This window comes from Rhinatrema bivittatum, chromosome 13 (genome assembly GCF_901001135.1).
Source record: "Rhinatrema bivittatum chromosome 13, aRhiBiv1.1, whole genome shotgun sequence".
NCBI classification, from domain to species: domain Eukaryota; kingdom Metazoa; phylum Chordata; class Amphibia; order Gymnophiona; family Rhinatrematidae; genus Rhinatrema; species Rhinatrema bivittatum.
Window position 1 is genome coordinate 33,450,812 of NC_042627.1, and position 144,179 is coordinate 33,594,990.

General features: G+C 45.2%; 1 protein-coding gene across 1 annotated transcript; it reads right to left on the reverse strand.

The window, feature by feature from the left end:
• Positions 1-12,548: 12,548 nt before the first annotated feature.
• Positions 12,549-116,147, reverse strand: LOC115074730 (proprotein convertase subtilisin/kexin type 5-like). Its single transcript, XM_029574495.1, has 12 exons — positions 115,959-116,147; positions 104,924-105,010; positions 97,041-97,236; positions 94,660-94,883; positions 85,986-86,228; positions 81,940-82,206; positions 79,474-79,719; positions 47,640-47,835; positions 46,991-47,196; positions 42,671-42,771; positions 28,537-28,708; positions 12,549-12,964 (listed from the first exon to the last, which is right to left on the reverse strand). The coding sequence occupies exons 3-12, from the start codon at positions 97,100-97,102 to the stop codon at positions 12,549-12,551; spliced, it is 2,133 nt and encodes a 710-aa protein (XP_029430355.1). The 5' UTR covers positions 97,103-97,236; positions 104,924-105,010; positions 115,959-116,147.
• Positions 116,148-144,179: the final 28,032 nt, after the last annotated feature.

A 144,179-nucleotide genomic window follows, 5' to 3' on the forward strand; every position in this document is an offset into this window, starting at 1 on the left:
AATTCTGTACTGTGCCTTGCCCTGACACTCAGTGATCCCAGAGACCACTTTCAAGCCCGTGACATAGAGCTTCAGAGTTGGGGGCACAATGGAGCCTGGAGCCAGCCATTTAATGTTCATATCGTATTGAGGGGGGCATGTTTGCAGTCTTTGGGTTGCTATGGTGTGGTCATTGGTTTCATTTTTTTAGAGATTAGTGTGGATCTGATAGTAGGTTCCAACATTTTTTTTTAGAATTATTTTAGAGGGTGAGGGGACAAGGGGGGGAGATTGGGCCTGCTTGGTTGTTTTTTGTTTTGGGTGTGACTTAACTGGCTATATCTGAATATAGCTGGTTAGGTTTAAAGTTACACTGGAAAACATACCTGGATAACTTTAGATCTGCTCTGGATCATGACCAAACTTATCCAGATAAATGTATATGGATATCCTTGAATATCAGTGTTACCTACTTAAGTTTAAGCCTTGCACCAGAGTGCTTCTTTGTTATTCAGCTAAAACAAACTTATCTATTCAGCAGACGGGAATATTTAAAATTCCCGGTTTCTCCACTTAAGTCCTAAACTTAGCCAGACAAGCCTTTTGAAAATGCACCCTTGATTTTTTTCTCAAATCTATTGTTTTCTATTTTGATCATTATCCCTTGGTCTCCTGTCTTGATATGTTTTATTTCTTGAATTTGTTTACTCTTGTTAAGCAGAGATCACCCCTTCTGCTTTTAATAACTACCTTGCTCTTTGACCAATCTTCAGTTAACATAGTAGCAAGGTTGATGATGGCAACAAAAAGGCCAACTTGCCCATTCAGTCTTCCTAGTTATTCTGGTCCATATAGCTAAGGATATACTGCAGCTGTCTTCCATTCCAAGTAGATCAGTATACGAGTTCCCACACCCAATCTAACACTCATCAGCCCCTCCAACCCCATCCACCCCACCCCATTCTCACTTCCAAGCTTTGCAACAATCCAAGAATTATTGCACACTCTTGGAATAAGCAAACATTGGCCTGAGGCTAACAGGCTGAGTCATTAAAAAAGTGTGCTCTCATAATGCATGTTAACATACAATAGGGCACATTATTGCCTGCAGCTCCCTTGAGCTTTGTGGCAAAGAAATGAGCTGTCAAGAGTTTTTCTGTTTGTGAGTTTTATTTACAGTGCAAATAAACCCACAGTATTCCACATTCATGGTTCAAACTCAGTAATACAAACTCGAACAGGTCAGCTATCTTGAAGGGGCTGCCTTTCCCTTTTACTCATGGTCATTCTACAAGCAGCCCTGGATTTGTCAACAGGCACAAATTATGTTTGTATCTAGGGTGGAAAACATTTAATGGCAGCAGGCAGGATAAGATTTGCTGCCTTTCAGCTCTGCTGAATAAGATTCAGCAGAGAACATCCCTCTGCTACCCTGTAAGAGCCCCCCCCCCTTACCATGGGGGGCGGGGGGAGGAGAGGGTGAAAGCACCAAAAATGCCTAGGGGTGGCAAAATCATAAATATGGACTTGGCCACAAGCTGTTCTCTCCTAGAGTCTTTTGCTCTCCTCTCAGCCTACATTATATCCCCAGCCTGTACCCAGAATTTCCTGTCTTAAGTGAACTGGGTCCAGATAACTAAGCCCTGTTCTTAAGGTGTTCCGGGGCTCCTTGGTATATACCCTGTCACATACCCTCCCCTTCAGCTCAACCTTACAGGGTTGAGCACTTGCCTATGCCAGGGCTAACTCTCTAGGGTAAGAAAGCCCTCTTCCACCACCTGTGGGTCTAGAGGTTGGATTAACCACTACTGACTCCCTAAGTTCTAACCAAGTGAGGTTCTTTTCCCCTCTCACTAGAAGTCCCATTCTCCATAGTCCTTGAACTCTGGACTAGGTTGGGGTTCCTCTTTTCTTGGTCCTTTCGTAGTCTGACCATCTTAATTCGCTTGATATGTTCCTCATAGTCTCTTCTGCTTGAGCTAATCCTGAAGTGATCCCAAAGTGCCTTAATTTGTGGGCAAATCCCATCCTATTATCATTGGGTATGGGAGGTGGGGCAATATTCTGACCTCCTTACAGGTCTGCCCTGCAGTTGTTTTCAGTATCACTTGACCAGTGGGATACTGTTGTTGATCCCCATGGACACATGCAGAGGTTGCCTTTTTCTTATGGCTAACCCCTCGTCTTCTACTTAAGTCTTTCCTGACAAGTGTCTTGTCACACCCTGGATCTATCAAAGCTTGGGTGGGGACTTCCTTCCACTCAACTGGGAACATGAAGTCTGCCAGCCTTAAATGTGGGCCATCCACTAGGTTGCAGCTTTTCAGATTCATAAAGAAGGGAAAGGTACAGGCTCCTCCTCCTCATTCTCTGGGTGGGAATTGTCTTTGCCAACCTGCTTATCTCCCTTACATTCATCCGTACCCACCAAGGATTCGTTTTTACTTCCCTTGATTGATTGCCACCTCTTGCTCTGCTTTGCTAGGCAGCACTCCCATTCCAGATGTTCCAGCCATAGGCACTCCTTGTCTGTATGATCTCTAATCTTACAATAGGAGCATTCCCTGAGGGATTCTTTAACTTTGCCTTCATTGCTTTGCTCACAAGTTCCTCTTTCATAGGGGCAACAGTCTTCTTTATGTCTATTTCATGCACAGAAGACACAAAAGGAAAATGTATCTGGACTGTCACCATCCAAGTGGAGAGGAATTTCCTTTTTCTTTCAAAGTCGCCACTTCCTTAAGGCTTCTTTCTTATTAGTATGATCTACACAGCCTCTCAGGCTGGAATACTAGGTCAACATCCATGGCCTCGCCTCCTAAGTAGCGACAGTTTCTGGCGAAGTGGCCATGCCTGCTACAATTGAAACAAGTTGAGAATCTTACTGGCTATTCTCTGATTGTCAAGATGGCGTCTTGCTGCTTGGAGGATGATTTCTAGGTACCCCTATTTTCCTTTCAAAACCAAGCATCTGGATGGGAGTGTCCCTCTATTCTCAGTTGTACTCCAGGATATTCTGCTGAGAGCTGGACGATGGAAGGCATCAGCTAACTCTATGGCTGAGTCCAGGGTAAGCTTGGCATGTTGGTATATCCATTACCACATGGATGTATGTAAGCTTTCTATAAATTGTTCAAGCAAGACTAAATAGGCCTGACTTCATACTAGGCTGTAGCTATTTCAATTCAAGGTCTATGAGATGATGGAAAAGATTCCTGGGGCTTTCTCTGAAGTGGAGAGTCCCTTTCCAGGACCAAGGTCAATATATCTCTGTATAACTAGCCCACCTGTCCGGGTTTGCAGACTGATACGCCTCTTGGCTAGGACCAGTTAGTAGGTTTCCCAGATATATGGTCCAGTTAGCATCATTTAGCAGTCCACTCAAAGTTCACTAGAAAACCTTCTGGATCTTTTCCTGGTCCTAACTTTGGGATTATGGGAGCTGTTGTGCTACATTGAAAAGCTTTTGTAAATGATGTATGTTGCTTAGCTGTACCCTCCTGAAGTTAAATCAAGGTTGCTTGTAGGGTACTCAAATTCTCTAGGAGGTACTGTTGTTCCACCCCCTGGACCTGTACAATAATCTGTAACTGTATTTCTACCTCAGTGAGGGTCCGAATCATCGACTCCATTTTTCAAAATTCTCTACTTTATTTCTCCACGGTGGGGAAGGGGGGGGGGGGGGACTTCCTATTTTACACACAAAATTAACTCTTGCCTGTTCGGCTCTAACTCATCACTGGTAACCTGACTACAATGGGCAGGGCTACCCCTTTAGCCCTCTGTACAAAAAATCCTAGGCTACTGCAATGAAGCCTCAAATTAAAATTAATTTTTTTTCTTTTTAAGCAGCGCTCTGTGCTGCTATAGTCCACAGCATTTTCTGTAACATAGCCTTTTCTAAGCACTAAGCTCTTCTTTTCTGCCTTGGCTAGAACTTCAGGTTGTATAAAAACAAATTTCCTCTTGAGGTGTGGATTTCTGGCTGGGCAATGCTTAGCTCAGAAAATCCCACCACTGCCACCATATGTGGCACATAAACCTTTTTCTCTTTGTGTGTTTTATTTACAGTGCAAATAAACCAACAGTATGCTACATTCATAATTCCAATTCAATAATACAAATTCAAATAGGTCAGCTATCTTGAAGAGGCTGACTTTCATTTTTTACTCAGTCAATCCATAAGTTGTTCTTTCCTAGAGTCTGGGGCTTTCTTTTATTCTCCTCTCAGCCTACATTATATCCCCAGCCTGTACCCAGAATTCTCTGTCTTAAGGTGGGCTGGGTCCACATAGCTAAGCCCTGTTCTTAAGGGGGTAGATTTTAAGAGGCGCGCGAACAGCCTACTTTTGCTTGCGCATCAGACTCAAGCAAAAGTACGCTGGATTTTAGTAGATACGCGCTGAGCCGCGCGTATCCACTAAAATCCTGGATCGGCGCGCGCAAGACTATCGATTTTGTATAGCCTGCGCGCGCCGAGCCGCGCTGCCTCCCCCCGTTCCCTCCAAGGCCGCTCCGAAATCGGAGCGGCCTCGGAGGGAACTTTCCTTTGCCCTCCCCTCACCTTACCCTCCCTTCCCCTACCTAACCCACCCACCCGGCCCTGTCTACACCCCCCCCTTACCGTTGTCGGGGGATTTACGCCTCCCGGAGGGAGACGTAAATCCCCGCGCGCCAGCGGGCCTGCTGCGCACCGGGCCGCGACCTGGGGGCGGGTACGGAGGGCGCGGCCACGCCCCCGGGCCGTAGCCACGCCCCGTACCCGCCCCCAAAACGCGGCCGACACGCCCCCGAAACGCCGCGTCGACCGGGCCCGCCCCCCGACACGCCCCCGACACGCCCCCCTCCGAAAACCCCGGGACGTACGTGAGTCCCGGGGTCTGCGCGCGCCGGTAGGCCTATGTAAAATAGGCTTACCGGCGCGCAGGGCCCTGCTCGCCTAAATCCGCCCGGTTTTGGGCGGATTTAGGCGAGCAGGGCTCTGAAAATCTACCCCAAGGTGTTCTGGGGCTCCTTGGTATATACCCTGCCACAAGCATATTCTCTAAGGGGTAGATTTTAAAAGAAGCGCGATCAGCCTACTTTTGCTTGCGCATCAGACTCAAGCAAAAGTACGCTGGATTTTAGTAGATACGCGCGGAGCCGCGCGTATCCACTAAAATCCTGGATCGGCGCGCGCAAGGCTATCGATTTTGTATAGCCTGCGCGCGCCGAGCCGCGCTGCCTCCCCCCGTTCCCTCCAAGGCCGCTCCGAAATTGGAGCGGCCTCGGAGGGAACTTTCCTTTGCCCTCCCCTCACCTTACCCTCCCTTCCCCTACCTAACCCACCCCCCCGGCCCTGTCTACACCCCCCCCCTTACCTTTGTCGGGGGATTTACGCCTCCCGGAGGGAGACGTAAATCCCCGCGCGCCAGCGGGCCTGCTGCGCGCCGGGCCGCGACCTGGGGGCGGGTACGGAGGGCGCGGCCACGCCCCCGGGCCGTAGCCACGCCCCGTACCCGCCCCCAAAACGCTGCCGACACGCCCCCGCAACGCCGCGCGCTCCGGCCCCGCCCCCGACACGCCCCCCTCCGAGAACCCCGGGACGTACGCGAGTCCCGGGGCTCTGCGCGCGCCGGGAGGCCTATGTAAAATAGGCTTCCCGGCGCGCAGGGCCCTGCTCGCGTAAATCCGCCCGGTTTTGGGCGGATTTACGCGAGCAGGGCTCTGAAAATCCGCCCCTATGCGTGTTATTACAATAGTGGACTAGTGACTCAGCTTGGTAGTATCAGGCCACGGTTTGCATAGTCCAGGTTGCATAGTCTTGGTAATTTAAGAAAAGTTCTAAATCTGTATTGGAGATTTCTGGAATCACTTCTGCCGGTAGAGCCCTCTATATTTTAAGGGGGTAATTTTAAGACTAGCCGCATAAGTCCAAAGTCTGCAGGTACTTTTTACCCATGGACTTTGTACTTATTTTAAAGTGAGAGTATGTGCATACTTGCACTTTGAAAATTATCCCAAGAAAACTGTTTTCACTTACACCTGCTAATTTGGATGGGCAGTTTTTCTTAGAAAATGTACATGTATTCATATATGTGCATCTGGGAGTCTGGCTATAAATATACTGGAAGAAAAAGACCCAAGTACTAGGTAATAAAGAAATCCCTGCCCAGTTTCAATCATCCAGTAAAACTACCATTAAAGCTGTGTTATATGATAGCATTATTCAAAATGATATCACCTTTCAAAACACATTAGTCCAGAGGCAATTTTTTGTAATGAAATCACTTCATCCTTTCTTTCATATTAATTCTTCTCCTTTGTTTGTTCTGATCGCTGTCACGCCTGACAGCAATCCAGCATTATATGTATGCATGAGACTTCAGAAAATTGTTATCATTGCACACTACTAATCTCCAATTAGGAGGTCTGTATGGGGAGCAGGTAAGTTATCCAGCTAAAGTTCCCAGAATAATTTTATTTGTATATTCAGTGGATTGCAGCCAGTTGTGTGTTCCACTGACTATACCCAGATAAAGTCCAAGTTATCTGCTTATAGTTATCCAGATAACTTTTAGGATTGCTCTTCAGCACAATCAGACTTCCTTGGACTTACTGGCATTTTCCAGATGTGAGCATTCAGAGGCATGGCTAACATAATTTATCTGGGTAAGTTTTATCCAACTAAAACCTTAACCAGATAAATAAGTGTCATTTACATTTGGCAGTTCATGGGACTGCCCCGCAAGCTGCTGTACTCAGCCCAGCTGCTAACACTGCAGGAGGCCTCCTGTTGTGGCAGGACACCACCATCACTGCATGCCGCTGACCGCCACTGACGCTGCCATCCAGGCTAGGCCTACCCTTAGACATGCGCGTGTGTATGTGTTCACATAGCAAAGGCCTCATGATTCCTCCTGATGTCTTCAGCCCTATTGGGTTATTTAAGCAAAGGCTCACACATTGCTTCACCTCAGCAGCGGGTCTCCTGCCTAGAGCAGTGTGTGTTGCTCCTGCATTCCTGTCCAGTCTTGCCTTGCCCAGCTGTCATGTCCTGTGTCTCTTGTGTAACTTTGTTCATCCTTGAACCTGACTTCCTGACACTGACCTCTTGTTTGCTCCTGACCATGACTGCCAACTGCCTGTATCTAATCTCTTGCTTTAAACCTGACCAAATGTGCCTACTGCCTGGACCTGACCTCTTGCCTTGCACCTAACTAGGCTTGCTTGCTACCTGCTCTGACCCTTGGCCTATCCTGTTATCTCCAGCCTACTTCCTGTTCTGACCCTAGCATGCCCTTAGACTCTTGCTCTCTATACTGGCTTTGGAACCCACCTAAGTCCTGCAGGCAGTGGAGGCAGCTGGTATAGGCCAAGCTCCAGCCTGTCCTGCATCAGGGCACATTCGACAGCTGTTGGTATAGGTCTCATCGGTTCACCTATGAGGCTATGTCAACTAAGCCACAGCATAAAGGGCTCACGCCCATGCTAGTCATCACAGTGGCATTCAGCATAGCAGGAAATTAAAATGGTTTGTCAGACTAATTCAGAACTTAGAAAAAAACACTTTGAATATGATTTTTGTTAATGTCCAATCTAGTTTTTAAAAACTTTTCATAATATTCATATATTTTTTATGATGTTGTGGCAACATAACAATCAAAATTCATATAGGCCATAAATACTTCCTAGAAATTCTGGTGCAACAAATGTTGAAAAAGTCAATCTTTGCTTTGAAAAGATAGTTTTCCAAAGAAACTTTTCAAAGCAGCAGTAAACGTTTCCAGCATCATGTGCTTTTACCTGCAGGAAAAAAGGGATATGGTTAGGGGAGAGAAAGTAAGCACAGCTATTTCATTTTGAAATCCTTGCATTCACTTTCATGCTGGCACTTTACACCTGCTTCAAAGCAGATGCAAAGCACATGGGTACAAAGTACCCATTTTCCCCCCATCGGCCTGAATTTTCAAAGGGAAACTCTGCAGAGATTTTCCCTTTGAAAATTAGTTTGCAGAACTGCGGATGTCTCAAAATTGCCCCAGTAAGGAGCAGGTGCATTCATGATGTATACTGAGCAATCTTTGGAAAAGATAAAATTTGCAAATTTTTTAGCATGGGTACTGAATACTGCCTACCAGATAATCTAATTAGAGCTCTGCAGTACAGAACAAGTTAAGTGGAGGGTTTTTTTGGGGTTTTTTTAGGGGGGGGGGGATAATCACATCCATTTTTATTGTATTCACATTATGCTAATTATAATACCATCATATATAAAAAGGTCAGACCTTAATATCAGGACACTCAGCCTGATTTTATAATCAGATCATAATAAGTTCTCTTCAATGACTGAAGCATGACTCAGCAGAACTATAATTAAATTAAAACATTTGCACTCAACTCTTATTTGATAATTTGGTTTTAATTACAATATACATGATTAACTTTGTCTAATATTTTTATTTGTTACAAGGTATATTCAGCAGTGCCAGCACAATAATTTAATTCATAATTTGTCAATAATTACATACCGGTATATAGATCAAAGACATTAGTACTACAGTATAGTAAAGATGTAGCAATCAAACAAGTTATTACAACTATTTGATGCATAATTTGTTGTTCTCCTAAAGATTTAAAAAAGAAATTCACGGATAATGCAAACAGCCTTATTTAACAAGTTGAAAAGGCAGGCTAGAGGCATGACACATATGCACATTTCCCTTCCTCAGATCCAGTGGAAATCAGCATGGGGAATTAACAGTAAAAGTTGTCAGGCAATTGTAGTTTTGCACTGATCCAAACCACAATTACAATTCCCTGACAATGTATAGTCCTGATCCCCTTTGCCAAATTTCAACCACATCTGTTCAATGGTTTCTGATTTATTGCAGGCATATGAAAGGCAGACAGACAGATGCACCCTCAACAATAGTATCATAGTAACAGTAATGACGGTAGAAAAAGACCAAAATAGTCCATCTAGTCTGCCCAGCAAGCTTACCAAGGTAGTAACTGCATTTATCCAGGATGCTGGGCTTGATGGACCCTTGGTCTGACCCAGTATGGCAACTTGTTATGTTCTTATCTTCTTATTCTAGCGAAACACACTTAAAAAGGATTTTTCCCCATTCCGTGCCTAAAGAAAATATCTTTATTGAATAAAATGATGCTGTTGGGCTAACCATTTCATCCTCTAAATCACAACCCAAGTAGCATTTTGTTTCTTGTTTTGTTACCATTAAACAATTTTAGAAAAAAGTTTCTAATATGAGGAAGCAATTTATATGAAGATTCTTGGAAGTAGGTTTTAGGGGCCAGATAATGATATTAGCACTGATTCCCTGCCCTGAGAGGAACATTACTTATTTATTCATAAGCACCACTATTACATGTGGTTCCTATAATTAGGACCTTATTTTGAGATTTTTTGTGTCTTGCATTCATAGCTCATCGATATTGTTATTTAGTTCTGTTTAGGTATCATAATTATTTAATAACCATGCCTCCCATGTTTCATTTTCTTTACGGTTTCAACATAGAAGAGCCAAGTTGTTCATATGCAGTATCATGTGCACAGCATGGAGCATAAAACTATAGAGTCCATTTCAGAATGCTTCCATCTCTCACTGTACACTGTGTTACGGTGTAGGTGTTTTTATAGGCTACAATTTTAGGCACTTCTCAGTTCTGACTATTTCACAATTATTTAGATCCTTAGTGAAACTGAAGAAAGTGTACGCCCAGTGGCTAATGACAACATTCACTATTCTGTTAATAATGGGCTTCATTGATTGTACTTTGCTTTATCGCTAAACATTACAGGGGTAATTTTATAACAACCTGCATACATTTGCAAGCTATTATATGCCTAAGTTATGCCACTTTTCAAGGGGAACTTATGTATGAGAGTTTGCTTAGAAAATTATTCCATGAGAACTATCTACACAAAGTTACACCTGCTACTTTTTGCAGAGAAATGTATGCACACACTTTTTATAACCGAAAAGTATGCACATAAAGGCAATCCCCATCCAGACTCTGTCCCCGGCATGTCTCTTCCCGATGCACTTAAAATTATATGCATACAAGGCGCATGCATGCAATTTTACTTTCACATCAGGCAGGCATTTCTCAAAAAGGCCATTTCTACACGTAGAGCACCATTTCGACCCACAGAAGTCTTTTTGAAAACTATCCCTCTATCTATATTCATGCCTTCATTTTTTATGGCCAATTAATGATCTGCAACATGGAGCTGATCACTATGATACTGGCTATACTTTATTAGTAACACAGTAAATGTTTTTTTCTTTGCTATTTTCTTTGTTTGAATTTCATGTAATTGTTTTATTGTAAACCTCTTTGATATTGAATGAAAATCAGTACAGCAAAAATAAATTACTGTTATCATCTCAACATAGGTCCTTCCAATATCACACCTTTCCCCATGCCTGTACGTGTACACAGGGTTCTATAATAATTTAATATCCAGCCTCTTATGTCCTCTGCATAGCCTGCCAAACACACCTAGCTGCTAGTTTGATTTTAACGTCCCGGTATGATATAAATAGCTATCATTACTGAGGAATCTTCTAGGGACCTTGAGTAGCCAAACAGACAGATCTGGTTATATGAGTGCTGGCATTTCTGCTAGGACTTCTAGTTAATTACAGACCTTGTAGTCTGCCAGACAGACCCAGCTGCCATTCAGTTCTATCATCACAGTCTGCCAGGCAGCCCCATCATATGGATGCCTGTGTTTCCACTATGAATACTAACCTTACAAATACATTGGCTATATTGTAATTTCACTGCAATCATACTGCAGATGCTGTTCTGTTCATTACTTAATTTCTACTCAATTCTATGTAGTGGCACTATTTAACACGTAATTGTGCTTTTGTTTCCATATTATTATAGTTTTCATTTAACAGCATGTGTCATCAAAATGCATTTTTGAATCATTACATCTGCATTCTCCAATCATGTTTTGTGCTATAAGTATAGCACATGTGTGGAACAGTGTATCTGCATATTATCAGAAAGTAGGGGTGTACCGTGGTTTTCAAAGAATGCCAAAAATGCAATGAGGACATTTTCAGTTCATTCAGAATGGAACAAATGGAAAATAGCTCTTTTTGAAAATATCAGACAATTTTGGGATATTTTCGTACTTGTGGCACTTAAAAAAAAACAAACCCAAAAATCTGACCTCTGGTGGCCCTGGCAGGGCCTCCCTGGGCCAAAAATCTGACCTGTTGCTGGGCCTGCCCAGAACCTGCCTGTCACTGAGGCCTATCCATCACTAGGGCCTGCCCAGAGCTGGTGCAGCACCAAGGCCTACCCAGTGCTGGCCCAGCATCGAGGCATGGCTCAAGCCAGGCTGGTGCCAAGGCCTGTCTGGCACCAGGACCTACTGGGCACCAGGGCCTACCCAAGGTCAGGGCCAGGGCTCACTCTCCTTCCTCCCTTTTAAAATTGCCAGGGCTGAGGGCTCACACCCTTGCCCCTTTTACCCTCTTCCTGGATCCTGCACTAAGGGCAGGAACAATGCACAGTTGCTCCTGCTCAGGTCTATGATGCTTTAAAAACGCTACAGTCTGCCTGGAGGGCAGCACAGAAGTGAACATTTTGTTGTATAGCCGTACAAACATAAATTTGGAGGAAAAACCCATAATGCTGCACCCAATCAGTCAATCCGCACAATATTTAGAAATACATTTTGTAAGAAAACCAGCAGACCTCATACCCAGCAAATGTTTGATAGTTAAGTTCATGGTAATTATAGTGCCTGGCTTTCGGTATAATCATGGATCCTTTGTTTCCAGATAATTTCTAATAATAATTTATTCAGTGCACTGATCCCAAAATGTACAAAGTGAAATGTAACACTTATCTTGGTGTGTGAATTTGTTCTATAACTTTATCTGTTTTCACCATTGGACTTCTAAACCCCCTTAAACCATTATTAACCATGCAGACTTGGGAAAGCCACTGGTAATCCCTGGTTATGAGTTAGATGGATTGGATCTATTCTTTGGGATATTACCAGGTATTTGTGACCTGGATTGGCTACTGTTAGAAACAGGATGCTGGGTTTGATAGACCATTGGTCTGATCCAGTATGGCAAGTCTTATGTTCTTATGACGTGCCGCCCATAAGTTTTAAAAATGATTATGGAGTCAAAAGCAGACACTGACTAGTTGCTGATGAGGAGAGGAAGAAGCCCAATGGTCACTGGTAAAGCCTACCCACCATTGTCAGAAAAGCGGAGGAGGCCAGGGCAATTGGCAGAGTTCATTCTGCTCAGCAGCTGAAAACAGCACATGCTCTGGAGGTGCTAAGAACAGGGATAGAAAGGGGGAGAGATGTTTGGGGGGGGGGTGTCAGGAGGGGGAGGCACAGATACTGGGGCAAGGGACAAATGCTGAAGTTGGGGATACTCTGTGCTTTTCATTTCTATTACAGTAATTAGCTGTAATAGAAATGGAGAGAAAAGAATTTGCAAAGAAAATGAAACCAACATTTCTTTAAACATCTATCCATGACATCTACTGTAGTTAGAACCAGGTTCTGCATTCCTATTCTAGCACTTTGCCTTGCTGAGATATGTTTGTTCATCCTTGTATTCTTCACCGTCTGATTTAAAGCTGTACTTTCGATACATAGTACCATCTTGGCTGGTGTAAACCACATCACATTCATCAGAGCTCTCATCGGCTGTACCGGAGTCTTTCAGAACCACATGATCATCATTTTCATGGAAAAGGATCGGCTGAGGGTTACCATTCAATCTCTCATAGCTTTGCTTCCAACACAGCTTCTTCTTTGCTCTGGCTTGCCATAGACTGAATGCAATCACCCCTGAAAAAATCACCAAGAATGCAAGTACAGGCAGCAGAGAGAAATGCGAGATGGTCATGGAGCCGGACACAGGTGGTATGAGGTTCTTCTCTAATGAGACATGCTCCATTTCCATTTGAGGGTACTTGATGCACAACACTGAAAAAGAAATTGGAAAAGAATAAACAGTAAACTTGACTGACAAGTTACATTCAGTCAAGTGTGTTTCTGTTGGATAATTTACTACACCTTGAAACAGTAAACCATTCTGGCAAACGTAATCTGGTTGATCTTTTTGGACTCCATGATTCATGCTGATCTCTAAACATAAACGGTCAGTCTTTACAAAATGCTGATGCACAAATTGATTGAGGGAACATGTTGGCCTGGTTAGTGGGAAGTATACTAACTACAATAGTTACACAGATCCAGACTTAACACTATTTTCAGCTGCAACAGGATTTGACATAAATATGTTGAGATGCAGGACTCAGACTTGGACATTGTTGCTGTCACAGAGGCATGGTTCACGGATTCTCATGACTGGGATACGGCCATACCAGGTTATAACTTGTTAAGGAATGACAGAAAGGACAAAAAAGGGGGAGGAGTAGCACTTTATGTCAAAAACAATATCTGAGCAAATGAACTGGAAGGAATATGGGGTAGAGAAGAAGCATTATGGGCCATCCTGAAAAAAGATGATGGTACATCCATTTTTACTGGAGTGGTGTACAGGCCTCCAACTCAACAGAAGAACTAGACAGAGATCTGATCAAAGACATTATAAAGGTGAGAAAGAAGGGGGAAGTGTTGATTGTTGGTGACTTTAATCTGCCGGATGTGGACTAGAGAATCCCTTCTGCAGAATCTAACAGAAGTAAAGAGATAGTGGATGCCCTGCAAGGGGCTCTGTTCAAACAAATGGTAATGGAACCCACGAGGGAGGGAGTTATACTTGACCTAGTGCTCACTAATGGGGTTAATATCTCTAATGTCCGGGGAGGGGGGGTGCCCACCTCAGCACCAGTGATCATCAAACAGAATGGTTTGATATTGCAAATAGGATCTGGAGAAGTGTCACAAAGCCCCGAGTTTTGAACTTCCAAAAAACAGACTTTGCAGAAATGGGGAAATATCTGGAGAAAGAACTTGAAGACTGGAAGAAAATGGGAGAGATCAAACAACAGTGGACCAAACTAAAAGGAGCAATTAGAAAAACAGCAAATCTATATGTTTGAAAAGTAAACAAAAGCAAGAGAAATAAGAACCCAATCTGGTTCACAAAGGAGGTGGCTGATGTAATAAAAGCAAAAAAAGCAACTTTTAAGAAATATAAAGGATCCCAAAAAGTGGAACACAGGGAGGATTATCTGGCAAAACTGAGGGAGATGAAAAAAGTAATCAAGAAAGAAAAAGTCAGGCAGAGGAAAGGATTGCCAAGGCGATAAAGTGAGGTGACAAAACATTTTTCAGATATATCAGAGTAAGGAGAAAGGTCCATAGTGGTATAGTGAAACTGAAAGGGGATAAGGATCAATGGGTAGAGAGAGATGATGAATTAGCAGAAATATTAAACAAATACTTCAGTTCAGTGTTCACTAAGGAAAACCCTGGAGAAGGACCGTCACTTGTTATCAAGACTGTAGAAGGGGGTGGAGTAGATGAAACTCCATTTACTGAAGATAATGTATGGGAAGAGCTAAGAAAACTGAAAAGTGGACAAAGCCATGGGGCCTGATGAGGTAGGTTTACCCCAGAATACTGAGGGAACTCAGAGATGTGCTGGCGGGTCCACTGTATGACCTGTTCAATAGAACCCTGGAAAAGGGTATAGTGCCTAGTGACTGGAGAAGAGTGGCTGAAACTACAGGCCAGTTAGCATAACCTCGGTAGTGGGAAACTTAATGGAGACTCTGCTGAAGGAAAGGAGAGTGAACCATCTACAATCTAGTGGGTTGCTCAATCAGAAGCAACATGGAATCAGGGGAAGGTCCTGTCAGATGAATCTAATTGATTTCTTTGATTGGTTGATTAGAGAACTGGATCAGGGAAGAGCGCTCGATGTAATTTACTTGGATTTTAATAAAGCTTTTGATACAGTCCCACATAGAAGACTCAACAAAATGAGAAGCTTAGGAGACAGCTCCAAGGTGTTGGCGTGGATTACAAACTGGTTGATGGATAATAGACAAGGGGTGATGGTAAATGGAACCTACTCTGAAGAGAGAATGGTGTTAAGTGGAGTGCCACAGGGATCATGTTCTGTTCAATATCTTTGTGAGCGACATTGCAGAAGAGATAGAAGGTAAAGTTTGTCTACTTGCAAATGATACTAAGTTCTGCAACAGAGTGGACACGCCGGAAGGAGTACAGAGAATGAGACAGGATTTAAGGAAGCTGGAAGAGTGGTTGAAGATACGGCAGCTGGGATTCAATGCCAAGAAATGCAGAGTCATGCATCTGGGGTGTGGTAATCCTAAAGAACTGTATGCGTTGGGAGGTGAAGGGCTGATGTGCATGGAGCAGGAGAGAGACCTTGGGGTGATAGTATCTAACAACCTGAAGTCGACGAAGCAGTGTGACACGGCAATAGCCAAAGCCAGAAGAGTGCTAGGCTGCATAGAGAGAGGAATATCTAGTAAGAAAAGGGAAGTGATAATCCCCTTATACAGGTCCTTGGTGAGGCCTCACCTGGAGTACTGTGTTCGGTTCTCAAAGGAGACAGAGACACCATGGAGGTGGTCTAGAAAAGGGCAACCAAAATGGTGGGTGATCTCCATCAAATGACTTATGAACAGAGGTTGAAGAACCTGAATATGTATACCCTGGAGGAGAGGAGGAGCAGGGGTGATATAATACAGACCTTCAGATACTTGAAATGTTTTAATGATCCATGGTCATCAACAAACCTTTTCCATTGGAAACAATTTAGTAGAACTAGGGGTCATGATTTGAAACTCCAGGGAGGAAGACTTAGAACCAATGTCAGGAAATATTTCTTCACTGAGAGGATGGTGGATGCCTGGAATGCCCTTCCAGAGGAAATGACGAAGACTAAAACTGTGAAGGATTTCAAAGGGGCATGGGATAAACACTGTGGATCCCTAAAAGCTAGAGGATGGGAATAAATAAAAAAGCTTGGGGGTAACCTGCACTAAGTGGCAGTTACTACCATTAACAGAAAAGTGGGGGTAACCTGCACGGAGCGGCAGTTACTACCCTGGGAAGCTTGCTGGGCAGACTTGAAGGACCATTTTGGTCTTTTCCTGCCGTCATTACTATGTTACTATATATGACTCAAAAATTCTATATCAGTGAATTAAAGAGGCACAAGCACATCTTGATTTGATATTCACTTGTTTCTGAATTGTTACGCGTGCCGTCCATGGCAGACCCGTGGCACGGCCCTCTCACCTTTCCACAAGGACTCCAGCCTCTGGTTCCTCCACGCTGGCGGCGGTGGGCCGCCAGCTCCATCCTTGGGCCTCCCATTGTGCCTCCGGCCCTACTACAGTCTCCAGCGTTCCCGGACCTGATGCCACTACTCATCGTGCCTCTCTGCATGGCCCGCGGAGAGACACCACCACTCACGCCATGCCCCTCCCTAGTCGTGCGCGCGTGCATCGTTGATCCTTATGTAGGGACCGCGGCGGGAACCTAGCCACGGCCCTGGATGATGACGTCAAACTATCCATAGTATTTAAGCTCAGGCTCCGCTCCATAGCATTGCCTTTGCAACAGGTCTCCTCGCTGGTTGAGTACTCATTGCTACTAAGAGATTCATCTGTTCCCTGCACTCCTGTTCCTTGTTGTTCCTGTTTCCTTGTTCCTGTTCTGCTTATGCTTCGGATTGACTACATGGACTTTGACTTTGCTTTGCCTGACTACGTTCCAGCCTATCTCCAGACCTGGACCTTTGCTTCACCTGACTACGCTACCGCCTATCTCCTTACACAGACCTCCGCATTGCTTGACCACACTACAGCCTATCTCCAGCCTAGACCTTTGCTTCGTCCGACTACGCTATTGACTATCTCTATGATCAGACCTCAGCTTTGCTTGACTACACTACTGACTATCTCTGTGATCAGATCTCAGCCTTGCTTGCCATAGCCTCTGGATTGCCGCCAGTCCTGACTCAAGCCTACCATTGGACACTGCTTCTGTCTACTTCCTGGACTTGGATTCATCAGGCTTCGGCCTACCTTTGCTCGAGCGTCCTCTGTCTGCCTTCATTCCATTGGTGCCCGAGTTTCCAGGACATTATCCAGTCCAAAGTAGAACTGTACCATCCCTCGCCTGCTGTCTCTGGGCTGAACCCACTTCTGCAACTACACACAGAGGCCCACCTAAGTCCTGCTGGCCCCGGCACCCAAAGGCTCAACCCGCGGGGAATGAGAGCTGGTGTAGGTGAAGCTCCAGTGGCCTCTGCCTTTCAGCCCACTCCATCTGTCAATGGTGGGGACCCATAGGTCCTTACCTACGGGTTGCAACAACCCCACTTCGACCTAAGGGTCCACCTCCGATGCAAATTGAATTTATACACAAGTAAGGATTTATTTAAAACTAGTATGTGATGATTATGACTAGCTGATTATACCGCTGCTACAACAACTGCTGAAATATTAAAAGGGGTAATTTTCAGTATTTATGGAGTTAATAGAAACTAAGACAGCTGTTGAAAAATTAAATACTTATTTCAAAGTGTTTTGGTAGCACACTTGAAAGTTAGAATTGATTCTCTTTTCTTGGACTCTAAGAATATACAATCACTATAAACAAATTCTGAGGTGAATGTTTAATTTTCTAAATAATTTCAGAAACAGAATGTAGAGAATATATGCATAAAAGCATACATTTTGTGATATCTAGCTAGCAGACGTTATCCTGTAAAAGACACCCTACGAACTATGAAAATCACTGACAGCATGGTCCTTCAGGGGGAATTTGCTTATACACTGCAAGACCTCTCACTTTACCCTGCATACTCCACCTCCAATATTCTCCCAGTTTTGTCACATACATTTTTTCTGAAGTAGAGGATAAGTCCTGCCACACATTCTGTTCAAGATTGCTGGGTACCTGATTCATTAAGATCTGCTTCTAATGTTGTTCTTTCACCCCCTGCCTGATGTCACCTTTAGGCCTATTCACCTACATGTGCTATTACATTATGAAAAACGCACATAAATTGGTGAACAAACCTCACTAGAAATAGCTGGAGCTGTGGTAAAAACACGTGCATTTTCCTACATTAAAGGAGTAGTGCACTTCAGTGAATATGCCTGCATTAGTTAAAATCTTCAATACAAAAGGAACATCATAGGTGACAGCTGTTTTTTTGGATTGTAATACCTCATACAATAGGAAAATGTGGGAGGGAGGTTCTGGAAGCCCAATTTAGGCTCTTAGGTAGAAAGATTAAATCCAGAACCTCCAGGGTAGCATTCTCTGAAATGCTCCCTGTTCCACGCGCAGGTCACCAGAGGCAGGCAGAGCTCTGGAGTCTCAATGCGTGGATGAGACGATGGTGCAAGGAAGAGGGATTCAGTTTTGTTAGGAACTGGGGAACCTTTTGGGGAAGAGGGAGTCTCTTCCGAAGGGAGGGCTCCACCTTAACCTGGGTGGAACCAGACTGCTGGCGCTAACCTTTAAAAAGGAGATAGATCAGCTTTTAAACTAGAACAAAGGGGAAAGCCGACAGTCGCTCAGCAGCGCATGGTTCGGAGAGAGGTATCTTTAAAGGATACTAATGATGCATTAGAATTAGGGCATCCCAACAGTGAGGTTCCAATAATTAGAAAAGTAGTCCAAGTGCCTGTAACTAAAAACTCACCTGACCTAAAAAATTCTAACTTATCCCTTTCAATTAAAAAGCAGAATAAAAATACAAACAAAAAACAAACTTTGAAATGTTTGTATGCTAATGCCAGAAGTCTAAGAAGTAAGATGGGAGAATTAGAATGTATAGCAGTAAATGATGACATAGACTTAATTGGCATCTCAGAGACATGGTGGAAAGAGGATAACCAATGGGACAGTGCTATACCGGGGTACAAATTATATCGCAATGACAGAGAGGAGCAGTCGGGAGGAGGTGTGGCGCTTTATGTCCGGGATGGCATAGAGTCCAACAGGATAAACATCCTGCATGAGACTAAATACAAAATTGAATCTTTATGGGTAGAAATCCCTTGTGTGTCAGGGAAGACTACAGTGATAGGGGTATGCTACCGTCCACCTGGTCAAGATGGTGAGATGGACAGTGAAATGCTAAGAGAAATTAGGGAAGCTAACCAAATTGGTAGTGCAGTAATAATGGGAGACTTCAATTACCCCAATATAGACTGGGTAAATGTATCATCGGGTCACGATAGAGAGATAACGTTCCTGGATGGAATAAATGATAGCTTTATGGAGCAATTGGTTCAGGAACCGACGAGAGAGGGAGCAATTTTAGATCTAATTCTCAGTGGAGCACAGGACTTGGTGAGAGAGGTAACGGTGGTGGGGCCGCTTGGCAATAGTGATCATAATATGATCAAATTTGATTTAATAACTGGAAAAGGAACAGTGTGCAAATCCAAGGCTCTCATGCTAAACTTTCAAAAGGGAAACTTTAAGAAAATGAGAAAAATTGTTAGAAAAAAACTGAAAGGAGCAGCTACAAAAGTAAAAAATGTCCAAGAGGCGTGGTCATTGTTAAAAAATACCATTCTAGAAGCACAGTCCAGATGTATTCCACACATTAAGAAAGGTGGAAAGAAGGCAAAACGATTACCGGCATGGTTAAAAGGGGAGGTGAAAGAAGCTATTTTAGCCAAAAGATCTTCATTCAAAAATTGGAAGAAGGATCCAACAGAAGAAAATAGGATAAAGCATAAACATTGGCAAATTAAATGTAAGACATTGATAAGACAGGCTAAGAGAGAATTCGAAAAGAAGTTGGCTGTAGAGGCAAAAACTCACAGTAAAAACTTTTTTAAATATATCCGAAGCAGAAAGCCTGTGAGGGAGTCAGTTGGACCGTTAGATGATCGAGGGGTTAAAGGGGCACTTAGAGAAGATAAGGCCATCGCGGAAAGATTAAATGATTTATTTGCTTCGGTGTTTACTGAAGAGGATGTTGGGGAGGTACCCGTAATGGAGAAGGTTTTCATGGGTAATGATTCAGATGGACTGAATCAAATCACGGTGAACCTAGAAGATGTGGTAGGCCTGATTGACAAACTGAAGAGTAGTAAATCACCTGGACCGGATGGTATATACCCCAGAGTTCTGAAGGAACTAAAAAATGAAATTTCAGACCTATTAGTAAAAATTTGTAACTTATCATTAAAATCATCCATTGTACCTGAAGACTGGAGGATAGCAAATGTAACCCCAATATTTAAAAAGGGCTCCAGGGGCGATCCAGGAAACTACAGACCGGTTAGCCTGACTTCAGTGCCAGGAAAAATAGTGGAAAGTGTTCTAAACATCAAAATCACAGAACATATAGAAAGACATGGTTTAATGGAACAAAGTCAGCATGGCTTTACCCAGGGCAAGTCTTGCCTCACAAATCTGCTTCACTTTTTTGAAGGAGTTAATAAACATGTGGATAAAGGTGAACCGGTAGATATAGTATACTTGGATTTTCAGAAGGCGTTTGACAAAGTTCCTCATGAGAGGCTTCTAGGAAAAGTAAAAAGTCATGGGATAGGTGGCGATGTCCTTTCGTGGATTGCAAACTGGCTAAAAGACAGGAAACAGAGAGTAGGATTAAATGGGCAATTTTCTCAGTGGAAGGGAGTGGACAGTGGAGTGCCTCAGGGATCTGTATTGGGACCCTTACTGTTCAATATATTTATAAATGATCTGGAAAGAAATACGACGAGTGAGATAATCAAATTTGCAGATGACACAAAATTGTTCAGAGTAGTTAAATCACAAGCAGATTGTGATAAATTGCAGGAAGACCTTGTGAGACTGGAAAATTGGGCATCCAAATGGCAGATGAAATTTAATGTGGATAAGTGCAAGGTGATGCATATAGGGAAAAATAACCCATGCTATAATTACACAATGTTGGGTTCCATATTAGGTGCTACAACCCAAGAAAGAGATCTAGGTGTCATAGTGGATAACACATTGAAATCGTCGGTGCAGTGTGCTGCGGCAGTCAAAAAAGCAAACAGAATGTTGGGGATTATTAGAAAAGGAATGATGAATAAAATGGAAAATGTCATAATGCCTCTGTATTGCTCCATGGTGAGACCGCACCTTGAATACTGTGTACAATTCTGGTCGCCGCATCTCAAAAAAGATATAATTGTGATGGAGAAGGTACAGAGAAGGGCTACCAAAATGATAAAGGGAATGGAACAACTCCCCTATGAGGAAAGACTAAAGAGGTTAGGACTTTTCAGCTTGGAGAAGAGACGACTGAGGGGGGATATGATAGAGGTATTTAAAATCATGAGAGGTCTAGAACGGGTAGATGTGAATCGGTTATTTACTCTTTCGGATAGTAGAAAGACTAGGGGGCACTCCATGAAGTTAGCATGAGGCACATTTAAAACTAATCGGAGAAAGTTCTTTTTTACTCAACGCACAATTAAACTCTGGAATTTGTTGCCAGAGAATGTGGTTCGTGCAGTTAGTATAGCTGTGTTTAAAAAAGGATTGGATAAGTTCTTGGAGGAGAAGTCCATTACCTGCTATTAAGTTCACTTAGAGAATAGCCACTGCCATTAGCAATGGTTACATGGAATAGACTTAGTTTTTGGGTACTTGCCAGGTTCTTGTGGCCTGGATTGGCCACTGTTGGAAACAGGATGCTGGGCTTGATGGACCCTTGGTCTGACCCAGTATGGCATTTTCTTATGTTCTTATGTTCTTAATATAGAGCCTCTCTGTCCAGCAAAGATTCCTGTTCAGTAAATAGTTAAATTGCTGTAACTACTCAATCCAGTAGTCATAAGTCTCACAGCAAATTTCATGGTGCATATGAAGATAAAAAAAACAACCAGATTACAAAGTGTAAAAATAGCAACATTTTATATATTTTGTAAAAACTAGGATCTGACTTGAGTTTTTGGTTTTTTTACCTCTGAATGCACTAAATCATCTGCAATTTTAATCTTTTCCCTCCCTTGTTAAGTTCATCTTTGCCATTCCCTGCCAAAAGTTTCATGTATTTCACAGATAAATTCATATTACAAATATGAATCATTCTTTATTTGCATGTCAGATTTCAGTGATATTTTGTGGTACATATCCAGTCATAGTATTTCCTGCTTTAAGTATAATTAGGTCAGTGATATTTAACATAGTATGTTTATTTAAAGATAAGAACTTGAGCCATTAAGGCTTTTCTTCCATTGTGTGGCTGTGGGGAAAAAGCATAGTGAATCAGAACCTCAATGCCTCAGAAAAAGTCTTTCATTCTCTAATTTAATCATGCAGGCTTTTTATCCTGCTTATCAAGATTTTGGTAGCTATGACAGCAGTTTTCAAAATCACAATCAAAAAAGGACAACGTGAGGACCCAAGGCAAACAAAACACAAAACCTCACCGAATTTTCAAAAGCTACGTAAGAAGCTTCAAGTCCACCAACTTCAGTGGTTTGAAAGGAGGTTTCGAAAACTGAGCTAGAAATATTTTGAGATCCCAACGCAGTAAAGGATTATTGACCGGAGGTTTGGAATGCCACAATCCTTTCATAAATTTTGATACCAAAGGGGTGGAGAGAGATTGGAGCCCCTTTCATCTGCTGGTGATACACCACAATGGCACTGAGATGAACATTGACTGAAGAAGTGCTAAGGCCTGAGGACAAGAGGTAGAATAAATACTGAAACAAGTTCCTTGGGCCAGAGGAGAAGGGATCCAGTTGGCTGTTCCTACATCAAGTCAAAAACCTCTTCCGTTTGAAACTGTAGCATCGTCATTTATTTATTTAAAAAAAACCAAAAAACATATACCACTACTTCAAAAGAATGACAGCAGTGGTTTACAAATACAACATGCATAATAATAAACAATTTATGCATGTATGAATAATAATTCAATTAAAAAAACGAGCATACAAATTTAATATTACATAGTGTTTAGGCTGCTGGGCTAGATTTATGCCAGATTACATTACATAGCTGTATTGTCAATTTTGAATTCTTGTTGGTATGGCCAGGTTTTTAAATCTTTTTTAAAGGTCTTGGTGTCTGTTTGCATTCTCAACAATTCTAGCAAGCTGTTCCATAATGTAGGGCCGGCAGTGGAAAAAATGCATTCTTTCACTTCTCCAATGTGAGTATGGTGGATTGCAAAGACTTCTAGGAGACCTTTATTTTGTGATCGTAATTTTCCTGAAGATGTATAGATTCGTAATGTGGTGCCTACCCATGATACATTTAAAGTATTGATACCCATGGTACATTTAATATACTGGTTAGGGATGTGAATCGTGTGATCGATCGTCTTAACGATCGATTTTGGCTGGGGGGGGAGGGAAATCTGATCATCATGTTTTTTGTTTTTTTTTTATCGTAAAAAATCGTAAATCGGGGGAGGGCGGGAAAACCGGCACACCAACACAACCCTAAAACCGACCCCGACCCTTTAAAACAAATCCCCCACCCTCCTGAACCCCCCCAAAATGTTTTAAATTACCTGGGGTCCAGTGGGGGGGTCCCGGCGCGATCTCCCGCGATCTCCCGCTCTCGGGCCACGGCTGCGTTAATAGAAATGGCGCCGGTGGCCCTTTTCCCTTACCATATGACAGGGCAAAGGTAGCGCCGGCGCCATTTTGGTTCCTGTCACCCGACGTCATGAGTGCAGGAGATCGCTCCCGGACCCCCGCTGGACCCCCAGGGACTTTTGGCCGGCTTGGGGGGGCCTCCTGACCCCCACAAGACTTGCCAAAAGTCCAGCGGGGGTCCAGGAGCGACCTCCTGCACTCGCGCCGTATTGCCAATATTCAAAATGGCGCCGGCGCTACTTTTGCCCTCACTATGTCATACGGGTTGTATGACCCCCACAAGACTTGCCAATAGTCCAGCGGGGGTCCGGGAGCGACCTCCTGCACTCACGCCGTATTGCCAATATTTAAAATGGCGCCGGTGCTACCTTTGCCCTCACTATGTCATACGACCCGTATGACATAGTGAGGGCATAGTGAGGGCAAAAGTAGCGCCGGCGCCATTTTGAATATTGGCAATACGGCGCGAGTGCAGGAGGTCGCTCCCGGACCCCCGCTGGACTTTTGGCAAGTCTTGTGGGGGTCAGGAGGCCCCCCCCAATCTGGCCAAAAGTCCCTAGGGGTCCAGCGGGGGTCCGGGAGCGATCTCCTGCACTCGTGACGTCGGGTGACAGGAACCAAAATGGCGCCGGCGCTACCTTTTCCCTGTCATATGGTAAGGGCAAAGGGCCACTGGCGCCATTTCTATTAACGCAGCCGTGGCCCGAGAGCGGGAGATCACAGGAGATCGCGGGAGATCGCGCCGGGACCCCCCCACTGGACCCCAGGTAATTTAAAACATTTTGGGGGGGTTCGGGAGGCTGGGGGATTTGTTTTAAAGGGTCGGGGTGGGTTTTAGGGTTGTTTTGGTGTGCCGGTTTTCCCGTCTTCCCCCGATTTATGATTTTTTGACAATAAATCGGGGGAATTGTTTTTGTATCGCGGCTCTAACGATTTTTGACGATTTAAAATATATCTGACGATTGTTTTAAATCGTCAAAAAACGATTCACATCCCTAATACTGGTACTTGGCAGAAATCAGAACATCCTCTACCTTTTGGGAAAAAGTAAGGAAGAGACTAATGTACATCCACCCCGTGAGGGCCAGTGATGATAGGTTTGGATGGCAGAGCCTGCCTTTCACTTGTATGATGACAGTCACAGACATTCCCAGTTTAATTAGAGACTGAATTCACAGACAGACTAGATTATGGATACTACACTTCCCTCAGACAGGATGGTGCTATGAGGATTATCCTCACCTTGTCCCAAAAGACTTTCTGGACAGTCCTGCTGATTAGAGGAATAAGTGGGCACACATAGTGTAAACCTATGCTCCAGTCTAGCGCAAAAGTGTCAGTAGCTGATTTGTAGCTACTTAGATGCTTTGACTGGGTCCCGATGCCTGGGCCTTGGCCTGGACCCAGGCCCAATGCCACAACCCGACACGGAGGCTGGATCCCTATGCCTAGGCCGGGGCTAAGCCCAGGCCCAACACCATGACCTAACCCAGAGGCCGGGTCCTGGGAGCTCCACAGTCCGCCATCTTCCTTCTTCGGCTCTGCCAAATGATGGGGATCCGCTGGGGTCATGCTGGAGTTAGCTCTGGCATAATTACCCCAGCAGACAGTGCCATTTTGAAGTATGGCATTGTTGGGACCATGGAGCTCCCAGTCCTGGACACAGGTGAGCGTGCACTAATGGGGATTTAGTGCGCGCTAACCCCGAAATTCAGGGCGGCCGAAAAAAATCGGCCCGAACCAAATGAAATTTCCCATGGAGGGCCAAAACACATCTCTAATGGATGTATGGAATGCCATCACAGAAGAGGGCATGTGATAAATCCCTAGTAGCTAAAGGATGGAAGAAGAAAAGGGGTAGCCTGAGTTAGCAATGGTAACTTGCACAAAATGGCAGTTACTACCCTTAACAAAAGGCATGGGGGTGACCTGCACTAGATTCGACACCAAAGTTGTTTATCTACGAAAAAGTTACATGCACCAACAACTCAACACTGGGTCACAGACATACTTTTCAAGATCGAGGATGGTATGTTTAGTCATTGATCAAATAGAGAATCAGTGCCTGGGGAAAGAGGGAGACATGCAAGCCAGGCTGAACTTCAAAGAACAATTTTGGATTTTGAATTGCATTCATAGCCCCTTTGAGCTTAAATGTAGATCTTGAGAGGTATTCAGTTCTGTAAACTATATGTTAAGGTTTCATCCGTTAACAGATGTATGATAAGAGCTTGTATAAAACTGGAAAGCAAATTTGTCTGCTCACTTCCTATCTCCGTTCACCATCATTTTGTAATAGTGACGTAGATATTGTAAAGTGTGAGTTTTTCCTTTATGAAATATTTGGTTGTCTTTTGAGAAAATGCTGCTATGGTTTTACATTCTATTCATTTTTAGAAAAACCCTTGAGGAAGAACATAGTTTGAAATGCAGCCTGTGTCGATGTTATTAGTTTGGACATTTGTCATCACCCATCATAAATTGCTGGTAGCTTCAGATTGGGACTTTATTAATTACAAACACTTTAAAGAAAATTAAATAATTATAACATGTCTCAGATAAGAGCTTAATTTTATTTTCAATTTAATTTATTTTAATTATACAAGAACAAAGAATATACATAAATTATTGAGCATTTTGAAGTCTATTGGACATTATGTCCTATGATTAGATATATAAAGCAGATGCATATTAAGGGGCAGATTTTATAACCTGCGTGCGCAGCCTACAATTGTGCGTGCTACCCGGCGCGCACAAATGTACGCCCGATTTTATAACATGCACGCGCAGCCACGTGCATGTTGTAAAATCACCAGCCTCTGCCTCTGGCTGGTGAAACTTGCGTGTGCTGGCCAGTTGCCGGCACGCCATCCCCCAGCAAGGCCACTGTGCGGGAGGACTCGGGACCACCCCTGGACCACCGCTCACCCCCAGCTCTGTTCCTTTCCCGCCCCTTTTTCAAAGCCCCGGGACATACGCGCGTCCCGGGGCTTGCGCGGGTTGCCGAGCCTTTGCAAAATAGCCTATGCAAAATAGTCTCGGCGCACGCAGGAGCAGGTTTTCGGGGTTACGCGTGTAACCATTTGAAAATCTGCCCCTAAGTGCACTGGCAACTACCGATGAGACCTAGTATGATGGTCATTCTATATATTCATATATATATATATATATATTAACACAGACTGGGGCAGATTTTAAAACCTAATGTACATAGGTGTACATTTGTGCGCGCTATCTGGCGTGCACAAATGTACACCCGATTTTATAACATGGCTTTCCCCATTCCCTCCGAGGCTGTTCTGAAATTGGAGCGGCCTCGAAGGGAACTTTCCTTAGCCCCCCCCCCCCACCTTCCCCTCCCTTCCCCTACTTGTCCTGCCCCCCAGCCCAAAAAAAAAATACCCCTATACCTTTATCCCAGAAGTTATGCCTGCCAGCCAAGTAGCTGTGGAGAGGCCTCTGGCCATGCCCCCGCCCCGCCCCCGGACCGCCCCACCCACACCCCGCCCCCAGACCACCCATTTTTTCAAGCCCCGGGACTTACACGCGCGCCTCCAGGCCTTTTGAAAATAGGTCTGGTGTGCATAACCCCCCTAAGCGCATAGGCTTTTAAAATCTGCCTCACTGGTTTTATATCTGTTCAAGGGATATATTTTTGCATTTAGTCATCAAGCGATCCCCTGTTGAAATCTTTTTTGGACTTTTATTGATTTCAAAGGTATAATGTCTACTATTTTAAAATAACACTGAAGACCCCAATTTCATGCAAATGTGATAACAGAATGCGACAGTTAAGGGTGTTAAATGCTGCAGAAATTTCCAACAGGACCAAAATGGAACATTGGCTGGATTCACACTGACCTTTCTAAATAGTAAAGGACAGAGGAAGGCGAAGCAAAACCATAGCCAATTTAATCTCACTAGCTTCTTGGTATTCTTCTAAAGACAACCATGATCAGTTTAGTTCATACCACAACCAAGCTTTGAAACACACCAGCCTATCTGCCCAGTAATACATTCTTAAGATAGCTAAAGGCATACCACCCTCATTTTTGGACGACCATAGTATACTGAGTTTGATCCTAGACACCTTATTGTGCCAAATAAAACTAGCCACTGTATTGTGAAGATCCAAAAACACTTTAGTAGGGACATTATATGGCACTTGCTGAAAAAAGATAAAAAACAAAGACATTCATTTTAGCAGATTAATTCTATCTGCCCAAGAAACAGGCAGCTCTGCGCAATCCGGAAAATCCTTTCTAATTTTCCATATAGTAGGTATAACATTAACTTTAATAAGATAGCTAGTATTGCTAACAAATGTGATACTCATTCTGGGGTAGATTTTAAAAGGTTGCACGCAGGCGTACTTGTGTGCGCATGTTATAAAATCCGGGGTCGGCACGCACAAGGGGTTGCACAATTGTGCACCTTGCGCGTGACAAGCCCGCTCCGAGCCGCGCTGCCTTCCCCCATTCCCTACCCCCTCACCCCACCTTCCCTTCCCCTACCTCTTCCGCCCTTTCCCCCCTACCTTTTTTTGAGTTCTTTTTTTTTTTTTTTTGCTAAACTTACTTCAGCCTTGGGGCTAAAGTAAGTTGCGCACGCCGGCCAACTGCCAGTGCACGATCCCAAGCACAGCAGCATATGGCCGCTCTGCCTGGAGCCTCTGACCCCACTCCCGCCCCTTTTTGCAAGCTCCAGGACTTACACGCATCCCGGGGCTTTACGCACATCACCAGGCCTTTTAAAATAAGCCCAGCGCGCATAACCCTTTTAAAATCCAGCCCAATATATCTAGCCCTTTAAGATATTAGAGGGAAAATACTGTAAGCTGTGGTACAAAACAAATATTTAAATTTTTCAAATTCTGAGCAGTATTGTAAGACATTTTTCCCCAAGAGCAAAAAATGGAAAAAAAAAATGTTTTTTGAAAATTAAAAGCCGTTCATTGATAGATGTAACTGTGCCGAAGATGCATACCTGTATTTGATTTACAAAAGCAGCAGTCGTGTGAAACTATCTGTGGATCACAGCACTTTATACACCTCTTCTCGGTGAGGGACCAAGCAGAACTCGCTTTGCACAATATACAATGATTGGGACCTGGCCCAGAGCAGTGTCTGCACGATGGGTCACATAACTTGCACACCTCCTGCAGGGTAATAAAATAAAGTTTAATGTAGGAAAAGTGCAGAATAAAGTAGAACTAAATACAGTCATTACTAATAACATTGTAAACTGGAATATCAAACACATCTTAATTTTTAAGATTAAATCTTCTCAGGAGCCAGCATGGTTGCTCAGTGATAGTGCTGTACACTGGCATACAGATGACCTGGGTTAGGTCTTCTGTGCCATGGGCTGGCTAGGGCTGAGGATACTGCAAAGGCAGCCATAGCCCCTGGGATACCTATTAGCCTGATATAGAGCCCTTGATTTTAGGGACTCCAGAGGAAGCCTAGTGCATGATGCACAGCTGAGGACTGACACTGTCATGACTGAGCTAAGTGAGTTGGGAGGGAATATGCCATAGGATAAAATCCCTGGGACATTGTAGTTGAAAGTGCTTGGCACCAGATCTGAGCCCTGGGTCAAGCTGAGCTGGAAACAAAAGGAGCAGGAGAAAAACTGCAGGGCCCAACTGCCCCCACACCCATCCCACCTACCCCATATTTTCTAGATCCTGTTGTTTTCAGAGATACTCTGCTCAAAATAAAGTTTAAGATCACAAAGAGAGGTACATATTCTCCAGCAGACAACTAGCATTAGGGCTAAGCTTTCAGATGACTCAATGAACATTGATGCAGTCTCTATTGCGGCTTTCTCCACTCCATACAAATCATATTGGGGTTTCTAGTTCTGTCAGTTCTGTAGGCAAGGAACTCAAAAATGCCAGAGCACTTTTCATGGAGGATTAACAAAAATTGAAGCTGATGTACTAAAGGGAGCTTAAATATTGCAAAATCTGCTTCCTCCAGGAAAATGGCAAATGGTGCTTGTTATTTGCAAATCTGCGCACTGTTTTCCCTTTAAGCACACAAAGTGAGCTTGCTGAATTTTTTTGCTTTGCAAACAGTAAAATTCTTGGCATACTTTGTGATCAAATTTATAATTAATGACTTGCTGTAGTGCAAAATTATACAAAGCAGCTAGTAATTAAGCACATATGAAAATGACTTCACAACATTGATTTCATAAAAAGAGTTGCATAATATTTTTCTGTTGGTCTCATTTGCATCTTGAATCCAGTAGAGAAATAGTGTGCAGAAAATCACAAATAGTACACAAAATTCAATACACTTTAGTACATCGGCTTGAAAGACTGGATTAAAAGACTCTGGACTGCATAGTTATTACTTAAGAATGAAGAGGACCATTTTCAGCCACTGGGTGACTGGCTACATTAGCCAGATAAATTTAGCCAGCTAACTTAGCTGGCATATTCAGCAGTATACAAGGCTAGCTAAATGTTAGCTGGATACGTTTAGCTAGCTAAGTTTAGGGCTAGCCAATCTAAAGTTATCAACTTTGTTAGCCGGTTAATGCTGAAAATCAATGTTATGTGGCTAACTTACTCCATTCTGGAACACCCCCAGACCACTACCGTCATAACCAGATACACTTTTATCCATCCCACCCCTTATCCAGCTATGTCAAGGATGGCAAAACTAGAGGGATTTTTAAATCCTGCAGTTTGTCCGGCTATATCCGAACTAAGCCAGACAAGCCTCTTTAAATATTGACCTCCAAATGTCTGATGTCTTTTGCTCTCTAGCGTGCTGCTTGCATTTATAGATAATGAAAGAGTTCATTTATACCCGAGAATCCTCCAAGGCATGACTCATTTGTGTTTTGGGGGTTCCATCTCACTTTTTCCTTACCAACAAGCTTCAGTGCAGTTCTTATGTTGTAAATCATATTTCAGAGAATTCTGGCATCTCTAATCTTTTGTGCCTACATGGGACAATGTAAGGTTACACATAATGCCAAATTAAAAGTTAGAATGGAAGTGTTACGACTACCGGCCGCGGCAAGCCGCGACCGGGACCAACTACGTACCCCAGGACCCAGATGGACCTTCGTCGATGAGACCGGCGTCTAGGATTCCTTCAACAGCAGCTGCCGCTGCTGTCCCAAGATGGCCGCGGCGTTCCTCCCCGCATGGCTAAGCTCCGCCCCCTGATGCTTGCTAAAGGCCGCGCGGGCGGCCTGGCCTGAAAATTAAAGAGACACACACAGGAAGTGCTCAGAGCCCTTCCTGCTGCTTCTGATTTGCTGGAGACTATTTAAGGCAAGGTCTGAGCCCTCAGACCTTGCCTTGGCTTCTTGGCTCTTGCGTTTGTCCCTGTTCCTGGTTGCTGCTTGTTCCCTCTGTACTTGATTCCTGGACCGGCTGACATTTCTCCTGGCTCTCGACTCCTGGCTTGGCTACGGTACTCTCTGGCGTCTGACTCCCGGACTGGCTGAGGATTCTTCGGGCTCTCGTCCCCTTGCCCCGCTTACGGTGTGTGGCCTACGGGCCTTCTGTGTATGTGTGGCCTACGGGCCTTCTGACCTGCCTTGCTCGGCTTACGGTGTGTGGCCTGTTATCTGGGTGGTGATTGATCATTTCTCCAAAATGGCTCATTTTACACCCCTACCCGCCCTCCCCTCTGCTCCTCGTTTGGCCCAACTGTTTATGTCACATATATTCCGGCTTCATGGCCTACCTCTGCACAAAACATCTGACTGAGTTTCCCAATTCACAGCCCGATACTGGCGGAATCTCTGTGCTAAATTTCACATTGCATTAGACTTCACTACCGCCTTCCATCCGCAAGCCAATGGACAAGTAGAACGAACCAATCGTGCTCTCAAACAGTTCTTACGGTCTTATGTTAATGCACGACAGGACGACTGGGCGGCTTTGTTGCCGTGGGCGGAATTTTCGCATAACTTCCACACTTGTACTTCGACTTGGTCTTCTCCGTTTCAAGTTGTCTTTGGCTATCAACCCACACCGCTGGTGCCTCTACCTTTGACAGTTCCCTCTCCGGCAGCTCAGCTCACTGCCACACAGTTCAAGCTATTATGGACACACACTCAACACATGCTACATAAAGCAGCACAAATGGCCAAGAGGTTTGCGGATAGACATCGGAGACCAGCTCCACAATTCCATCCAGGAGATAAGGTGTGGCTTAGCACCAGAAATATTCGATTGAGGGTCCCCTCTATGAGATTGGCTCCCAGGTATATTGGCCCTTTCCCTGTGCTAAACAGATAGGTCCCGTAACCTATCAACTACGCTTACCTACCTCCCTTCGCATCCACAATGTTTTCCATGTGTCTCTATTGAAACCGTTGCTCCTCAAATGGCCATCTCGGAAGGCTCCTGTGTCGCCACATGTACAGTTGGAGGAAGACACGACGTATCAAGTTCGGGAGGTTCTCGAAGTTCGGAGACGAGGCCGCAGATGGGAGTACCTCCTGGCGTGGGAAGGATTCGGGCCAGAGGAGAACTCCTGGGAACCTGCTACTAACATCCTGGACAAGGATCTTCTCAAGAATTTTCATAACAACCACCCGGAAAAACCCAAGCCTTCTAGGGGGAGGCCTAAAGGAGGGGGTACTGTTACGACTACCGGCCGTGGCAAGCCGCGACCGGGACCAACTACGTACCCCAGGACCCGGATGGACCTTCGTCGATGAGACCGGCGTCTAGGATTCCTTCAACAGCAGCTGCCGCTGCTGTCCCAAGATGGCCGCAGCGTTCCTCCCCGCGCGGCTAAGCTCCGCCCCCTGATGCTTGCTAAGGGCCGCGCGGGCGGCCTGGCCTGAAAATTAAAGAGACACACACAGGAAGTGCTCAGAGCCCTTCCTGCTGCTTCTGATTTGATGGAGACTATTTAAGGCAAGGTCTGAGCCCTCAGACCTTGCCTTGGCTTCTTGGCTCTTGCGTTTGTCCCTGTTCCTGGTTGCTGCTTGTTCCCTCTGTGCTTGATTCCTGGACCGGCTGACGTTTCTCCTGGCTCTCGACTCCTGGCTTGGCTACGGTACTCTCTGGCGTCTGACTCCCGGACTGGCTGAGGATTCTTTGGGCTCTCGACCCCTGGACCGGCTGCGGATACTCCTGGTTCTCGACCCCTGGACCGGCTGCGGATGTTTCTGGCTTTCGACCCCTGGACTGGCTGTGGATCTCTCTGGCACTCGACCCCTGGACCGGCTGCGGGACTTTCTGTCTGACTACGGAAGCTCCCTGGTTATTGATCATTGGACTGTCAGCAGTATCTCTAGCCTCAGGGTCCTGTCTGGACTTAGAAGGGATCCTCGGGGTTGGCTCTTCGACCAGCTGAAGGTGTCAGCTATCGCTTACACGACCCGCTGGAGGCGCCAGCTATCTGGACTACACGACCGGCAGGAGGCGCCTGCATCCAGATCTTCTTCAACCCTACCTGCCACCCCGAGGCAGTTATCTGGACTACACAACCGGCAGGAGGCGCCTGCATCCAGATCTTCTTCAATCCTACCTGCCACCCCGAGGACCGGCCTCGCCAACCGACGGTGGCCTAAACAGACATCGCCGGACCAAGGATCCACTCCTCCGGGCATAACAGGAAGCTGAGGAGTAGACAGGCTGTTAAACATGTGTCTTGTGCCCTTAGGGCTGCAAGGTACATGTGCACATTTGTATGTGCAGACCTTGTGGTGAATTTTCTAAGGGAAATCATCTGGATAATTTCCCTTGGAAAATTAGCTGCAAATACACATATACGAATGGCATGAATTCTACAAACCTGCTGTTTCTGTGGGAGACAAATTGGGGGTAAAAGAACATGCATAGTTTTGAAAATCAAATCTGTGCATGTTGTTTTGATCCCTCAACCTAAACACACCCTCAGGAATGCCTTTTTAATCCGGTAAAAAAATATGCATATCGAGAAAGACATACATGCTTTTGGCTACCGTAAAGAGGTCCATTTTCAGCCAGGGAATCTAGCTGGGTATATGTTTTTGTAAATGTTCTTTACAATGTTTGTTTCTGTTATAGTAGCACACTAGTTAAAATCAACACCTTCTATATTTAATTCCATTTAATTTAATCTTAAAAATGTTCTTGCTGTGGCTAGCCTATATTTTGGAATAGCAACTAAAAATGAAGAACTGGACTTGAAAATCTCAGCTTCCATCATGAGGCTTTTGAATCCAGTCCTTGTTTTCAGCCATTCCACATATTTTGTTCCCTGTTGCCCTGAAGCAGCATGGAGTTAAACTGACAGAACTAGAATAAAGTGGGGCCTTTTAATTGTGAAAAATCACAAACCTTTGAAGACTCTTCTGAATATGTGGAAATGTGCCTAGTTATGATCAAGCCACTGAAAACAAGTCAGGGAGGGTCAGCTTGACTTGCCAGGATATGACCTGCCTAATTCTGATTTATAGCTGTTTCAATGTAATCCAGGCTTTCCAAGTCTAGTTTACTTCCTCCTTTCATCCTGAAGGTTCCTTAAAACCTATTCCTCTTCTACCTTCCTTTTCCCCTCAACTAAAGCTGAATGTATGCCATAGGGATGTGCATTTCTTTGAAACAAATGGAGAAAACAAAACAAATGAGCCCACATTTGGTTTGTTTTGAACAAACTGAAAATTACATAAAAGCATTAAAAAAGTTTTGAGTTAAAAAAAAATCCACTAATTTATTTTCTTTGTTTTTAAACTAAAAGCCCCTTTGGTAATGTGGCCAGTCGTGGATTAGGAAACAGCTAACAGGAATAAGGAGGCAGACTGACTATTTCCTTAGTGCAAATTTATAACATAGTAACATAGAAATGAGATCAAATGGTCCATCCAATACCGCTAGCAACATTTTTACAGAGTGAGCAGCCTTCCTGATAATTCATAAAATGCTGCTTTTTGAACATGCTTTTCTTATGGACTTGGCCGTAGAAGCGGTCCCTGTGTTTTTTCCCCTAATGTCGGCATATCAGTACCCTAGACCATAAAAGTCAGGACCCAGCTGTTACGGCTGGGCTCCGGTCAGGAGTCGTGAACACCACCCAGAAGGGTGGCTCCAGGTTGAGAGAGACAAGAATGGCTAGTACAGGGTCTGGGTTCAGGCTGGGTCAGGGCAGGCGGCAGATAGCAGTGTCTAGGTTCAGGCTGGGTCAGGGCAGGCGGCAGATAGCAGTGTCTAGGTTCAGGCTGGGTCAGGGCACAGTAAGCAGGACAAGGCAGGTCAGAAGGCCCGTAGGCCACACACCGTAAGCGGGGCAAGGCAGGTCAGAAGGCCCGTAGGCCACACACACACAGAAGGCCCGTAGGCCACACACCGTAAGCAGAGCAAGGCAGGTCAGAAGGCCCATAGGCCACACATACACAGAAGGCCCGTAGGCCAGGTAAGAAAAGCAAGTAAGAAGGCCCGAAGGCCGCGCAAGGCAAGGAAAGGCCCGAAGGCCGTGCAGGGCAAGGAAAGGCCCGAAGGCCGCGCAAGGCTAGAGCAGGGAGCCCAGGAGAGCTCGATGCCGAAGCACCGAGGCAACTGTCAGGCAGGGTTATAAGGGCACACCCAGAACATAGAATGGACAGAGGAGATGGACTGGGCCTGTCAGGAAAGCCAGCACTAGAGGGACCCCTGGTGGTGAGGCGGTTGCACTGCAGCCAAAACTGTAACAGTACCCCCTCCTCAAGGCTTCCCCCTCCTCCTGGGTCCCATCTTAGCAGGGGGTACTCAAAGATGAAATCAGACCCCCTCCGAGGGCAGCAACAGCTGGAGCGATTCAACAGGCTCAGATGGCTGAGTCAGAAAGTCTGTTAGTGGTACCAGTTTGAGCCCCTCCGGGGGTGGCAGCAGGACCGGTTTAAGCCCCTCCGGGGGCGGCAGCAGGACCGGTTTAGCAGGCTCTTCTCGGGGTAGTGCAGCAGGCTCGGGCCCCTCTCCGGGCGATGAAGCAGGCTCGGACCCCCCTCCGGGTGTTGTAGCAGGCTCGAACACCTCTCCGGGCGTTGTAGTAGGCTCGGACCCCTCTCGGGGCGTTGTAACAGGCTCGGATCCCTCTCCGGGCGTTGTAACAGGCTCGGACCCCTCTCGGGGTGTTGAAGCAGATTCGGACCCCTCTCGGGGCAATGAAGCAGGCTCGGACCCCTCTCCGGGCGTTGTAGTAGGCTCGGACCCCTCTCGGGGCGTTGTAACAGGCTCGGACCCCTCTCGGGGCGTTGTAACAGGCTCGGACCCCTCTCGGGGCGATGAAGCAGGCTCGGACCCCTCTCGGGGCGTTGTAGCAGGCTTGGACCCCTCTCGGGGCGTTGTCACAGGCTCGGACCCCTCTCGGGGCGATGAAGCAGGCTCGGACACCTCTCCGGGCGTTGTGGTAGGCTCGGACCCCTCTCGGGGCATTGTAGCAGGTTCGGACCCCTCTCGGGGCATTGTAGCAGGCTCGAACACCTCTCCGGGCGTTGTAGCAGGTTCGGACCCCTCTCCGGGCGTTGTAGCAGGTTCGGACCCCTCTCGGGGTGATGAAGCAGACTCGGACCCCTCTCGGGGCGATGAAGCAGACTCGGACCCCTCTCGGGGCAATGAAGCAGGTTCGGACCCCTCTCGGGGCGTTGTAACAGGCTCTGACCCCTCTCGGGGCATTGTAGCAGACTCGGACCCCTCTCGGGGCGATGAAGCAGGTTCAGACCCCTCTCGGGGCGATGAAGCAGGTTCAGACCCCTCTCGGGGCGTTGTAGCAGGTTCAGACCCCTCTCGGGGAGATGAAGCAGGCTCGGACCCCTCTCCGGGCGTTGTAGCAGGCTCGGACCCCTCTCGTGGCGATGAAGCAAACTCAGATGGCAGAGCAGCAAGGTTAGAAGTAGTGTACATGGAAGACACAGATTGTACTGCCAAGGGCTTGATACCTCGAGCCAAAGTCTGAAGCTCCTGATTTTGTTTCTGGAGGAGCAGGTTAGAGAAGGCACAGGCCGTTCTAGGACGTCTAGGAAAGGTGCTCGTTACAGGCTGTTCAGCAGCTGTGGGAAGCAGAGCCCTGCTCGGGTTAATGAGTTCCATCTGTTTTTGTGCTTGATCTCCTAGAACGGAAGCCCTAGAAGTTCTCTTGGCCAGGTAAGTTTTTGGTTTTCCTGAAGTATAAGTTGCTTTTTGGTGAAAAGTTTTGTGACAAGTTATGCTACAATCTTCTGTTAGTAAACTGTCCAGGGTGAAAACATTCCTAGCTGAGCCAGAAGCAGGGCAGAGTGTGATAGCTCTGGCTGAATCTTTATGAGGAGACGGTGGCCCGTTAGCTGTGCAGCGGGGGCAGGGTTTGCCTGGAGGCAAAAGACAAGGAAGACAGAGACACTTCCACCAGCCTGGTTTAAGAGAATTGCAATTAAGGCATTCTTGGTATACAGACACATTTCTTTTGTGACAGTTGCTGCATATCCAGTGCTCCTGGTCCGAGAGCTGACAAGCTAAACAGTTCAGGTACGTAGGATAATTCAGAGTTTGACAAATGGTACAGATAATAAACCATGAGGACTCACCGTCTGAATACTGAGTCCTTTCTGTCTCTCCCAATGTGAATGGCTTCAGCATACTGTTACGGCTGGGCTCCGGTCAGGAGTCATGAACACCACCCAGAAGGGTGGCTCCAGGTTGAGAGAGACAAGAATGGCTAGTACAGGGTCTGGGTCCAGGCTGGGTCAGGGCAGGCGGCAGATAGCAGTGTCTAGGTTCAGGCTGGGTCAGGGCAGGCGGCAGATAGCAGTGTCTAGGTCCAGGCTGGGTCAGGGCACAGTAAGCAGGACAAGGCAGGTCAGAAGGCCCGTAGGCCACACACACACAGAAGGCCCGTAGGCCACACACCGTAAGCCAAGCAAGGCAGGTCAGAAGGCCCGTAGGCCACACATACACAGAAGGCCCGTAGACCACACACCGTAAGCGGGGCAAGGCAGGTCAGAAGGCCCGTAGGCCACACACACACACAGAAGGCCCGTAGGCCACACACCGTAAGCAGAGCAAGGCAGGTCAGAAGGCCCGTAGGCCACACATACACAGAAGGCCCGTAGGACACACACCGTAAGCGGGGCAAGGCAGGTCAGAAAGCCCGTAGGCCACACACACACAGAAGGCCCGTAGGCCACACACCGTAAGCAGAGCAAGGCAGGTCAGAAGGCCCGTAGGCCACACACACACAGAAGGCCCGTAGGCCACACACCGTAAGCAGAGCAAGGCAGGTCAGAAGGCCCGTAGGCCACACATACACAGAAGGCCCGTAGGCCACACACCGTAAGCGGGACAAGGCAGGTCAGAAGGCCCGTAGGCCACACACACACAGAAGGCCCGTAGGCCACACACCGTAAGCAGAGCAAGGCAGGTCAGAAGGCCCGTAGGCCACACACACATAGAAGGCCCGTAGGCCACACACCGTAAGCAGAGCAAGGCAGGTCAGAAGGCCCGTAGGCCACACATACACAGAAGGCCCGTAGGCCACACACCGTAAGCGGGACAAGGCAGGTCAGAAGGCCCGTAGGCCACACACACACACAGAAGGCCCGTAGGCCACACACCGTAAGCAGAGCAAGGCAGGTCAGAAGGCCCGTAGGCCACACACACACAGAAGGCCCGTAGGCCACACACCGTAAGCAGAGCAAGGCAGGTCAGAAGGCCCGTAGGCCACACATACACAGAAGGCCCGTAGGCCAGGTAAGAAAAGCAAGTAAGAAGGCCCGAAGGCCGCGCAAGGAAAGGAAAGGCCCGAAGGCCGCGCAAGGCTAGAGCAGGGAGCCCAGGAGAGCTCGATGCCGAAGCACCGAGGCAACTGTCAGGCAGGGTTATAAGGGCACACCCAGAACATAGAGTGGACAGAGGAGATGGACTGGGCCTGTCAGGAAAGCCAGCACTAGAGGGACCCCTGGTGGTGAGGCGGTTGCACTGCAGCCAAAACTGTAACACCAGCATTGGTAATTGTCTGATTCCAGTTCCCCTTTTCTCCCCCCCCCCCCCTTTTGACCCATCAAAGAGGAGAGTGATACTACAGTTGCATCAAAATCATGTATGCTAATTGGTTAAGGATAGTAATCCCCATGCCTTCTGTTACGGGTAGCAGCTGCCGCTCCAAGCTGGTTATCCCCATGCACCCTTTTCTTAATTTCCAACTCTATCCTTTAGGGATCCACTGGTTTTATCCCCACGTCTTTTTGAATGTGCTTACTGTTTTAGTCTTCACCACCTCTTCCGGAAGGGCATTCCAGGAATTTACCATCCTCTCAATGAAGAAATATTTCCTGAAGTTGGTTATAAATCATTTCCCATGAAGTTTCATATCGTGATCCCTAGCTTTACTGTTTGCTTTCCTCCAGAAGAGGTTCAAGGAACTTGCATCATTAAAACCATTCAGGTGTCTGAAGGTCTGTATCATATCTCCCCTGCATCTCTCTTCTAGGGGGTACATATTCAGATCATTCAACCTCTCTTCATAAGTCTTCCGGTACAGACCCCATACCATTTTGGTCACCTTGCTCTAGACTGCCTCAGTTCTGAGTCTATCCTTTTTCAGATATGGTCTCCAGAACTGAACGCAATACTCCAGGGGAGGCTTCACCAATGCCTGGACAAGTGCATTATCACCTCTATTTTCTTACTGGTTATTCCTCTCTCTATGCAGTCCAGCATTCTTCTGGCTTTAGCTATCACTTTGTCACATTGCTTCACTGCCTTCAGATTTTCAGACATTTTCACCTCAAGGTCCCTCTCCCAGTCCGTGCACATTAGTCTTTCACTTCCCATCACATACAAGTCTTTTGGATTATCACACCCCAGTTGCATGACTCTGCACTTCTTGGCATTGAATCCCAGCTGCCAGTCTTCAACCACTCTTCAAGCTTTCTTCAATCATTTTTCATTCTCTGTTGCAGATCTTAGTATCATCCGCAAATAGGCAAACTTTACCTTCTAACCTTTCCACAAAGTTGCTTATAAATATATTGAAAAGAACTGGTCCCAATACTGATTCCTGTGATACTCCACATAACACGGTTCTCTCTTCAGATTATGTTCCATTTACCATTACATGCTGTCTCTTGTTAGTCATCCAGTTTGCAGTCCACTCCACCACCTTGGCGCTGAGTCTCAACCTTCTCATTCTATTCATGAGTCTCCTATGAGGAACTGTATCAAAAACTTTGCTGAAATGCAAGTAAATCACATCTAGTGATCTTCCTCCATCCAATTCTCTAGTCACCCAATCAGATTTGTCTGATAGGACCTTACCGTGGTGAATCCATGCTGCCTCAAATCCAGCTACCCATTGCATTATAGATAATTCACTATGCTTTCCTTCAGCAGCATCTCCATTAATTTTCCCACCACTAAGGTGAGACTAACCAGCTTATAGTTTCCAGCCTCCTCTCTACTACCACTCTTGAAGCAGACTCCTAGGCTGCTTGTGATATCAACTTGCATCTTTGCATGGAGAGATCTGCTGATGAGACAATTCATTATAGTTTGGACGTGAGATGGCCAAGAGCATCTTAAATTGTGGGTAGTCATGTACAAGTACCTCGGGGTATGGGAGGTGAGGCAGTATGCCCACCTCTAGGCTGGCCTGACCATCTTGGGTTGTCATTACAATGTGGCCTGTCGGATATCGTTTCTGGTTCCCATGTACACAAGTGAACGTTACTGTTTTCTTATCATCAATTGACATTTTCTTGGCTAGATCACTCTGGCACAGATTCCTTATACTCTCTGAGTCCAGCAGGGCTTGTGTGGGAAACTCCTCCATTTCCACTGGGATCACAAACTCGCTCAGTCTAGGTTGCGAGCCTTCCACCAGGTTACAATTGGGAATCTCTGTTGATCTATGCTTCCGCTTCTAGTCTTTCCACCAGGGACAATCTTTGACCATGTGCGCTTTAAGGCCGGCCTTCCTTTGGACAGGTAACTTCGTACCTGTGAACTCAAGCTCCCTGTGTGAGCCAAGTCACTAGGTTGACATCCAATGACCTACTCTCTTTGAAAAAACAGTCCTTGGTAATATGGCCTTACTGTCTACATTGAAAACACTCTTGAGGGTCCAGACTTGTTGCTTGTCCTCTCTCTGAATGTTTAACTTCCCCTGCATGGCTTTTTGAATCCAACACTGGTTGTTTTTCTTGTTTTTCTTGCATAACAGAATGATCTACTGCTAGCTGGGCTTGATAAAAGGAATCGGCCATCTCCATAGTGGACTCCAAGGTAACCTTAAAGTGTTAGTGTACCTAGTGTCGCATGATTAGGTGTAGGCCTTCTATGACTTAAGAAGGAAGATATTGGCTACTTCAAGGCCCAATATCCCATCTGGTTGAATCCATTTTCACTCAGTATCCTTGAATCGGTGTAAAAGGTTTTGGGGACTTTCCCCAGGTGGAGGGTTCCTCTCCAGAACCAGAGCTGATATGCCTCTGGGTTATAGCCTGCTCTCTCCAGTATGACAGCTTTCATGTCTGCATAGCTAGCCCTTCCGTCTGGATTCGCTGCCTGTCAGCAGGTTCCCCAAATAAGTGGTCCAAGAAACTTCTAGCCAATCCACCAGTTGGGAAGTTCATTCAAAGTTTATTAAGAAAAGCTCTGGGTCTTTCCCTATGTCTATCTTTGGTAACACTGGTGACATGGGAGGTGGCCTGGTTACAGCAGCCTGCACTACCTGTGCTACCTGACTGGTTAATTTTAAAAGGAATATGCATGCGCCCATAAACACATATCAGCACGTGAGTGGGGATATGCTGTGATTTTTATATCGTGTGTGCAAGTATGTGCGTAACATTTAAAATCCCCCTGCTGTGCATATGTATGCACGTAATCTTAAGAGGTGGCGTGGATAAATATCCCATGCATATTTCTGCTAGGGCTGTAGCAGCTTTTACATGTATATGCTCACACGAGGGAAATACCAGTTTTTCCAGTTAGTTCACCAGTTTGTCCAATTGATATTGAGGTCTTCAAGACCCCTCTGGTTCTTCATCCTGTAAGCCCCCCACTTGACAAGGAACCTTCACGTTGTGCTGAAGAGATCTCTAGACTTGCTCCTCCTCAGGACCTGCAGCAAAGTTACGCGGATAACACACGGGCTGGTGCCATGGTCAGCTTTTTTAAAATTCGTAGTTACGCGCATAAGTCTTAGCCCCTCCCCGGAATGCCTATGCCCCGCCCTATTTCCATCCTCTTATTCTTGATGCACATGGGTATGTTCGCACGTACTTCACAGATTCTTAAAATTCGTATTGCTCATACAAGGCCTGCAAACAGGCTTATGTGGCTGTTTTTGTGTGAGCAGTGCTTTTAAAATCTACCTCTGAGTTAGCACTGTACTTTGTTGCATAACTTGCTCTTGCAGCACCTGCTGCTGGTCAGTTTGAGTTTGTGGGTGTTCTGTAATTGCTGCTGCCCTGTAGATCAATTGCTCTATCTTCCCTGCTTCCATACTGTATATCTCTCTGGAGGAAGGGGAGGAGAAGAACAACAACAAAAGAAAAAACAACCTGCTAGCCTGACTGCATAGGTGGGGCTAACCTCCTTGACCTGTTGTACTTGGGCTAGGTAAGTGGAAGTATGAGGTCCCAGGAGAAAAAGAAAAATGATGCAGGATTTGCTTTTTTCTTTTTCTGCTGTGGCTGTGGGCTTCGGCCTGTGCTTTCCACTATTTGTGGTAATGTGGCCAGTCGTGGCTTAGGAAACAGCCAAGAGGAATAAAGAGGCAGACTCCAGTTGTTTCCTTAGATGCAAATTTATTTACAGTGCAACCTGAAACAGATAGAAAACTGCTCACTTTGCAGTGCTGGGTACAAACAAACTCAAGCATAACTGGCCTTCGCATACCCTTCCCGGGACCTCCCCAACTCTTCTGGGCCCTGTTGTGAGGGGAGCCTCCCTTCACCCATAATCTATTGTGGGGATGTTTCCTAAGGAGGAGCAGGCCAGATAAGTGTCCTTTAAGGTGCTCCTGTGGAATTTCCCCTATACTCCCTCACAGTCCCAAAAATGAAAACCAAAAACAAAATCCCGAAAAATGAATACATGAAACAAAAATGAAAAAATCTGTGTGCGCTTCCGTAGAATGCATACAATACACAATAAAATCCAAAGTGTAAAAATGTATCTCCTTTTATGTTTACTTACATCTGTATCAAGATAACGATGTTCCTCACACCGTGGAAAGCAAACACCTTCTTTGAAGTCGCTTCCCCAATCACATGATAGGCAACCTTCAGCTGCAGAATCTGTAAGGCACAGAAAAGCAAGCACTAGTGCATATGTACTGAACCCTATTGAACCCCATTGAACTTCACTGAAAATGTTAAGTACTGTGTAAAGCTGAATGTCTCCCCTTCATGATTTTCCCATCCTGTCATTACCAGTCAGTTCTTAAATATTCATTAATAGTTCCGTATCCAGAGGACCATGGGACTCCTAAGTTATGAAAAAATTACGTTCAATTTATATTATCAGTAGTGCTGTAACCGCTAATCTTTACATAATTCCATTTTTAAGTTGCTTTATTCCTGTTTCATACTAATGCATGAGAAGCTTGGATACAGTATGGACCACAGAAGCAGGATCTGAGAAAAACGATTTTTAATTATACAAGTACAAGTCTCTTATTCTCAAATGCGCAATAATAAGATATAAAATATGCTAGAACAAAAACAGAAGAAATCATGGGATTAGACTAAAAATGAAAGCTATAGAGACAAGTTGATAATTTGAGAAAAGCAGGTTCAGTGTAGAACTGCTTTCAAACAAAGCTATACTCCCTGTGTTGTGTGCAGCTTCAGCATACACTAATAAAACAGCAATTCAAGGTTTTGTATGGTATCATATTTAAGCTGCTCTCCTGAATCTCTAGTATAGCTGTGTTTAAAAAAGGATTGGATAAGTTCTTGGAGGAGAAGTCCATTACCTGCTATTAAGTTCACTTAGAGAATAGCCACTGCCATTAGCAATGGTTACATGGAATAGACTTAGTTTTTGGGTACTTGCCAGGTTCTTATGGCCTGGATTGGCCACTGTTGGAAACAGGATGCTGGGCTTGATGGACCCTTGGTCTGACCCAGTATGGCATTTTCTTATGTTCTTATGTTCTTAAGGCAGTCAAGTATAGGCAGCAAGTAGTAATTCTCACTATAAATTGATGATAAATTGTACTGTGAAGTCATTTTTGTGACTGGATGGGTAATCAAGGACTTGAAAAGGAGTTTGGACAAATAAAACAATCCCATAGCCTACTAGTTACCCAAATCCAACAGTACTGAGCCAACAATAGCCAGTATCTTGTTATACAAACCAACATAAAGGCCTCATTTACTAAGCTTTTTTCCCATAGAAGCAGCATGGGAATAGTAAATCAAGCCTTTAGCTTCTGATGGCTCAAACTGAAGATTTATAACATGTGCCAGTACTGATTGAGAACTGATTTATCATTAGAGCAGGTGTAACTCCATGATGTCATTTGCTGTAAACCTGCTGAAACAAAATAAGCAAAGCTTGATGATAATGATGATGTTGGCATTACAAAGTGAAGGAAAACGTGTATGTCCTTAAGAAAAAGAAAAGAAAACAAGGAAAGACAAAGAGAGGAGCAATGAGGAGCAACATGCAGTGACTGAGGACAGTGCAGATCATGAGCAAGAGGTGGATGTTGTTGAGTTTGTGACTCTGCTGACCCACAATTCAAGATGCTCGTTCATGGCTTCAGAATGATGAAGCTGATCTTGGCTGCCAGTCTACTGAATGTTTTTTGGTTCTTTTAAACACTCAGACTATTTGGTCATGATGAAGTTTATTTAGCTGAGTGGCTGGAAACTAGAGATGTGAATCGTGTCCTCGATCGTCTTAACGATCGATTTCAGCTGGGAGGGGGAGGGAATCGTATTGTTGCCGTTTGGGTTTTAAAAATATCGTGAAAAATCGTTAAAATCGTGAGCCAACCCCCTAAAACCCACCCCCGATCCTTTAAATTAAATCCCCCACCCTCCCGAACCCCCCCCCCAATGCTTTAAATTACCTGGGGATCCAGCGGTGGTCCAGAACGGCGGCGGTCCGGAACGGCCCCCTCAATTGAATCCTTTTGTCTTCAGCCGGCGCCATTTTGCAAAATGGCCGCCGCAAAATGGCGGCGGCCATAGACAAAAACGATTCGACGCAGGAGGTCGTTCCGGACCCCCGCTGGACTTTTGGCAAGTCTTGTGGGGGTCAGGAGGCCCCCCCAAGCTGGCCAAAAGTTTCTGGGAGTCCAGCGGGGTTCAGGAAGCAATTTCTTGCCGCGAATCGTTTTCCGTACGGAAAATGGCACCGGCAGGAGATCGACTGCAGGAGGTCGTTCAGCGGCGGTCCGGAACCCCCGCTGAACGACCTCCTGCAGTCGATCTCCTGCCGGCGCCATTTTCCGTACGGAAAACGATTCGCGGCAAGAAATCGCTTCCTGAACCCCGCTGGACTCCCAGAAACTTTTGGCCAGCTTGGGGGGGCCTCCTGACCCCCACAAGACTTGCCAAAAGTCCAGCGGGGGTCCGGAACGACCTCCTGCGTCGAATCGTTTTTGTCTATGGCCGCCGCCATTTTGCGGCGGCCATTTTGCAAAATGGCGCCGGCTGAAGACAAAAGGATTCAATTGAGGGGGCCGTTCCGGACCGCCGCCGTTCTGGACCACCGCTGGATCCCCAGGTAATTTAAAGCATTTGGGGGGGGGGGGTCGGGAGGGTGGGGGATTTAATTTAAAGGGTCGGGGGTGGGTTTTAGGGGGTTTTAGTGTGCCAGTTTTCCTGCCCTCCCCCTTCCCCCGATTTACGATTTTTTAACGATAAATCGGGGGAATTGGTATTGTATCGTGGCCCTAACGATTTTTGACGATTTAAAATATATCGGACGATATTTTAAATCGTCAAAAAACGATTCACATCCCTACTGGAAACTTAATAGCTCTGAAGAAGCCATACTGGCGAAATGCTGGCCACGTCGGCTTGTTTTGCATGATATCCTGGCTCCTACACAGCTCCATGGAGTCTTGTTTCATAGTCAGCAGTAATAGATTTTTCTGCACATTTGCAGGCAATTTTTCAATCTTCTTGTACTTTATCACAGCTTTTTAAGAGGTAAATCACAGATTTAAAATGTATTTGGGAGGTTTTTCATATCTATGATTGGTAACATAGCTGTTTGTGAATTTGTTGTATCAGGCCATTCCTTCCTTAGATTACAATGAATAAATACATAAGTACAAAAAGTAAAGATTCACATTATATATAATTAAAGATTTTGCCTGTAACGTTTAAAGGATTTGTGATGATCCAAGGAGATTTTTTGAACTTATATCCTCATCCAAGTGTGTGATTCTAAACCATCAGAATTTTGGTGCAGCTCTTTTAGTTTTTGTGTCTTTCAACACTGTACTTGCTCCTGTTTGGTTTTTGTCCAATTTTACAAAAGAAAATAACTAAAAAGGTGCTAAGAATCAACCTCACAGTCCAACAAACAAAATCCAAAGAATTAGTGTGTGTCCTATATTTTAAGAGTCCCAAAACACAACTTCTAAACATCGTGATATATAACTTTTATCAAAAAACTTCTTTATTCATCCAGTAGAAATCCAAATATCAATCAAATTGCTATTTAGTCAATGGAGGCAGGTCCCCCAAGACCCCAGGGAGGACCCACCTTTATGAACTAAATAGCATTTTGATCAGTTTTATAACAAGCCATTTTCCTTCAAAAAGCACCATTTTTTAACTGTAGAAACACCTTGGTAATTACCCTCCAGGTGCATGTTTTATAATATCTTTTTCTTTTCTTTTTTCTTTTAATTTTGTTTGTGATGGTGGTAGAATCCATCTCAACTCCGATCACTATTATTGATCTGAAGTTAAGGTGGCATAGGCCTTTTTTTGCAGCTACCTGAGCTTTCTACCATTTTTAACCCCAATCTTTCTCCCATCTAGCCCAGCCATTGGAATGGTTGAAAGGGATAGATCATAGTTCCCTTTGTCGTTTGGTCAGGCCGTGGCTGTTGAGGATAAGTGAGTGAGTACAATGAGGCAGCAGAAGCCAGCAGATAATATTGTCTTTATTTTGCTGGGTACTTAAGTGTCTGCAGTCATTGGAAGTCAAAGGAGCTAGAAAGTCAACAAAACAATAAATGATGCATATATACACTCAGTCCTCAGACTATAACTCAAGTTCCTTCCTATTCTGAGTAAAACTCAGTCAGAAAACGAACTGCAACAATCAAAGCTGGAGTGCTACCCCTTTAAGGATTTGGGCTCCTTCTCTTCTCCTATTCAGCAAAGAAAATTTCTTGAGTCAGCATAAATGGGAGTTTACTCCTAGGCTACACTGCCGCTGGCTCTCAAACTGCCAGGTATCTAATTTCATTTCTTCATTTATAAACTACTTGTATATAAAAATGAGGCATGCTACTGAAAAGGTACCCCAAAGCTTAATTACCTTTACAGGTTTTACAACTTGGATGACATGGAATGCACTTCTGCTTCTGTTGGTAGAACCTCTCTGGACACTGACTCACACACTGGTTGGTACCGTCCACTTGGTATGTATTCGAAGGGCAGTCCAGACAAGACTCAGGCCCAGGGCCGTAACAGAGATGGCACGAAGGATCACATTTTTCACAGTGATTGCTCTCTCTGTAATACCTGTAATTAATAATTATAAAATGGCTTGAAAAAAATTCATTTCACCTGACTGATTAATGCACTTACTTGACCTCCATAAGATGATCCATAACAAACCAATGTACAGACCCCCATTGCAATTGGTTCCCATAACACAATATAATGGTCAGCTCCAGTCCTCAGATGTCAGATGTCACAAACAAGCCTCTAAATACCTAACTTAACCATAAACTAAAGCCACTAAAGGCAAATAAATGACTGTTCCCAAAAAAAAGACCTTTCTGCTGCTCTCAAGCACTGGAGTTGGACATCCCTGTATTGAACAAGCAAGCAAAGTTTGATTCCAGTGGATGCAAGTCTTTTTAGCTTAGACATGACACAGCTATGTGAATTTTAGGGAATATCAAACATTGTACTGCATACTGAAGTACTAAAAAAGTCTCAATATTTATTAAGTGATTTACCCCAGAGGACAGTGAAGTATGCAGAGATGCTGCAATTTGTAATAGGCTTCAGCGCATGTGGTGCAGTCCTTAGCAGATCCTCCACTGCAGTTTGAGCACACTTGATTGCATTTTGAACAGTAGCCCAGTTCTAAACCATTTGCTTCTTCAGTTGTGCTGTACATCCCTGGAGGGCATTCTTTTATACAGGTGTTGTCTGCAAAAGAGTATTTATTTATTTACTTATGTCATTTATTTATTTATTATACTAATAGTCTGCCGCCTTCAAACATGATTGATGCGGAGTATAATCAACAAACAAGTAGTGACAATGCTCATTTCATATAAACTTATTTTAAACTCAGTACCCCACTTTTGGTAACATCCAAGTGACTTCCATAAAATCAGACTATATATACAGTATAAAATCAATGCAGCAATATGGTAAAACAAAAATAATAAACACAAATACAGTTTGCAATTAAAATGATCCCTCCCATATACCACCCATTCCAACCAGCTCCCCAAACTCAGTCCATAAAATACCCCAAACACAAGTCTACTCTGAGAAGCAACATACTGCAGTAACTCACCTAGCCCAAAAATTATAACAACCACACCTAACTGAAGGATGAAAAAGCCAAAATCTTACCATTTTGGGAAATGTCAGATAATCTGTTTCCATCTGTGCCCCTACCTGAAGACTGCTCCAAAGAACTAGAGGAACATAACTAAACACTTTCCAATTAGTGAAAACCAAGTAGGCACTGAATACAGAAGGAATCGATAATAGCGTTTGCTTTGCGGAACCAATCAACCAGACAAATGTTTTGGAAACTCAGACTGCAAAATTCTAAAAACCAAAGAAAAAAAAAAACTGAAAACTTACATCTGGACTCCACTGGGAGCCAGTACGGTTCCATCAGAACAGGGATTATATGACTGTGCTTCTTACTCTCTGATAGCAATCTTGCCGAATTATTCTGAAGGCACTGGAGATGCTTTATACTAGAAACAGTAATGACCTGGTATAAAGCATTACAATAGACCAGCCGATTGGTCACTAAAGCATGGATCACGCAAGCAAGGTCTTTAGAATCAAGAAAAGGATGAAGTATTGAAGTTGTTGTATAGGATGGAAATCTTGGAATGAGGACTGGACCATGTAAGCAACATGGACCTGCATTGTCAAACCAGCATCCAGCTTGACTCCAAGACTACATGCCACAATTCTCAGAACCAATGTGACAGCAGACAAAATTGGAAAACATTAAATTAAATCAATGTAAAAATAGAAATAGTGGCTCTGGATTGCAATTCAAGGATTGTTTTACTTGCATCTTTTTACTGTAAGGCCCTGGAAATACCACTTTCTTAAGCAACAAGAGGGAGATGTACAGGCCCTGAGTATCCCTTCCCCTTCTATAAGGAAAGAGGTGGGAGAAAAAGGCCTGGGACAATCCCTTCCCCTCTGACAATGAAAGAGGCAGTAATGCAGACCCTGGGTATTCCTCCCAATTTAGTAAGAAAAGAGGCAGAAATTCAGGTCTTAAGCATTGCTCTGTATTCTGCAAGGTATGAGGTAGAGTTCTGTGCCTGAAATATCCTTCCCCCTCCAATAAAGATGGTGTGCAGATCTGGGGAATCCCTACTACCGGTACTAACTAGAGGGAGGAATTCCTCTGCACTCACATGCATCCCCCTTTCTAGTGCTGCAGCTAGAGAATTTAGCATCATGTGCTGAAACATCAGGAAGTGATCCCACTCACCCACCTTTCACTACATGCCATGGCAGACAGCTCAGTCTACAGCCCTCTCAAAGATGCACTCTGTCCCACTGCATCAATCACGCCCTTGGCCCTGGTCCTCTGCCACGTGAGGGGAATGTTTGTGTGTGGGCTTGGGGCAATCCATCCCCTCCCCACCACCCCCACAATCCAGAATTAAAAGCAAAAGAAGCAATGTATCTGGCCCACTCTTTAATAAAAAAGGGGAAAAGGGATGTTGGAAATAAAAGGCAGTGGCCTGGAATAATGGAAGGCACAGACCTTAGTGACTCTTAGTTTCTCTCCTTGAAGGAAACCCCTTCATCCCTTTAGTGTCAGAGGAATTACAGGGCTCTCAACCTTTTGGGAGGTACAACCTGGGAGCTTCAGAACTTGCACCCTGTGTGGAAACTCATCCAGCAGAGAACAAAAACAAAAACTGCAGGAATAGATGAAAAATGAACAAGGTCACTTCAAAATTAAGACCTACAATTGGTTTCTGGCATATAACCTTGAACTAAATGTTACCTGTTTGACCTCACTCTTTTGGTACATCTGATTGTCTTTGTTTTAAGAATTTCTTTCTTACATGAGTCTATCAAAGTTTGCTTAACCTTTTCATAATGATGAGCGCAGTTCCATTAATATAGTTTCTGTTGATCCAAGGGGATTACTAAGGGCTTGGTTCTGATTTTTATTATTGCTATTTGCACAGCATCTGAAATGTAAATAAATTTCATGGTCTGATGCTCACATTTGTATTTCCTGCAGTCTGGGAAAATCCCTTTCCCATCTGTGATGCAAAACGAGAAATGTGCTTCCTTCTCCAGTGTATGCGAGGATATCCTTTTGTTGACTCTTTATTGTGTACCTTCCTATCTCCCACTAAAACTATTTGGAACCCCGCTAGCACTCTTGGAACCACTACAACACCTGCTTGTCCCTTTTTAACAAAAGAACTCATGACCCACTGAAGACAATAGTCCACCTAGTTGCTGGCTGAAGGGGAAGTAGGGGCTACATAAATATAATTAGAAATTAAAAGAAGAGACATTTTAGATGCAAGACCAAAAGAGATAGCAATGAAAGAAAGCCATGTTGATATTTTTTGCAACATGGATGGCATTGCTGCTTTAACAACTTATTCATACCCAAGGGGCAAGGTGAGAAGAAGAAAAACAAGAAGCAGATGAAGGAAGTACAAACTAGAGGTGCCACAGGTCACAGGGTAGCTAGGTTATAACCAGTAAGCTATAATACCCCCAAAAACCAACCCAGGTCTTCCCTAGGCCCCTACACAGCTCTTTTTAGTAACCTGGGGCTGGGCCCAGGGTCAGAGCTTCCTCCAACTGGGCTGAGTCAAACCAAACCAGGGTCTCTCTGGACCCCTCCCCCCCCCCCCACCACCACCACCAGTCCTCGTTGGCCCCCACTTACCTTTTCCATGGGAGGTTTCATTATAGAAAGAGGCAGGAGTGATCCACTATTGCTCTTTCCTTGCTGACATCCCTTTTCTAAACATGGCATTGGCTGGTTGTGAGACCATCACCATTTTGAAATATCAAACATCAGTCTCAGAGATGGCAGGTGTCATTTCTAATGGGAGCCAGTCAGGCAGGAGTAACTGGGGATTGTTGCTACTCCTTTCTACAATAAAGACGCCCATGAAAGGGGTACAAGGGGGTCAGGGAGGACATGGCCCTAGCTGGGTTTGACTCAACCCAATCTGGGGTGGTTGGGGGGGGGGGGGGCCCAACCCTGGATTTTTGGAGAAGGGGAGCAGGGAGCAAAGATGCACGGTGATGCCTCAGGAACTGGCAGAGGAGCCTAGGGAGGCCCTGTCTTGATTTTTTTAAAGGCACTGTTTATTTTGGCTCAGCAAATGAACCAAACCAAAATAAACATTAGACAAAAAAAACCCCAAATAAAAACACCCTCTCCCCCTAAATGAAAAATTGAACCAAAACAAAGCATTTTGCCTGCACATTCCTCATATAAAATTTGCATGTTTAAATAGTACTATGTTCAAGCAGTGTTGTTAGATAGCACCAGGGTACATTGAGCCTGTCCTAAGTTAGCTCCATTGCTCATACTGACATAGCTACATATTTATCCTGTCACTGCCTCTGCAGAAACTCCCTCTGTCTTTTTAACCAACATGTGTAGGTCTTGAATGCCTAAATTTTAATGTACTGATAGATTGTATCGCTGAAATGTAATCGCCCCCCCCCCCTTTCATCGGGGGCATCTTCAACTGCAGTGGGAGTGGTGAGTGACCCTTCTGCAGCTCCAGTACAGATTAAAACATCTCAGTTTAGTCCAGTGGGGACCAGCAAAAGCTAGGAGGCCTAAAGGGAGACTTGTGCTTTACCCAAAAAAACACAAGTCCACACCCAATAGTTTATGGGTAGCCAATTCCAATCATCAAGAGCCACATTTGGTTTTCAGGATATCCATAATAAATATGCATGAGATAAACTTGCATGCACTACCTCCATCGCATGCAAATATATCTCATGCATATTCATTTTGGAAATCCTGAAAACCAGGCCTCTTTGTGGCTCTTAAGGACCAGAGTTGGCCATCCCTCTAATAGTTGTTCCAAAACAAAGCAAATTTATTACAAAATCCAAAAAAATACTCAAAATTCCAGTGGAAAAAACACAGCAAAGTTTAGGGTACAGTCCAAGCAAAAAAAAGAAAAACAAAACACTGTCTCCAAACCACTTGAGCTTTCAGAAGTTTTACTTGTTTCAGTTCTCTCCTCTCTCACTCTGTTTAGTTAACTGAAGGGCTTTGGCTAAAACTCACAGATCCTCCAATAACTTCAATGTATCTCCAACTGTGGTCTTGCCCAGACAGGTTAATAGATTCCCCTTCCTTCTCCCTTCTGGCTGGCTCTCAGTTATTGTTAGCAGGAACCACTCCTCAGCAACTCCAGCACCCCTTTTGTCATTAACTTCCAGCCCTGCTCCTTCACAGGATTGAAGATCAACCCTCTCAGCTTTTCAACTCATTACTGTCAACTCTCCAACTTCTGGAATCCTCAGCCAGAATTCTCACTGGGGGGGGAGAAAAACCCAACCTTCTCATCTTTCTCTTCTCCTCTCCCTGGTACCCCGTGAAGCACTAAAATACACTCAAAAAGCCCTTCTCCAAAGAGGAAACCATCTCCCACCAGCTCAGGAAGTTTACCCTTACTTTATTGAACTTTTCATGACCTTCCTCTGATGGAAAAATCTACACCTTATCAAAAACTCCTTCTTAATGAACCCAAGGCAGGATCACAGTAACTTGCCATAAGCACTTGATTGGCAAGAGATAAATGAAGATTAATTATGTTATCACTTCTTCTGCTTCTCTTCACTCTTTGTGATGAAAACAATTTGGCAATGAGGATAGGATTTGCACATTCAGACCATGGGTAAGTGATCAAGAGCCACAAACAGGTCTAATTTTCAGGATAACCACAATGAATATGCAAGAGATAAATTTGCCTCCATTGTATGCATATTCATTATAGAGATTCTGAAAAACCAGGCCTGTTTGTGGCTCTTGAGGACTAGAGTTGCCCGCACCTCTAATAGTTGTTCCAAAGCAAAGCAAATTTATTGCAACAGTGTTCCCAAACCTGTCCCGGGGTTCCCCAGCCAATCGGGTTTTCAGAATATCCATCATGAATATGCATGACATTAGTATAAATAGTGGGAGGCAAAATAAATTGACATTGGAAGAAAATCAAACAAGTACTCTCGTGGAGTCAAGTGGGCCACTATCTGAGAAGTGCCTTCACCTTGCCAAAATCACCAACGAACTAACATGATTTTCACAATAATATAGAAATTAAGGAGTTTGTCTTACCAAATGCAGCAACACGGCTCATGTAGGCTAAGCACAGCTTCCTGAATCCTAGTAAATAATATGCATAAAATTCAAAAGTAAGCTATTCTGCTGAATCTAAGTTAAGGGTATTGTGAGCAGGGGTTTTTAATGTTGCATTGTCACCTTTGAGAATGAGCTTTTCTATCTTAGCTTGGTGATTTTGGGGGAGGGGCATGGGTCTCTAATGTAGCTTTGTGACCTTTGGAGGTGGCATTCATCTGGGCTGAGGTGATGTTAGGGCATGATGTGCATGGTCCTGTATTTTGTATTTTTATGTTATGATCTGTAATAGTGGGGTCGATTTTAAAAGGCGCTCATGTGCGTCCATGTGCGCGCGGTTCCCGGCACGCGCACATGGACGTGCCAATTTTATGACATGCATGCATCGGCGTATGCATGTCATAAAATCCGATGGCCGCGTGCACATGCACACCGGATTTTAAAATCCATGCATGCATGTGCAGGTGGCCTGAGACTCGCGCGCACAGAGGGGAGAATTTTACAAAGCAATGCGTGGTGATACAGTCGGGCCTCCCCCAGTTCTGTCCCAGTCTGCTCCAATTAAGGAGCAGACTGGGAGGGAACTTTCCTACATCTAACTCTATCCTTCCTCCCTCTTCCCCTCTCCTCCCTGCCCCCTAAACCTACCCTAACTATCCCTAATATTTTTATTTTAATACTTATTGCTCCTCTGAGGCAGAAGTAATCTGCGCACGCCGGCCGGCTGCCAGCACACACTTCTTTGGGACAGCGACTAATGGCGTCCTGGCCCACCCCTCCCTGCCCAGACCACACCCTCCAGGCCACCCCTTATCTCTCAGCCGGCAGTTCTGCGCGTACCTAGGTTTACACACATGTCTGAGCCCCATTGTAAAATGCACGGGGTGCATTCAAGGCCTTGCCACACGCATAAACCCCAAAATTTACACGTGTAGCCCTTTGAAAATTTACTTGATTATGTATTGCTTTTCTGCTGATATTGAGTAATTTTTGTATTTTCTGCATACTGCTTTGGGTGGTTTATTAAATGGAGAAGCAGTATACAAATCAAATAAAATACATTTGTAATCCTAAAAGTGGGAAGCAACAATCATAACTGATGAAGACAAACATGTCTGTGATGACTACTAGAGACATGCAGCTAGCAGCTGAAAAAGTTCATTTGCTTTGCTTTTTCTTTTGCTTTGTTTTTATTTTATGTCATTTCGTTTTAACATACATTGCATACTTTTGTGCATATTAAAACCCATTTAGCATACACTATCATGATTTTATGCACATTCATTCAATTTAGTGAATGTTAATCATTTTAATGAGTACTAAAAAGTTAGTGCATACTAAATGAAACAACTGATAGCACATTGCTAGTAACTACAAAGTCAAAATCAATAAAAGTCTTATGGCTCATCCATTTCCTGTACCATCCATAAAACAGCTGTTGGCAATAATCCAAGCAGGAAGAAGTTGTGCCAAGGTGAATTTGGCCCAGACATCTACAGTTGGAAATATATCCAGAATTCACAGATGGCCAAGCCCTTAACAAGCACTGAAGCGCATTCATTGTTAAATGCCTACAATTTGGAGTGTCAAAACCTCAAGTTACTATGCTATACTGTATGGCCCAGCTCCCTTCTCCTCCACCCCCACCCAGTGCTTATCAAAATGAACATCTGACCTGACTCCAAACCAGGGTGTGGCACTGGATCTGGTGGTCAGGACACTGCAGCAGCCAATGGCCACATTAAGGGCTAGGGCAAATGGGGGTTGAGTGACCCATGACTCTTTGGGCTTAAAAGAGCCAGGCACAAGGCAATTTAGCCTCTTTTGCTATCCTTGCTAGCTAACTTTGACAAGCAAGGGGTCAATATCAGAACAAGTGGAAAATTCAAGGATTCATCCAGGAAGATAATGTAGATGGAGTTTAATATGGGGTTTTGCAATACATAACTTCTGTATTAAAAACAGCCATTCACATGTCTGAATGGATAGTTGCAACATGGCCTCTTAGTCTACTCTAAAGGCACATTTATTTTCATGTGCCTTCAATGAATAGCATTGGACCTTGTCCATATAGAATTAGACTCTACCAAATAAATCAGTGGGTCCCTAATTTATTTCCAGTTTATCCATTTTCTTTCTGCAACATGGGTTAGTACAGCTTGTTGCATGCCCAGATCATACACGATACATCTATCCAATATTAAATAATAGTATCAACTGAGTTTATGTATGTCTTTGGTGTGCCTGTACTGTAGTGTTACACTTATAACCATGGTTGGGCCGGCACAAGCACTGGAGTAGTGGTCATCTTAACAGTGCATAATCTTGTGGTGTCACCATGATTTTATTGATTTTATTTAGTATTTATTGTTTTGTTTGTTGTGTGTCTTATTTATGATTATGTATGTTTTGTCACCCACCTAGAACTGGCAATAGTGTTGCAGTTGGGTGCTGCAGGCAGGATAGTGGACCCTTGGGCCGGTCTACCCAGGGTGACACGGTAGGCTGGGAGGCGGAGCCACAGGCTGGCAGTGTTCACCCGGGAACCAGGAGCCCCCCAGGAGGAGCCCGTAGGGTCCTGGAACCTTGGGACTTGGGATAACAGCTCAGAGTCAATAGCAGATAAAGCCTGGGCAGGGAGTGTAGTAAGAACAGTCCAAGGAGTGAAAAGATAGTCTGTAGACCGGCAGTGCAGGTCGAGGGCCAGCTGAAGACAGGACAGCGGGCAGCAGCGGTACCTATAGTGAGCCGGACCGTGAGGCAGGGTTTGTAGAGTACTGGACCGGGAACAGGCTGAAGGCTGAGGTAGAACCAATAACAGACTGTGGATTGGAACAGGCTGTAGACTGGAACGGAGTCTGTAGCTGGCTGTGAACTGGAGCAGACTGTAGACTGGAATGGAGTCTGTAGCTGGCTGTGAACTGGAGCAGGCTGTAGACTGGAATGAAGTCTGTAGCTGGCTGTGAACTGAAGCAGGCTGTAGCGGAATCGGGAATGGACCAAGGTCAGAGGCAGGCGGCAGGCTGAAGCGAAGTCAGGAACGGACCGAGGTCAGAGGCAGGCGGCAGGCTGAAGTGAAGTCAGGAACGGACCAAGGTCAGAGGCAGGCGGCAGGCTGAAGCGAAGTCAAAGGCAATCCAAAGGTCAAGTCAGGAACGAGGAACAGACGAAGCACAACTCAGAACTACTAGGCAGTAGTGAACCTCGTTGCAAGGCAAAGAGAAGGCGTCCGGATGCCGGTTATATCAGGCTTAGGGCGTGGCGTCATTAGCACAGGCGGGGCCAGACTTCCGGGAACTGTGCGCACATAGTGTGCATCCTCACGCACGCGCGAGGCAGCGGGGAGATGGGCAAGCCATGGCGGCCGCCACGTGGAACCGGCAGAGCCGCAGGAGTCCCAGGAATGCGGAAGACATTGTGGATTCGGAGAGAAGACGGTAGTCTCAGCCGATATGACACCAGACCCACTCGCTCAGCAACCCGAAATGGCCCACAGAACTTGGGTGCGAATCTCCGTGATGGGAGCCGGAGGTGGATGTTCTTGGTGCTGAGCCAGACTCGATCCCCGGGTTGGTAGGTGGGAGCTGGTCATCGGTGGCGGTCGGCCGCTCGCTTGGCGGACACGGCCAAGCGGTGTAGCTGTCTCTGAGTCATGTGCCACAATGTCTGTAGTTGTCGGGCCGTTATCTGAACGGCCGGTGAGGCGCTGGGGGCCTCCAGCGGCAGTGGAGGTCTCAGCGGTTTCCCGTAAACCAGTTGGAATGGGGATTTGCCGGTAGCAGCGTGAACTTGATTGTTGTAAGCGAACTCGGCCCACGGCAATAGCTGCGACCAATTGTCCTGTCTCTCGTTGATGAAGGCCTGAACATAAGCCTTCAGTGTCCGGTTCATTCTCTCGGTCTGTCCATTGCTCTGCGGTTGGAAGGCTGTGGAGAAACTAAGCTTTACCTTAAAGCATCTGCAGAGGGCTCTCCAATAGCGGGCAACAAACTGAGGACCCCTGTCTGAGACTATGTCTTGAGAAAGACCATGTAGCCTGAAGACATGCTGGGTAAAGAGACGGGCCAGTTCGGGTGCTGTAGGAAGTTTCGGCAGAGGGACTAGGTGCACCATCTTTGAGAAGCGGTCAACGGTGATCCAGATGACCGTATGTCCACAAGACGGGGGTAAGTCCACCACGAAGTCCGTAGCTATGTGGGTCCATGGTTCGGTGGGGACCGGTAATGGCTGTAGAAGGCCTCAAGGAGACCCAGGACTGGGCTTCTGGCGAGTGCAGGTGGGGCAGGAACTTACATAGGAAAAGACATCCCGCCGGATGTTGGGCCACCAATAGAACCGGTTGACCAGCTCTAAGGTCCTATCGCATCCAGCGTGTCCTCCGATGAGGGAGTCATGAGCCCAGCGTAAAGCAGTTAGCCGATCCCGGCGGGGAAGTACAGTCCTATCCTGGGAGAGGACTGTTAATGCAGACAGGCGGACTTTAGCCGGGTCCAGGATAAATTGAGGAGGTTCTTGATCCCCCTCGGCGCATGTAGTGCGAGAAAGAGCATCCGCTCGGAGGTTCTTGGCCGCTGGGCAATATTGTAGAACAAAGTCAAAACGACTGAAAAACAAAGCCCAGCGGGCTTGACGGGGGTTCAGTCGTTGAGCCTGTGACAGGAACTCCAGGTTCTTGTTATCAGTGTATACGGTAGTGGTATGCCGGGATCCCTCGAGCCATTGCCTCCACTCTTCGAGAGCGAGCTTTATCGCCAAGAGTTCCTTGTCCCCGATGGAGTAATTGCTCTCGGCTGGAGAAAACTTCCTGGAGAAGTAAGAGCAGGGAAGGAGTTGACCAGAGTCGGAGTGTTGGCTGAGAACCGCCCCAACCGCGATACTGGAGGCGTCGACCTCCACGATGAATGGTCTGGAGGGATCCGGATGCCGGAGGCAAACATCAGAGAGAAATGCCTCTTTAAGGTTGGAGAAGGCTGCCACCGCAGCGTCAGGCCAGTTCTTGACGTCAGCTCCCTTGCGGGTCAGGGCCGTGAGCGGAGCCATTCGGTGCGAGTAACGCGGGATAAAGTGTCTATAAAAATTAGCGAAGCCCAGAAACCGCTGGAGGGCCTTGAGTCCCGTGGGCTGGGGCCACTTGGTAATGGCCGCTACTTTCTCTGGGTCCATGCGGAAGCCGGTAGAGGAGATGATGTAGCCCAAGAAGGGCAGAGACTCCGCCTCGAAAATACACTTCTCCAGCTTGGCATACAAGTGGTTGTCTCAGAGGACCCGAAGAACCTGCGTGACGTGATGGCGATGGGTGTCCACATCTTTAGAAAAGATGAGCACGTCGTCCAGGTAGACTATGACATGCGAATGGAGCATGTCCCGGAGAACCTCATTCATGAGGTGTTGAAAGACGGCGGGGGCATTGCAGAGCCCAAAGGGCATCACCAGGTACTCGTAATGCCCGTCCCTGGTGTTGAACGCCGTCTTCCATTCGTCCCCTGGGCGTATGCGGACGAGGTTATAGGCCCCTCTGAGATCCAGCTTTGTGAAGATTCGGGCACCCTGGAGGGGATCCAGAAGCTCTGGGATGAGCAGGAGAGGGTACCGATCCCGCTTGGTGATGGCGTTCAGGCCGCGGTAATCGATACACGGCCGGAGGGAGCCATCCTTCTTGGCCACAAAGAAGAATCCGGCGCCAGCCGGTGAGCGAGACGGGCAGATGAACCCCTTGGCTAGGTTCTCCATGATATACTGGGACATCGCCTTAGTTTCAGGTAGTGACAAGGGATACACTCGGCCACGAGGAGGCGTGGTGCCTGGCAGAAGATCGATGGGACAATCGAACGGCCGGTGCTGGGGAAGGATCTCTGCCATCTCCTTGGAGAAGACATCTTGAAAGCCTTGGTACGGTTCAGGAAGGAGGTGCGAAGAGCAGAGGTGCAGAGGCCTAGGTGGACGTGGGAGGTGTAGACAGCGTTCAAAACAGGCAGGACCCCAACGGACCAGCTGGAAATCATCCCATTGGATCACGGGAGAATGCTGACGTAACCAAGGAAGTTCTAACACTAGTGGGTGCACCGCTCGTTCTAGGACGAGCAGGGAGATCTCCTCTGAGTGGAACAGACCTGTTTGCAGAGTCACCGGGGCCGTGGAACAAGTGATAACCCCCGGGATCAAGGTCCCTCGGATCGAGGAGATCCGCAGAGGAGGAACCTTCTGTAGTGTAGGCAGGGCAAGCTGAGTCACCAGATCGGCCACAATAAAGTTCCCTTCAGCTCCTGAATCAATGAAGGCACGAATCTGGATCTCCCCACCAGGGTATTTCAGGGTTACTGGTAGCGTGCAGAGAGGAGCTGATCCAGTAGCGCCTAGGTGTAGCTCCTCAGTGTAACCTAGGCACGAGCGTTTCCCGGACACTCTGGGCATGAAGAAAGAAAATGTTCTTTGCCCCCACAATAGAGGCAGAGGCCTAGAGAGCGCCGTCTCCTCCTTTCTTCCGGAGTGAGTGGGGACCTGCCCAGTTGCATAGGTTCCCCAGTAGGCATAGCAGAAGGAAGAACCTTGGGAGCAGGTGTTCTGGCGGAGACAGACAGGTGTGGTGAGGCTCTGCGACTCGAGCGAGTCTCTCTATCCCGCTGCTGGAGACAGCAATCCACTCTACCAGCAATGTCCATTAGATCATTTAAATCCTCAGGAAGCTCCCGACCTGCCAGTTCATCTTTGATTCGGCCTGCCAAGCCCTCAAGGAAAATTCCCTTAAGGCAATCATCCTGCCAAGCATGTTCCATGGCCAGGGTTCGGAAGTCTATAATATAGTCAGACACCGGGCGTGTCCCTTGTCGAAGGTGTAGGAGCTCCGAGGCTGCGGTGGGTCGGCGTGCGGGGTCATCAAAGGCCAGGCGGAAGTTAAGGAGGAAGTCTTGTAGATTCTGTAGCGGAGGGTCGGAACGTTTCCACAAGGGTGAAGCCCAGTCGAGGGCCTTGCCATCCAGCAAGGAGAAGATAAAGGCTACCTTGGCGGCATCTGAGGGAAATTGGGATGGCAGCAAGGTGAAGCGCACTTGACACTGGCTCAGGAAACCATGACATGTCTTGCTGTCCCCGGCGTACCGGGTAGGCGTGGGCAGCTGAGTACTTATTTATTGGAGTTTATATACCGCCGTTCATCCGAGGATATCGCGTCGATTTACAGTAAACAAAACAAAACGGCAAGCGTTGTACATAGAACAAGGTAGTAATAAATACAAACTAGTAAGTAAATAACTAAGGGAAAGGGTAACATTGTAGATATAACAACTTAATAATTAAGAACTAATACATAATTAACTAACAGTAACAATAACTAAGAAAGATAAACGGTAGAAACAGAGAAAGAGGGCAAGGGAGGGGGGAGAGAGAGGAGGGGAGAAGGAGGGAGGGGAGAGGGGGGGAGGAAGAGAGGTTGGCCGAGCTGGGAAATTTAGAGATATTGCAAAAGGAAATTGGTAGACGTGAAGGATAATGTCTAATGTGCTTGCTGGATGAGTGGAAAGAAGAGGGAAGGAGCAGGGGGGATCAAGTATAGGCTTGAGTAAATAACCATGTCTTGAGATTCCTCTTGAAGATCTTTGGGGACTGTTCTAGTCGTAGTTCGGTGGGCATAGAATTCCATAAGGTTGGGCCAGCTAGAGACAGGGCGCGGGCCTTAGTGGATGTATATTTGAAGAGTTGGGGTGAGGGGGTTGGCAAGGTAGCTATGTATGGGTTTCTGATCGGCCTATTAGAGGTATGAAATTGTAAGGAGTTGGAGAACCAGTTAATTTCTGATTTGTGAAGGGCTTTGTGTATGAGGGTTAAAGCTTTATATTGAATACGAAAGTGAATGGGTAGCCAATGTAAACGTTTAAGAATAGGTGTAATATGCTCCTTTGAAGTAGTGTTGGTGAGGATGCGAGCGGCAGTGTTCTGTAGAATTTGTAATGGATTGATGGCATTTTTGGGTAGTCCTAATAGCAGCGCATTACAATAGTCAATTTTAGAGAATACCATGGCTTGGAGTACGGTGTGGAAGTCATTGAAATGTAATAAGGGTTTTAGTTTTTTAATTGTGTGGATCTTGAAAAAACATTCTTTCAGTATTGTATTGATATATTTTTTGAATGTCATGTGTTCGTCTAGTATGACTCCTAGATCACGTAATTGGAGGGAAAATTGGGTGTGGGGTATTGTAATAGGCAATGTCGGTGTAGTATGGGAGAGTGTGGGAGAAGTTATAACCATGAGTTCAGTTTTTGTAGTGTTAAGAGCAAGTTGCATGGAATTAAGTAGTTTGTTGATAGCATTGAGTGTTGTATTCCAGATATCAAGGGCTTTAGGTATGGAGTCAGTAATAGGAATTAGAATTTGTACATCGTCGGCGTACAAATAGTGTGGCATCTTAAGGCTGGACAGGAGCTGGCAGAGGGGTAACAGGTAGATATTAAATAGCGTAGAAGACAGGGAGGAGCCCTGGGGGACTCCATGAGCAAGGGGAATTTCCTTAGATTCATGGTTGCCTAATTTGACTTTATAATTCCTGTTGCTGAGGTATGAAATGAACCAATTGTGGGCGGTGCCAGTAATTCCAATCTCATCAAGGCGTTTGAGGAGTATCTGATGGCTGACTGTATCAAATGCCACCGAAATGTCTAAGATTATTAGCAGATGGGATAGTCCTTTGTCTAAACTTTTGATCAAGTAGTGATAAAAGCAAGGTTTCTGTGCTGTGTAGTTTCCGAAAACCATATTGAGATGGGGATAGGATCTGATGCTCATCTAAATATTCACTGAGTTGGCGATTGATAGTTTTTTCTAAGATTTTTGCAATGAACGGAAGGTTGGAGATGGGGCGGTAATTGCTCAGATCAGTAGGGTCCAATTTAGGTTTCTTGAGGGAGGGTTTAAGAATTGCCTGTTTTAATGGATTGGGAACCATGCCCACATCAATAGATGCGTTAATAATCATTGAAATTGGATGGGCTATTAGGTCTGGTATAGTGAGGAGAAGTTTCGTGGGAATGGTATCAGAAGGGTGAGTTGCTGGTCTCATATTTTTGAGTAAGGATTCAATTTCTAAGTCAGTAGTGTGTTCAAACTGTGTAAGAGTTGCTGTGGGGTTGGTAGATTGGATGGTGTAATTGTTTTGAGGTGTGTGAGGGATGGGAGGAAAACAAGTCATACGTTTATTAACTTTCTCGTGGAAAAATATTGCCAATTGTTCACATTTAGATTTGGCTTGTTCTTCTGGGATGATATTTGGGGAGAGACTGGTTAGGGAGTTGACATATTCAAACAGAGCCTTAGGGTTGAATTGGTACTGATGAATTTTGGTGGCATAGAAGTTCTTTTTGGCCGTATTTATTTCCTTGTTGTAATTGTGTAGAGAAGTTTTGTAGCGCGCAAGTAGGGTTGGGGAAGGGTCATTGCGCCAAATCCTTTCAGCTTTCCTGAGGGCTTGTTTAAGTTCTTTAAGATTAGTTTTGTACCAAGGTTTTTTTGCATTTTTTTGGGAAGATAGTTGTTTGGTGATAAGGGGGCAGATGCTGTCTGCAACTGTTAGGGTGTGCTCATTCCAAGAAGCGAGAGCGGTGTCAGCATTTGTAGTGTTGAGATTGTTTAGGGAGTGTGAAAAAGCCACAGTAAGCTCATCTTTGCTGCAAGATTTGCGGAATTGTATTGTGGCGGCTGTGGTAGGGGGGGGAGGGGGCCTTTCTAGTATATTTGTGGATCTTATGATATAGTGGTCCGACCACGGGATAGTAGAGTATGATAGCGATTCAGTAACAATATATTGGTTAGTGAATATAAGGTCGAGTGAATGGCCAGCTTTCTGAGTAGGTAAGTTTATGATTTGGTTGTATCCTAATGATTTCATGGCTTCTAAGAAGGAGGAACAACTGGGTGTGCGAGGAGTAGCATCGACGTGAAGATTGAAATCCCCTAAGATAATGGCTGGTAAATCAATGGAGATATTTTTGGCAATATATTCTATTAGAGCAGAAGGGTTGTTGTTAAGTGTACCAGGTGGGGCGTATATGAGACATATTTGGATGGAAGGAGCCTTAAACAATCCAATTTCAAGTTTAGGTGGAGGGGAAGTGGCATGAAGGGCAAGTTTGAATTGTTTGTTGGCGGCTAGTAGAATGCCTCCACCTTTCTTTTTGGGTCTGGGAATTGATATAATATCATAAATATTATTAGGAAGTTGGTTAAGGAGGACATTGTCAGTATCTTTTAACCAGGTTTCGGGTATAGCACAAATGTCGGGTGTTTCATCTAAGAGGATGTCATTGAGTATAGAGGTTTTTTTATTAAGGGACTGGGCATTGAAAAGAATGAGTGTTAGTGCAGTAAAGCCAGTAATCTGAGTGAGTGGTGGAGATATCATGGTTGTATGAATAGATTTGAGGTATGAGTGGTGGCGCGTGGAGTGGTTTGTAGGAGGTCTGTGTTTGTTATACCTAAGTTTGGGAATGTATAACATGTTTGAGACAAAGTTTGGGCAAAAGGGTCTAGGGGTATAAGTTGAAATACCGTGGGAGAGGGGAGAGCGTGAGCTATCAAATGTAATGGCAGCAGGGGGAGATAAAAGGGTGGATAGCAGTATGTAAATAATATAGTGCTACTTGAATATGTGGAAGGGCGACAAGCGAGATCAAATAGATTCAGATAGAAATGACAATTATAAATGAAAATTGTAGAAAAAAAAACTTAATATCTCTAGTGAAGGGCGCACGAAGGGGCGCACAAAGGGGCGGGCCCCTTTGTCGCGCACCTTTGGCACGCGACACTCGGCGCGCGACGCCAGGAAGAGGGCCTCAATTTAATCCCAGGAGCGTCGCAGATGGGTGAGGTCAGCAGTGCGTCCGGAGTTGATTGGCGCCTTTGAAGAGGAGGCCGTGAAGAAGGAGATCCCGGCAGCGTGGTAAATAATGGCGGAGAAGCTGTGCGATCGGTGCAGGAGCCCGGGTGGGGTAGGAGAAGATAGTAGGCGCAAGTGCAGGAGGCAACTGCCGAGTGGAAAGCTCAAGGCGAGAGACCAACTGTTCCACCGTGGCAGTGAGAGAGTCAATACAGAGTTGTTGTTGCTGGAGGCGACAGGCCACCCCATCAGCGCCCATATCTACCGCTAGGGGGGAAGGTTGAGAAGCAACTTCCAAATGCTCGGCCAGGTCCTGCATAGATTCTACTAATTGATCAATGTCCAGCATCTGTTGTTGCATTTGATGATGCATCTGCTGCGCTATCTCCGGAAGAACCAGAGACACCGGATACTCCGCCGAGTCCATGGCCTTGCAAACTGTTGCAGTTGGGTGCTGCAGGCAGGATAGTGGACCCTTGGGCCGGTCTACCCAGGGTGACAGGGTAGGCTGGGAGGCGGAGCCACAGGCTGGCGGTGATCACCCGGGAACCAGGAGCCCCCCAGGAGGAGCCCGTAGGGTCCTGGAACCTTGGGACTTGGGATAACAGCTCAGAGTCAATAGCAGATAAAGCCTGGGCAGGGAGTGTAGTAAGAACAGTCCAAGGAGTGAAAAGATAGTCTGTAGACCGGCAGTGCAGGTCGAGGGCCAGCTGAAGACAGGACAGCGGGCAGCAGCGGTACCTATAGTGAGCCGGACCGTGAGGCAGGGTTTGTAGAGTACTGGACCGGGAACAGGCTGAAGGCTGAGGTAGAACCAATAACAGACTGTGGATTGGAACAGGCTGTAGACTGGAACGGAGTCTGTAGCTGGCTGTGAACTGGAGCAGACTGTAGACTGGAAGGGAGTCTGTAGCTGGCTGTGAACTGGAGCAGGCTGTAGACTGGAATGAAGTCTGTAGCTGGCTGTGAACTGAAGCAGGCTGTAGCGGAATCGGGAACAGACCAAGGTCGGAGGCAGGCGGCAGGCTGAAGCAAAGTCAGGAACGGACCAAGGTCAGAGGCAGGCGGCAGGCTGAAGCGAAGTCAAAGGCAATCCAAAGGTCGTCAGGAACGAGGAACAGACGAAGCGCAACTCAGAACTACTAGGCAGTAGTGAACCTCGTTGCAAGGCAAAGAGAAGGCGTCCCGACGCCGGTTATATCAGGCTTAGGGCGTGGCGTCATTAGCACAGGCGGGGCCAGACTTCCGGGAACTGTGCGCACATAGTGTGCGTCCTCACACGCGCGCGCGAGGCAGCGGGGAGATGGGCAAGCAATGGCGGCTGCCACGTGGAACCGGCAGAGCCGCAGGAGTCCCGGGCATGCGGAACGCGGCGTTTCCAGCAGCGGAGGTGAGCCCTGTTCAGAGCTAAGGAAGGGGAAGCGGTAGAGACTGCAACAAATAGAGCGGACAATACATTTTTTAAATAAAGACATAGTGATTTGTTTGGCTTTTGTATGTTTTTTGTGATATTTCAATGAAGTTTGGTTCCACTCATGATAATGATATTCTTATGTTTGGGGTGGGCACATCATGCAATGCTAAAAATGGATGAAATTAAAAATCACTTACTCCTACAGTAAGGAGGAGCTGGACCAGTCCATTCTCCTTTGTGGTCAAGATTGTGACTCCCACCTTGTGGTGATGGCAGTAATACATTCATATACCAGTAACAGGTTTAGATAAATACCCAAATGGACCCAATTTGTTATGAAAGATTAATGTGTAATAAAGATCAAAAACTGCAGCCATGTACTTCTCCAAATTAGAGACTTTGTGTCATTCATGGGCAGCCTCCGTAGCACAGATGTGCGGGAGTCTCGATTCATCTGTGCAGTCAGCAGCCCCCACTACGCCAGGCTTACGGGTTGGGTGCAGGGGGGTCCCTTCACCCCACGCAATGATGACGATAGCGCCAGCATTGGGCAGCCAGCACCCCCAGAGTGGAGTTCCTTCCCCCCAATGGCTGCTGCAGCTCTTTGTAGCCGTTCCTTCTGGTTGATCCAGCACTGGGTACAGTAATGTCATATTAATGCATCCCGATGACGGGCCACTTGATCGGCCAGAGGAGCAGGGCGCTGATGTCATTGGTGGGGGAGGCAACCAGCGGGACATTTAAAACCCGTCGGCTTCCCTTTGTCTGGCCTCTTCCCCCCTGGCCTCAGTGCGGCACAATTCACCTTGTCTGTCGCCGTGTCCAGGATGAGCTGGCGGCTGGCGCCCATGTCCTCGCGGAAGGAGACGAGCAGCAAGGTGTCAGGGAAGACATGCGTGTTGTCCTTCACATCCCGCACCAGGACGCGCACCTCACTTGGGTATTGGGCTGGCTGGAGAGCACCAGCAGGTCCACGGCATCACCTAGCAGCCGCTCACAGTCAATGCGGTGCGCATGTGCAGGGCCCTCAAGCTGCCGTTCAGCGCGAAGAGCTCGTGCCGCTTGTTCAGGCGGTACATGAAACCTGGCTGCGTGAGCATGGTACCCACGTATGTGCCCCCCGGCTGCTCCTCCAGCATGTGGAAAAGCTGCCATGGCTGAGCGGTGCTGGTGCCCCAGGGCAAGGCGAACAGGAGGAAGAATAGCAGGAGAGCTGGGAGAGTGCTTCCAGAGCAGAGCGGTCGGGAGAGGTTGGAGCCGGCAGAGGGGGCGCAACCGACAAGCTTGGGGGGGAGGTTAGCAAAATGTCTTTCAGTCACAGGATGCCCCCCCCCCCACCCCACCACCACCACCGCCTTCCACCCACCTCCCCCACCGGAAAAGAGCTCTTGTAAGCGCACCGAGCCACCATGGGTTATGGGGTAAGTGTCCGTTCAGTTGCATGTTGTCCTCTGCGGTTGGTGGGAAGAGGGCCGCCTCGCACCTGATCCCTTCTGCGTGCACTCGATCGCTCTTGAACTGGTTCAGGTATGGGGAGAGGAGAATGCGGTGGAGAGAGCTCATGCGGTGTTGCGGTCACGGATGATCTCTAGCTCATTCTCGTTGGTTTGGTTCCCAGCTCCTGCTCCCCCTTACCGTGGATGGTTTGCCTTATGTGAGGCCGCTGTCTCGGGCGACCTGTGCCAGCCAGTGGCTTGGGCCCAGCAGCGCAGGGAAGCTGGAGACACGTGTACCCTGGTTCTCAGCTGGACCAGGAGGAGGTGGGGTTGGTGAGGTGCGGAGCCAGCCTATAAGAAAATGCTGAACTTTCATGTTAGTTCTTTTCACCCGCATCAAAGTGGCAAACCTCATAGCACTGCTTAGGCGAGAGAGATGGTGATCTCATTGACGCAACATCTTTTCCTCGCTTATACTGGGGGGGGAGGAGGTAATGATCTTGGAAATCCTGCCAGTCAGGCTGTGCTTGCTGGGGAAAAGCCTCTAACTGTAACAAAGTAGAACTCTTGGCTGACAGATCTGACAAGCATAGAGCGATTGCCGATGAAATGCAGTTTTCAGTCGTTGCGCAAGGTTTAAAAGGATTTTTATTGGTACAGAGTGGACAAAGAAAACTTTAACCCTTGAATTTTGTTTTGTAAGACTATAATATGGTGCTGTATAGTAGGATGGGCAAACTACATGTAGGTTTGCTGTAACTGGGTGCATGCATTCACTAAAATTGCTTCAGCGGTTGTGCATGCAGCGCCTGCTGCACTGCAGCCCCTGTCCACATGCTTAGTCATTAATTTGGGGTGCTTATAAGGGGCACAGTAGATTCGCATGGCTTATGATGGGGCCTCTTGTGAGAAAATGGCCAGTGGGTTCGCTATGTCTCAGGGAAGACAGGATGTCAGTCTCTGACTTATAGGAATGACGGCGAGGGCATTTGACTCCAAGGCGAGCTCACAGTCCTTTTGCAACCCAACCCTCTTATCCACCTGGTACCCATGCAAAGAAGTATCTGCGTCCCAGGATCATGCTATGCTGTACTGTGATCCCACCTGCTTCCAGCACCGCTCTCACAGCGACGCTGGAAATGGGTGAGATAATAGTTTAGCATACCGCAATCCCGGGGCCAAGATGCTTCTTTGCACAGGTACTAGGTGGGTGGGAGGCTTGGGGTTGAGGCAGGGCCGGTGGAAGCACTAGGTGGACTAAGCGACCGCCTAGAGTGCCCCTGGTCATGGGTTGGCATCGGCATGGTCTCTTCCTCTTCCCGCCCATGAGGCAGGAAGAGAAAGTCCAATGGCACGGTTCCGCATGGGCAGGAAGAGGGAAAGACCATGCCGATGCCAACATAGGCAGGAAGAAGAAGAGCAATTCCTCACTGCAAGAAGATGCGATACTGGCCCAGGCTGTGCTCTAATGAAGAGCAAGAAGAGCATCAGCAGCCGACCAGCGTGGTCCCGCCCACTCAGGAAGTCATAACATCGGCACCGGTTCCTGCTCGGCTATAGGAAGCTGCACAGGAGGCAGAGAAGTGTCAGCCCCCACAGGCCTAAAGAAAGAGAAGAACACCGTGGGATGCAGGGGCTGAAGGGTGAGGCTGTTGCTATTGGTTTTGTGCTGCCAGGGAAGTGATTGAGAGAGCATGTTCATGTGTGTGTATGAGAGAGGGCATGTGTGTGCATGTATGAGAGGGCATGTCCATGTATGAGAGCGAGTTCTTGTCGGTGTGTGTGTGTGTGTATGTATGAGAGAGAACATATGTCTGTGTGTGTGTGTGTGTGTATACATGTATTAGAGAGAATGTATGTCTCTGTGTGTGTGTGTGTGTGTGTGAGTGTGTGTGTGTGTGTATGAGAGAGAACGTATGTCTGTGTGTGTGTGTGTGTGTGTGTGTATGAGAGAGAATGTGTGTGTGTGTGTATGAGAGAGCATGTCTGTGTGTGTGTGTATGTATGAGAGAGAGTTCTTGTCGGTGTGTGTGTGTACATGTATGAGAGAGAACGTATGTCTGTGTGTGTGTGTAAATGTATGAGAGAGCAAGCATATGTATACATATGAGAGAGAGACAAAGTTTATGAGCAACAATTCATCTCCTCTCCTCCTGTTAATCTACAACAATATCAGAGCATCTGGAATTCAAAAGGTCCCAGGTATGGACAGCAGGGGATTTTTTTTATCTCTATTAATTTTAATTATTGGGTGCTCTCTGATGTGTCTGTTGTTTTTAAATAGTCTATTGGTATTTGGAAAATTTGTATAACGTTTAAATTACTGGATGTTGTTCTATTCATCATCTGTTATGAAATATGTATTCTTTTTATTAGATTTACTCTATTGATAATTTATATTTCTTGATTTTATTGTTTATGTTAAATTATTATAAATGCATAATTTTATTTGCATATAGTGAGGGTGTGACCGGGGGGTGGGCAGCAGGCTGTAAGTTTTGCCTAGGGCGCCTGGGTTTAGGGAGGGAGAGGAGAGGAGGGCGCCTTTAAACCTAGCATGTAGATCTTAGGTCCAGCTCGCAGGTGGCAGTCAAGTGTGTTCTGGCTGAAAGAACACTATCTGTTCATATCTCAGATACTGTACATGTGCGGGAATTGAGTTCCTGAATAAACTTGCTTTACTATTCCTCTTTTCACTCACTCTTGGTGACAGATCTGCAGCCCTGCTTTTCTTGGAGAAAACAATTTTAAGTTATGCAAATAATAGAGCAAAACACATGGCTACCTTAGGTCTAAATATCTCATAAAGTAATCTGTTGAGATCCTTGAATCCTTGGTGAGGTTGCACTCTGCCTCAATAAATTGAGGTCTTACAGACCAGCAAATCAGCGAGCGTGCTGAATACACATTTGCTTTAATAGCATAGAATGCCATCTAGTGGGGTAATATGTCATTTAGGAAACCTTCAGATCTAATCATGACACCCAAAGATGATCACTATTTCAAATCACAGCTAAACTTCAAACAATGATTGAATAACAGTAGGAAAACATTCATTATTAGCGACTAGCTAGCCTTTAAATAATGGTATTGTTTAATCAGGTAGTTCCAGTAGTTACAGGTATGGGGACGTATAATCCTTTATCACACCCTTTATATGTAAGAAGGAGAGCGGTTTTAAGCGGTGTACCCCAGGGATCGGTGTTGGGACCGGTCCTTTTCAATATCTTTGTGAGCGACATTGCGGAAGGGATAGAAGGTAAGGTATGTCTTTTTGCGGATGACACTAAGATCTGCAACAGAGTGGACACGCCGGAAGGAGTGGAGAGAATGAGACGGGATTTAAGGAAGATGGAAGAGTGGTCGAAGATATGGCAGCTGACATTCAATGCCAAGAAGTGCAGAGTCATGCATATGGGGAGTGGAAATCCGAATGAACTGTATTCGATGGGGGGAGAAAGGCTGATGTGCACGGAGCAGGAGAGAGACCTTGGGGTCTCTCTCCTGCTCCGTGCACATCAGCCTTTCACATCATTAGACACCATCCCCAAGAGACCTTGGGGATGGTGTCTAATGATCTGAAGTCAGCGAAACAATGTGACAAGGCGATAGCTAAAGCCAGAAGAATGCTGGGCTGCATAGAGAGAGGAATATCGAGTAAGAAAAGGGAAGTGATTATCCCCTTGTACAGGTCCTTGGTGAGACCTCACCTAGAGTATTGTGTTCAGTTCTGGAGACTGTATCTCCGAAGAGACAGAGACAAGATGGAGGCGGTCCAGAGAAGGGCGACCAAAAAGGTGGAAGGTCTTCATCAAATGACTTATGAGGAGAGATTGAAGAATCTAAATATGTACACCCTGGAGGAAAGGAGGAGCAGAGGTGATATGATACAGACTTTCAGATACTTGAAAGGTTTTAATGATCCAAAGACAACGACAAACCTTTTCCGTAGGAAAAAAATCAGCAGAACCAGGGGTCACGATTTGAAGCTCCAGGGAGGAAGATTCAGAACCAATGTCAGGAAGTATTTCTTCACGGAGAGGGTGGTGGATGCCTGGAATGTCCTTCCGGAGGAAGTGGTGAAGACCAGAACTGTGAAGGACTTCAAAGGGGTGTGAGATAAACACTGTGGATCCATAAAATCAAGAGGCCGTCAATAAAGAGTGGGTGGCTCGCCAGAATGACGGCTACTGCCTGGAGATAATACCCTTATTCAATAAACATACACATGGTTACTGTGACTCCAACATCGCTCTAAGCTACAACAGCAAGAGGAAATGTGGAAAAAAGGATTTGCACTCACAAAGCGGGGAGTAGCTGGCTTGTTACGGCGGTTACTACCCCAAACCAAATAAGCCTGATACTTCACATTCAACCCATATCCAGCATAGCTCTCTGCTTCAACGGCAGGGGAGAAGAAAAACTGATACTTCACGCATATCCAGCATAGCTCTCTGCTTCAACGGCAGGGGAGAAGAAAAACTGATACTTCACGCATATCCAGCATAGCTCTCTGCTTCAACGGCAGGGGAGAAGAAAAACTGATACTTCACGCATATCCAGCATAGCTCTCTGCTTCAACGGCAGGGGAGAAGATACTTCATGCATATCCAGCATAGCTCCCTGCTTCAACGGCAGGGGAGAAGAAAAACTGATATTTCACGCATATCCAGCATAGCTCACTGCTTCAACGGCAGTGGAGAAGAAAAAAGGATTCGCACTCACAAAGCGGGGAGTAGCTGGCTTGTTACGGCGGTTACTACCCCAAACCAAATAAGCCTGATACTTCACTTTCAATGCATTTCCAGCATAGCTCTCTGCCTCAATGGCAGGGGAGAAGAAAATCTAATACTTCACGCATATCCAGCATAGCTCTCTGCTTCAACGGCAGGGGAGAAGAAAAACTGATACTACACGCATATCCAGCATAGCTCTCTGCTTCAACGGCAGGGGAGAAGAAAAACTGATACTTCACGCATATCCAGCATAGCTCTCTGCTTCAACGGCAGGGGAGAAGAAAAACTGATACTACACGCATATCCAGCATAGCTCCCTGCTTCAACGGCAGGGGAGAAGAAAAACTGATACTTCACGCATATCCAGCATAGCTCTCTGCTTCAACGGCAGGGGAGAAGAAAAACTGATACTACACGCATATCCAGCATAGCTCCCTGCTTCAATGGCAGGGGAGAAGAAAAGCAACCAATAAGGGCTGAATAACATAGTCTGGGTAAAACAAATAAGCATGGGTGTAGCTTGCTTATTGCGGCGGTTACTTCCCCTACTACCCCTAACTAATCAAGCTTGATATTTCACTTGGATGCAGCTCCATCACTGCTCTCTACATTAATGGTGGGGGTGGAAGGGAAATAGAACCAAAGAGCTAAGAGAAACAGATAAGTATGAGAAAAAAATGTGTGAAGCTTGCTGGGCAGACTGGATGGGCCGTTTGGTCTTCTTCTGCCGTCATTTCTATGTTTCTATGTTTCTATGTTTCCTTGTTTTCTAGTCCCAATGATTAGGCCACACAAGTTAAATTCTTGCCAGTTGTTTATATGAACATTTGTGCCGTACGGGGAAAGACTGAGATTGCACTGCAATTGATAATGGATATGCACTTAGATATTTTATTCCTTACTGAGAATTTGCACATGGACTCTGATGCCCTGCTATTACATCTTATGTGCCCTGTGGGTTATACATTTCTACATACAGCTAGGGAAGGGCAGCAAGGTGGTGGTGTGGTCATGATCTATAAAAACAGTATTATTTTCACTTCTTTAGCATTGCAGTTAGGGGATGATAGTGAAAGTTTGGTGGTTAAATTTGAATCCTGTGTATTTGCATTAATCTAGTCCGCTCCAGGTTTGCTGAGTGGTTTGTTTTTGTTAGCATATTTTATTTCCCAGTTGACTAAATGCTCAGATAACATTTTTATAATAGGCGATTTTAACCTCCATATTGATAGTAAACCAAATTTTCCAAGATTTTCAGTTGCTTCTTTCTGCTTTGAGTATGTCCGCTTTGATACATCTTCCCACCCATAAAGTGGGTCCTTGATCAAATATTAATTTCTAATTCAGATGAGAATCAGTATGTAGTATCCAACTTGACAGTCACAGTGGTCCCTGGTCAGATCATAATCTTATTTCATACCAATTGATTCTTTCTCATAATGAAAGCAAAAATAGCCATAAAGGCCTAAAGGAATGACGAAGTCTTGTTGATATCGAAGAGTTTAGATCACCATGGCTTGAAGCAAATGAAAATATGTCCTATGATTCAGCAAATTCTCTAACAGCTAGTTTGCTTACTATACTATCATCTGTTACTAACGTAATCGCTCCAGAAAACAATTCTCAAATTAATTGTTTTCATGGCAGAGTTCCCTGGTTTAATCAAGATCTTAGGGTAGGGAGAAGAGCATTGCAGGTAACAGAACATAGATGGCAAAAAACATCCCAATTCAAATAATCTGGCCCTTTTATCAGGAAAAAAGGCTGGAATATAGAAATCAATTCCTCAGGACTTGGAAACAATATTTCAGTGACAAGTTTCAACAAGCTGTAAATCTCTATTTTGGAAGTCAATGGCTTGTTGCAACAGACTAAGCAGGATGCCCCGTTATATGGTGGTTCCTCTCAAAGCTTTGCTGAACATTACATACAGAAGCCTGAAGAAAGGATATAAGCTGAGGTTGCCCCGAGTTTAGCGTTAGAGGTAACACAAAATAATGTATGTTTGGGAAGGTTTTGAATACGTTTCTAGAGTGGAGTAAAATCCTCCATGTGGTAATTGGATCCCTGTCCAACAAGTGTTTTGGCAGCAATTGGGGACTCCGATTAATTGGGACTATCCCTTTCTCAAGTGATTAATTTATCACTTGAGGAAGGGATAGGCCCTGAAAAATTAAAAAGATCACTGATTTGTCCAGTTATCAAAAAAAAGGGAAAATTCCTTCAGATGCTTTGACAAGCTACTGGCCTATCTCAAACTTAATTTTGCTGGGTAAACTTTTAGAGAGAGCTGTTCCAGTCCAGTTGAATGAATTAATAAAAAAAAAAAACCCATAGAATTCTGCACTGAAATCAATGTGGATTTCAAAAATAAAATAGCACAGAGACAGTTACTTTCTATAAATGACTGTGTTAAAAAAAAGTATGGATGCTGGAGGTGCAGTGACAGCAGTTTATCTTGACATAAATTCTGCCTTTGACGCATTAATCACAACATTTTAGCATCGAGGCTAATAGATATAGGATTAGGGGGAAGGGTTTTCCAGTGGTTTGGATCATTTTTAATAGAAAGGAAACAGCAGGTCAAGATTGGCATGACATGTCAAAATGGTTTTCTCTCAAAGCTGGCTCAGTTTTTATCCCCAACACATTTTTAATGTCTACGTCTCAACTTTGCGGCCTGCTTGAGGGCTACGGGGTACATTTTAAAATATATGCAGGTGATGTACAGCTATATTTTTAAATCACAAGCAATCTAACGTCTGTGTTAAAATAGATTTCTTTATGTTTATTGGCAGTTCAGAATTGGTTATCTAATAACTGCTTAGTTCTTAATGCTACAAAATCAGAGGCCTTTTGGATTTATAAGAGACCAACCGAGCTGACTGGGATTAATGTTCATGGGCCAGTAGTTCCTTTCTCAGAAAAAGCGAGGAATTTAGGTTTTCTTTTTTATTCTGTTTTAAAGTTTGATTCCCAATTGAATGCCATAATGTCCTCCGGATACTATAAATTGGGATTATTGTGGCATCTAAAGTTTCTGATTGATAAAATGGATTTTCAAACAGTAATGCGGGCCTTCATTTTAGCCTGTTGACTACTGTAATTCCTTATATATTGGTCTCCTGAAGTATTGACTTCATGCTCTACAATTACTGCAGAATTCCGCTGCCACGCTAGTCTTGAGCACCTCTCCAAGGGGACATGTGACCCCGCGGCTGGCCCAGTTGCATTGGCTACCAGTGGAGTAGCGTTTAAAGCTTAACGTCCTTACTATTGTTTTTAAGTGTTTGCATAATTCTGCCCCAAGTTATTTATCAGATCTGTTCTCTGTATATATTCCAGGACAGTCATTATGCTCTTCCAACAACTTCATATTGGATGTTCCTACCTTTAGATCTGTTCATTCTCAAGATGCTAAGAATTAGGCCCTCTCAGTAATCAGGTCCATATTATGGAATAGGGATGTGAATCGTGTGCCCGATCATTTTAACGATCGGGTTCGGCTGGTGGGGGGGGAGGGAAATCTGATCGTTAGAGATGTGAATTGGGATCGGTTCCGATTCCAATTCACATCACAAATTCTTTTAGTGAGGCCCGCGCCAATAAAAAAAAACCCCACCCGACCCTTTAAAATTACCCCCTTAGCCCCCCCCCAAAACTTTTTACACATACCTGGTGGTCCAGGGGGGCCGCGGGGAGCGATCTCCCGTTCCCAGGCCATCAGCTGCGCTAAAAAAAAATGGCGCCGATGGTCCTTTGCCCTTACCATGTGACAGGGTATCCGTGCCATTGGCTGGTCCCTGTCACATGGTAGGAGCACTGGATGGCCGGTGCCATCGTAAAGATGGCCGCCGCCATCTTTAAAGATGGTGCCGGCCATCCAGTGCTCCTACCATGTGACAGGGGCCGGCCAATAGCACGGATACCCTGTCACATGGTAAGGGCAAAGGGCATCAGCGCCATCTTTATGAGTGGCAGCCGATGGCCTGAGAGCGGGAGATCGCTCCCCGCACCCCCCCCCCAGACCACCAGGTAATTTTAAAAGGTTTTGGGGGGGGTCGGGAGGGTGGCGGAGGGGGTCGGTTTAAAGGGTCGGGTGGGGTTTTTTTTTATCGGGCCATCGGCGCCATTTATATTAGTGGCAGCCAAAATGGCGCCGATGGCCCGAGAGCGAGAGATCGCACCGGGACCCCCCCCCCACTGGACCACCAAGTAATTTAACATTTTGGGGGGGGTTCGGGAGGGTGGGGGAGGGTAAGGGATTGGTTTTAAAGGGTCGGGTGGGTTTTTTTTTATCGGGCCATCGGCAACCAAAATGGCGCCGATGGCCTGAGAGCAGGAGATCACACCGGGACCCCCCCCCCCCCACCCCACTGGACCACCAGGTAATTTAACATTTTGGGGGGGTTCAGGAGGGTAAGGGATTGGTTTTAAAGGGTCGGGGTGGGTTTAGGGGTTGTTTTGGTGTGCCGGTTTTCCCGCCCTCCCCCCAAATAATTCCTGTGCTCGATTTAACGATTTTTGACGATAAATCGGGGGAATTTGTATTGTATCGCACACTCTAATGATTTTTGATGATTTAAAAATTATCTGACGATTTTTTTAAATCGTCAAACGATTCACATCCCTATTATGGAATGCTATTCCTTTGGAGATTAAGTCCATTCAGGAGGTGAAATTGTTCAGGAAAAAGCTTAAAGCTTTTTTATTTGAAGAAGTTTTTAAATGATTTTTAAAAATGATTTTTAGAATTACATGTGCTCATTCACACACAGGCTACCACTCCCATACACATACACACAGGCTCTCACATTCACAAGCTCTTGCACACACCTTCCCATTCCCACAATCACATACTCAGGCTCTCGCTCTCACATGGTGCCTCATACACAGGCTATCATTCTTACATGCTCTTTCACACACAGACACACAGGCTGTCACATGCAGGCTCCCACTCCCATACATACGTACACACGGGCTCTCATTCTCACATGCAGGCTGCCACTTTCTGAAACACAGGCTGTCACTCTCACATGCTGTCTCTCACATGCAGGCTCCAATTCCCCCCCACAGATACACATATTCTCTCTCACACAGCTTCATATTGCCACACAAACACATACCCTTAGGCAGGCTCCCATTCACACACATACACACACACTCACACACACAGGTAGGTTACCATTCGCACTACACACACATTAATTAAAATGATGGCAATAATCAAACCACCTAATTGGTGCAAATATCACGGGGTTTGCCCCAATAATCCAAGCAAAATTATCCATGTGATTTTGCTTTGAATATTGCTGAAGGTACAAAGTAGCTGCAGCATTTGTGCTTGCTTTTTGTGTAGCAAAAATGTGGAAGAAATAGTGTGTGGTTTGGGAAATATAAACTATGCGCCCTATTTCATCCCCTCCCTAATCATGCCCTCGGGAAAGCATTTAAAGGTCGATTTTAAAAGCCCTATGCATGCCAAAGCCAGGAGATATACACATGTCTTGGGCCGGCACACGCCTCGCGGATTTTAAAAAGCACCCGAGTACGCGCACAAATCAAAAAGTTATAAAGGAGTGGGGCATTGGCATGGTCTGGGCGGAGCATAGGCGGGGCATGGGCGTTCCAGAAAGTCACCATAAAATGTGTATGTGTTTATGTGCACAGGGCTCCCCTACTGCGTAACTTTACTTCTTCTATGGACGGCACATAATTATTAAAATTAAAATACTAGGCAAGTCAGCGGGGTTTTAAGGAGGGGGGCGTGTCGGGGGCGGGCTAAAAAGGGAGGCGTACCGGGGGGCGGGCTAAAAAGGGAGGCTAAATAACAGGGGGGTTAGGAAATCCAATCCGCTAACTTGGCAAACTGGGAGCGAACAGGGAAAAAGCGTTATTGCGTAGACACGCGTATCTAATAAAATTCCCCCCACACACTTACGCAGTAGAGCTGGCATTTGTGCGCGTACAGCCAATGTTATATCATACGCGCATATACTTGCATATGTTATAAAATGCCTGTATCTCTGGGCGCGAACTGTCACATATACGTGTACATGTACGCCTGTGCGGCTGTTTGAAAGTTACCGTCATAGTTTTCCCCCCTACTTGAGGGTTAGTAATTTTTTATTTACCTAGGAAAAACGCAGTTTTTGAAAATGCCCTCCCCATATGTGGCATTCCTACGCACAGCTCCTGCTCCCCATTAGGAGAGTTTATGGGAAAAAATTGGCTTTTTGTTTTACATTTTGTTTTCTAGTAATGTTGTTTTATTTTGGGGTTTATTAAATTTCATTTTGTTGTTTAAATGTGCTAAATCATTTTAACACATACTAAATGGCTTTAGCACACACTAAATGGTTTTACCACACACTAAAATGATAAAACAAATTTTGTGTGTGTGACATTTCTGATTTGAAACACAAATTGAGACTAAAATCTCATAGCATTTTCCATGTCATTTAAAAACAGCAGCAACATCGTTATTCCTTAGCCCAGCCAGGCCAGTGGGGATGCTGTAGAAACCACATTCACAGCTCCTTGAGTAGGGAGGGAGGTTCCATTCATGGTACAATGGTAACATCTAGTGGCCAGATTCAGGATGCACATGTACAGTAGCAAGTTCCAGGGGGAGCTACTGTCTGGGACCCTGGCCAGAGGCTGCCGCTGCAGATGCTGAATTAAATGGGTGTTCGAGGCTGGAGGGGGAGAGAGAAATTTAAAAGAGGCTGCATAGCCCATCAAGGGTCATTTTTTTATGAAACTAGAACTCCAAAGGAATAGGAGTAACTTGCCCGGCTAAAAACTAGTGTGACTTATGCTGAAAGGGCAAAGAAAATAATAAATCATAATATCTTGGAAAGAAGAAACGTGGACTTCATGAAAGTGCCATATCCTGGATTATCTGTAGCGTGATGAGAATTTGGACACTGCACGACGTCATGTTCCCTCTAAGACGTGAGAATGCACACACAGGTTGTGAACAAAACATAGCACGCACAAGAAGCTTTCCCAGACGCTTAAGTGACAGACAGACTCCCTAATTACTAAGTATCCTAATTACCCTAATTATGGTCACTGTATCCAGTACTAATTCTAAAATATCTACAACTGGACAATTATCTTTGAGATCAAAAATTTAGTTTATTTCATATATATATTTGGCATTGCTTATATTTATATTTATTGCTACGTTAAATAGTTATACTGCTTATATAATATATTATATTTCTTTACTTATTACTATTTATTACCAGTTAAACTATTATTTCTTTATTTAGCTCTATGTTAAATTGTCAACCAGTTATACTGTTCCATATGTTCTACTGTTCCATGTAAAGCTCAGCTCTCTGTTGAGCAGTTCTTCGTTTTATGTAAACCGGAGTGATTTGTAGTCCCTACAAGAACTTCGGTATATAAAAATTAAAAATAAATAAAATAAATAAGAAATCATGATATCATTTGTATTATACTGGCTCATAGTGCATAACTTTGAACTCAGCTTATAAAAGGTTGCACAAAAGAAACATTTTTGCACGTGTACCCTTTCAAAAATTAGAGGGAGCATTGTTCAACATTTCTGAATAATTATTAATTTACCAAACAATGCATGCAAAAATATATAGCAAACCAATAAGGGCTCTATCCAGAAAAGATATTTCCCCATGCTATGGCTTTTTTAAAAATCATTATAGAATAAGGCCTTATGAGCAGTAACACAGTTTGCAACTTGCCCAATAGACCAAAAAGACACTTACTATGTAGATAATAAGGCACAGAACAGGTGAGACAATTTCTTGGAGAAGGTCCATCACAGGACTGACATGTTTCATCACAGGTCTTGCATGTAAACTGATCACCCTGAAGGAAAGTCTTGAGGGGACATTCAGCTTCTCCTTGCACACCACACATCCTGCTGACAGGGTCTAGCGTCAGGCCATGTTGACACTGGATGCAGTCAGTTGGTTCTGAACTGGAACAGCTGGCACAAGTTCTATCACATGCTGCAAACATTATAAATTCATCTTTAAATAATTAAAGACCATATCAATATATATTTTAAACATATCACACATAGGGCCTGATTTTCAAAAGCATTTACACACTTAAAACTGGGTTTTACATGTGTAAATGCACTTGCAGGTAAATGGATTTTGAAAATTGCTATGATAGTATGTTACATTTACATGCGTAACTCCTTTGAAAATTCACCTATAGAGCCAGATTTTAAAAGCTCTACACGCGTAAATCTCCTTGAGCTCACCGGGCCTATTTTATAAAGGCCCAGTGACGCGCGTAAAGCCCTGGGACGCGTCTAAGTCCCGGGGCTTTACTAAAGGGGCGGTCCAAGGGTGGGGGCGGGGCCATTTGCTGCAGTGTCAGAGAATCGCGTGCCTGCAGGCTGCTGGCGAACGCAACCTGCACCTGCCTGGAGGCAGGCGCAAAAGGTGACATAAAAATTTGGGGGGGGGGGGGTTAGAGTAGGGCTAGGGCGGGAAAGGTTAGGGGAAGGGGTGGGAAGGATAGTTAAGGGGGAAGGGAAGTTCCCTCACAGGCCGCTCCGATTTCGGCCTGGGAGGGAAAGGGGGAAGGCAGCGCGGCTCGGCGCAGGTTCGGCACGTGCAAGATGCAATATTGTGCACCCTCTTGCATGCGCCGACCGCCGATTTTATAGCCTGCGTGCGCATATTATAAAATCAGGCATACATGTGCGCGCACCGGGTAGCACGCGCACATGTTCGCCCGCGCGCAGATCTTAAAATCTACCCTTAATGTTTTATATTTATTTTCATAAATATTCATGTTGCCCCTATTAATTTTATTGTTTTCTTTTGATGTTGCATATTTTAAACATTTAAACTGCTTGCATTATTTGTTATATGTTTTTGGTATTGGCTCAGACCTTGTTGGGGGGGCAGTTTTATAAATAAAGACATAAAATACATTTCTCTTTGGTGGCACTCATGAAAGAGCCATTCACTGAGTAGCAATGACTGTGCAGTGCAGTCTTCTCTACAAATGAATTCCAAAAATTATTGGCTAGCAATCTACAGCAGCAAACTATGCCAAGTTAGCATTGGGAGGGTACACAGATTTCCTTCCGCTCCATTCTTCCATTTCGCCTTCTCAGTCTTCATGAAAATGTGTTTTATTTTTTTCATTTGGAGGATGTCTCATTTGTGAATTTTACTACTATTTCACAATTGGAAAGTCTACAGGAAGAAAATAATTATTCTAGTTAGTAGAAAATTATCTGTAAGCAATGAATTGCAATTCACATTTGGCTTCTCATCATGTCTGAAAAGTCCATTATGGAGTCATTAAATAAGTAGTTTAGCATAAACAAATGTTCATTTGGTCAATGAAATGTTGGATAGGCAGCATTATGAACTTTCTTTGAGGGTATCCCACAAGATTATAGGAGCATGCTTCCGCAGCCAAGGTAGCCCCAGGATGACCGGGTGCATGGATCTCTCTAGGACGAGGAACGAAATCTCCTCCACAAGCAAACTACCAGTGCGTAACGTGAGGGGCCTGGTACGGGTATCGATGGTTCCTGGAAGAAGTCTCCCCTGAATGGAGGATACCCGGAGCGGGGGTCTTTGGGGTTGAACCGCAGTCGGGAGTTGCTGAACCAAGTCTTTGAGGATGAAGTTTCCCCTGGCTCCAGAGTCGATCAGGACTAGCGTATCGAACTCTCCTTCAGGAAGGAGTAAGGTCACCGGGACGGTGCACGGGGAGGCAGAGGTGGTGTGACTTAGGGTTAGCTCCCCAACTACCCTAGGTCCGAGTGTTTCCTAGACGCTCGCTACAGTGGGCAAGGAAGTGGCCCTTGCCAGCGCAATACAGGCACAGGCCCAGGGACCGACGTCTTCTCCTCTCCTCTTGAGAGATAGGCCCCCGGCCTACCTGCATGGGTTCGGGATCTTGAGCCCCCAGAGAGGCAGACGGGGAGTACCCGCTTCGGGAAGGAGTGGTTCCAGAGGTCCCAGGCCTATGAGCCGACCTCCTCTCTCGGAACCGGCATTGGATGCGGCGGTCCACGTGGCCCGCTAGATCAATGAGATCGTTCAAGTCGTCCGGGAGATCTCTGGCCACCAATTCATCCTGAAGTCTTGGGGAGAGACTTTCCAAAAAGATACTGTGCAAGCTAACACTTCCCCAGTTCAATTCAGCGGCAAGAGTCTGGAAGTCCACGGCGTGTTCCGCCAAAGGCCGGTTACCCTGACGCAGCTGGAGCAGTTCTGATGCGGCAGTAGGTCTACGGGAGGACTCATCGAAGACCCGCCGAAAGGCGGTGATGAACTGTACTGGGTTGTCCAGGCGGGAGTCCTGACACTCCCAGAGGTTGGAGGCCCACGCCAGGGGTCTCCCATCCAGCAGGGAGATAATAAAGCTTGTCTTGACCCGGTCCGTCGGAAACTGAAGCGGAAGGAGGTTGAATTGAATATAGCACTGGTTCAGGAGCCCTCGGCAAAGCTTCACATCTCCTGAAAACCGCGAGGGTACTGGCATCTGTATGGGTGCTGTTGATCTGGAATTGGTCCCAGCTCCAGGTACTGAGGAACTGGAAACAGTGGCTCCGCCTACGTGGTTGGCTAATCCCTGCACTGTCGCCATCAGGGAGTCGAGGCAGGTTTGCTGCTGCTGTTGCAGCCTCTGGGCAATACCCGGGATGGCTTTCAAGCCTGCAAGATCCACCGGGTCCATGGCCTTTCAAACTGTTACGGTCGTGGACCCTTGGGCCAACTGAGACGGTGGATGGAGTACTGTGGGAACCCACAGGAAGCGTCACAGCCGGGAGGCAGCGCTGAAGAGACTTGGAAGAAGACTTTACCACTAGAAGCCTGAGGTCCCCCCAGGAGGAGCCCGTAGGAACCCAGCCTCTTGGACTTAGGCGGGACCCTATGCGACCAAGGATCCAGGCAGGGTCTGGAGAGGTGGACGAAAAGGACGGCTGGGCCCAGGAGGTTGGAAGTCTTCACCCTCGGAAGCCCGCGGCTCCCCCAGGAGGAGCCCGTGAGAGCCCAAGCTGCTGGGACTTAGGAGAATCCTCTGGGCCAGCGAGTACCGGATACCTGAGGTGGTGGAAGGAGGCAAAGTCGGAGTCCAGGAGCAAAGCCGGGTCAGAAGCCAGAAGTCAGAGATCCAAAACCAAAGCTAGGGATGGAAGCTGAAGACAGCGTCGTAGGTCGGAGCCGGGTTGGAAGCCAGAAGTCAGAAGTCAATACCAAAACCAGGAGCAGAAGCTGAAGATGAGTCAGGAGATGAAGCCAGGTCAGAAGCCAGAAGACAGAAGAGACGATCCAAGATCAAAGCTGCAACTAGAGACTCAGGGACTGAGTGAACCTCGTTGCAAGGCGAGGTACAGCTGCAGCTGCCGGGTTTAAATGGCCCGGCAGCGTCTGATGTCATCAGGGTCTGTTCCCGGGTTTTCCCGTGCTGGCCCCTTTAAGTCTGAAGCCCCGGCGCGTGCGCCCGCCTAGGGGGCGGGGCCAGCCGCGGATCGGCGCCAGCGTCTCCCTTGCAGGGAGGATGCCGCGGAGGGCTGCGTCTCCGGCCTGGGAGGCCAGAAGGAAGGCGTTCCTGCTGTCGGACCGGCCGCATGGTAAGTGTAGGTCTTGGGGCACGGCCCGGGACCGTAACATACTATATGTTTGGTTCTTATTTTTCCATCAGACATAGGGAACTTAATTTCTGGCTGAAAATTCACCTAAATTTAGGGACCTATATTTAGGACTGCTATTCATTTGCCTTGATTTAGGCTCCAATTACCTGATTCATTAAGGGTTTTCCCACAGACAAAAAAGGGAGAAGAGCCTTAATAAATCTGGCCCTAAGTTAGGTGTCTAGTGTTGAAAACCATTGCTAAGGCCTTACTCTGCCCCTGTAGCAACCCACTTTTTTGGTACCTAAATTTACGTACCTTGTGAAACTAGGAGCCTAAATTTGGGCACTCAACTCTAGTAAAAATTCTCAAAAGGTCAAAAGTTAGGCAACTAAACCCTTTGAAAATTTACCTGTTAGGCTAGGTTTGGCTGAAAATAGCACCTAGGTTAAATTCCTAAATTTGAGAAATCAGCTTTTTTGGAATATTAGCCTCTGTGCTTTCAGGTTGTATTGTTTTTCCATGACAGATTAATTCACCCTTATTTCATTTCATGGGTTTATGACAAATGCCAAAGAACAGTCAAAAGTGCATAGTGTTTTCTTTTATTGGTTATTTAAAGTTATAAGATGCTAAAACACTTTAAGGTGAATTTTAAAAGTCCAGCACGCACAATCAATAGGAGGGAAGTGAAAAAGGGGGGTTTGGTAGCATACTAGATAAATATTGGGTTATATGTTGCTGCTCTGAATTGCTATTCTCCTAGCTCTTTTATTTCTTTACTGTAATCTATTAGAAATATTGCACAGATTGCAAATGTGTTAAAGTTGGTATAAGTTCTGTAATGGATATTTTTGAGTTGCAAATGTGTAATGTCTTTTTGAAAATTTGAAATCTCAATAAAGATAAAATTAAAAAAAAAATAAATTCCTAAATTTGAGAAATCAGCTTTTTTGGAATATTAGCCTCTGTGCTTTCAGGTTGTATTGTTTTTCCATGACAGATTAATTCACCCTTATTTCATTTCATGGGTTTATGACAAATGCCAAAGAACAGTCAAAAGTGCATAGTGTTTTCTTTTATTGGTTATTTAAAGTTATAAGATGCTAAAACACTTTAAGGTGAATTTTAAAAGTCCAGCACGCACATCAATTAGGGGATGCCTACACAAGTTGGGCTTGTACCACTGAGTGGATTTTAAAAGTCACCCAGAATCCCGTGTGTCTCCCATAACGCGCACATCTCAAATGTTTTCAGAAAGGGGCGGGACATGGATGTAGTCTGGGCAGGGCATGGGCATTTCGGGGCATGAACCTGAGATGTGCATGCAAATACCTATGCCATATGGCGCAGGCCGAGGCCCTCTGCTGTGTAAGTTTACTTCTTTTATGGAGGAGGTGTAAGTTATAAAATAAAGAAAACTAGGCAGATCTGAGGGTTTTTAAGGGTCGGGGCTAACTGGAGGGAATGAAGGCTATTAAACTTGGAGGACTTATCCAGATAAATAGATAGCTGGATATCCAGTGGGCAGATCAGCGTGGTGCTACTCACCTGGCTAACTTAACCGGATAAGTGCCAATATTCTGACTTATCTGATTAAGTTAATTGGATAAGTTAGACCTCACATAGAGCAAGTTTAACTTATCTGGATATAACTTATTTGGCAAAGTCGCGCCAAACTCGATAATATTCAGCAGCATAGCTGTTTTGCTGAATATCCCATGTAAGTTAACTTAACTTATAACCTTTCTCTTTCATTGGTTTTGGAATTATTTAGAATGTTCATTGTAACTTTTTGCTCCATTCTCTCTCCTTTTTAGCTATTTGTTTAATGTAAACCGATGTGATGTACATACGAACACCGGTATATAAAAGCTTTTAAATAGAGTTAGCCGGATAAGGCTTATCCGGCTAACTTACATCGACTGTTTCTTTTGAATATTGACCTCAATATAATTTACATACATTGAACTTCAAATTAATCAGACATGATGTACTGAAAACATGAATAGCAATGCTTTACCTTCTGTTTCAACTCTCTCGGGAGACAAAACCATTCCCTATTCTGTAGGAGTGGGTATGGGAAACATTGTTTAGGTTTTGGTTCTGTTGTATTTCTAAATTTCATGTTGTTTCATTACTAATGTGTGTAAAATGTGTTTTTACGCTCATATGTATTTGCATATTCTGCATTTGCTATTCTGTAGTTTGCTTACATTGATCTGTAGATGCATAAATAAATCAGTAAAAGTTATACACTCACTGGATTATGTCTCACATGTCTGGATTAGAGATGGATCGATTCAAAATAAGTTCAAATCACAATCCATAAGCTTTCCAGCTAATGAAACGTGATGCATTTGGGTGATCCATATCTTATTTCTTGGAGAAACACAGTCAGCTTCTCTCTGGGCCTGCACCAAGCCTCCCATGGCCACTGGGGAAGAAAAGTATGGATTGACACAAGGAGCTCCCTGCCCCCTCCTGCCAGGAGACAGAGATACGTGTGTGAGTGCTGGAGAGTTCCTCCACAGCAGTGCACACGTCCCTTGTTCTTGGTGGGAAGGGGAAAGAAGTAACCCAGGCTTGTGTATTTATTTCATTGCATGTTTCATTTGTATTATAATTTATTAAGGGAAAAAATTGGTTGATACATCTCACCTTGACATTCCATAGCTAAAGTATTATAAGTTGTCCCCACTGGACAATTTTCTAAGCATTGGCCTTGGTACAATTTAGGATAATTGAGAGAGCAGGTTTCACAGTTGTTAGAAGAGCTTCCAGAGCATGTTGAGCAAGTATAATAACAAAGAATGCATTTGCCGCTGTCTAGATCTTCAAAGTAAGAGTCAGGACAAGTAGCTTTGCAGGTGCCATTGAGAAGCAGGTATAAGTAACTGCATTCTAAGTGAAAAACAAAAAAAAACCCAGAAAATTGTGAGATTTATAAGTATTTATACACAGAAGAAAAACTGAAATGCTGTTAGAGCAAAAATAAATTACAAACTAACTCCTAGATTCATCAAAATGTGTTAGTAACGCACTGATAAGAAAAAAGGGTGTGTTTAAGGAAATACCACACCATGCTTCACATCAGTAGGAGTGAAAGAGAAAGAGAGAGAGAGAGAGAGAGAGAGAGAGAGAGAGAGAGAGAGAGAGAGAGAGAGAGAGAGAGAGAGAGAGAGAGAGGTAGGTAGGTAGGTAGTGGAGTATTTATATCTCTATAGGAGGGCCACCTAATAGGTTGCGGTGAGGTGGTGGTGGTTTAGGGTTTAGGGGCCAGTTTCTCATGTAGAGTGAGACATACGAATAGCACAGTACACCTCGGTGAAGATTTGACGTCATTTGGAGTGAGGAAAGTCTCACAAAGATGCCATTTCTACTGTGTTCTCTCACCCTAGCTTGATGGACTCTATATCGGAGTACCACTGGCTGTGGAAGAAAGAGCTGAAAGAGCTCTTCTAATTGTTAAACATGTCCCTGAGTTTGTCAATACGAGTTACAGGGAAAAAAACCCCACAGTCTTCAACCCCATAGTCCTTGTGGGTCCTAAGTATGCCAAAATAAGATCCTTTTCAAAGCTTTCATGCAAGGAAAAACCTTGTACATAAAGCAGTGTAGAGTGACTGGGCAGGCCCAATGGCCTAGAAACAGTACTAAAGAGCAGGAGACATGTATTCAGGTAGGCTGTGTGTCAAAGCTACCTAGGGTAGGAAATGAAATCCCCAGCAAAAGATGCACCCTTTTAAAATGATGTAAACAAATTGAACCACAATTTTTTGACTCATTTCGTCTAAAATCTTAAAATGCCCCCCTCCCCTCCCCCCGACCATAGGGCATTGTCTTTTTTTTTTAATGAGGTCTTTTTTGGAAAGTTTCTTTCTTTCATGGAAAATATACCTACTTCTTGTTATAACAAATGAATTAAAAATTTTTGCAGTGCTATTGGCAGCATTAATTCCTTTTTGTATGCACTGAATAGGTGGAAAATATAGATTTAAGTTTAAACAAATCTGGATTTACAGGGATTCTAAATTGTACATTTAAATTAGATTAAGAATGAATAGATTATCAGGTCACATGAGATATTCTTGAAATATTAGCTGTTTTGAAAATAACTCGGAAAACTTGAATATAAGATTAAAATCTGTCCGTTCTCTAATACAGATTTTTAGTTACATGTATACTTTGTAATAGTTCTGGAGCTACGGGAGCCCTCTCACCTTTCTCTGGAGGCCTCTCTGAAGCCGGGGCCTCGCCTAATCTGGTTGCCCAGGTTTTGCTCCATGGCCTGGGAGGCCTTCGACATCCTTGGGGCCTGCCTGAGGCCTGCTTCAGTCTTCGCCTGGACTTCCTGGTTTGGGCCTCACCTTTCTCCCTAGGGGTCGGCCCCAGCTCTTCTCTCCAGTTATAGGGCCAGCCAGGTGTGGCCCATCTGAACTCCTCCAGGAAGTTGCTTGTTTCCTGTCCTATAAAAAGACTTCCTCTTTACTCAGTCCTCACTTCGGCAAGGGGCTAGTCCACCTAGGCTATGTCTCCCTTGGGCTTCCTGTGTGGGTCAGTGTTCCTTATGTGTCTGGTCCAAATACCAGAATGTGGGACCCATGCCTCTGAGAGTCTCCTACTGTGTTCTGAGTCTTCAGATTCCTCGTTGCCTTGCCTAGTTCTGACTCTGGAGGATCCGAGGGTTTCCACTACCCTGTGCTAAGTGACTTTCCGAGCTTCTCCTGCTCTTCTCATGGCCCGCGACCAGCCTCCTGGCTGTGTAGGGCGAGTAGGAGACAGTGTGGTCCGCGACCAGCCCGTATCTGGTAGGGTGCCTGAGGGTCCAGCTCATCCCTCTTGTTCCTGTCTTTGTCCTGAACTCCACTTGTGCCTTGCTCCAAGTTCCAAGACCTTGCTTTGACCACTTCAGTCCTGTGCCTTCCTGACGTCCGGCCTGCCGCCTCTGCTGCTCCCTGTGACAGGTCCGAAAGGGCTGGGAATGGTCAGAGGACCAATCAGAGACCACCATAGTGTTGTGGTCTCCTGGGGCGTGTAGGTCGGCGGAGTGGCTGAGACTTGGCGCGTCTTCACCACTGCAAGGGCACACCTCACTTCTCTTCCATCTAGAGTGCCCTGGTATGCCAAGCCTCAAGTGTTTGCTTGAGACTGATGCTAGCCATAACACTATACAGCTATCATTTCTAGAATACTCAGTGAGTACTGTCTGATAAGATCTCGTAACCATCATCCCTAGAATGAGAGAGCCTTACATTTCACTGACTTTTTTCTTCTTTTTGATCTACTTTGCCCGTGTAAGAGATTTATCCTTTACGGGGTGTCAAGTTTGTCAGCTGTTACTTCCTATTAAACCTAAAAACCTCACATTCTGCAATGGCCCATGTCATATCAGGGGACAGCTGGGAGAGTGCAGTCTATGAAGGGCACAGAAAAGGGCAGTAAATAATTTCTGAAGGTAAATTTCTAGAACTCACCCAGCCTTGGAAACATGGAACTAAGAGGGCAATTTTCAGAGACATTTAACCGGAGGAACAGATATTTACCCAGGTAAAATGTCCCAGATGCAAATCACCCTCCTCAAGCATATTTAAATAGTACACGTGGGTTCTATAGCGCACATAAGTTTGCCCAAGGTAAAAGAAGAGATCTTCTGGCTGTGTTTAGGTCAGGCCAGGAAACAGTGCACATAAATTCATCCAGTTTGCAAATGCATGCACGCTAATTTGTCCTGTCCCACCTCCCCACCCCAACCACCCTTACAACCAGCAAGTGCAGACACTTAGGGATGGTAACTTTCAAACTGGCGTGCGTGTGCACATCCGCGGCCATTTTATAAAATACTCGTACCTGTGCATGCATGTTATAAAATAGCACAGCCACATGCATGTGTGACAGATTTCGAGTGGGCACGCGCCTGTGCGCACATATCCCGCTTCTACCTCGTAAATCGGGGAATTTTCAAAGGGGCACGTGCCAATGCCAGGCCCACTTTTACCAGTTCGTCCACAGTTCACCCAGTTAAGCAATACATCCTCCAGCCCCCGCCGGTTTGATAGCCTTCACTCCCCCCAACAGTTAACCCCAACCCTGAAAATCCCAAAGATCTGCCCAGTTTTCTTTCTTTTGTAACTTAGACATCATCCATAGCAGAAGTAAAGTTACGTGGCAGGGGCCTCGGCAAGCGCCAGGTCAGGTCAGTATTTACGGGCACATCTTAGGTTCACGCCCTGAAACGCCCATGGCCCACCCAAACCACGCTCCCGCCCTTTTTTTTTTTTTTTTAACTTTCAAGATGTGCGCGCTATGCAAGATACATGGCGTATCTCAGCGGCTTTTAAAATCTTCTCGGTGCGCGCAAGCCCCACTTTTTCATGCATCCCCTAACTAAAGGGTGCGCTGGGCTTTTAAAATTCACCTCTTAGATGGTAACTTTTAAACAGGTGCGCGGGTGCACATGTGCACGTTTGCATCAACCCATGACCCAGAGATGCGTTCATTATATAACATCCGCACGTATCCGTGTGCATGGTATAAAGTAGACTGGACGCGCACACGTTGTTGCAGTTTGATGCTGCTGGAGAGGATAGTGGACCCTTGGGCCGACCTACCTAGGGAGACAGGGTAGGCCGGGAGGCGGAGCCACAAGCTAGAAGGGTTCACCCAGGAACCAGGGACCCCCCGGGAGGAGCCCGTAGGGTCCCGGGTCCTTGGGACTGGGAGCTGTTTGCAGAATGTCCAGAAGGCTGTGGTGGGGTGTAGGCCGGGACCGGAGCAGGCAGAGTGAATAGGAAGTCCAAGGTACCCGGAAGGCTGGGGACCGGCTGCGCAGAGCCGAGGGCCGGCTGAAGGCAGGGCAGCGGGCGGCTGCGGAGTCTGTAGCAAACCGGAGTCAGAGGCAGGCAGTGGGCTGAAGCGGGGTCAGAAGCAAACCAGAGTCTGAAGCAGGCTGCAGGCTGAAGCGGAGGTCAGAAGCAAACCGGAGTCGGAGGCAGGCTGCAGGCTGAAGCGGAGTCAGGAGAAAACCGGAGTCAGAGGCAGGCAGCGAGCTGAAGCGGAGTCAGAGGCAAACCAGAGTCAGAGGCAGGCAGCGAGCTGAAGCGGAGTCAGAAGCAAACCGGAGTCAGAGGCAGGCTGCAGGCTGAAGCGGAGTCAGAGGCAAACCGGAGTCAGAGGCAGGCAGCGGGCTGAAGCGGAGTCAGAAGCAAACCGGAGTCAGAGGCAGGCTGCAGGCTGAAGCGGAGTCAGAAGCAAACCGGAGTCAGAGGCAGGCAGTGGGCTGAAGCGGAGTCAGAAGCAAACCGGAGTCAGAAGCAGGCAACGTGAAGATCAACAGGAACGCAACTGGAAGCAACTAAGAAGTTGTGAACCTCGTTGCAAGGCGTTGAGAGAGAGTCTGAGCGCCGGTTATATCGGGAATCGGGCGTGACGTCAGCCGCGAGGGCGGGGCCGGGCTTCCGGGAGCTGGGCGAGACCAGAGGGAAGCAGGCCCGTAATGGTGGCCGCCACGTGGAGTGAGAGAAGCCCCCGGGGTCCGGAGCGGGCGGAATGCGGCGACTACTGAAGCGGAGGTAGGCGGGCCTGAGCCCTATCAGAAGGGAAGCGGTCGGGACCGCAACACACGTGTGTGCTCAATTTTAAATGAATAGGTGCAAGTTCCTGCAAATCCCGTACCTACCGTGTAAGTGGGACATTTACAAGGGATGCACACCGATGCCATTCGCCATTTTCCCAGTTCACCCAGTTAAAGGTCAGGACTTCCAATCCCCCCTAGTTTAATAGCCTCCCTTCCCCTGTCTGCCCTGACCCTTAGAACCCCGCTGATTTCCCTAAATTCGTTTGTTTTAACATTTAGACTTCATCCATAGCAGATATAAAGTTACACGGCAGGGGGACCCCGGCATGTGCCAATGCGTGTAAATATTTATGTGCTCGTCTCTTGGCCAGGCCCCGACACCCTGCCCAGACCCCATCACTTTCTGTTAATTTTTCATTTGTGTGCACAGCAGCAGGTACACACATATCCAGTCGGATTTTTTAAAAAAACGCCCGGCACAAGCTGGCCCAAATTGTGTGCGCCGGGCTTTTACAATTCACCTATTAATGTGTACACATTGCACAGGCTAATTTTCAGAGAAGCCTGCAGGTAGTTCATTTTTTTAAAGTTTACATCAAATACCATGTGTAAAGCACTGGTGTACTTTGCAACTACATGGACTGTCAGAAAATTGCCCCATAGTCAGGCCGATACTGTTAACCCACGTATGGACGCGCGTTTTCGATGCACTAGCTTACCGCGCGTCCAACCCTCCCCCCCGAAACTAATAGTGCCCGCAACATGCAAATGCATGATGATGGCCCTATTAGTTATTCCCGCACGATTCACTAAGTAAAATGTGCAGCCAAGCCACACATTTTACTTTCAGAAATTAGCGCCTACCCAAAGGTAGGCGTTAATTTCTGCCGGCACCGGGAGCGCCGGCGCCATTTTGGTTCCTGTCCCCCGACGTCACGAGCGCAGGAGATCACTCCTGGACCCCCGCTGGACCCCCATGGACTTTTGGCCAGCTTGGGGGGCCTCCTGACCCCCACAAGACTTGCCAAAAGTCCAGCGGGGGTCCGGGAGCGACCTCCTGCACTCGGGTCATATTGCCGTATTGCAAAATGGCGCCGGCCGTATGGCCAAACGGCCGGCGCCATTTTGCAATACGGCAATACGGCCATACGGCCGGCGCCATTTTGCAATACGGCCCGAGTGCAGGAGGTCGCTTCCAGACCCCCGCTGGACTTTTGGCAAGTCTTGTGGGGGTCAGGAGGCCCCCCCAAGCTGGCCAAAAGTCCCTGGGGGTCCAGCGGGGGTCCGGGAGCGACCTCCTGCACTCGGGTCGTATTGCCGTATTGCAAAATGGCGCCGGCCATACGGCCATACGGCCGGCGCCATTTTGCAATACGGTCCGAGTGCAGAAGGTCGCTCCCGGACCCCCGCTGGACTTTTGGCAAGTCTTGTGGGGGTCAGGAGGCCCCCCCAAGCTGGCCAAAAGTCCCTGGGGGTCCTGCGCTCGTGACGTCGGGGGACAGGAACCAAAATGGCGCCGGCGCTACCTTTGCCCTGTCATATGACAGGGCAAAGGTAGCGCCGGCGCCATTTCTATTAACGCAGCCGTGGCCCGAGAGTGGAAGATCACACCGGGACCCCCCCAATTGGACCCCAGGTAATTTAAAACATTTTGGGGGGGTTCGGGAGGGTGGGGGATTTATTTTAAAGGGTCGGGGTGGGTTTTAGGGTTGTTTTAGTGTGCCAGTTTTCCCGCCCTCCCCCTTCCCCTCCCCCTCCCCTCCCCCGATTTATGATTTTTGACGATAAGTTGGGGGAATTCCTATTGTATTGTGCCTGTAATGATTTTTGGCGATTTAAAATATATCGGACGATTTTTTAAATCGTCAAAAAAACGATTCACATCCCTATTATTTAGTGTGTTTGTGTGTTTTGTTTTAAATAGGTAGTCAGAAAGTCAGGCAACAAACAGAAGTTTATGTGTTTTGTTTTAAATAGGTAGAAAATCAGGCAACAAATAGAAGTTTGTGTGTTTTATTTTAAATAGGTAGTCAGAAAGTAAGGCAATAAACAGAAGTTTGTGTGTTTGTATTTCCCACCCTTCCCCCACCCACCCTTAACTCATCCTTTAATTTACAGGCAGGAGTCACTTTCACACTTAAAAAGGGTTTTTTTTAATCTGTCTTTTAACTTAAACTCAGAAATTCCCCACACCTTATCAAGAGTTTGATCATTCATTCCCTTGTAGGTCACTACCAGATATATAGTGAAAACACTAATACATTTAAGGGCCCTAATTGGAAGCAATCCTACACTCTTAGCAATATAAACCTTAACTAGGAACTGAACCAATTTAAGATGAAGGCAGCAATCCAGCAGCAAGAGGGGGGGCCTCCCAGTCTTTTGCATCCAGTGTCACATATGTGATTTTTTACCCACCGGTGAGAAATTGTACGTGTGCATGCGATGCAAAGAGCTCCTGTCTCTCAGAGATCTCTGGAGGCTAGAGTGGCAGACCTGGAGTAGCTGAGGAGACAGCATCTTTAAATACAGCGCCAGCAGAGCTCTTGCACCTCTGTGAGTAGGGGGAGCAGCAGTTTCTATCTCGTGTCCAGAAAAAAAGACAGGAAACCCCCCCCCCCGGAGGAATCAGGGCTCAGCTATTGAGCAGTCAAGCTCCTCCACATCATACATAGTGTGGGGGTAGGGAGGGTCAGTGCCTCCAAGCCCCTTCATGTGTGTGCTGGGGAGGGGCACGCCAGCCCCTTCATCTTTTGTCTTGGGTGGAGAAGAGAGGCAATCCCCCTGCTAACTGGCCCTTTCACTTTGGGCAGGTTAGCACTGGGGAATTTTGCAGCAGCAGCAGACCTAAAATAATTTAACTCCTGTCTGAGGCTGATGTTACATTTTCAGGCTTGACTGAGCCCTTGGAAAATAGCAAGTGTGGAAAGCATACCACGCAATTTCCACTTGCCCTGTAAAGTATCATTAGCATATGATGCTCCCTCATTTACATGGGAGGGCAGTCTCATTAACATCTTGAGGGACCATCTTAATGTGCACATTAAACTTTATTGTGCAAGCCCTATACTGTATGAAAATATTCAGTGTTCTGCAGATTATTTTATTTCTGCATGAGCCCTTTCTATCTCTAGACTATTTCACTAAGCTTAAGACCTGACATCAAAGAAAGAAAAACCTGTCACTGCCTAACAACTAACATGAATTTTTAAAACCGAACAGCAGACAACACAGTTGCTATGCATACCCTGATCACTACAATCTAACACGTTGATGTATAAATGCTGAATTATTTTTAAAAAATGAGTCTTGATAGTGTCTTGAGTGATTTTTATGAATACTTATTAAAAGGCCATTGTGGAGGAGTAAATATGTGTTATGTGCAGTAAAGAGTGAAATAAGCAAATAATTGCCTTATTTTATATTAAAAACTGATAAGAAATATGCCGTTTTCACCAAATTCAAAATAGTAGCATACCAGCATTCCATTTCCTCCACAGTGACTTATAACATAATCATGAATGGTATCTTTTGACCTATATCTTTGCCATGAAATTCACTGCAAAGTGCTGACAAGCTTGCTAATTCACAATTAATATCCACTCAACCAACCATGCTTTCATTAAATTATTTCAGGCCATTGAATATCCGGCTTTATCCCACTCCAACAATTTATGCTGCACAGCAGTGACAAAATCATGGCACAAAAACTTGCTAGATTCCCATTTTTTACATGAATGACTGAGAAAAATAAGATACTTATGCAGATTTGTGGATCAGAACAGATATTGCAGTGGGCCGAGCAGTGCTTGCAGGTACCATCCTCATCTGGGTAGTACCGCGGGGAGCAATTAGCCACGCAGCGTCTGTTCTCAAGGTACAGGCCATCTGCACATGACAGGCAGTCCCTGTTATTATTATCACAGGTCCAGCAAGAGCTGTCGCAGGCTTCACACAGGCCTTCAGCATTTTCATAGTAACCTCTACAGAGGAAACAAACAGAAAAGGAACAGCATGTACAATAACGGAATTGTAGAGGTGTTAAGCAACATAGAAACATATAGAAATATAGAAACAGAAATGATGGCAGAAGAAGACCAAAAGGTCCATCCAGTCTGCCCAGCAAGTACGGAAACCCTTTTTTTGTTCTTGTGACTCCGGTTTACTTTTCAGAGCCCAGGTTACAGCATTTCTATTCAGTGATAGGCTATTTTCCAAACTCCCCCCCCCCCCCAAGAAAAACCCAGGGGGAAAATCATCAAGGGGATATTGTCTACCTGCAAGGCTTTTCCACATCGGGCGTACTACAACTACTACTTATTTCTAAAGTGCTACTAGATGTACACAGTGTTGTACAAATATACATCAGAGACAGTCCCTGCTTCATGGAGCTTAGAAGGTAGTGAAAACAAGGATATATTACAGAAGTGGTTGAGATTCTAAAAGCAGCCTCAAAAATGTGAGTTTTTTAGACTGGATTTGAACATGGCCAGAGAGGAAACATGAAACGCTGACTCAGGAAGTGTATTCCAAAATACAGTGTAGCCGAGTAGAAAGCATGGATGAAGAAGGCGCAGATAAAAGTGACTTGTCTGATGAGAAGAATTTATGAGGAAGGATGAACGGAAAAGGAGAGGAGAGAAGGAAAGGTAAAGACCGAGTTGCTGGAGCATGTAGACGAGAAAGAGAGAGGTCACATGATCATAGCGACGTTAAAGGGAGATAAGCCATACAGCTGAATTTTGAATGGATTGCAGCGGAGAAAGACGGCTCGGGGAAAACATTCATGTACAGAGGGCAATTTCAAAACGTATGTACCAGGTGGAATAGCCTGCTGAAAACCGCCTTCCTCAAAAGTGGCTAAAAGTACACACAGGCTCCGCAGCATGAGAGCTCGTAGGTACATTGAAAATTTCTGTGCCGTGTTTAGATCAGGGAAGTAAAAAATATCTTCTGCACAGGTGATTTTTAACTGTACGTACGCTATTTCCCCCACCACCACCACTGTTCGACCACCCATGCATGCAAACAGAAGGTACAAAGAACGCAGACTCCTTTAGCGTGCACACTTTGCGGCTGCTGGCTTTGAAAGGTGAACAACCAAGGACTTTTTCCCTCTGAAAAATCTGCACAAAGGACATGCATGTAAGCTGCCCGTGTAGTTCACAACCATTTAGACTAATTTGAAAATTGTCCCCCATAATGGCATCATTTCAGCACCGTCCTCACCTGTCACACAATAAGAACTAGTTAATCGGTACCATAATTGAACACGCCCTTTCCCGCTCAGTTATTACAATGGCTTTAATCACAATGATGTCAGCTATGATGTCAAAACACTCTAGTGCCAGAATGAAAGATAATATGCAGAGGTTGTGAGAGAGAGAATGGTAAGAAAAAAGTGAAATAGCATAGCAACCTTAAAAAAAAGGCAATAGGATTTTTTTTTTTTAGACCTTCCTAGCAGGACGGCACTTGGAGGTTGTGACATCGATTACTGCATATGTTGGAGGATTAACAACACTTTCACACATTCAGTGTAGAAAAGCCGAGCCCACTGGTTTAGCAAAATTTTACCAGCTTCCGTTTGCTGCAATTTGCCAACAAACATTTATATTGGCTCAAGTCTAGTAGCTGCACACTACAGAAATTGCACAGGCCACAGCTGCCTGGCACATAGCTGTAAAACTAGAGACAGGCCAAAGTATCACCATCTATACCTCTGCACATATATCTGGGCAAAACTCATCAGGTGGAATTTAGTGGCCTGTTGCCTGAGACTACAGAAAATAATTAGCTAAAATCAAAATTGAATTAACAAAGTTCCTCATATAAAAAGACACTTTGTTATTATCCCCATCAATCCCAAACTTTTAGCAGATCATTTAAAAAGAATCTCAGCACCACTTGATGGGAAATAACTCAGATAATAGGTGAGGGGGAGTTATATCCCAATCTGTAGTCGTGATATTTTCAGTCATCATTGGTAAGTACTTTAACGCTGTAACAGCATTTTGTTTTTTGTTTTTTTATGAAAAGCAGTTTCTTTTTTTCTTTAATTATATGGTTTGCAGATGCAACTGACTTTGATCGTCTCACCGTCATGGCCCCCATGGTGCTCTGTTTTTCCAATTACTCACGCTGGACAGCTGGACAGGCAGCGCCCACTGTGAAGGAAAAGGCTGTGTCCAGCCTTGCACATCACGCAGTTATCACTGGAACCCGCACAGCTCTCGCAGTTTGATGAACATTTCTCACACGTTTGGGTAAATAGATTCCCAAAGAAGCCGAGGGGGCAGTATTCAACACATCTGTTGTCATCATTCAGAAAATAGCCTGTTGGATAATAATAGTAATAATAATAATAATAAAAAGATCATGCTGTTTTTCATCTTCTTTAAGCTACCTCCCTAGCCATCCTGAGCATCTGCTGTGAGATTACTGCAGATGAATGAAGTTCTACACCCTAAGCCACCGTGAAAAAGAAATTACTGAGCAGTAAATGCTTACCCACTATTTTGCTATTTTTTATGACTCTTTAAAAAGACTTATTTTTTCAATTTATATTTAAACACATTATGGCACTAAATATAATAGATTTGAGTTATGGGCTAAGCCACAGACGATCCCACACCACAGCAGTTTGAGCCGTTCCAGTTTTTCCTTTGCTTTTATTTCACTCTGCAGTACTACAAAAGGCCAAGTACCCTGAGTGAAAGCTGCCGAAGAAAGAAACCCAGGTGTGCCAGTTAAGCTCCCAGGTCCCAGCAAATACTACATTGGCTCACTACTAAGGACTGACATTTACTTATACAGAATCCGCCACATCTCCTAACTGGTTGGTCAGCTATGAAATTCCATTTTCTAAAACTGCTGCACAGGATGTTAGTATATATTATTCTACATTATTGCCTTGATTTGTTATAGCTGGGAGAGGAATTCCTGTCCTACACAGTGCCATCCCATGCTGTCCCACTCAATACATGAAGATAATATCTGTTGGGCTCCCACTACCCTTTTACAACCTTTTAGCAGCTAATCAGTTTAAGTTGGTTGTGTATGTACCGTTCTTTCTTTTTCAAATTTTGTTTATTAATTTTGAAATAATTAGAAGAAATTCTTCATGAATGAAAAAACAAAACAAAACTCAAAACATAATTCCAAAAAAGGGAAACAGTCAAATATTAATTGTTAACTTCAGTCCACAAAGATAAAAGAGATCCAGTACAGTTACAGCATAATCCAGAAGAGCAAGGAACGTGCCTGTTTCTTTCTAATTACCGAGGTCTATTAACATGGGCATATGGGACTCCCGTGACCTTCCCCCTCGCACCCATGAACAAATCACAGAACACATATATTGCGTTAACAATGGCTGCAGTTTATTAAACCAAACAATAATCCGAGCCTCACAAACTTCGATACCCCTACTCCAGCAAACCCCCTTCCTCATTTTGGGGATTAGCCCCATCCAATGCCACGCCCAGGCGGTGTGAGGTTCAACAGCAGATCTCCGCCATGTCAGGCCCTCTAGGCCACCCCCCCCCTCCCCCCCAGCCATCAACCTGCCTTGTGCAGGACCCTTCCAGCTATACATATCTCAGAAGTCAAGCTACCAACCAGCACATTTAACTATACATTGTAGTAACTTGGCTCAGGCTTAAGCCCCCACCCCCGCAAACTGTGATATAGCACAACACTTCCCCCCAACACACCCTATACATAACCCCATGAATGGGTGGCAGGGAGGGAAAACATTCAGGCTCCTACCACATGCCAGACTGAGTAAAACTGCCGCTAATGGTCCCCTAGCTGCCCTCACATTTTCCCACCTTCCAGCACCCGGCTGGCAGAGCCAATCAAAATGATTCCTCTTATTTTGAAACCCCGTTTCCCCTGACTACTCCCATTAACCCTTCCCTTACACTTCCCATCTCCCCCCCCCCCCTCCCCTCCGGGCTTGGGAGGGAATGTCTGCCCCGCTACCATGATAATGGCGGTAGGGTGGACATAGCCCCCAGCCTTAAACTTACTAAAGTGCAATAATGCCTCAATGAGGATTAAATGCTTGCTTTGGTGTCCAATGCACATTAAAATTGTGTTAATGGTAACCCACTGGCTTGTGTTATCGATGCAAAAGAAAAACTACACCCTAAGACAGAAAATATTTTAAATGTGGCATCACATGCAAAGATATGCAAAGCAGCTCATGATTATTAAAATGGATGCTGCAAATCACGTTTAAGCTGTGCGATTTCTGGTAACTCACTGGCTAAAGCAAAAAGTTAATTAGAGGTCAAAAGGTGTATTTAACTTTCTTTGAGGACATTGGCAAACTAACACGGTACTCCGAGTCCAGCCTTCCTCCAGTAAGAGGTTCTGAGTTCCAATATCCTTGCCCTCACCTCCAAACCCTCAACCAAGTGATGGGGCTCTGAGACCTCTCATTCCTCACCGCCCAGTTCCTCCACCCCCACCTACCCATCCAATGCTGGCCAAAGTAAGATACCCACTGAACAGTACTATATTTGTTAACGATGGGGATTTTATTAATTATGAATATATGTATTACAAGATACTATTGGAATCACTATATGCATTTCATCGAATTGGGAATCGTGATTATATGTATGGGAGAGACTGAACCGTTATACTATTTTTGTATACTGTGATTCATTTATGATTCTACTTAATTAAGGATTTAGGAATGGTTTTGTTTTGTAATTATAAATCTGCTTGCAATATTATAAATAGCCTTGAGGTTTTTAATGAAATTAATAAGAATGAGATATAAATGTAATCAGCAGATGGCAGGAGAGATCACCAGTCACTCTCGCTCCAATGGCACCGGCTGACCTGTCCTTTGCTCCATGTCTGTGCTTTTAACACACCTTAGTGCAACATGTTTAACACTATATTCACTAAAGGTCGTAAAGAAATTCTATTGTGGCTGGTAATGTGTGCAGATGAGAAGGGAGTTGGAGGCTTGGATCCCCCATATTCACCTCTTTTGGGGGGTTAGGAGGGAAGGTGACAGGTGACAGCAGACCCTTCAGTCACTGGAGGAGACTGGGCTTTGCAAGCTTTCTTCTTCTTAGTTCCTTTCTCCCTAACCTGTCATGGCTCCCAAGCCAGATGTCAATGCCCAATGATCACTCATTGGATATGCCACAGTCATTGATGGGTGATTAAAAGTGATTTTTCTCCCTAGCAGCAGGTTCACGTGATGGTGGATGTACTGGGAAACACAGCCAGTTGCTTACAGGAATACAATGTCTGTGAAGGTCATTGCAGCCTCAACAAGTTCATATCCAGCTAGCCAGGTCGGCTAGTTTAAACAATGGCCTGTTTAGGGAAAAATAGCAGGTCTTTGTCCCATACACTGCTGTAGATTCCATCATTGCTTCAAAACCATTTTGTTGGTTCAGTGGCACACACAGCCCCTTTAAGGATGACCTGGTCTAAGCCTCACAGTATAAATAGGTTTTTAATGAGGATTTTTGGGTCTGCTCTGCTGTAAAGCCATGGCATGCATTAGACACTCCTCATTATTCCTTTTCAAACATGCAAAGCAGCTCTGGTAATGTAGGCGATAATAGAAAAAGCTGGAAGCTGGCAGAAACCATACCAAGGATGCTTGGACAGTGTGATCTAAAGGCAAGAAGTCCACAGTGACTAGCCACAGTTTTGTTTCCACACCACCACATCCGCATGCTCAAATACTTTTTCACTCCAGCTTCAGAGATTTCAGGGGGGATAACCCCAGCCTCATCAGGCCAGTAAAGTACAACAGTACCCAAGTCTTTCATTAAATTCGCCACCTCAATTTTAGGAGCAGAACTGTTAACGCAATACATAAAAAACAAAACATATGTAGGAAGATGCAGAAAAATAACCCTGAAGCTCTTTTTAAGAAAAGAACTAAAAGGATTCCTTATGCGATTCCTTGTGTGATCCTCTTTTCAGGGTAGTTTTCCCTTTGAAGAAGAGGTCACCTGCGGGCACTGTGTCCTTGCAACACTAGCTGCAGACTCAGGAGTTCTTCCAGATGGGTGGGGAGCACTTGCTCCTAGGCCAAGGAATCTATCACTCAGTCACTGTTTGTTTTAGAAACAGTCCTCACACCAAGAGTGTTGTTCCAATAAAAATAAAAGTTTACCCTGGCAAAACGGTACTTACAAAAAAAATCCACTTTCAGGAATCAGCAGAAAAATGAAAGAAACTCAAAACACTTTCAAAAATTGCAATTCTTATTCTTTAGCCCCTGGTGGCATCCCTTTTCTCTGAATTCTTTAAGAGCAGTGTAGGGATCTTCTGCTTCTTTTACAGGTTCTCCCCTCAGTACCTGCACTCTGCAGCTCTTGGACCAGTGCTCCTATCTGTCAACCATGGATGGACATCCTTCTCTGGATGCAGATGCATATTTGTCCACAATTCAATACACCAGACTTCTCCTCTGTTCCAGGACAAGACGACCCTTGTCCTGTGTTTCCAACTTAGAGAGGCAAAGCAATCTCCCCTTCCTCTTCACTTCTCACTGGAAGCAAGCTAGCAATATGCTGCCCCTCTTACCCCTAGGTTCTGTCTTCCCCTAATGACTATAAACGTTTTAGAGAGATCCTTCTACATAGGAATGGACCACGTAACTAACTCCACTCCTTCAGTTAATTGCCTTCTAGAACATTCCAATTAAGGTTTCAATAGGCCTTATATCATCAATGATGTTCATACCATATCAGTAGTATTTTATGAGACAATTACTAATTTCATTACATACCTGCATACTGACTGTATACAGTATAAGAGGAACTTCCACACACACACCTGCACATAACACACTTTTTTCTGGATACTGCAAACCAATACCCTACTGAGTAGGCTGGAAAGACCTCAGCCTCCCAGAAATGGCCCATTGCTTGTAGTAGCCAGGATTACAGCCAACCTTCTTGCTCTAGGGACTGGAGGGATGCTGATGCTCCAAAGACTATTGGCAACTGGCCTTTCAAGTACAGAAAAGAGAGAAAGTTACTGCAATCCCAGCTCACGCCAGGAAAGTGGCCATCTTGGTGGAAGACATGCTCTTACCTTTCCTACAGTTCCATAGGGAGTACTCTCGAACCACTGACAAAGAAATCAAAAGGCAGATATAGAGCCAAATTTATACTATTGCCAATAGGATTGTGTGACATCCTGGGAGGTGGAGGAATTCAAGCACAATTGAAGTCATACGAGAGCCCAAGTAGCCTGTAAACTAGGCAAGATCAGGAGGGGCCTGCAACTCACACACCTGGAAGAGCTGATTGCCAAAAATACCACCTGTGAGGCAAGCATCCAGGGGGCTGGAGGAAGCCCTGCAGTCTTAGCCTGGGAAACACAGAACCAGACTGTGCCATGTTAAAACAGTTCTATACATATCATTTAGCTACACCACTAGATGCTTAAGGGTAAAGTTGTAAGAGGACCTGTCTGTACAGACACTCCCTTCCAAATGGGGCCAAAGGTTTCACAATTGAATGTGTATGGCGTCCTCTTTTTTGCAGTTACACTCAGCATCCATCCCATTCTCTACTACTCTCCCACAGGATTCACTCGTCTCCAGGGAGACTCACAATAGCCAGGAAGTAAGCTCTTTTTTTTACATGTACAGTATCTGTCTGGTTGAATAATTTGAAGTGTCAATCAGGCACAGCACGGTGGAAGCAATGTCACAGTAAAGAGGCCCATGATTGTGGCAAACACAAATTGTTAGAATACATTAGAACGTGACACGAGCGGGGTCTAAAGATCGCACTGTAACTAAGCATTACGCTGGTGCAACTGGGCTGGAGGATGTCACAGATGAGATACATGTAGTTCACGAGGGGATGCTTCTTATTTTCCAGTCACTTCCCTAGGTGCCCCTTATCTGCTGTACTAGATCTGTTGCCCTGCACAGCATTCTCCTCCCCTCACTCCCCAGATAATGGATGAGAGAGTTACCGATGTGTTTTCAACAGAGGACACTTTCCCCCCCATCACACCCACTACACAAAGATGCTAAAGTGGAGTTGCCATATTTCTCTGATGAGAAACAGGATCCTCTTTACCCGAGTCTCCCTCTCCTCCTCTTTCACCCGAGTCAGACCAAGGAGGTAGGCAACGCCCTTGAGATATTCCTGTAAGCAAGTCAGCCTTAGAGCAGAATAGGCAGCAGTTGTTTGAACTAGAAACGAGACGTGATGCATTTCTGCAGGCTCATCCAGAGCAATAAAAAGAATTGTTGAGTTTTTTAGTGACTGGCCAAGAAGGACAACAGGTTCAACATGTAGCTGAGTTTTATGTGCCATGGAGGAGTATGAGGCTAACACCGCAGCCATATGCTGGTACATACTGGATGTTTGAGCAACATTTGACTGGAACACAGAAAATGTGGGGGGAACATCTGACGCGAGGGAAAACTTGATGCAACCTTCTGTACATTTTGCAGCGACACCTTGCAGGGAATCAGTGCCAGCAGAATTGCACTATAGTTAGGGCTTCTAAGTTTTAACTGATAAACCCTAATAAAATAGGTATTTATTAGATAAACAATGGAAAATACCACTTCCCCTAGTACTCTCTCACCCCTCCTTTGTCTACCCTGGATCCTCTGCACTGTTTTTGTGCCTTTTCCCTGCTAACAAATTTCCTCAGCTGCACAAATGTATATATTTTATTCACCTGAAAAAGTTACCCAACAATGATACAACAGTACCTGCACCACGAAAACACAGATAAATACCAATTCTTGGTACCCCCAAAGAACCATTAATTAGCTGAAAATACCCACATAGAGTTTATGAAATCTGAAGCCCTAGCTATAGTCCACCCCCTCCCCTCTCTCAGGAGGCTGATTAGCTCCAGGTTAAAATGTAGGCTAGTGGGTCAGTAGGCATTTCAGACCTGCTCCACCAAATTCATGCTAGACAGACACCAGACAGTTCTTGGAACTCCTCTAAAGCCTTAGAGTCCGCAGCTGCTTTCTAGATCCCATACTGGTAGACAGCCAGGGATTCTGGTAGAGGCAGGCCCTCTCATCCATAAGACCAGCATGTTCCCCTGATGTTAGAGAAAACCTCTGTGAATTTAAGGTCATGAGAGTACAGGATGATGAAGATTGTTGAGAAGTGCAACACTGGAGAGACCTGTTTTTCTGTATTTCCACACAGAAGTAACATATATCGTTTGTACCATTTACAAATGAAATTGCAGCATTCTGGAACTTTTTCAACAGATGATGCTCCAGCGGGCTGCAGTCCTGTTAAATACGCCCAGAAAAGGCTCTGAATGGGGCTTGTTTGAAACTTCTTCCTTATCATTTGTTTGGGATTCCATGTTCCAGGGGGATCAGATAGAATAAAAGGAAACAGTGTGGTATGGCCTGGATCCTATGACTTTCTGTAGGAAGAAAAGAAAAACTACAAGGTTCCTCTCAAAGGAAGAAATGGAAGCTATGCAGAGCAGAAGGGAGACTGCCTGGATTTACTCCTGCAAATACAAGTTGTATCTAGAGGACTGAATTGCTAGTAGTGGGCAGGAGTGAAGATGGAGTTGATATGCAGAGTAAGTATAGGCAGGTTCTGATGTATACACATTCCAAATATCTTTCAGGATTTCTGAATAACCTTTTAAATATTTCAAAACTCACCAAACAGCACTAAATTCCCCCTTTTCAGACAGTATACCCAGGTGAACACCCTTCAGGGCTGAATCAAATCCAAAATGTTTAGTAATGGGGAAATTCAAAGGAGTTTTTTGTAGCATTGGTGCTCCATGCTGCTTATTTTGCTGCATACAAGCATTAGTGCTACACAGCTTCTATATATCTTTCTCCTCTTGCCAAATGCAGCAGTAAAATAAACACTTCACAGAACACGTGGGGACCGATGCAGTATCACGAGTGTAACAACGTGCGTCCAACCTGTGCGCCAGGCTGAGTGCATCTTCTTACTGCATCGGCCTCATGCTGCTGTTCTTGTTCCATACATGAAAAATGAAATCTTACCAGAGTGACAAGAGAGACAATGTAAAGCGTGGGGTCCAATACAGCTTTGACAGGACACATCACAGGCACGACACTTGCCGTCAGCAGCTATGAAATATAACAATAAATTTAATTTTTAATTGTTTGATCAGCAAAGTTAAACTATTTGAAGAGACATTCAAAGTTTAGAAAATAAAGTACGTAGGTGGGTAATTTTGTAATAGCCTGAATAAGAAAGTTGGCAAATACGGGCTTAAGTTAGATCAATTTCAAGGTGAATTTATCCCACCAAATCTGCCTGCATACAATTTCACCTGCTAATACCTACAGTACCTGAATGTAAACCAATGTGATATCTCAGATCGAATGTCGGTATATAAAAAAGTAATAAATAAATAAATAATTTGTGCAGGAAATTTTCAGGAAAAATTATGGGCATAATTTTGAAAATCTAAAAGAATGGATATAAATCCAAATCCCTCCTCGTCTTCTCCTCTGCAAACACCTCTGCTCATTGCAGGCACATATATGTAAGTCAGTTTATCTGGATATGGCGCAGACAATTATATTTCCACTGCTTTGAAAATGACCCTCATAATTTCTGTGGTCATTACATTCAAATTCATCACTTTACATTCCACAGCAATTTGTTAGCCAAGTATTGTTTGTTTTAGGGATGTGAAGTCATTGAAACAACATTGAAAATACCAATGACATTAGTTGCTTTGTTTTGTTATTTCTAATCCAAAACAGAAAAAAAAGCCCAACATATTTTTGTTTCGTTTCAGCACACACTAAGATCATTTTAGCATGCACTAAATTAATTTAATGCATACTAAAATGCAGAAACAAATTTAAAAAGAAACCTGAAATATTGTCAATCAAATGACAAAGGAAACAAAGCAAAACTTTTTCCCATGCATCCCATTAATCTGTTATCAGGGTGCTGGGTGGGAAGCATTGTTGATAAATATTTTCTGCATATTTAACTTTCTCTTTGCACCTGCGTCCCAGCTGGAATACAGTTGACCTGTGCAAAAGGAGACTGATTATAACCATATCAGAAATTATAGGTAATCTGGGGAATGAACAAAATGGTAACTTTGCTTAGCTCAATAATTCACAGTAGGGAAGTCTTTTCATAAACTTCATAAGAGCACTGTGTGCCTGATTTAGCTGGCTAAGGGGGTTATTTTCTATACCTATTCATATGCGATAGCAAGTGGGGAGCGGGGCAGGGAGGGGAGGAGTCGGGGCGGCGAGGAGGCGGATGTGGCGGTATCTTCACTGGCGGTGATAAGGTAAGCCACGTTATCGCCGCCAGTAGCGCGCCCAATAGTGCCACCTTTCACGGTGGCGCTATTGGGTACGAAAGCCGGCAGTGATAACACCGCGGTGGGGCGATCGCTGCCGGCTTTCGCAGGCCCGCCCCCCTCTTTGCTCCCCTGCCCCCCGTTACCGCCGAGATTCACCATTCTCCATGAGAATGGAAACTCCAGGCCTAAGTTAAGCTAATTTTCAGCTGCAGCTGAGCCAGCTAGGTTACAGCTAAAAATGACTCTGCATCTAGCCGTTTTAAATCTAGCCAGCAAGATTTAGGTTGGCAGTTTCAATGCTCAGGATTAGGCACAAAAAATTCTGCAAAATTCTACATACTTTATATTTGGTCAAAATAACAAAATATACATGACAATCTTTAAGTAATTAATTTAAAATGTAACAAAAAAGTTATTACTTAAAGAACCAGAGTTTTAAACATTTTGAGCAGAATTTCTCTAGAAGTTCACTATAAGAGTTCTATCCTCTCTCCCTACTCCCCTGGCCAGTCTCCTTTCACTTTTCCCTCTCAGGCCCCAACTCCTGCACCTGCCACTATCTCTCCCCCTCTAGGCTCAATCCTTTCCACTCTATCTCCACTCCTAGAGTTTGACCCCTCTTTCAATACTGCTCCTCACACAGGCTCCCTCTGTCCCTCTCTCTCTCTCTCTCACACATACACATAGGCTCCCTCTCTCTAGTGTACATACACACCCCCTAATACAGGCTCCCTTCTCTCACACTCACACACACACACATGCCCTCATACAGACTCGCTCTCTCTCTCTCACATGCACACCCATCCTATACAGGCTTCCTTTCTCTCTTGCACACACCCACACAGGCTCCCTTTCTCTCTCACGCATACACCCTCACACAGGCTACCTATGTCTCTCTCTCACACACTCCTGCACACTGGCTTCCTCTCTCGCTCAACCCCCCTACACATAGGTACCCTCTTTCTCTCTCTCACACACACACAGACACACACACAGGCTTTCTTTCTTACATATACACACTCTCACATGCTCCCTCTCACACAAACAAGCACCCTCACATTACACACAATCTCTTTTTCACATAGAAACATAGAAATAACGGCAGAAAAGGACCAATAGTCCACCCAGTCTGTCTAGAAAGCTTCCCATGGTAGTATCTGCCGCGCTGTGCAGGTTACCCCCATGTATCAGTCAGTTTTGCTTGATGTGCTTTGCTTATGGACTTGGCCATAGAAGCAATCCCGTGTTTTTTCCTTAATGTCTGAGCATCAGAACCCCAGACTGTAAAAAAAAGTCATGGCTCGTATTGGTTGTCCCTGAATCCAAATTTCTCTTTCCTTTCAGCCCCCTCCTTCGAAGCAGAGGGCAATGTTACAGTTGCATCAAAAGCATCAAGGTTTACTAGTTAAGGGTGGTAATCCCATGCGTCTATTTAGGGTAGTAACCGCTGCACTGTGCTGATTACCCCTTAGAGCATCAGTTCTGCAGACTGTAAAAGTCAGGGCCCTCTAGATAGTGTATGACGTTCTCTACGCCTGCCCTTTGCTCGACAACCCACTGCAGGAAAGAACTGAAAAGCTCAAAGCGAGCACATGAATCTGAACAGTCCATTGGCATACATTTATCAAAACAGTACTGCACCTGGAACTGGAAGCGTGGGTGCACTGGCAACAGTCTGAAGGCTGATTCAATATCATTTTTAGGGATGTGAATCGTTTTCCATATCGTCTTAACGATAGAAATCGTGTGGCAGGGCAAGAAAATCGTGTTAGGCACGATTTTTTAGTTAAAAAATCGTTAAAAATCGTTTTTTCCGATTAGTGCGCACTAACGGAGAGTTAGTGCGCATTTTCAGTTAGTGCGCACTAACGGAGAGTTAGTGCGCACTAACTGAAAATGATACAATTTGACACTTTTCAGGTCAGTTAAGGTCAGTTTAGGAATGAATATGTATTCCTATTGGCTGCCCTCTTATTTATTCATGTTACCAAGCTTCCCACTGACAGTATATGAGGGATGGGAAATGGAAACAGTTGGTAGCTTGACAAAACAAGTAATGTGATCAGTCAATGTGACTAGAACTTGTGCCCTAACCCTGATACCAGGGGTATTGTGATCTTCCTGCACACAGTGCCCTATTCCTGATACCGGGGGTGTTGGGATCTTCTTGCACACATCCTGGTATCAGGGATAGGGCACTGCATGCAGGAAGATCACAACACCCCTGGTATTAGGGATAGGGCACTGCGTGCAGGAAGATCACAACACTCCTGGTATTAATAGGGATAGGGCACTGCATGCAGGAAGATCACAACACCCCTGGTATCAGGGATAGGGCACTGTGTGCAGGAAGATCACCCCGGAGGAGTGAGGGTCAGGCAGCTCCCCCCTGTCTGTGAAGCCAGCCTCTCACTAGTAATGCAGGGAGGGAGCTGTCTCAGACTTCACCATCCTCCTCCCCCCCCCCCCCTCACCCACACACCATTCACTAGCTGGGACATGGGGGAAGTCAGGAGTGAGGGTCAGGCAGCTCCCCCCTGTCTGTGAAGCCAGCCTCTCACTAGTAATGCAGGGAGGGAGCTGTCTCAGACTTCCCCATCCTCCCCCCCCCCCTCACCCACACACCATTCACTAGCTGGGACATGGGGGAAGTCAGGAGTGAGGGTCAGGCAGCTCCCCCCTGTCTGTGAATCCAGCCTCTCACTAGTAATGCAGGGAGGGAGCTGTCTCAGACTTCACCATCCTCCTCCCCCCCCCCCTCACCCACACACCATTCACCAGCTGAGACATGGGGGAAGTCAGGAGTGAGGGTCAGGCAGCTCCCCCCTGTCTGTGAAGCCAGCCTCTCACTAGTAATGCAGGGAGGGAGCTGTCTCAGACTTCACCATCCTCCCCCCCCCCCCCCTCACCCACACACCATTCACTAGCTGGGACATGGGGGAAGTCAGGAGTGAGGGTCAGGCAGCTCCCCCCTGTCTGTGAAGCCAGCCTCTCACTAGTAATGCAGGGAGGGAGCTGTCTCAGACTTCACCATCCTCCCCCCCCCCCTCACCCACACACCATTCACTAGCTGGGACATGGGGGAAGTCAGGAGTGAGGGTCAGGCAGCTCCCCCCTGTCTGTGAAGCCAGCCTCTCACTAGTAATGCAGGGAGGGAGCTGTCTCAGACTTCACCATCCTCCCCCCCCCCCCTCACCCACACACCATTCACTAGCTGGGACATGGGGGAAGTCAGGAGTGAGGGTCAGGCAGCTCCCCCCTGTCTGTGAAGCCAGCCTCTCACTAGTAATGCAGGGAGGGAGCTGTCTCAGACTTCACCATCCTCCCCCCCCCCCCCTCACCCACACACCATTCACTAGCTGGGACATGGGGGAAGTCAGGAGTGAGGGTCAGGCAGCTCCCCCCTGACTGTGAAGCCAGCCTCTCACTAGTAATGCAGGGAGGGAGCTGTCTCAGACTTCACCATCCTCCTCCCCCCCCCCCCCCTCACCCACACACCATTCACTAGCTGGGACATGGGGGAAGTCAGGAGTGAGGGTCAGGCAGCTCCCCCCCTGTCTGTGAAGCCAGCCTCTCACTAGTAATGCAGGGAGGGAGCTGTCTCAGACTTCACCATCCTCCCCCCTCCCCCCTCACCCACACACCATTCACTAGCTGGGACATGGGGGAAGTCAGGAGTGAGGGGCAGGCAGCTCCCCCCTGTCTGTGAAGCCAGCCTCTCACTAGTAATGCAGGGAGGGAGCTGTCTCAGACTTCACCATCCTCCCCCCCCCCCCCTCACCCACACACCATTCACTAGCTGGGACATGGGGGAAGTCAGGAGTGAGGGTCAGGCAGCTCCCCCCCTGTCTGTGAAGCCAGCCTCTCACTAGTAATGCAGGGAGGGAGCTGTCTCAGACTTCACCATCCTCCCCCCCCCCTCACCCACACACCATTCACTAGCTGGGACATGGGGGAAGTCAGGAGTGAGGGTCAGGCAGCTCCCCCCTGACTGTGAAGCCAGCCTCTCACTAGTAATGCAGGGAGGGAGCTGTCTCAGACTTCACCATCCTCCTCCCCCCCCCCCCCTCACCCACACACCATTCACTAGCTGGGACATGGGGGAAGTCAGGAGTGAGGGTCAGGCAGCTCCCCCATGTCTGTGAAGCCAGCCTCTCACTAGTAATGCAGGGAGGGAGCTGTCTCAGACTTCACCATCCTCCCCCCCCCCCCCCTCACCCACACACCATTCACTAGCTGGGACATGGGGAAGTCAGGAGTGAGGGTCAGGCAGCTCCCCCCTGTCTGTGAAGCCAGCCTCTCACTAGTAATGCAGGGAGGGAGCTGTCTCAGACTTCACCATCCTCCCCCCCCCCCTCACCCACACACCATTCACTAGCTGGGACATGGGGGAAGTCAGGAGTGAGGGTCAGGCAGCTCCCCCCTGTCTGTGAAGCCAGCCTCTCACTAGTAATGCAGGGAGGGAGCTGTCTCAGACTTCACCATCCTCCCCCCCCCCCCCTCACCCACACACCATTCACTAGCTGGGACATGGGGGAAGTCAGGAGTGAGGGTCAGGCAGCTCCCCCCTGACTGTGAAGCCAGCCTCTCACTAGTAATGCAGGGAGGGAGCTGTCTCAGACTTCACCATCCTCCTCCCCCCCCCCCCTCACCCACACACCATTCACTAGCTGGGACATGGGGGAAGTCAGGAGTGAGGGTCAGGCAGCTCCCCCCTGTCGGTGAAGCCAGCCTCTCACTAGTAATGCAGGGAGGGAGCTGTCTCAGACTTCACCATCCTCCCCCCCCCCCCTCACCCACACACCATTCACTAGCTGGGACATGGGGGAAGTCAGGAGTGAGGGTCAGGCAGCTCCCCCCTGTCTGTGAATCCAGCCTCTCACTAGTAATGCAGGGAGGGAGCTGTCTCAGACTTCACCATCCTCCTCCCCCCCCCCCCCTCACCCACACACCATTCACTAGCTGGGACATGGGGGAAGTCAGGAGTGAGGGTCAGGCAGCTCCCCCCTGTCTGTGAAGCCAGCCTCTCACTAGTAATGCAGGGAGGGAGCTGTCTCAGACTTCACCATCCTCCCCCCCCCCCCTCACCCACACACCATTCACTAGCTGGGACATGGGGGAAGTCAGGAGTGAGGGTCAGGCAGCTCCCCCCTGTCTGTGAAGCCAGCCTCTCACTAGTAATGCAGGGAGGGAGCTGTCTCAGACTTCACCATCCTCCCCCCCCCCCCCCTCACCCACACACCATTCACTAGCTGGGACATGGGGGAAGTCAGGAGTGAGGGTCAGGCAGCTCCCCCCTGTCTGTGAAGCCAGCCTCTCACTAGTAATGCAGGGAGGGAGCTGTCTCAGACTGGTATCAGGGTTAGGGCACTGTGTGCAGGAAGATCACAACACTCCTGGTATTAATAGGGATAGGGCACTGTAAGAGATGACTGTAGTAGATTGAATAAAGATCTGATGTTTCTGCTCTCCTCACACCAAACAAAAACAAAACACAAGCAGAGAAGCCCTTCTTACAAAGCTGAGCTAGTGAGTTAAGTAGGAGGAAAAGTAAACATACTTGTGCCAGTGTGGCTACTTAAAAAATACACTTACCAACAATCAATTACATATATTTGAACTGTGTACAGTTCCAGCCAGGACCACCTTTCTAAAATGCACAGTGATTGGCAAATTCAACATGCACTAGCATTTCAGGTGCCTGCTAACAAAAATAATAAACAAACAAGTTCTAGTCACGTGAGTGCTGATCATTACATTACTTTTTTTGTCAAGCTTCCAACTGTTTCCATTTCACATCCCCCCAACCATTACCTCAGTGTTAGCCTTGGTAACATCAATAGATAAGAGCACAGCCAGCCAATAGGAATACATACATACATATTCATTCCTAAGTGACCTTTACTGACCTGGGAAGTGTGAACACTTTGTTTCATTTTCTGTTGGTGTTCGTTAGTTTCCAGTTCCATTTCCCATCCCCCCAACCATCACCTCAGTGGTAACCTTGGTAACATCAATAGATAAGAGGGCAGCCAGCCAATAGGAACACATATTCATTCCTAACTGACCTTCAGTGACCTGGAAAGTGTTTATTTGTATCATTTTCAGTTAGTGCGCACTAAATCGAGTTAGTGCGCACTAACGGGGAGTTAGTGCGCACTAACTCGATTTAGTGCGCACTAACACGATTTAACGATTTTTAACGATAAATCGTTAGAATTTCTATTGTATCGTGTTCTATAACGATTTAAGACGATATTAACATTATCGGACGATAATTTTAATCGTTGAAAAACGATTCACATCCCTAATCATTTTATGCCATTAATGCACCCTTTCTTCACTCTCTCAGCAAGGATATGGTGCTGTCAAAGGATGCATACTGCACCGTGCATTCCTCCTGCAGTAAGCAGTCGTTCACTGACTCCCTGCATGGGTAGGACAAGTTTTGCATGAGCCTGAATTTTCCTGGCTCCTTTTTTGAAACAATGGGCAATGGAAAAATTATCATCTCCACAAATTGGGGGGGATCAGTGAACGGGCCCGCTATTCTGCAAAGAGCCAGCTCCAAGCTGATTTTTTGTTGCACAATATTCACATGTCACATGACAAAGTGACTATTATTGATGTGTTAGAGCCAATCTTTCCTTGGTAAGGGATTAAGAACCATTCCTGAAAGCTACTTTAGAAGCAGCATTGAGCCTAGGAAAACAGTCTAGCCATGGGATCATTTAGCTTATAGGGGATGGAGCCATCCAGGAGATGCGGAAATCATCTGGCATTAGTGACCCTCCCTGTCGTGGCCTTTATGAGGCACTTGGATGCAGGATGCGACCCAAAGGAGATGAAACAAACATGCCTGAATTTGCAGTCCTGGAAACTGCAAGACAATTTATTGAAGCACCAACATGTGCCAGTACAGACCGGACCATGGGCACTACAGCACTGTTAGGTTTCTGTGCGGGCTGACCCCGGGCTCCTGAATCACGTGCCTTGCTAGTCACGTGCTTCAGCCACAGTCCTACATCCTAGGTTCCCCAGGACATAAACCTATTATCCTCCATCTTGTCCTGGAAGCGCTCAATGGAATTTAGCCATGCCCACCCTTCATAATCCTTGTATGACTCAGTATTATTCTGATTAATATTATTTAACATTTCTATAGCACTGCTAAGCTAATGAAATGCTGTACAGATAAATATAACAGGGATTCCCTGCTCTGTGGATCTTACAGAGAGGTCAGTGTTGAATGGGGTCCTATCCTAACCATCATACATAATGAAATTTACAAAGACAACAACTCATCCCTAGACAACATGATTACAATCCACAAATCACCCCGCTCTTCAAGATCTTCTGACAAATTACAGCTATTCATTCATCCTCTCTCCTCTGCAAAACTATCCTCTACTAACATAGAGCTTTCTCCATAGCCAGACCAAAAGAATGGAACTCTATCCCAGAATATCTAAGCTCCATCAAAAATTCCAAAAACTTCAAAAAAGAACTAAAGACATGGCTGTTTAGACAATCATACACAGAATGATTTGATCTATATAGACCATTCCCAACCACCTTCTAAACACAATTTCTTCGTTATATATGCTAATAAGTACTATACTAAACTAACCTAGTTTGTCTCATTCTAAAAAAAAAAAATGTTTAATCTACTTTTGCTGAGACGTTATATAACCACATTTTTCTCTTAGTTTGGTGTTATTTATAATTTTATAACTGTTCACTGTATGAAACTGTTGTTACAATGTAAACCGGAATGAAGGCAGCCTGCTATATTTCGGTATAAAAAAAGAATATAAATAAATAAATAAATAAAATCCTTAGGCACTTCTCACCAGATATCGGCAATAAGACTCAGAGTTTGGGGGAGCTGCCCCTGGAGCCAACCCCATAAGAGACACCTTATGGAACCAGGGGTTCCCAACTCTCTCCTGGAGGCACACCTAACCAGTTGGGTTTTCAGGATTGCCACAAGGAATGTGCATAAGATATGTTTGCAAACAATGGTGACCCAGCGCATGGATATCCTCAAAACACGACTGGTTAGTGTGCCTCCAGGAAAGGGTTGGGAAACACTGGGATAAATAATGAGATGAGGGAAAGGGGCCCCTCTGTCTCCCCAATTCCCAGATCTTCAGAGGAGACCCCCCCCCCCCGGTGTCAGAACAGGGGTCGGGGGAATGACACCCACTTCCTTCATGGCCACGTGGTGCAATATAAGCACGTGATCATGAAAGAAGTCAATAGTACATAAGAACATAAGAACATACCATACTGGATCAGACCAAGGGTCCATCAAGTCCAGCATCTTGTTTCCAAAGGTGGCCAATCCAGGCCATAAGAACCTGGAAAGTACCCAAAACTAAGTCTATTCCATGTTACCGTTGCTAGTAATAGCGGTGGTTATTATCTAAGTCAACTTAATTAATAGCAGGTAATGGACTTCTCCTCCAAGAACTTATCCAATCCTTTTTTAAACACAGCTATACTAACTGCACTAACCACATCTTCTGGCAACAAATTCCAGAGTTTAAATGTGCGTTGAGTGAAAAAGAACTTTCTCCGATTAGTTTTAAATGTGCCACATGCTAACTTCATGGAGTGCTCCCTAGTCTTTCTATTATCCGAAAGAGTAAAAAAACGATTCACATCTACCTATTCTAGATCTCTCATGATTTTAAACACCTCTATCATATCCCCCCTCAGCCGTCTCTTCTCCAAGCTGAAAAGTCCTAACCTCTTTAGTCTTTCCTCATAGGAGAGCTGTTCCTTTCCCTTTATCATTTTGGTTGCCCTTCTCCATCGCAATTATATCTCTTTTGAGATGCAGCAACCAGAATTGTACACAGTATTCAAGGTGCAGTCTCACCATGGAGCGATACAGAGGCATTATGACATTTTCCGTTTTATTCACCATTCCTTTTCTAATAATTCCCAACATTCTGTTTGCTTTTTTGACTGCCACAGCACACTGAACCGACGATTTTTCGTACGGAAAATGGCGCCGGCAGATCGACTGCAGGAGGTCGTTCAGCGAGGGTTCCGGCGCCTCGCTGAACGACCTCCTGCAGTCGATCTCCTGCCGGCGCCATTTTCCGTACGAAAACGATTCGCGGCGGGAAATCGCTCCCTGACCCCCACTGGACCTCCAGGAACTTTTGGCCAGCTTGGGGGGGGCCTCCTGACCCCCACAAGACTTGCCAAAAGTCCAGCGGGGGTCCGGAAGGACCTCCTGCCGTCCAATCGTGTTCGTCTATGGCCGCCGCCATTTTTCGGCGCCATTTTGGAAAATGGCGCCGGCCGAAGACAACAAGATTCAGTAGCAGGAGCCCGTTCCGGACCGCTGCCGTTCCGGACCGCCGCTGGACCCGCAGGTTATTTAAGTCATTTGGGGGGGGGTTCGGGAGGGTGAGGGATTTAATTTAAAGGGTCGGGGGTGGGTTTTAGGGGGTTTTAATGTGCCGGTTTTGCGATTTTACGTTTTTTCGATTTTTCGATTTTTTACGATTTTTCACACGATTTTTCACGATATTTTACCCCCCCAAACGGCAACAATACGATTCCCTCCCCCTCCCAGCCGAAATCGATCGTTAAGACGATCGAGGACACGATTCACATCTCTAGCTAGGGGTTCGTAAGTAGCTAACCTACTCTACTGGACAGATGTTTGAACTTTAAGATAGAACTCTGCAAATATATCAGAGGAAACCAGATAAGTGTACCAGCAAAGTACTGTCCAGATGAACAGGTTAGAATCTGACATGAGCCATATACAGACTGCTTTCCATCTAGACACAAATCACATTCATGAGCTGATGGTCCATGGCAAGTCTGACAAGAAATGTGGCAAACTTCACAGCGCCAGCTGTTGGAGTCCTGGAAGGTTCCAATTGGACAGTGCAGAATGCAACTTTTATCTGTGTTCAAAAAAAGGAAAAAATCAGTGACTGGTCATTTTTACAGTTTGAAAATACTGACAATGCAACTCTTCAGTCATGTGGACAAGATTTAAAACATTTGAAGTCTTTGTTCAAATCCTAATTCCATTAATTAGAAATTATTGTTTTTATAGCAGACAATTTTCAATAGCCGTTTACCTGTATAAATAGCCAATCTAGCTTGGTAAATTTGCTGTCTGAAACATTGCCTATCTTTCTCCCCAGTAAAAGTATGCACACTGCACAGGAAGCAACAACGTGTCTGCTTTTACACATAGGAAAAGTAGCCGGGGTTCAGAGGCAGGGTTAGGTGAGGGGAGGCATCAATTCACTTAAGGGTAGATTTTAAAAAATTGCGCGATCGCGTACTTTTGTTTGCGCACCAGGCGCAAACAAAAGTACGCTGGATTTTATAAGATACGCGCGTAGCCGCGCGTATCTTATAAAATCCAGGGTTGGCACGCGCAAGGGGGTGCACATTTGTGCAACCTGCGCGCGCCGAGCCCAGCGCGCGCTGCCTGTTCCCTCCGAGGCCGCTCCGATTTCGGAGCGGCCTCAGAGGGAACTTTCCTTCGCCCTCCCCCCACCTTCCCCTCCCTTCCCCTACCTAACCCACACCCCCGGCCCTATCTAAACCCCCCCTTACCTTTATTCCACGATTTACGCCTGCGAAAAGCAGATGTAAATTTGTGCGCGTCAGCCGGCCGCCCCGCTCCGTGTTCCGGTCCCGGGGGCTGGTCTGGAGGCTGCGGCCATGCCCCCGGAACGCCCCCGGGCCGAAACCACGCCCCCGAAACACCACGTCATTCGGTCACGCCCCCGACACGCCCCCTACCGCCCCTTTTTAAAAAACCCCGGGACTTACGCGCGTCCTGGGGCTCTGCGCGCGCCGGCGACCTATGCAAAATAGGCGCGCAGGCGCGCGAGGGCTCTGTGCACGTAAATCCACCCGGATTTATGCGCGCAGGGCATTTAAAATCCGCCCCATAGTTTTTGCAGGGGGAAAATACCTGCAGAAATAGCACTGCAGTTCCCTGCAAGTACTTTTTTTTATCAAGGTAATTCTCAAAGAGAAAATTTGCATGTATTTTCCCTTTGAGAATTGGTGACCAGACCATGCATAAAAGTACCTGCAGACTTTGCAACTACCTGCAGACATGTGAAAATTGTCCCCTTAGTGCACAATAACTTCTGGCTGTATTTAAAAGAAATACCTCAACACATCCATAGTAACATAGCGAATGACAACAGATAAAGACCAAAATGGCCCATCTAGTTTTCCTATTTGATTTTTGTGCACATAAATAGATGCGCACAAACAGGTAAATTTTAAAAGGAGCGGACATGCGAGCAAATAATGTTGATTCTGAAAGGAGAGAAGTGCTCATACCATAGAGGTAATAGCTGTTTTGGCAGGATGAACAATGTGTAGCATTATGACAGTCAGCACAAGGTGATGGACAGGCAAAACACATCCTGCGCTCATTATCCTTGTACATTTTCTGGGGACAATGTCTTCGACACTGGTGACGGTATCTGCAGGAAATGCAGGACAGATGCAGCAGTCAATGATAATCCCACAATATTCTATAAATGCTTAACCCTCCCTCTAGAAGGGATCACACTTCCAAGCTCTGCAGAGAGCTCATCCATTTCTTGCAAGGTTGTGGACACATATTCCGTCATGGGAACAGGATAAAGCTGTAGGATCCTAAAGAGGATCATACTCCAAAATAAAAAGCATTGTGCTAGATTTTATGGAAGAGAGTCCCAAATTCATCAGGTACAACAACAACACACAAAAAAAAAGCCACAGTCCAGAGCACAAGAACAGTCTTTGTCCAAGGAAAAGTTCAAACAGACAAGTCCTAAAGCCACCAAGGTAGGACTCAGGAGATCATTCCACAAGGCTTCTTTTCTCTTTGAAAACCCTAGACTAGGAAACTCCTCTACCCTTGCATATAAAAAGGTAGAATGCTACCTAACGGCTGCATGGGCTTCTTTGCCAGCTCTTTCTTTCCTCCTTCAGCCTTGGAATTGGGAGGCCAGCTTAGATCTGAACCCTCTTGGATTCCATCAGAATCCTTCATCACCTTGGAAAATGCAAAGAGACAAGCAACCCTCTCTGCTCCACAAGGCTAGTGAGAGCCACCAGAGCCGGTGCTTTCCCACCCCCTCCCCCTCCCCCCCACCCCCTGTTCCCACTGGACGTGGGTCAGTCTCTGTCCCATGTCCGTAAAAAAAAAAAAAGCCCAGCTCTCTCCAGCAATCTAGTCCAGCTCTCTCCAGCAATCTATATTGTTTTTAAAACCTACAAGTGCACTTTAATGTTAAATTTGAACCGCTTATACAATTTCCTACCAAACAGATAAACTCAATTTAAACAAATAGCTTAGTGTACTATATTGTTACCGTACTATGATAGCATGTGCTTAATTTGTAACCTATACCACTCATATTTTTTATCGTGCCTATATGTAAACCGTTGTGATGGTTATCTAACTTAATGACGGTATAGAAGAGTTTTAAAATAAATAAATAAATAAATAAATAAAATATTTTTTAAAACTGATACCCTCCACCCCCCCCCCCCAAACAGAACCCATGGTCAAGGGAAGGGTATTAGGTACCCTAAGAAACCTTACAGCCTTGCGCACACACACACAATTCAATTATTTATTTATTTTATTTATTTATTTATAACTTTTCTATACCGAAGTTCAAATAACAGAGTTAATTATCACTCCGGTTTACAGTGCAACCATAAAAACAGTGACAAAGTTGTCTTACATAGAACAGGCGGAGAGAAAAACTTGGATACAGCTTAAGCATGGAGAGTAACGTGTCAAAACTGGTAAGAACTGATAAGAGTTGGCTTTTTGGGGTAACAAGGTATTCCGAGGGAGGGGGTAGGAATGAGGGATTGGAAGGGGGTTGGAAGGTGGGGGGGGGGGGGAGGGTAGCGGAGGGTTACCATAGATTTAATGAAACTAATATACATATATTAAATAGCTTAGGTAGCGGAAGAAAAAGTGCTTAGGCATCTGAGCTTAGGAAGAGATGAATAGTAGCGTTTGAATTATGCATTTAAAACAGATTTTACATGAATAAAGAACATTCAAAAGTACAGCCTTCTGAGGCAAAATATCACTTACAACATGCATATTATATTTACATGCCTTGCTGTGGTGCCAACCAGAAAATCCTGCAAAAAAGACACTTGGAACTCCTATGGAATTACATTTTTTCTAATGTGTGCTGGGTGTGGGCTTGGTCCTCAGAAAGCCATGAATAAATAGAATTACCATTACAATATAGTAAACCTCCCATACCAAAACAACCTGAACTGCCAGCACTCAAACAGTAACAATATGATCTATGAAAAGGTAACACTGCACATATTATATCAGGCCCTAGAACACCAATACACTTCCTATTAAGAAAACAGAACAAATCAGACTGCTAAAGATCACTATAAATAAGTTATATGGCAGCAGAATACCTCACCTCGGTCACACATGGGGAACACAGACAGACCTTGACCAAATACAGAATAAAGAGACCAGAAAGTATAAATAGAAACATGCCTCTATATAGAGAAAGTATAAATAGAACCCAGCCTCTATAAGCAACACTGGAAAAACAGAAACAGTACCATTCTTCATAAAACAAGCATGTTATACAATCAGCGCGTCCATGTACACGTGCCGGGAACTGCACACATGGACGCCCACGCGCCCCTTTTAAAATCGACCCTTTAGAGAACTGTGTTCAGTTCTGGTTGCTGCATCTCAAAAAAGATGTAGCTGCATTGGAAAAAGTATAGAGAAGGGCAACCAAAATGATAAATGGTATGAAATGGCTTCCTTAGGAGGCTGGTTCTGTTCGTCTTGGAGAAAAGATGTCTGAGGGGTATATGACAGAGGTCTATAAAATCATGAGTGGAATAGAATGCATAAATATAAATCAGTTATTTATTCTTTAAAAATATACAAAGACTAAGGGACACTCCATGACTTTGGTAAGACGCACATTCAAAACAAATCGGAGAAAATTATTTTTCACTCAATAAACAATGAATTCATTACCAGAGTATGTGGTTAAGACAGTTAGAGTAGTTAGGTTTAAAAAGGGTTTGGACAAATACCTGGAGGAGAAATTTATAAACTGTTATTAACTCAGTAGACTTAAGAGAGAGCCACTACTTATCAGTGCATGACAGCAGCATGGAATCTATTTACTGTTTAGGATCTTGCCAGATATTTGTATCCTGGATTATCCATTGTTGGAAACAAGATACTCAGTCTGACCTAGTATGAAAAGTTCTTATGTTCTTTTTGGTGGAATATTTCTGATAATAATATATGAGGAAAATCTAATCCCCTTTATAAATGTTTTTAAAGAGTAATTATGGATTTTATATATAGAGTAAGCAGATATTAAATTAATTATATCACTTTTCTTGGTGTAGTTATTTAATTCAACCTTCTGCATGCATTTTTTTTGTGTGACAAATCACAGCAACCATGACAAAATGGTATTACAGTTTAGTGTTTATTTCTAAATATTTGATGCTAAATAAAAGTATTGTAAATTTGCAGCTCCTCAGAGTTTCCAAGGATTATACCAGAAAAGCTCATGATAAGTTGTTTGAATAAATAAGAGCAAACTGTGATATTTATTTATTTATTTATTTATTTATTTATTTAAAGGCTTCTATATACCGATGTTCTTGTACTGGTACATATCACGTCGGTTTACATAGAACCAAAGTTGGAATTTACATCGAACAAGAGGTTACAAATAACAGGGCAAATAACAGGGCTAACTTGTAAGAGATTATAGAAAAGGTGAGAGCGATTTAAAATTATTATTACAAAAAACACATAGTAAATAACAGTCAAGCTCGGATTAACGAAAGCCTTCTTAAGCCAGGGTGCATATTTTAGTCCAATTAACTGGCGAAATTATGGTTACGGCATCATATATCTGGCGTGGAGTAAGAAAAGCGTGAATCGGAGACCTTTAAGTGAATGCCTTTGTGAAAAGCCAAGTTTTGATATGGATATTCCACAATTTACTCCTGATTTCCCTAATTAATCTGGTGACCTACTTGGTATTTTCTGAGGCATGGTAATTTGTCCAAACATAGCACTTGATTTGGCACCGAGTGCGGTCAGAATGGCCAGTGAATAGATGCAGGCTAGGCTCTGGCTGTATTTTTATGAACTTTATGAATACACAAACAAAACAGAAAATATCTGTGCCCTACTTTGCAGTTTACAAACTACAGCGTCTCAGTCTGGGCCTTTCCTAGGTTCCTTCGTTCCCCGGGGCCTCCTATTCCTTCCTGGGCCTGGCTAAATATATACCTTCCCAGCAGGTTCCACCCAGACCATGATTCCCTGTTGTCTGAGGCTTAAGGTGGACAAACCAGATCTCTGGATCCTGTCCTTTGAGGTCTTCTGGGGTTTTTTTGTGTATAGTCCTTCACATTAACCACAAGCTAATAGCAATTCTAAAATGATTTTTTTTATATGTATAAAGATAGATTATGCATGATACTATACAGTCTTTATTTAGAAGGGTCCTCCATCTTGTGCTATACTATAACCCTTAGGTTTATTTTTATTTATTTATTTAAAATCTTTTCTATACCGTCGCTAAGTTATCTACCATCGCAACGGTTTACATGCTGGCACATAAATTAATGTAGGGAAATTGTACTATCGTACATTCTAACAGGTGCAGTCAAAGGTTCAGTTACAATAAATCATTAAAGACAAATAATTGTTTAGTGAAGTAGGTCATGACCGGGTGTACCAGGAAGGTACTGTTTACAGGTAAAATTCACTATTCATAGTGTTACAATTATGTTTATAGTGATGTAGAGTCCATGGATTCCTCTACTAAGTAAGCCCTTGTTATTCCACTGAGGTACACTGAGGTACAATACTCATAGGAGGTCAATTTTCAAAGAGATGCTGAATGGATAGAATAGCTGGTTACATTTAGGATAATTTAAGAACATAAGAACATAAGAAATTGCCATGCTGGGTCAGACCAAGGGTCCATCAAGCCCAGCATCCTGTTTCCAACAGAGGCCAAACCAGGCCACAAGAACCTGGCAATTACCCAAACACTAAGAAGATCCCATGCTACTGATGCAATTAATAGCAGTGGTTATTCCCTAAAGGGCGGATTTTAAAAGCCCTGCTCGCGTAAATCCACCCGGATTTATGCGAGCAGGGCCTTGCGCGCCGGCGCGCCTATTTTCCATAGGCCGCTGGCGCGCACAGAGCCCCGGGATGCGCGTAGGTCCCGGGGATTTTGGAAGGGGGCGTGTCGGGGGCGTGTCGAGGGGGCGGGACCCGATGATGCTGTGTTCTGGGGGCGGGGCGCGGCATTTCGGGGGCGGGACCGGGGGCGTGGTTTCGGCCTGGAGCGTTTCGGGGGCATGGCCGCGACCTACGAAACCGCCCCCTTCTCTGTACCTTCTCTGTACCTTCTCCATCGCAACTATATCTTTTTTTGAGATGTGGCAACCAGAATTGTACACAATATTCAAGGTGCGGTCTCACCATGGAGCGATATAGAGGCATTATGACATTTTCTGTTTTATTAACCATTCCCTTCCTAATAATTCGAAACATTCTGTTTGCTTTTTTGACTGCTGCAGCACACTGAGCCGACAATTTTAATGTATTATCCACTATGATGCCTAGATCTATTTCCTGGGTGGTAGCTCCTAATAGGGAACCTAACATCATGTAACTACAGCAAGGGTTATTTTTCGCTATATGCAGCACCTTGCACTTGTCCACATTAAATTTCATCTGCCATTTGGATGCCCAATCTTCTAGTCTTGCAAGATCCTCCTGTAATGTATCACAATCCGCTTGTGATTTAAATACTCTGAATAATTTTGTATCATCCGCAAATTTGATAACTTCACTCCTTTCCAGATCATTTATATATATATTGAAAAGCACCGGTCCAAGTACAGATCCCTGAGGCACTCCACTGTTTACCCTTTTCCACTGAGAAAATTGACCATTTAATCCTACTCTCTGTTTCCTGTCTTTTAACCAGTTTGTAATCCACGAAAGGACATCACCTCCTATCCCATTATGTTTAGTTTTCTTAGAAGCCTCTCATGAGGGACTTTGTCAAACGCCTTCTGAAAATCCAAATACACTAGATCTACCGGTTCACCTTTATCCACATGTTAAGAACATAAGAAATTGCCATGCTGGGTCAGACCAAGGGTCCATCAAGCCCAGCATCCTGTTTCCAACAGAGGCCAAACCAAGCCACAAGAACCTGGCAATTACCCAAACACTAAGAAGATCCCATGCTACTGATGCAATTAATAGCAGTGGCTATTTCCTATGTAAACTTGATTAATAGCCATTAATAGACTTCTCCTCCAATAACTTATCCAAACCTTTTTTGAAACCAGCTACACTAACTGCACTAACTACATCCTCTGGCAACAAATTCCAGAGCTTTATTGAGTGTTGAGTGAAAAAGAATTTTCTCCGATTAGTCTTAAATGTGCTACTTGCTAACTTCATGGAATGCCCCCTAGTCCTTCTATTATTTGAAAGTGTAAATAACCGAGTCATATCTACTCGTTCAAGAACTCTCATGATCTTAAAGACCTCTATCATATCCCCCCTCAGCCGCCTTTTCTCCAAGCTGAACAGCCCTAACCTCTTCAGCCTTTCCTCATAGGGGAGCTTTTCCATCCCCTTTATCATTTTGGTTGCCTTTCTCTGTACCTTCTCCATTGCAACTACATCTTTTTTGAGATGTGGCAGATTTGTTAGGCAAGACTTCCCTTGGGTAAATCCATGTTGACTGTGTTCCATTAAACCATGTCTTTCTATATGCTCTACGATTTTGATCTTGAGAATAGTTTCCACTATTTTTCCCGGCACTGAAGTCAGGCTCACTGGTCTATAGTTACCCGGATCATCCCTGGTGCTTTTTCTCACCAAACCTAACTGGCAAGGTTTTCAGCTGAAAATGTCCCTAAATATAGTCTAGATTTAGGCTGTGATTTATGTGACTGGGGTTGCCACTTAAAATTTACCAGTTAGTGCTTACAAGCACCTTCTCACAGGTTAAGTCATAGGCCTGTCTCCTGGTACTGCCCCATCCTCCACTAGCTAAATTTTCCCACCTTGTAAATTTATGTTGTTCAATTTACATGGTCAGCCAAGAAACATTTTTTAAAGCAGAAATTTAATTGACTTAGGGCCTTATTTTCTAAGGCTATCGCAGGCTTGCGCTAACAGCGCACTCCTGCGATAGCTAGCGAAGGTAATGCACGCCTGCACTACCTATATCGGGGCAGAGTCGGCCCCAGAAGAGGAGGAGTCGGGGCGTCACCGGGGCCAACTCTGCGAGGACGGTGTGGACAGCGAAAAGGTAAGGAGCCTTTTCTCTGCCTATTTCGCGCTCAATAACTACTAGGGATGTGAATCGTTTTTTGACGATTTAAAATATCGTCCGATATATTTTAAATCGTCAAAAATCGTTAGAAGCGTGATACAATAGGAATTCCCCCGATTTATCGTCAAAAATCGTAAATCGGGGGAAGGGGAAGGGGGAGGGCGGAAAAACCGGCACACTAAAACAACCCTAAAACCCACCCCAACCCTTTAAAATAAATCCCCCACCCTCCCGAACCCCCCCAAAATGCCTTAAATTACCTGGGGTCCAGAGCGGGGGTCCCGATGTGATCTTTTACTCTCGGGCCTGCGGTGCGTTGTAGAAATGGCACCGGCGCTACCATTGCCCTGTCATATGACAGGTCAAAGGTAGCGCCAGCGCCATTTTGTTTTTTGTCCCCCGACGTCAGGAGCGTAGGAGATCGCTCCCGGACCCCCGCTGGACCCCCAGGGACTTTTGGCCAGCTTGGGGGGGCCTCGTGACCCCCACAAGACTTGCCCCCACAAGACTTGCCCCCAGAGGACCAACCCCCAGACCGGAACATGGCGCACGGCAGCCGGCCTGAGCAGGCGTAACTTGTTCAACAAAGGTAGGGGGGATGTAGATAGGGCCGGGGGAGTGGGTTAGGTAGGGGAAGGGTGGGGAAGGTGGGGGGAGGCCGAAGGAAAGTTCCCTCCGAGGCCACTCCGATTTTGGAGCGGCCTCGGAGGGAATGGAGGCAGGAGGCAGGCTGCGCGGCTCGGCGCGCACAGGCTGCCGATTTTGGGCAGCCTTGCGCACGCCGACCCCGGATTTTAATGGATACATGCGGCTACGTGCGTATCTATTGAAATCCCGCGTACTCTTGTTCGCGCCTGGTGCGCGAACAAAAGTACTCGTGTGCGCAAATTTATAAAATCTACCCCTCTGTGTTCTGAGATCCAAATATAATAAAACTGGAACTTTCAAGCCAGAATTTTTCTTGATCGATATAGGCAGGTTATTGTCAGCTTCTGAAATGTCCTATCCCAGTTCGTGTTCATTTGTCCCCATTCCGCAATGATAGTTTGAACATTTAAATGCAAAATAACACCCAACCTCTTAATCAGTTCAGTGATATTTTTTTGTTATAGAGGACAGTTTTGAAAGCCATTTCCAAGTGTAAAACAGTTCATTATCCATAGAAATGGAATTTTAGAAAATTACCCTCCCTGCATGCAGGTAAACTTACCCACATAGGCCCACTAAGGCCTGGATTATCCATTCTCACAGAAAATGGTGAATCCCGGCGGTAATGGAAGGGTGAAGGGGGGTGGGCCTGTGAAAGCCGGTAGCGATTGCACCACAGCGGTGTTATCGCTGCTGGCTTTCACACCCAATAGCCCCACAGCGAAAGGTGGTGCTATTGGGCGCACTATGGGGTAGATTTTCAAAAACGGCGTGTTGGCGTACTTTTGTTGGCGCTCCAGGCGCCAACAAAAGTATGCGGGATTTTAGTAGATACGTGCGTAGCCGCGTGTATCTGCTAAAATCCTGGATCGGCGAGCGCAAGGCTACCGATTTCATGTAGCCAGCACGCGCCAAGCCGCGCAGCCTGCCTCCGTTCCCTCCGAGGCCGCTCCGAAATCGGAGCGGCCTCAGAGGGAATTCGCTAATGCCCTCCCCTCACCTTCCCCTCCCTTCCTCTACCTAACCCACCCCCCCGGCCCTGTCTAAACCCCCCCTACCTTTGTTGGGGGATTTACGCCTCCCAGAGGGAGAAGTAAATCCCAGCGCGCCAGCGCGCCGCTGGCGCGCCTAGACGCGACCCAAGGGCGGTTCCGGAGGGCGCGGCCATGCCCCCGGACCGCCCCATGCCGAAACCACGCCCCCGGGCCCGCCCCCGAAATGCCGCGTCCCGCCCCGAAAACAGGGCGCCGCTCGGCCCCGCCCCGACACGCCCCCCTCGGAAAACCCCGGGACTTACGCGAGTCCCAGGGCTCTGCGCTCGCCGGTAGGCCTATTGAACATAGGCGCACCGGCGCGCAGGGCCCTGCTCGCGTAAATCCGGGCGGATTTACGTGAGCAGGGCTCTTAAAATCCGCCCCTATGGGCGGCATTAACGTGGCTTACCTTATCGCCGCCAGCAAAGATACCACAGAGTCTGCCTCCTCCCTGCCCCGACTCCGCCCCCGCTTGCTATCATGTGTGAAAAGTCCCTTTTCGCATGCGCTACGGATAGAAAATAACTCCCTAAATGCTTAAATTTCCCTTTGAAAACTGTTGCAATGTGGGCAATGATAAAATTATCCCTTTGTGGGTAATTTTCTAACATCACTCGTAAATTACATAGCAAATACACCCATCAATTCAAAGCAAATTTCCATGTATAAGTTCACTTTCAAATTTATACCACCAGAATTACTTGGAAACTTGTAAATATTTCCAGAAAATTTATGTGAATACATTTTGAAAAAGTATGGGGTAGATTTTCAAAGGGTTACGTGTGTAGGTTACGCGTGTAACCCCCCAAAACCTATCCCAAACCCCCCCCTGCGCGCGCCGAGCCTATCTTGCATAGGCTGCCAGCACGCGCAAAGCCCCGGGATGTGCGTAAATCCCGGGGCTTTCCTGGGGGGGGCGTGTCAGGTGCGTGTCACGGCCTGCGCATCATTGGGGGGCGTGTCGGGAGCGTGTCAAAACTTCTCCCCAGCTTCACCCCCAGGAATGCCTCTGCACTGTATGGGTCAACTTACACACATACATGACATACATATGGAAATTTGCCCGCATATGGGCAGACAATTTTGTAAAGGTCCATCTGATGTCCTTTTGAAAATTACCCTCCCTAAGTACAATAAGAGAAATTGGAATATATACCGGATGGGAGCAAGCAATATTACGCAGCATATTTCCTTTAAAATTCTATACAGTGCATGGTAAGTGGAGTGCTCTAGCAGCAGGATCATCTGCCAACCTCAGGATTTGCAATTGTTATTGCACTGAAAGACATGCTTAAAATGATACCTCAAAAACACTTTGGTTTTGGCTCTGAAGTGAGACCATTTGAGAACCACACAGTCAAAAAAGCAATTAATTTCTAAATTTAATTCTGCTTAATAAAGCATGTTAATAAATGGTACCGTATGCTTGCAGAATCGGTGGTTTAGCTTAGTTAAAACATTTCTTGGCTGAGATGAACTTACAGCTTGCAAGATTTACCTGTCTCAGAGCGAGAATAATCTACATGTCTAAGGCTATTGGTACAGATTTCTTCTGCTCTCATTAAGAGAGTTTTCAGATACTGTTGTCAGACTGTGGTGATCAGACCTCAGACATGATACACTGATTTTGCATTCCTTTTCCTGATGCATTCAGGCAAAAGGATTACAGTCGTCTCTTGCATTCAATTTCATTTGTTAATCTGTTCACTCTGATTTCCTAATAATGGCACTTCTGCAGTTTCTTATGCATGAAATTGTTCTCTATATACACAGGGCAGACTGTGAGGAGGAACATGCCCTTGAATTTTCAATTTAAAAGATATTGGTTTTCATTATCATCATTGTTTATATATGACTTGCTTTTCCAGCCAGGAGGTTCAAAGCATGTTACAGATAAAATTGTTAATATTGTACAACATAGAAATTACAGTGTAAAATATTTATTAAATATAGATAAATAATTGGTTACATAGATTACAAGTAGACATGGGATGCCTTTGGTGAGATTACTCATCCAGCATATCCTAGTACATGCTGCTTATACATGGAAAAGGCAATTTTCAAAGGTCTTTACCTGGATGTATGGACTGACTGAAAATTGCTCTCTTGAAATGTATCTAAAAATGTGCATGACCTGCCATAGCAGCATACTTTTAGTCATATGAAAAGAAGGTATTCATTTGAGCATTTTTAGGTCAGGGGAGCATGGGATTTCCATAAGTATACATACTATTTTGCCCCCACTCGGCCTCCAGAATAAATATCAGATGCAAACTGTGAAGACTCTCACAATGTGAGCCCTTTCCACCTGCTCATTTTCAAAGGGATGTTTCCATTTCAGAATGTGTGCAAGGTACACCGGCTAAGACAGCCTGCATCCTATGCACACAATGGCCCCTGTCATGAAGGTGAGTTAAGTGTTAACACATCAAAATGTGCATTAATTACCAAGTGTTTTGGGAGCTTCACCTTTAACACACTTGTGGATAAGGCTAAATGTGGACTACTGAAAATTAGATACTTTAATAACACAGATGGCCAATTAGATGAACACAACTAAGGCTAAATGCTAACAACACTCTTTACATTGCAAAGGTAAATGATCATATAACATACAGTTTCCTTAATACATTAGAATGTTTTCCTTTTTGGCTTGTATTCTTGACAGCATAAGGATGATTACATGGATTTGTATTTTTTTATTTGATTACTTGTCTTTCAAAACCTGACTTCAAGGAAAATTACATGTCAAGTGCAGAAAATATTTCCCAGTCCCAGAGGGCTTACAATCTAAGGGGATCATTTGCTAAGATGTAGTAAGGCTTTATTGTGTGGTTAATTCATTACTGTAGAAATAACGTACAGAATTTCAAATTCTGCACATTCTCTCCCCCACCCCCCAAAATCCAGGCGGGTATTTAAATAAGCAGATTTGCTTGCAAATGCATGAAAATCAGCTCACTAATATGGTAATCAAATAAATAAGAGATATAACTAACTTTCCTTCAAAAGCATCGGGATACTTGCACACATCCAGATGTTCCCAGGGTGTTCTGTTAACCCATTGTGTCCCAGTGTCCTATTTAGAAGATAGCTTTGTAAAAATAATTGGGACATAATGGGTTAAAGAGCCTGAGTGGCCCCAGACCCCAACCCCCCCCCCCCCCTTGTCACCATCAAGTGGTCAAAATTTAAAAAATAAAAATAATTGTTTTAATGTGCTGGACCTGGTCCCACCTCGCTAATTCCTAATCCTTCCCCTTTGTATAAAAAATGAGAGCCCCTCCCCCAGACCCCTCCATATCATGTGATGGGCAAACGTTTGCCTGAGGCCAGCCAGTGCCATTTTGAAAATGGTAAAGCCAGACCCACAGCCCTAGGGGGTACTCTGCACATTGCTGGACAACTAGGGAGTTGAAGAAAGTGCTGGAAGAGGGGATTGGGAGGGAGAAGAAGGTATGGAGAAATGAGGGGGGCTCTTTTTTGATACAAAGGAGGCAAGGTTTGTCACTTGGGGGTAGGGCTTGGTCTCCACCTTATAAAATGTATTTTTACATGTTACATTTCAGTCAGTTGAGATGGGGTGGGGAAGGGAAAAAGGTGGGAGAGGAAGGGAGAGGGGATCTTACTAGATCCCCAGGGGTAATTACACAACAGATTGGAGGAGGGTGTCAGGGGCTGCTTGAGTCCTTTATAAGATAGTTCCAACACATACACCAGACCACCACACACTTTTTCACAGCACAATCAAACACACCCACCTACATAACTGTGGCAGAGACAGAGAAAATAACTAATGCAGCTGGTTAAGGAAGGTGCCGAAAGGGGCCTTCCAAAGTTCTCCCACAAACTGTTCAATTCAACCCACACATTCACACACACATTAAAAAATGCACCCCATACACACCTTCTCCAATCACAATCATACCTAGAGATGTGAATCGTGTCCTCGATCGTCTTAACGATCGATTTCGGCTGGGAGGGGGAGGGAATCGTATTGTTGCCGTTTGGGTTTTAAAAATATCGTGAAAAATCATTAAAATCGTGAGCCAACCCCCTAAAACCCACCCCCGACCCTTTAAATTAAATCCCCCACCCTCCCGAACCCCCCCCCCAAATGCTTTAAATTACCTGGGGATCCAGCGGTGGTCCAGAACGGCGGCGGTCCGGAACGGCCCCCTCAATTGAATCCTTTTGTCTTCAGCCGGCGCCATTTTGCAAAATAGCTGCCGCAAAATGGCGGCGGCCATAGACAAAAACGATTCGACACAGGAGGTTGTTCTGGACCCCCGCTGGACTTTTGGCAAGTCTTGTGGGGGTCAGGAGGCCCCCCCAAGCTGGCCAAAAGTTTCTGGGAGTCCAGCGGGGTTCAGGAAGCGATTTCTTGCCGCGAATCATTTTCCGTACGGAAAATGGCGCTGGCAGGAGATCGACTGCAGGAGGTCGTTCAGCGGGGGTTCCGGACCGCCGCTGAACGACCTCCTGCAGTCGATCTCCTGCCGGCGCCATTTTCCGTACAGAAAACGATTCGCGGCAAGAAATCGCTTCCTGAACCCCGCTGGACTCCCAGAAACTTTTGGCCAGCTTGGGGGGGCCTCCTGACCCCCACAAGACTTGCCAAAAGTCCAGCGGGGGTCCGGAACGACCTCCTGCGTCGAATCGTTTTTGTCTATGGCCGCCGCCATTTTGCGGCGGCCATTTTGCAAAATGGCGCCGGCTGAAGACAAAAGGATTCAATTGAGGGGGCCGTTCCGGACCGCCGCCGTTCTGGACCACCGCTGGATCCCCAGGTAATTTAAAGCATTTGGGGGGGGTTCGGGAGGGTGGGGGATTTAATTTAAAGGGTCGGGGGTGGGTTTTAGGGGGTTTTAGTGTGCTGGTTTTCCTGCCCTCCCCCTTCCCCCGATTTACGATTTTTTAACGATAAATCGGGGGAATTGGTATTGTATCGTGGCCCTAACGATTTTTGACGATTTAAAATATATCGGATGATATTTTAAATCGTCAAAAAACGATTCACATCCCTAATCATACCCCCACTTACATACATACAGCTATGCTCCCCACAAAACACACATTCTACCCTCACCCACAACCCCTTATGTAAATACACCACCCTATAAGCCCTCACTTGTTCAACTCCTGCCTTGCACCCACCCATCCAAGCCCTCATGCTGCCCCCATACATAATTCCCCCACATAGCGCCCAGACTATGGAACACAATCCCACAAAATTTGAGCCAGATAAGTGATTACAAAAAATTTAGGAAGATGTTGAAATCTTACCTTTCTAGTGAAGCTTTATTGTGGGTTTTAATGTTCGGTTTATTTGTAAACTGTATGTACTATTGCTCTAATCCACCTCGAACAATTTGTTTTGATAATGAGAGCGGAAAATTAAGATTTTACAAATAAATAAATAAATACACCCCCCATCTACACCTTCCTACATCCTCCATTTCCCGCAAACATGCTCTCACCACATGCATCCCCCAAAAACCAAACACTCACAGCCACACACTCCTTCTACAAATCTATGTTGGAAAGCATTCCAAATCTATGTCTTTGCATGCTTTCCCTGTTCATTACATGTTTGTTCATCTGTTTCAGTTGAAATCTTAGTAGGGCTAGAACAAATTGTGAAGTCATGCTGTCTTGTGATGTGTTGACCGTGCACTGAATGATTTTGATACAGTCATATTATGCTTTATAACAAATCATGATTTTTATTTTTCTCAGTTATTCACTAGTCAGATTCATACTTTGAAATGTATTACTGTACAAACTGTACCTATAAAATGTTCATAAACTCCCTGTCTTTTATTTGTTTGTCAGCAGGTGGTGTGCACAGATCCTGACCAAATATTGTAGAATGGATAATCATATGTTTAATCCATCACATCTCTTAATTTTGCTCAATTAACTTTTCAGCTTTTCTCACAAATGTGTATGCAGCATTAGTCCCTGATTTGATTCTTTGATAAAGATCAAAAATAACTTTTTTTGAGATTAAATAAATATACTGATGAATTATATACTTACAAAAAGTAACCCTCTAGGCAACTGTTGCAAAATTCAAGGCGATCTAAAATAAATGTAAAAAAATATATATATATTTCACCAAAAAATATATATTTCACTAAAGCTTTTTAAAAAAGAAGTCAACTTGTTTTGGTTTTTTTTTTACTGAATGGAATTATGACAGCTGTGTGTTTTGACAGTGGCTGAAAAGCTTGCTGATGACTGGCACATAATTCTATCGGAACTGGATTAACAATGCAAGGTCACATTCAAACTGAAGACCCCCCCCCCCCCCCTTCCCCACAATGCATTCCATTGGAGAATCTCAGGATGTTGCTTCTTCTGCTTAACCTAACCTTGGAGCTTCAGCTATGCATTGCTAAATATTTTCAACATTATGTTGAAATGTATATTACCCTAAGATAACTGATGATTCACACCCAGATCTCTTGGCTGGATTCTTAGTGTTTTCATGAAATACAATCTGAGTTACCGTGGTCAGCACTGACTGGTGCTCATGTTCAGATTCAATAACAGTGGAGCAAAGGAGAAAGAGAAGTCACAGTGTTGTTCAATGAAACTATATTTTGTTTCGAGGACGAACGAGTCGGATATCGATGAGGAGGAACCTCTCTCAATTCCGCCCATTTCAGCAACCCATTTATACTTTAATGAGCATTCAGCTCTTCCAAGAAGTGACTTGGAGATCATGAATATGGATTTTAAAAGCTAGCAGAAATGGGTCCCGAGCTGCTTGCTGAAAACCCACTGTTGCTTCCTGACCCCGGTGCAATGAATCTTCTGTATTCTATGAACAAAGGTTCTATTGAGGAGAGGAAGTAGATGGAACAGTACACGTTAACTCTCAAGGGTATACTCATGAAGTCAGTAAAAGCGCCCTGCACGCTTCAGCTTTACTAATTTCCACTGGTTATATATACAATATCAACTATGAAAGAAAACATGGTTCATTTTCCGCATTGCCCTGGCTGAATAAAAAATTCAAACAGTGTTTTGTTTTATTAGGTTCTGTTATAAAATTTATGGGATATAATTTTTACTTTTTCATGCTATTTATTTTGTCATTCCTAGGTCTTTTTTTGTTTATTTCTTAAAGCTTTGTTTCTTATGACAAATCAAGCATGATTATTTCCCTGCATTTATCCTATATGCCTTGCTCCTTAGTGGTCAATGTTGCTTGTTCTCAGATAGCTCATACACTCTTATAGTGTGGGATATCAGTCGTTCTAGGCACTGTTCCAGTTGTGTTTTTTTTATATTTTGTTAAAGAACAGAGACAAACCCAAATTGCCCACTTGGCAGAGTAAGCCCCTGGGTAGAGAGGTTAGGCAACTTGATGAGACATCTCCTCTTCCATTCTGGCAGCCTCCCATCAGACCCAACCCCCGTCAAGGTGCAGGGGAGCATGGGCTGGTGGCATTCAGAGTCCTGCAAAATAGAATCATTGCCAGTGTGCCTCTGCACCTTGAAGGGGGTCACTGCTGCTTAGGCTGTGCAGTGTTTGTACCAGGTTAGAGAAGGAGGCATCCCTGTCAGTGTGACATATGTTAGGAGGAAGACTCCCACCTCCCACCCTTTCAGTACCCTTAGAGGGGTGTTCGAGAGGTCAGAGAAACTAAACCGAAAAGAATCCCAAAATGCAAAGGTGCTGAGTAATTCATTTTATATTAAGTTCCCCAAAGAGAATTATGACTTTTTTCAAGTTACCGGTATGTCTTTTATTAGACTGAAAAGAATTATCCAAAGATGATGATGATGATACACATTAATTTTTGAAACTATATCTCTACTTGAGATATGCATGAAATACACATGCATCATCTTCTCTGCAGAAGTATTAGATTTATCAAACAAGATGTATTACATGTCTCCAAAGATTCTTTCCAAGACCAACATGACTACTAGAACACTGCACTACAAACCATTATAAGACATTCATTTTACTCTTTCCTCCGGCTGCCTTATTGATATGCATCTAGCTACTGCATCTGTCTTTTTTTGCCAAGAATATGTGCTGCTTCACAGCAAGGAATGCACTTAGATCTCTCTTTGTGTAACCAGAATTATTTTTTCACAACATGCATAGCCAACTATTTCTGAGAGAAAAACCCAGTCCAATGGGTTTGAAAATCTTCACTTGTGATAAAACTGGCAAAATGCAACAGTAAGAACTAAGTGCAGTGCCCTAGTAACATGTCTTTTTGTCAAATTACAGCTCACATTTCTGCACAATTTACAACATAACATATTCCAAGAAAACAGCAGTAATGTTAGAGTGGCAGGGGAAAAAACAAAACCACAGCACATTCATTAAAGACTAAAAAAAAAATACAGATGCCACATACCTATTGCACATGTCTTACATCCAAGTTCACAATCAAAGCACTCTCCAGTTTCAGGATCTTCTACCTGGCCTAAAAGAAAATATGTTATAAAGTTAAACTGAATGGTGGTAGCGGAGGAGGAGAAGGGAGTCCTTACACTTGAGTTAAGGTTGGTGGGGGGAGGGGGGGGGGGTTTAGATTTTGCATATTGGTTTTCCTATTACTGTCACTGATGGGTTGTTTATGGATTTGTTTATTTTAAAATATTGTTTTGATAAAGAATTACATTTATTATTGTACAATAATCATTTTATGGGTGTTTTATCAGTGAGATGATTCTTCTTGAAAAGCACATTTACGCAATGACCAAGGCAAATTCCTAGGCAGGATTCCCCGTTTTCAACCTCTACACATTTCCCCATCAGTTCACTAAATGGTTATTCTGAAAGCGCTTTTGCCCAGTTTTTATAATTACTTTGTATACCATAAGGCCTAAAAGGTGAGAGCCTTAACCCCCTAAATATATGTACCCTGGAGGAAAGGAGGGAAAGGGGAGATGTGATAGAGACAGGTAGAGGGCAATTTTTACAGCCATTTGCTCAGGTAAATGGCATTATAGCCAGGTAACTTGGCCTGGCGCAAACCATGCCCTCCTCTGCCTGGCCATAAGTATTGGACTTCAATAGTACGCATACTTTTAGCCAGCTTAACAAGAGCTATTCCTAAGGGGGTGTTTAGGTTGAGGGAAGAAACCAATGCACACACATATGATTTTCCAGTGTACACATACTATTTTAACCTTCCATGGCACACCCTGCACAAATAAAAGGTGCCAAGTACTCATGCCTTCGTATGCATGTACTTTATGCCAGGAATTTTCAAAGGGATGCTACCTGGGTGGTTTCCGTTTGAAAACACTGGGCAACAATGAAAGTGTTACTGACCTAAAAAGGTCCTACTCTGTAGTATCTTGATGTGCTGAACACGAATATGACCATGAAAAGTTTTTATTGGCTCTCGTTTTGAAGATATTTAATATAGTTCACTTTCTATGTTTAGTCATGTAAATGTATCCAGTAGGACTGTAAATAAGCCTAGAATGATGTAATATTGCATCATATTGCATAATACCATCATGCACACATCATCCAGAGTTCATTACATCATTTTCTGATGCAATGCAGTTCTACTGCCATGCTGCTGCTGAGTAAGCGGACGTCAGCAGTGTACTATATGAAGTAGGGATGTGAATCGTTTTAGGACGATTAAAATTATCGTCCGATAATTTTAATATCGTCTTAAACCGTTATGGAACACAATACAATAGAGATTCTAACGATTTATCGTTATAAATCGTTAGAATCGTGAGCCGGCACACTAAAACCCCCTAAAACCCACCCCCGACCCTTTAAATTAAATCCCCCACCCTCCCGAACCCCCCCCCAAATGACTTAAATAACCTGCGGGTCCAGCGGCGGTCCGGAACGGCAGCGGTCCGGAACGGGCTCCTGCTCCTGAATCTTGTTGTCTTCAGCCGGCGCCATTTTCCAAAATGGCGCCGAAAAATGGCGGCGGCCATAGACGAACATGATTGGACGGCAGGAGGTCCTTCCGGACCCCCGCTGGACTTTTGGCAAGTCTCGTGGGGGTCAGGAGGCCCCCCACAAGCTGGCCAAAAGTTCCTGGAGGTCCAGCGGGGGTCAGGGAGCGATTTCCCGCCGCGAATCGTTTTCGTACGGAAAATGGCGCCGGCAGGAGATCGACTGCAGGAGGTTGTTCAGCGAGGCGCCGGAACCCTCGCTGAACGACCTCCTGCAGTCGATCTCCTGCCGGCGCCATTTTCCGTACGAAAACGATTCGCGGCGGGAAATCGCTCCCTGACCCCCGCTGGACCTCCAGGAACTTTTGGCCAGCTTGTGGGGGGCCTCCTGACCCCCACGAGACTTGCCAAAAGTCCAGCGGGGGTCCAGAAGGACCTCCTGCCGTCCAATCGTGTTCGTCTATGGCCGCCGCCATTTTTCGGCGCCATTTTGGAAAATGGCGCCGGCTGAAGACAACAAGATTCAGGAGCAGGAGCCCGTTCCGGACCGCTGCCGTTCCGGACCGCCGCTGGACCCGCAGGTTATTTAAGTCATTTGGGGGGGGTTCGGGAGGGTGGGGGATTTAATTTAAAGGGTCGGGGGTGGGTTTTAGGGGGTTTTAATGTGCCGGTTTTGCGATTTTTCGATTTTTCGATTTTTCACGATTTTTCACGATTTTTCACGATATTTTACCCCCCCAAACGGCAACAATACGATTCCCTCCCCCTCCCAGCCGAAATCGATCGTTAAGACGATCGAGGACACGATTCACATCCCTAATATGAAGCCCAGTCAGAAAGGGTGAGCATTTGAAATATTCATGCTGGCTGAATACTGCTGGACACTCTGCAGAGATGCTCCCGAACAGATGTACAAGAGACAAGCAAAGAAATCTAAGTCATAGTCTATGACTTCATTTTTCAAACGGTATTAACTGTAGGTCTCCTACTATTGGCATACAGTTCAAGATGTAATTATATTATTGCATATTACAAAAAAACTATAGCCAATTTTGCATTTTCACAGTCACATTCGTGTTTAGCACATGGAAATTTATAAGAATTGACTAGTTTCATTTCCGTAACATGACTTTTGTGAAAATTTGTTGCCCAGTGAAATTAATTACAAAAGTATGCAAGTTAAAAGTACACATGTGCTTTCCAACTAGGCAGCCTCCTGAACCTTGCCTCCATAAATACCATAACGGTATTTAATGCACAGCAGGCTAGCGTTTTTCAGCGGAAGGGAAGTTGTAAAACAAGCTCCCATGATATAAGACTGGATGGCACTGGGGCAGGCTCAGGAGTAACAAAAGGCAGCATTCCTACACAGAAAACATGATGGATCCATGAAATATTCTTCAGGGGAGGCAAAATCAATATTGGAATTCAGGAAACCATGGGACAAGCACCAGGGGTTCTTAATGATGGGAAAGGAATCATAAAGTTAGGTAGAAAATTGGCCAACAGTATATATTTGTTGTTAATTTATAAGGTAAAAGAACAGTATTAGCATTCTCTGTTAAAATCCATCTAAAAGGAGGATTGTGATTGCTTCTGCTGCTATAATATAGTCTAGCATGCCATAGGGGAAAAAAAATCAGTATTTTCAAATTTACAGTTTTTAAAAATTATACAGTTCTTTTTTGCTCATTTGTATGTGGCGTCTTCTTTATATGGCTCTTTTTGATATAAGACTATGGTTTTAACAGTAGTATAGAGAATTAGCCTAGTGGTTAGAGCAGTGGGCTGAAAACCAGGGTTCAAATTCTGCTTATTATACCCTGGGCAAGTCACTTCTCCCTCCATTGTCTCAGGTACAAATTTAGGAGTCATTTATTAAGCTGTGTTAGGTGTTTGCTATGCAGTTAATGGGCAATATTTTAAATACTATGTGCTTTTTCCTTGGATAATACAGGTACAGTAATGAGCTGCTTTCAAGGCAAATGCATGCAAAGCAGTTCATTACTAGTTAATTTCATATAAATAAAATAATGTGGCTTGCCTGAAATGTTGCAAGTTGTGTTATTTTCAGGAAAGTTAGCTACAACTCTAGAGTGGTAACTTTCCTGGGAGCATCAGGATGCTAATACACACCCCGATGCTCCAGGGTCATGATTTAAAGGGGCCTCGAGTGCACCAAAAATCCCGCAGGTTTCTCAAGACCATCTGTCTCATCCCTCTCCCACTGTCTCTGGAGGCAGCCAGTGTTAAAAAGAAAGTATTTTAAAAGATAAAGATCCAGTAAAAAGCGCTTCCACCTTCCCCAAGTCCCTCCCTTTTGGCCAAACCTCCCTGTGGATCCCAGAGCTCCCCACCCTAGTCCACCCCCAAACACCTCTTTACCTTTCTAAATCATCTCTGGTGGTCCAGTGGAAGCCTTGAGCTCAAGGCTTGGTGCTAGGGCTTGGGTCTGGCATGGTCATTAACACCAGCTGGCTGATGTACTATCTTTGCCCCATCAGATGATATGGGCAAAGGGATACTATCAGCCAACTGGTGCCATTTTACAAATAGCTATGCCAGGGCCTGGAGCCCTAGGGGTGCTCTGGGCCTCCACTGAGGCACCAAGGATGTCTTGGAAAGGTATACGGGGTTGGGGCGGGGCTGGGGTCACCATCATATGCTTTTTCAAGGTGAATCTACTAACCTGATATCTGATTTTCTTATATTCTGCTTTTTGGCACTTCAAATTAGATTACATTCAGCTACTGTAGATATTTCTTTGTCCCCAGAGGGCTCGCAATCTAAGTTTGTACCTGAGGCAATGGAGAGAAAAGTGACTTGCCTGAGGTCACAAGGAACAGCAGTGGGATTTGAACCCTGGCACCCTGTTATAGAGTCCATCAAGCTAGGATGAGAGAACAAAACTGGCCCCTAAACCCTAAACCACCACCAACACCTCACCTTGAACTATTAGCTGGCCCTCCTATAGAGATATAAATAGTTGAGTACTATGCAGGCCTTCTCTCTCTCTCTCTCAGTTTTTTGCACCGAATTTCAGAAAAAGACCTTGTGGGCCGCAAGCAAGTGGAGTTCAGCTGGGGCAGCAGCTGGTCACAAGCAGAGTCCATCCTGCTTGTGGTGAAGATAAGGCCTGGGTCAGCCGCTGGCCACCATCCTTACGACCAAGATTAGATCGAGGATCAGCTGGCCGCGAGTGGAGCAGCGATGATCAGCAGGCCCAGCAGAAAGAAGGCCTTGCATAAGAGGCAAGAAAGCTCATGAGCCTATGTGAGAGAGGCAGTGTGTTTGTAAGGGTGCATGTGTCTGTGTACCTGTGTGTGAGCATGAGTGAGAGATTGGGATCCTGCATGTGTGAGTGAGGGACTATGTATGTATGAGAGAGAGAAAGGGGGAGCCTGTGTGAGGGTATGTGTGTGTGCAACAGAGAGAAGGTGCCTGTGTGTGTGTGTGGGGGGGGGTATGTACAGGAGAGAGAAGGAACCAGGGTGATGGGGGTGTTTGTGTGTGCGAGAGAGAGCTTTTGTGAGGGTGTATGTGTGTGTAAGAGAGAGAGTAGGACAGAGAGAACCTCTGTGAGGGTGTGCATGTGTGTGTACGAGAGAGAGAAAGAGGAGGAGCTTGTGAGGGTGTGTGAGAGAGGTCCAGAAGGAACCTGTGTGAGAAGGTGTATGGGTGTGAATGTGACAGACAGAAGGATGGGGTTTGTGTGTGTGTTTATGAGCTGACAGAGGAGTCCTGTGTGAGGGCCTGAATGAGAAAGGAGTCAAATTGTGAAAATGGAGGGCCGGGGAAGAATGGAAGGACTTGAGCATGGAGGGGGGAGAGGAGAAGTAATGGAGAGTGGAGGAGTTGGGGCCTAAAATGGCAGAGTCAAAGAGATCTGGCCAGGGGAGTAGGAAGAGAGGTGGTAAGGCCACTCTTACAGTGCACTTCTAGGGGAATTCTGCTCAAAATATTTAAAACTCTGCATCTTTAGGTAATAACTTTTCTCTATTGCATTTTAAATTAATTATTAAAATAACACAATACACATCACAGTCTTTAACTAATATAAAGTATGCAGAATTTTACAATTTTGTGTTCAGAAGTTTTATGTTTTTTTGCGCAGAATTCCCCTAGGAGTATACTTGGTATTGCAGCTTAGTAAATCCCATGGTATTTCCCGTGGAAAATACTGCAGCATAATAAATAGACCCCTCAGATTGGAAGTCTTCTTGGGCAGAGACCTATTAACTGTACCTGAATTTGTAATTCACCTTAAGCTTGGATTTGGAAAGTCAAGTAATTAAATTCCAATATTCATTATATCATTCAAATGATTTGAGTCCTATAATTATCCTTTCAGAAGAGGTTTAGTCAGCAAATTAAGATGCATAACCTAAGAGTGGATGGAGAAATGTCAGTAAACATTAAGGGGTTATATGTTCAAAGCAGTGCATAAGATTTCTGCTGTATAATAATTATAACATTTCAGTGATCGAGAATTACTATTGCTTGGAATAACTTATCCATTTCTATAACCAGATATGTAGGTGCAGCACCCATCACCAACAAATTTGCCCTGGTATTTGATTTCCTTTGCTCCTCATAGGAAATATGGCTTCAAGCTGAGATGGTTTTTAACATATGTTACAGAATAGTATGCAGAAGATTACAGGGCATTACCATTGTCAATGAGTGCATACCACTGTTGTAGCAGAAATTACTGGCATTAAGCAGCAAACAGTTTACCATCATGTGGCACAAATGAATAGGAGTGATATGATTGTCTAATACACTGCACACATCATCTCGCTATTGAGGTTCATCATCATAATGTGAAACACAGAAAGGTAATAGTATTTATTTTATTTAGCATTTTTTATATACCGAGGTATAGCAGAGTTGCCTTCACTCCGGTTTACATACAGAAACAACATGTTACATAGAACGATGTATGAAGATTACAATTTAAAATTAACGATGATAAATACAACAGGAGAATGTATACAAGATAACATAGGATAGAACCCTGAATAGATGTACATATATCTCATGAAGCATTGAAGGGCATCTGTGTCATTGTAACAGGGAGAATGAAAAAATGGCAGAATATATAAAAGAATTTTAGAGTCATTGAGTGCTATCTTTAAAGGATTGGCTGAGAAGCCAGGGTTTTAAGTCTTTTTTGAAGGATTATAAATACTCAAGCTTCCCCTGGTGGCCCTGTGCATAGGTTGTCTTTTGTGGGGATGCAGGAGTTTATGGTGGTGAACACGTTGTATCAGGATCAGTACTAATCAATCAGGCAGAAGATAGCAGCAGCAGCATTCATCCATATCTTGTACATCAGCACTCCCTTAACTTACTTAGTCTTCCACAGCAACCATAGACTGTTTTCATACTGTTGACGTCCAGAACCTATGCTCATGTTTTTACTCATCAATAAGAAATTTCTCCCTCCTCCCCCACTCCACGAACAACCTTCCTTCCCCCTCCCCCCCATTAGCAAACCTCCCTCCCCATGCGCTAGTCTCGCTCTAATAGTGCATACTGCTACTGTTCCTAGTTATGTTATGTTATATTATCCAAGTTGTTCACTCCCTTGTTCATTGTAAGACATATGTTGTCATTGTTTTCTACTTGTTATAATGTAAACCGGAGTGATAAGTAATTCTGTTACCTGAACTTCGGTATAAAAAAAAGTTATAAATAAATAAATATAAATCATTGTTACAAAGAATATATAAAAATGCCTTGCATCCCTCCTCATCGACCAATCAGAGAAACTACTGCACTTTAGCTATGCTATAATAGGCTACAGTACTGTCTCATCTTATTGGCTCTGTAGGAGCAGGTAAGTTAATGGGGGGAGAGGGGAGGCAGATGCCCCTAATCACACAGTCCCATTCACACCCTTAACTGGAATTGGATGAGTTAATGGGGGAGAGCTGGGAGGCAGGATCCACACTAGCAATCCCATTTATAACCTTAAGTGGGAAAGCAAGTGCCCACCCTAGCAGTTCCCATTCACATCCTTAAGTAGGAGAAGCAGGCAAAAAAAAAAAAAGGGAGAATATTTATGGATTGTGAATGCCAAATCCTAAAAATAAAGCGTGTATTTACATATCTTCACTCTCAAAGAGGCCATTTAGTTCTAACTGAGGGGAAGAAGGAATCATGACAGGAGCTGTGATACTTTGCTACTACGTCATTTACGAGAGGTTTGGCAGTGCAAATCAGGGGAAGGACCTTCCTCTCAGAACCGGCCGGCACCCTGATTGCAATATGAGTGCCATCCAAAGCCCCCAAAACAGATGGGAATTTAGCAATTTCATAAGTCTTTCATGGTTTGCAGTTGCTGCTGTGCATCCTGAGAAATGGAAATATATTGATCGGTTCTCTTAAGAATAGTATCAATAAAGTGAGTAATAGAGTGAGAGGTGCTGGTGTGGCTAATACCTGTGGCATCCTCCAAAGTGATCTAAATGCCAAGGGCAATGGTAACTTTTAATTCCACGCGCAAGGTATGGCTTCTCCAAGTTGAACTCTCTTAAGTCTCCCTTTAAATCCTGGCAGAGAGTTATAGATTTACATCTGAGGAACACTCTCCCCTCAGAGAACTTTGAAACCTGATTCTGGGTCTGTAAAGACTTTCTGAAAGGTCTCTTCTCTAACTCTGTTCCCTCTATCTGTTCTCCCTGTCATGGTTCAAGAGGAAACAAACTAATTATGGGGAAAGGCAAAGCACCAAACCAGCAAAAAGGCCACCAATATGACAGCAAATTAACCACCAGATCATCAAGGACAAATTGTCTATTTAAAATACCAGTGTAAAATTACATGCAGGCTAGCGATCAAGTCAGCAAGTACAGCATACTGAAAATATACAGTGCATGTGATGTGCGTCATTGCACTCCCCAAAATGCTACTTTACTGCATGCACTAAGTTGTAGCCAGGCAGAAGTGTAATATTTGTCCTAGCTGAAAATTAAAAATGCATGCTATTCAGGCAAGTACAAAATGGAAGGCCCATTTTTAGGCTTATTAAATCTGTCTTTTACAATTGCCCAAAAGGACATGGAGTTCCACATTCCTTACCAGATATAATCCCGTTGTGTCTCTGTCAGTCTTCTCACCACTCTGCAAGTGCATTAATCCCCTTTCACTTTCCCCCACTCTTTTACTCTGTCACTTTTGGAGGCAACATGTGCTTTTCTTGTGTATTCGAGCAAATTATTGTTTGGATTAACTTGCTCATTTTGCATGGACCTGATGAAGGAAGTGTAGCTCTGAAAGCTAGTCAGAAACACATATAAAACAGTATTATCTACATGTTTGTTGATCTTTATTTTTGTTGTAGAATGGACATTTGCCAACTGGCTACAGATTTTCAGGATCTATTGATCCAGTCCTGGTTTTACCCTATTGCATGCAGGGACTTGTAGTTCCGATTTCTCTATTGCACACCTTAAGAAAAGCAAGACTATAAGTCCATGCATACAGTGAGATAAAACCAGGACTGGATTAAATTATTCAGAGTTAGTTGGCAACCCTAGCACTCTATCATGGCTTGTTATCAAGAATCCTATTGAAAATATTTCCTATACCACTCAGAGTATGGAAGGAAAAATCTTTAATTCAGTTATTCATTTCATTTTGGGTTATTTTGTTTCATTTATTCTAGTTCTCATCGGGTTTCTTGTTGTCACACAAATGTATGTTAAACATTTTAGCGTGTGCTGAAATTAGTGCATGCTAAAACAAAAAGCTAAACAAAAATGTATTGTTTATTCCTGTCATTTCATTTTGAAAATAACACAAAAAGAAACAACAAATGTCACTGATGTTTTTATGTTGTTTCAAAATGAAAACGCATCCCTATTTTACTATGATTTTCAGAAGAAATGGGAGTGTGTGTTTGTGGAGGAGCATCAGTGAGATCTAACACTCATTAAAATTCCTCAACAAT

What these genes read in the sequence shown, in the direction of transcription:
- LOC115074730 (XM_029574495.1), bottom strand. Translation starts at nt 97,102, where the DNA reads ATGTGCAAGGCTGGACACAGCCTTTTCCTTCACAGTGGGCGCTGCCTG. An exon ending in TGCCTGTCCAGCTGTCCAGC is followed by an intron (nt 94,884 to 97,040) that starts GTGAGTAATTGG and finishes TTTCCTCTGTAG; the next exon opens with AGGTTACTATGAAAATGCTG. An exon ending in TGATCCACAAATCTGCATAA is followed by an intron (nt 86,229 to 94,659) that starts GTATCTTATTTT and finishes TTTTTCACTTAG; the next exon opens with AATGCAGTTACTTATACCTG.